The 133,930-nt window shown below is 68.9% G+C and overlaps 2 protein-coding genes across 32 annotated transcripts; one reads left to right on the top strand and one right to left on the bottom strand.

Moving 5' to 3' along the window:
- Positions 1-7,629: 7,629 nt before the first annotated feature.
- Positions 7,630-101,669, top strand: MYO18A (myosin XVIIIA). Of its 28 annotated transcripts, XM_089772131.1 has the most exons (48): positions 17,076-18,138; positions 31,415-31,471; positions 32,790-33,335; positions 36,344-36,415; positions 40,252-40,329; positions 41,731-41,871; positions 42,912-42,968; positions 44,178-44,268; positions 44,584-44,693; positions 46,654-46,830; positions 47,440-47,650; positions 49,168-49,310; positions 50,207-50,307; positions 51,624-51,687; positions 52,665-52,809; positions 53,892-53,903; positions 54,278-54,451; positions 58,382-58,472; positions 58,723-58,915; positions 59,635-59,721; positions 60,419-60,560; positions 60,869-61,028; positions 62,735-62,921; positions 63,261-63,501; positions 65,913-66,022; positions 68,561-68,626; positions 69,163-69,291; positions 69,579-69,722; positions 71,919-72,008; positions 72,132-72,251; positions 75,790-75,901; positions 76,289-76,416; positions 77,340-77,494; positions 77,847-77,970; positions 78,051-78,251; positions 79,169-79,279; positions 80,451-80,555; positions 80,862-81,008; positions 82,646-82,759; positions 82,921-83,037; positions 83,721-83,804; positions 84,050-84,187; positions 87,804-87,989; positions 88,714-88,853; positions 89,290-89,334; positions 92,087-92,197; positions 93,119-94,422; positions 100,544-101,669. In XM_089772131.1, the coding sequence occupies exons 1-47, from the start codon at positions 17,143-17,145 to the stop codon at positions 94,416-94,418; spliced, it is 8,253 nt and encodes a 2,750-aa protein (XP_089628257.1). In that variant the 5' UTR covers positions 17,076-17,142; the 3' UTR covers positions 94,419-94,422; positions 100,544-101,669. The 28 variants fall into 28 exon arrangements, with proteins under 28 accessions (XP_089628252.1, XP_089628253.1, XP_089628257.1 ...); XM_089772128.1 differs by lacking the exons at positions 17,076-18,138; positions 36,344-36,415; positions 40,252-40,329 and adding exons at positions 27,726-27,877; positions 29,614-29,691 and having other exon boundaries at positions 31,413-31,471; positions 41,731-41,766; positions 44,181-44,268; XM_089772126.1 differs by lacking the exons at positions 31,415-31,471; positions 32,790-33,335; positions 36,344-36,415 and adding an exon at positions 7,630-7,803 and having other exon boundaries at positions 40,252-40,341.
- Positions 101,670-106,535: 4,866 nt separating this feature from the next.
- On the bottom strand, positions 106,536-118,424 carry PIPOX (pipecolic acid and sarcosine oxidase). 4 transcript variants are annotated; one of them, XM_075904533.2, is made up of 8 exons: positions 118,169-118,391; positions 115,472-115,620; positions 112,814-113,027; positions 111,807-112,091; positions 110,772-110,924; positions 110,368-110,520; positions 110,004-110,079; positions 106,536-109,455 (listed from the first exon to the last, which is right to left on the bottom strand). In XM_075904533.2, exons 1-8 carry the CDS (start codon positions 118,292-118,294, stop codon positions 109,325-109,327), a joined length of 1,287 nt encoding a protein of 428 aa, XP_075760648.2. In that variant the 5' UTR covers positions 118,295-118,391; the 3' UTR covers positions 106,536-109,324. The 4 variants fall into 4 exon arrangements, with proteins under 4 accessions (XP_075760648.2, XP_075760649.2, XP_075760650.2 ...); XM_075904534.2 differs by having other exon boundaries at positions 111,807-111,989; positions 118,169-118,382; XM_075904535.2 differs by lacking the exon at positions 110,772-110,924 and having other exon boundaries at positions 118,169-118,408.
- Positions 118,425-133,930: the final 15,506 nt, after the last annotated feature.

The following is a 133,930-nucleotide window of genomic DNA, read 5'->3' on the forward strand; positions in this document are numbered from 1 at the left end:
GATCCTGCACCCCCGCAGCAGCCAGTAGAACGGGGGGTTTATTGCTTCTCCGGGATCCAGCCCAGCACAGACGGGATGTGGGTACCGGAGTCAGGGCCAGGCAGCCTCAGACCCCTCGGGGGAGGGTCCATCGCCCCCCCAGCACCCTGCTTAGTCTGTTCCCTTCATGTTTCCCGCCCTTCCCCCAACACTCACTGCCCTGCCCTCAATAGGTAAGACCGGTTGGGTCATTGTCTAGGCGAACGTAGGCTCCTCAGGTGGCCCCCCCGCTGTGCAGCGCTTACACATACAGCCAGTAGGGGTCACCCCCAGCCCAAACACAGCGTACGGCCTGCCCCCTACATCACGGCCTGGGTGTTTGTTAACCAGAGGTCACCTCTCACAGCTGCTGGCAGTGCAGGTAGGAGAGCGCTCTAATGGGCTTTTTCAATTGTGTGCAGAATGAATTTTGTTCACCAAAGTATGTGCAGATGTGCACCCCCAATAGAAACACACGCTGCTGGCTGTGGGCACTCTGCTAGCCAGAGGGGCGGCATTTGGCTCACTCCTGGGCAGCTGCCCAAGCACTCAGCTTACAGGGCACACGGATCACCACATGCCCACGCGTGTTACGCCGTGGATGTCGAGAAGGCCCCGGCTCCGCGTAGGTCACTGAGCGCCAGGGGCTGGCAGGTACAAGCGGCCTGGCCCTAGCAGTCCTCTCAGGGCCCAGCTTTGCCTGGTGAAGGCCTTGGGAGCTCCCAGGCCTGCTCCGGCCACGTTCATGCCGTGCAGCCTAAAGCCCGGTGCCCGGGGTTGTGCCACACCTGCTGTGCGTGTGGGCATCGGGGGGGCGCCTCCCCCGCGACTGAGCCAGGAGAGAGCTGCCAGCCTCGGGGGGCCAGCCCACAAGCGTGGGAAGTCGGGGCACCTGTGCACAGGGGGGGTTCTCATTGCATATGTAAGACAAAGCCCCTAATACAGGGTCTCCCTCAAGTGCGGTGAGCAGGGATCAGCCTGCCCGGCAGCCTGCCAGCGCCCCTCCCTGCCCATCAGAGCGGAGGCCGCGGGGCTGGTGCATTCGCGTGGTTGCCTCTCTGGACCCAAGGGTGGGTCCCCACTGGATATGTGGCCTGCAAACCCGGCCCTTCCTGTCCTCCGCTAGGCCCTCTCCACTGGGTGTGAGGCAGGGGCAGCCGGTAATGCAGGCAAGGGGGGGTCAGCCTGGCCCCCCGGCCAGCAGGGAGGGATGGGGCAGTGGCGGGTCAGCCCGGCCCCCCGGCCAGCAGGGAGGGATGGGGCAGTGGGGGGGCAGCCCGGCCCCCCGGCCAGCAGGGAGGGATGGGGCAGTGGGGGGGCAGCCCGGCCCCCCGGCCAGCAGGGAGGGATGGGGCAGTGGGGAGGCAGCCTGGCCCCCCGGCCAGCAGGGAGGGATGGGGCAGTGGCGGGTCAGCCCGGCCCCCCGGCCAGCAGGGAGGGATGGGGCAGTGGGGGGGCAGCCCGGCCCCCCGGCCAGCAGGGAGGGATGGGGCAGTGGGGGGGCAGCCCGGCCCCCCGGCCAGCAGGGAGGGATGGGGCAGTGGGGGGGTCAGCCCGGCCCCCCGGCCAGCAGGGAGGGATGGGGCAGTGGCGGGTCAGCCCGGCCCCCCGGCCAGCAGGGAGGGATGGAGCAGTGGGGGGGCAGCCTGGCCCCCCGGCCAGCAGGGAGGGATGGGGCAGTGGGGAGGCAGCCCGGCCCCCCGGCTAGCAGGGAGGGATGGGGCAGTGGCAGGTCAGCCCGGCCCCCCGGCCAGCAGGGAGGGATGGGGCAGTGGCGGGTCAGCCCGGCCCCCCGGCCAGCAGGGAGGGATGGGGCAGTGGGGGGCAGCCCAGCCCCCCGGCCAGCAGGGAGGGACAGGGCAGTGGGGGGCAGCCCAGCCCCCTGGTGTCCAGGAAGGGCTGGAGCCGGGGCTGCAGTCTGGCAACACCAGCCCTCCAGGTGACCAGGAAGGATGGAGCTGGGGGTGGGCGGGGCTTGGCTTCAAGGGCGGGGCCTCGGGCGGAAGGGGTGGGGCTGGGGCTTGCCTTTCCCAGCTGGCCTTCACCCATTGTGCCATGTGGCCAAGTGGTTCAAGGGCTCTCAGCGCCCCCCCCCCCAAATCATTCCAGCCTCCCTCAGCAAGGCCCTGCCCGGCTCGGAGCGGGCCGCCTTCCCCGTCTCTCTCCGCCCGGCTTTGGAGAGTCACCGAGAGAACTGGGCTTGTTTCGTTAGAAAAGCGGGGCCCTGACTGACAGCCGCTCTCCGTACCTGGCAGCGTGTCACAGGGAGGAGGGAGAAAAATTGTTCTTGGGAACTCTGAGGACAGGACAAGGGGCAATGGGCTTGAATGGCAGCCAGGGAGGTTTGGGTTGGACATTAGGAAAAACGGCCCGTCCGGGTGGTTCAGCACTGGAAGACATTGCCTGGGGGGTTGTGGGATCCCCATCCGTGGGGATATTGAAGAGCAGGTTGGACGGACGCCGGTCAGGGAAGATCAGACGGAGCCTGGCCCTGCCGTGAGGGCAGGGGACTGGACTCGAGGGCCTCGTGAGGTCACTGCGGATTCGCTGTGATGGGTCAGGCCCAACCCTGGAATATGGAAAGGGGGTTTCCATGTAGGCGTGACCCATGCTGGACTCAGTTTCATCCTATGGGCTCTGCTCAGGGAGGCTTAATTGACTGACTGGCCAAAAGGGACCTGTCCAGACGCTACGGTGATGGGCAGCAGGGACTGAATTGTCCGTTCGTGGCAGGCTCGCCCAGGGCCCAATTCCTGCTTGGGTCGACGCGGGATTTTGCCCAGATCAGCCCTGCAGCACTTGTCTCGAAATCCCAGGATGCAGGGTGATTCTCTGTGAGCGCCATGAATCTACCTGCCCCCGTCAACGTCCTCCCCGCAGCTGCATCTCGCGCCATGCTGGCCGGGCGTTCGTCCCATCAGTGGGTATCGATTCTCCACCTCTCGACACGACACGCTGGCTCTGGCCCCAGCCGGGGGGGTTCCCCTGGACAGCACGGCCCAGAATCGGAGTAAGGCCTGGGGGAGAGCAAACCTGCGCTGAGCAGCGGATTTGTCATGAGCGTCTCAGCGCCTGGCTGGGGCCAAAGGCCTGGGAGCTGGAGCGGTTGTGAAACGTGCGTGCTAAGGGGTTGGACAGGTTTGTGAGAACGCTGCCGCCAGGCAGGCGGGGGGTGGGTCGCCCCCGGCCCATCAGGGGGCTCCGTGTGGCCCTCGAGACGATTTGTCCACTGTTGCGCACACGCAGGGTGGCAGGGTGGGTTTTTCCCTACCCGTATGACTCAAGGGACACGCCCGTAACGCCGGGGCACACTCCCTCTGCAGCCAGTCCCAGCGCTGCCACGGTTCCATCGCCCCCAGCCGCACATTCTAGGGGTGCAAACACCGTTAGAAAAACTACCCTGCCCGGGGAGACCGCCACGGGCAGGACCATCGTGTGGGACACGGAGATAAAGGCGCCCCGTGCAGCCTGCTCACTAGTCTCAGTTGCCCCTCGTGGCTGGACCCGTTGCCCCTCCCCGGCTGGTGGCAGACCCTGGCAGTCCTGTGCGGCACGGCACTAGCTCCCGGTGCTCCGGCGCCAGGACTCGGCTGCTCACCGGCTTTGTGAACGTGTTGGATTTCTGGGTCTGGCTTTGTCCTCTCCTCGCTCGCCAGCCCCACACTCCTCCCGCGGGGAGACACGGCCGACGGCCTTGCTCATTTTCTGAAGCCGCCTGGGCCGCCGGCGAGGGTGCTGGCGCTCCCGATTCGCCTGCGCGCCGGCAAGGACGGTGTCAGCCCCCCGCCCCCACAGGTCGGGCCCCGGCCCTCCACCCTGTCCGTGCTCTCTGTTGTGGCCATCAGGCCGCCAGAGGCTCGAGGCTGGAGCTGGGGGGGTACCTGAGCCCGTGTGATTGCAACACGGCACCCAAGAACCAGGCCGGGGTCACTGTGGCTGGGTGGTCCTGCAGGTGGGAGGTTTCTGGGAGAGGCAGCACTGCCCCTGGGTTTGCCGTCTCTCCCCTCTTCCAGGGCAGATTCGCCCCCCGGCCAGGACACGCAGCTCTCCCGACTGCTGCCCTCAGCTCGTCTGGCGCTGGCCTGGCTGCTCCTTGCTCCCTGCCCGGGGTGTGTGACTGGGCAGCTCCTGCGGCGCTTGGATCCTCTCTGGCTCCGCTTGTGCTCCTCCACCAGACCACGGCCCCTTTCCTTCTGCTGAGCGGCCCCTGCGGGAGATGCTAACCTGGCCGGCCCCCGGAGGCTGCCAACCGCCTCTCCGACCAGCGCCCCGCCGGCCAGGCTGCTGCGAAGGGGACCCCGAGGGCGAAGGAGACGCGGACTGCACCCCGCTGGTGTTAGAGCGTCCCTGCACGGCGGGCTCCTCCACCTGCCTTGCCTGGGCTTCCGCTGGCAGCGCCGTTGCCAACACACCAAGGAAACGCCCCCGAGAGGCGGCTTGCGGCCGCGCTACACAACCAGCCGCTGCCCCAGGTAAACCCCCGCGGGAGGGGCCAGGCTCCTGGGGCAGCCGTGAGCTAGAAGCACCCGGCTCACTGGGGTGCAGGTAACAGCCCTGGCCCCTCGCCGGCAAAGCCCCGAGCCTGGATAAAAATCTGCTGCTAATTCGGTCCCCAGAGTTCTGAGCTACTTTGACGCAACAGGAGCTGGGGTCTGTGCTGTTTCCAGGGTCCCAGAACCCCAGGGGGGCAGAGCCCTCAGGCAGCATCGAGTCCAGCCCCTGCCCAAAGCAGGACCCACCCGACTCAACCATCCAACCAGGGCTGTGTCCAGCCGGGCCTTACAGACCCCTAGGGCTGGAGATTCCACCCCCTCCCCAGGGAACCCAGCCCACCCGCCTAGGGAAATGTTTTTTCCTAATCTCCAACCTGGACCTCCCCCACTGCAACTTGAGTCCATTGCTCGTGGATCTGCCATTCACCCCCACTGGGAACAGCCTCTCTGGACCCCCCGCAGGGAGCTGCAGGCCGCTCTCGGATCCCCCCTCGCTCTGCTCTTCTGCAGACAGAACAAGCCCCAATCCCTCAGCCTCTCCCCATAGGTCACGTGCTCCAGCCCCCTCAGCATTTTGGTCGCCCTCCGCTGGACCCTCTCCAATGCGTCCACATCCTTTTTGTATTGGGGGCCCGGAACTGGACACAACACTCCAGATGTGGCCTCCCCAGCGCTGAATAAAGGGGAATGCGGTAGACTTCCGATCATCCGGAGCCTTTGGGAGCCAGGTAGTGCTGGATTATTGGATGTGCCGGACTATCAGCAGGTCCTATAAACTGGTTATATATATACTGTGTATATACCGTATAGAACGTTTTTTTCATCCATTTTATTGTACATACTGTATACAGTATACTGTAACGTTTTCGGTTTTTTAACCCTTTTTTACCTGGTTCAGCTGCTGCCTTGAGACTCATTTTTTGCTGAAGGTCACTCACTAGGCGCTTGCCATTTTGATGCCGGGCTATAGGAAGTGCCATACAATTGGATGCCGGATTATTGGAGTTTTACTGTAATCGCTTCCCTGGATCTGCTGGCAATGCTCCTCCTAATACGCCATTAGCCCTCTTGGCTACAAGGGCCCCTTGTTGACTCGTCCTCAGCTTCTCATCCACTGTACCCCCCAGGTCCTTTTCTGCTTCGCACTCAGGTATTACCCGGGGTGCTGGGATTTTAAACTCCACAGACGTCAATGGGCCGGGCCTCGACCTCCCTTGCACACCTTGGAAAGCCAAGCCCTGGCGCTCGGGTTTCGGCACCGATTTCCAGTTTGCACTGCCCTCCGTCTCCAGGGTCTCTCTGGGAATGGCAGGGCTGTCCCTGCCCCGGCTCAGCTGCCTCACCTCCACAGGATTGGTCCCTGTTGCGGGCCTAGCTGCTCTGCTGTCCCCTCTGTGATGCACTCCTCAGTATCAGGCCTCCCCCTCACCGAGTGCTTGTGTGTCAGCCTGACTCCCCCAAACAGCCCCACCTCGTCCATGTTCCTGGGCCGTGGCCTTTCTGGATAAGCCCAGGTGCAGCCGGGCATTGTCCCTTAACAGCCCCTGGGTGTCTGCTGAGCGGTGGCGGGCTTCTCTGGAGCTAGTTTTTCACGCCCTGCTTGCTTTTCCTTCCCGCCGCGGGGCACCCAAGCCGATATCGCCACGCCGCGACCACCCCAAAGTGCAGGGCACATACGGGACGTACGGGGACGCGCGGCAGCCAAGGCAGGAGCCGTACGAAGCTCAGACTGGTTTCTCATGCTGTGCACTTCTCGCCAGATGGCTCTGGGCGTGCTTTACGCAGAGCTCAGTGACCCCAGGCCTGCACTGCAGCCACCTCTGGGGGAGAGCACAGCAGCCCTGGGTGACAGAACATGAAACTAAAGGCTGTAGCTGGTTGAAAGGACAAATGATCGTATTTCTGTGCTGCCCATCCCCGTCATAGCACCGCTGGCTGATGGGAGCAACTAAGGCTGGTGGCAGAGCAGCTGTGCAAGGCTGGCAGAGGGGCGCGTGTGCAAGGCTGGGCGGTTGTGGGTGTGTAAGGCTGTTGTGTACATGGGCTGTGTGTGCAAGGCTGGTGTGCAAGGCATGAGTGTGGTGGGTGCACAGTGCTGATCTCGGGTGAGTGTGCAATGGTGAGTGTACAAGGCTGTAGGGGTGGGTGTGTATGATTGAGTGCAAGGCCCTGAGTGGGTGTGCAAAGTTGTGTGCAGGGGAATCAGTATGCAAGGTAGAGAATGCAAAGCTGAGGGATGAGCGTTCAAGACACACTGCAAGGCTCGTGGGTGGGTGTTCAAGGCAGAGTGTGCAAGTATGCAGGTGGATGTGTGGCTAAGTGTGCAAAGCTGTGAGTGAAATGGGCGTGGATGGGTAAATGTGCCAGGTTGTGTTCAGGATGGGCATGCAAAGCAGAGATGGGTTTGTCAGGGCAAGCATGCAAAGAGCTGTTTGATATGCACACTGTGCGCGGGCTGGACGTGCAATGCGGAGCGTGCAAGGCTGTGTGTGGAATAGCTGTGCAAGGCATAGTGCGTGGGGGATACATGTGCAAGGGGTAGCTTTCACAAGGTGCAGTGTGCAAGGCAAGGCAAGGCGGCGGAGCCGTGCAAGAGAGCGTGTAAGGGGTAGCTGTGCAAGGGACAGCCGTGCAAGAGAGTGAGTAAAGGGCAGGTGTGCAAGGGACAGCCGTGCAAGAGCGCGTGTAAAGGGCAGATGTGCAAGGCGCAGTGTGCAAGGGACAGCCGTGCAAGAGCGCGTGTAAAGGGCAGATGTGCAAGGCTCAGCGTGCAAGGGACAGCCGTGCAAGAGAGCGTGTAAAGGGCAGGTGTGCAAGGCTCAGTGTGCAAGGGACAGCCGTGCAAGAGAGCGTGTAAAGGGCAGGTGTGCAAGGGACAGCCGTGCAAGAGAGCGTGTAAAGGGCAGGTGTGCAAGGCGCAGTGTGCAAGGGACAGCCGTGCAAGAAAGCGTGTAAAGGGCAGGTGTGCAAGGCTCAGCGTGCAAGGGACAGCCGTGCAAGAGCGCGTGTAAAGGGCAGGTGTGCAAGGCGCAGCGTGCAAGGGGCGGCTCGCAGGGGCGCGGCGCACGGCAAGGCGCAGTGTGCAAGCGCAGGGTGGCGCAGGCTGCGTGCGGCCGGCGGGCGAGGCTGCGCAGGCCGGGGCCGGGCTGGCGAAGGGGCCGGGCCGGGCCGCTCCCCGCCCCCCGCCGTGTGCCGGCTCCGGGCCGATCCGGGCTGGGCCCGCAGGCCCCGCGCCCCGCCCCCGGCCCGGGCCCGTCTCCGTCTCGGCCGCGCGCTGCGAGCTCCGGGGCCGGTGAGTGCGGGGCCGGGCGGACGCGGCGCCAGGTACCGGGGGAGGCGGCGCGGGCCAGGCCCAGCGGCGGGGGCGGGCAGCTCCCCCCCCCCCGCGTGTGCCCCCCCCCCCCCGCGTGTGCGCGCGCGCCGTGTGTTTGTGTGCGCGCACCCCTGTGTGTCTGTGTGTGGGTGCTCCCCGTGTGCACCCCCCGCGTGTGTGTGCACACCTGCCCCCGTGTGTGGGGGTCCTCCGTGTGTCTGTGCGTGCGCCCCCCATGTGTGTATGTGCAAGGGGGAGGGGTCCGCCCCCCATGTGTGTGTGTATGTGCAAGGGGGAGGGGTCCGCCCCCCATGTGTGTGTGTATGTGCAAGGGGGAGGGGTCCGCCCCCCATGTGTGTGTGTATGTGCAAGGGGGAGGGGTCCGCCCCCCATGTGTGTGTGTATGTGCAAGGGGGAGGGGTCCGCCCCCCATGTGTGTGTGTATGTGCAAGGGGGAGGGGTCCGCCCCCCATGTGTGTGTATGTGCAAGGGGGAGGGGTCCGCCCCCCATATGTGTGTGTGTATGTGCACGGGGGGGGGCTAAGGATGTGTGCTCCCGGCATGTCAGAGTCTGCCCATGTGTGTGCTGTGTGCGGGGTAATGTTGTGTACCCTCCACGTGTGTGCGGGTCCCTTGCAAGTGTCAGCTCCCCGTGGGTCTGTCTGTGGGTGCGGGTGCGGAGCAGGGGTGTGTCCCCGGGTGCTCTCAGCCCCTTCCTGCGTGTGAGAGAGGCCTGCTTCCCGCCTGCTGGGTGAGTCCCTGCGGTGGGTGGGCGTGGGGGCTGGGCCGTGGGCGCTGGCCGGCCCGGTGCCCGGCGCCTCCTTTGACACGGCGGGTCAGGCTGGGTGCGCGAGGAGCCCATCCACCCAGCCCAGTCGCTCCCTGGCTGCTGGAGGCCCCCGGCCTTCCCCCGGAGAGCAGCAGCTGCCTGGCACCTGGTCCCCTTTCTCTGCCTGGACAAAACAACGGGGGAGGGCGGGGGGAAGGGGCCGCCTGCCCTGCCTCTCTGGCAGCCCAGCGGCTCTGCGGCGCTGAAGCACGCCGCGGGCGGGACGGGGCTAGCGCCGGGAGCACTGGCTAGCCGGGCCGGGAAACGCACACCTCTTCCGGCTTCCAGGCTGCTCCTCCTCCGCCTGCCGGTCCGAGGCAGGGAATCCCCGTGCGGAAAGGAGCCACCTTCCCTCCGCGCTGACTGGTTGGGCCGGTCTCTCCAGCAGCGGCAGTGCAGGGGGTCGGAGCCGGTGAGCTGTGCAAAGGGGAGCCGGGGGCTGCTGCCTGTAGGCCTGGTGCGCGGGGCGGTGACTTGGGGCCGGGGAGCTGGGAACCAGGTGACGGTGTCACTGGGGGGGCCTGAGTCTTGCTGCGCCTGCATCCCGCACGGGGTGGGCTGGGCTCTCTGCCGCGGGGAACCCGTGGAACAGGCAGGTCCTGAGGTCTGGCTTCCCAGCGGTGGCGGGAGATGGAGTTAGCCAGTCAGACGGGGCAGGGACTCCACGTAGGGCGGTGACCGACCACCACACCCGCGCGACTCCAATCTGCCAGAGAAGGCGGGGGCAGGGCTGTGGGGGCCTCCGAATTCCTGCTGTGGGCTGGAGCTGCTGGCCTGTGGGGTGCTTTGACGTGTCTTCGTTGCAGCGAGCCTGGGAGCCATCCGCCAGCCAGGGACCGTGCGGTTTCACTTCTGGGGGCGCTCTGTGGCTCCCAGGCAGGAGAGCGCCTGTGCGAGGTCGCACCCATGTCTGGGGGGTCTCATTCACGCTCTGCCAGGACCGCTCGGGACACCTCGCGCAGCCTTTGCCACCGTGAGTCCGTGGGCGGGGAGCTCCCGGCTCACCCCTGAAGAGTGGGGTGTCAGAGAGGCCTCCGAGCCGCGGGGCGTTCGCGGTGACAGCTGACATGAGGGCGTGACTCACGGCTCCGGGGAGCGGGGCACCGGACCCTGCGCGTGGAAGACGGGCGACTTCCGTGTCACCGCTAACCTGCCTGTTGTTCCCTGTTCCCGGCTGCTGGAGAATGGCTCCCGGGTCTCTGCCGCCCGCAGCCAAGCCCCGTGCTGAATAATGTCTCTGCAATGTGCATCTGGGTTGGAGCCGCCTCGATTGCCACACTGCCCTTGTTTGCGCCGGAGCCGGCAGTGCAAACAAGAGCTGGGCGTGGCGGACTCGCCCAGCCGGCTGGGGCGCTGATGTGCAAAGCCTGCTGCCCTGAGCCTTGGTGGGCAGGTGGGGGGGGATCTGCCCGTGAAACCCAAGGCCCAAAGACACCTGCCAGTCCTGGATGAGTCTCAGGCCCTTGGGCTGGTGGCTCCGGGCACCCCTCTGCCCCGGGTTGGCGGCCGACTCCCAGGCTGGGGACAGTTGTGAGTGCTTGATTCAGCCTCCCTTGCGGGAACTGGGGACTTTATCTGCAGCGGCAGGCAGTGAAAGAACCAAATTCGTCAGCTGGGCTGTTTCCGTCGCTGCCCCCGTGTTGTCTGCGGGCGGGCGGGTGGGCTCGCCGCAGGGCCGGGCCCTCTGCAGAGTATGCCAGAAACTGCCTTGGTGAGGTGCTGGCCTGGCAGCTCCTTGGGTGTGGGACGCGCGTGGACTCCGCCTGCATGGCCCCTGGAGCTCGGCTGCGACCCTGGGACGTGGTGCTTAGCAACTGCTCTGCCGGCTGTAGGGAAACGCTGAATTCTGATCTGCGGCGGTCAGTCAGACCCAGCGGCTGCTGCTAGCGATTGGGTCCCGGGCGCTCTCCAGCCACCCTCTCCACTGGGGCAGGTAATGAAAGTCCCCGTCTGCATGTGCTGCAAAACCTCACGCTACTGTCACGTGTCGTTTGGGCTCCCTCGCACGGCCTCCACTCAGCGCGCACTGTGCCGCTATGTGGGGCTTAAGCGGACCGAGTTCAATCTCTGCAAAGCCCCATGTAGACGCTGCACTTTCGGTTTCCTAATGGCTTATTGCTAGTTAGCGCAAACCAGATCCTAGCCTGCTTCAGCTACGTGGATACGCTCCTGCACTAACAGGAGTGTGGTGAGCAAGACACGAGGAGTCGTTCTGCTCTGCTCTGTGCTGATCGGGCCTCCGTTGGAGGGTTGCGTCCAGTTCTGGGCACCACATTTCGGGAAAGATGTGGAGAAATTGGAGAAGGTCCGGAGAAGAGCAACGAGAATGATGAATGGTCTAGAGACCATGAGCTATGCGGGAAGACTGAAGGAACTGGGCTTGTTTAGTTTGAAAGGAGAAGATTGAGAGGGGACATGCGAGCGGTTTGCAGGTTTCTAAAAGGGTGTCACAGAGCAGAGGGGGAAATTGTTTCTTCTTGGCCTCTGGTGACAGGACCAGGGGCAAGGGGCTTAAACTGCAGCGAGGGAGGTTTGGGTTGGACATTAGGAAAAACGTCCGGTCCGGGTGGTTAAACACGGGGATAAGTTGCCCAGGGAGGTTGTGGAGTCTCCATCACTGGAGATACTCAAGAGCGGGTTGGCCAGACACCTGGCAGGGCTGGTCTAGATGGTGCCATGCGGGCAGGGGACTGGGCCGACCTCGCGCGGTCCCTGCCAGTTCTAGGGTTCTGTGGCACAAAGCAGGTTTCTGGTGTTCGAGGGGAGTTTCCAGGCAGCCTTTTGCTCAGGTTTCACACGCCCTGCGGCTGCCTGACTTAGCACTGAGCCTTGCTGGGCTTTGCTAGAGCGGTGCTCGGCGGCTCCCCGTGTGCCAGGACTCCCCACTGCTCGGAGCAGATGGGCCATCCCACCGGCACACAATGCAGCCAGTGTGCAGAGCAGAGCGCGAGCCCTTCTGTTCCCGAGAAGTCGCAACAAGCTGGTGTTCCAAGGTCCCTTGCGGCTCGTGTGTGGTGTTCCCTGGGAGAGGGGGAGCTGCCCCGGGCCCCACAAGGTCCAGCAGCTTTCTGGTTTGTCCGTGGTCAGCAGCAATTTGTCACTGTCACTATCTGCCCCAGAGCTGAAAGGGGGGCTGGAATGGTTTGTATGCAGCGTGTCCCCGCTGGCTCCCGGTGGGCACGTGGCTGGGAGCCGTTTCGGGGGTCCTGGCGGAACAGGTTGGTGGCTCTCGTGAACCCCTAGGGAGGTAGGTGCCCTGTCGCACAGCCTGCTGCGGCCGGGGGTGTGACGATGGTCTGGTGGAGAGAGCATCGGGCCGGGCTGGACTTGCCTGGATCTCTATCTGCGGAGCACTGGGATTGCCGGTGCAGCACCGAATTCACTCGGGGGGAGAGGGCGGCAGGAGTTGGGGAGCTGGCTGGGGGGCAGAGAGGAAGGGCGGCAGGAGCCGGGCAGGTACATAATGTCAGTTTGGGGCCCGGCAGCTTGCTCGGTTCGCGGTGGGAGAAGTGGCTGAGGCCTTTGACTCTGTGTGTAGATACAACCCCCCCCCCGCTGTGGTGCACACCGGGATCGGGGCTCCTGGAGCTTGGGCAGAAGGGTCCCCTGGGGAGCTCTGGAGACTGGTGCTCGGCCTGCTGCTCGGGTCCTCCCCTGGTGCGTTGGTTACTTCTAGCCCCCTGGCCAGGCCTCTGTCCCCCCCCTCACCCTGCCAGGCCGGGCCCAGAGCCAGGGCCTGTGTTGGGAGCCCCGTCTGCCCCCGCCCGCCCAGGGCAAGGCCCCGTCAGCGCCAGAGGCAGGGCGGGGCAGTGGGCAGCGACAGGGCTCGGGACATGGAGCCCAGGGGCGTGCCCTGCAGCTGGAGGCAGCCGGGCTGGGCCAGGGGCGCTGGGGGCGTGGGAGGAGGAAGAGGCTACGCGGGGCGCGAGCTATGCACGGGGAGGTGTCGGATGGGCTGCGGCTGGGGGCAGGTGAGGGGCCGTGGGCTGGAGCCGGGACCTGCCGGCCTCTGTTCCTCGCTCGGCCTCCACCCTGCCGCCTGCGCTCGGGCAAGTCCCGTCCTTTCCTGGCGCCGGAGCCTGGCCCAGTGCGCAGGGGCCAGGGAGGGGAGGGGCCGGCGGGCTGGGGCCACGGGCTGGATGCCGTGGCGGCACTGCGGTGTTATGAACGTGGCGGATCGAGGAAGGGCCGTGGGCCTGCGGGGGAAGAGCCTTTTGGGGACCAGTCTGCTGGCGGGGGGCACGGGGCCCCTCACGCCAGGCGTTCCGGCAGACTGCCCCCCCAGTGGACTCGCCACAGGCCTGCAGCACGGAGCTGTGAACCGCCTCCAGCAGGGCCCCGGGCCCCTGGCCCTTTAAATCTCCGCTGGAGCCCGGGGCGGTGCCGAAGGGCTGTTGGGAGAGGTGAGTCCCAGCCCCTCCCCATCCACCGAGCCCCCCCTTGTGGGGGCTTAGAGCTGCCCCCCCGCCCAGGGGCCCAGCAATTCCATCACCCCCCCCGCCCCCGCTGTCTAGTCCTCCCCTGGCTGGCGGGTTCCTGCCCAGGTGAGCGTGCGGCCGGGAAGGTGGCTGAGTCATGCTGCTAGGGAGGGTTCCCGGAGAGGGCTGGGCCGCCGGCCGGGGTGTGTGAGGACTGTTCCCTGTGGGGGCGTGGGAGCCCTGCCGGGAGCAGCCTGTGTCAGCGCGGGAGAGTCACGGGGTTCACCTGGCGGGTCTAAGAGCCGGGCCCGGCTGACGTGGCTCTTCCCGGGGTCGCTCGTGGCTGAGGGCCACACGGTGTAACCTGGCCCCGGGGCCCCTCTGGCGCTGCTGGGCGCTCTGTGCTGCGGGTGGGGCGTGGGAGCCGGCCGGCTGCTCGCGGGGGGAGGGGCTCGCTGAAGCGTGCCCGGAGCAGGCAGGTCTGCTTCGCCTCATGCCCTGGGGGGGTTCTCCTGCCCTTGCCCCAGGGGTGGCAGCTGCCTGGCAAGTCCCTGCTGTACCCGTGGCTGTGGCGTGGGCCGCTCGCCCGGTGCCCTCGGGCTGCACCCCAGTCTCATAAAAGCAAATTGCAGGCGCGTCAGAGCCGAGGCGCGGGCGGTGCAGCGGCGGGTCCCAGCCTGCCTGGCCGGCTCTCGCTGGAGCACTCGGGCGCCATGTGCAGGCGGCAGATCACCGGCCCCCATGGCTCTGGCCGTGCTGCCCAAGGAGGCTGCCGCAGGCGCCGGTGGCAGGGCGCTGGGGGAGCTGTGCCGTCGGGCATTGTCCTTTCGGCATGGGGCAGGCCAGGCTGCGTGCGCCGGGGGGGGCGTGCCGGGCGCCTCGTGGCCGTTGGCGCGGGTGTGTGCCCCGTGGCTGGCCCACGTCAGGAGGCAACGTGCTCTGCCAGCGTCTTCCCTGGGTGCAGCGGGGGGCCGGAGCGTGCCGGCGGCACGTGGCCTGCTCTCTCTGGCCGAGTCCCGGCTTTGCCAGATTCGCCTCGCTCGGAGACCGGCTGCGATGCAGAGGGAAAGCCCTTCCCAGACTGATATGTGTCCCCTCCAAGCAGTGGGGGGTCTCCTCGTCGGCCTGCCCAGCCGGGTGCGTGCAGCCGTGTGCCGCTGGAGAGCCCTGCAGGCTGGCGGTGCCCACGGGCCGCCCTGCGTTGGACAGGTGCCAACTGAAATGTGGGGGAGTGCTGCATGGCTCCTCTCCTGTGCCCCAGGAGTCACAGAGCTCTGGGGGCCGTAGATGAAAGGGGGGCAGCGTGGAGGGAGATTCCGGCCTCCTGGCGCCCCTTCCAGCTTCCGGCAGCTCCTGTGTCTGCTCCGTGCCCCCGTGTCCCCGGCTTAGAAATGAGGCTAACACTTCTTGCCCACAGGAAGGCAGTGCAGCCTAATGGTAGCAGCTAGGAGGCGGCGTGGAAGGCCGTCTGGAGGGGCCAGCGTTGATTGAGCTCCTGATGCCTCCCGATGCTGCCTTTCCGCTTGGCAGGCGCTGGGCTTGGGGCTTGCGTGTGAGCTGGGTCCTGAAACGGGGTTGAAGTGTCCTGCCTCTTCGTCCTTCCGTCGGCGCCGCTCGGTGCGTGGCCTCACGGCTGTCCTACAGCCCAGTCAAGCGCTCAGAGCCCGGCCCAGTGCGTGTGCGTGTGCGTGTGCGTGTGTGTATGCGTGTGTGTCCTACACAAATTGCTGCTGTTTCTCAGTGCACAAGACCCGACAGATACTTACTGTCTGGGGTATTCTCCCGTCGGAAATCTCTCTGTGACTAGGGATGTAAAATCCCGTTTAATTGGCTAGCCAGCTAACAGTATTGTTTAACCAGTTAATTGATTAAAAGGCGGTGAGCACGGGGGGAGGGCTGCTCTGGCATCCTGTCCTCAGTGGGCCCCGTGGGGCTGGAGCAGCCCCCTACCCATAGCAGGTGGGGGGCTGCTGCAGCCTCCCGGTTACCCTTCCCCGGAGCCGGTGCTCCCTTCCCGCCCGCGTGCGACCTGGGGCGCTGGCTGCGTGCATTGTCGGTCGCCCACCCAGCTGTGCGATTTGCACCTTGTGGTTTGTCAGCCAGGCGGGCGCTGGAGCCGGGCGTGTCATTGGCCAGGGTTTGTGAGGCGCCCGCCTGGCAGGCCGGTCCCCACGTCCCTTGGTCCAGGAGTGGGGCTGGGGGCTGTGGCCGGGGCTGGCCGGACCGTTGTTCTCGGAGGGCGGGAGGAAGACCCTTGCCCAGGGGACAAAGGTGGCGAATTCTCTTTGGCCGGGCCTGGGGCAGGCGGCCTGGAGGGGCTGGGCGAAGCGGCGAGCCGGGTGCCCCCAGAGCCAGGGCCGCAGCCGACGGTGCCTAGAGGGTGCCCGGCAGCGTCCAGGAGCCTGTTAGGAACGCCAGCGAATCCCGCCGCTAGGTGGGTGGTTTTCCCTGCTCCCGGCGGGACAGCGGGGGTTGCTGTTCGGCCTGTTCCCCCAGCCCGCGGCTCTTGTGACGGGGAGGAGGCGCTGCTGCTACCTTTGGACAGGCCCAGGGCAGGGCTGTCCCCGTCCCCACAAGGCCTGTCTTGGGGAGTGAGAGCAGGGGCCCGGGCGCTGGACGGAGCCTCTGCCGGGCTGAGCCGTGGCGGGAGCCCAGGCCTCTGAGAAGCAATTCCTCCCTTGGCCCGTGTGGCGGCGGCAGGACCCCGATCCTGCACCCCCGCAGCAGCCGGAACAGACTCCGCAGCCGGTAGAACGGGGGGCTTATTGCTCCTCCGGGAACAGCCCAGCACAGACGCCATGTGGGTACCGGAGTCAGGGCCAGGCAGCCTCAGACCCCTTGGGGAGGGTCCATCGCCCCCTCGACCCTCAGCACCTGCTTAGGCTGTTCCCCAGCCAGCATCTGCCTCCCTCCCCGGCCCTGCCCCCAGCCAGGGGCCGTCTCCCTCCCTCCCTTTGTCTCCCCTGGGAAGAGCCTTGTTCCCTGCCCAGGCTGGGCCTGGGTGTCTGGGCCAGTCCCCGTGTGGGGGAGTCCGTGGGAATCGCAGCCCAGCGCGGGGGACCCGGGTCACAGAGCAGGGAAATGCCCCCCAAGGGCAGCGGTGCAGCTTGAGCCTCTGTAGCCCGGCAGGGTGGGAGTTAGCCGGGCGTCCCCCGGGCCCACAGGCTCCTTGCAGCCCCCAGCCCTGGCGCCGTGGGCGAGCGGGGGACGCTGCTGCCCTCCCGTGGGCTGGCGGATTCTCTGGTTCGGCGGCGCTCAGGCCCGGGGGTGCCAGCCTAGCGAGGGCCGCCCCCCGTGGGCGAGCAGGGGAGGGAGCTCAGGGCATGGAGGGGGCAGATGTCGGGGATGTTGCCCTGTGACCTGAGCTGACTTGGGATCTGGGATTGTCTTTGCCGCCCACCGCTGAGATCTGTTGCTGTGCCGGGCGGGGGTGGGGACAGGCCCACCCGGCGGTGGGGGCGGGGGGAGGGGGCAGGGCAGCCCTGCATGGCTGCGGGAGCCCCCTGCGCTGATGCCCTCCTTTGGGATGCCGCTCGGCAGGACCCGGCGTCCCCCCTGTGCACCGGGGCGGGCGGGAGCGCCGTCATCCCCGCTGCTGTTCGGGGCGAGGGGGAGCTGGGTCCCGGGGGCTCACTTGCTCCCCGGCGTCTCCCCGGCTGGGGCCTGGGCGAAGGGGCGGACGTTTGCTGCCTCCCAGGGCCGGGCCATCGGCGTGCAGGCTGCATCCTGTGACGTGGGCCCTTGTCCACAGGCGCTGCCAGGCCGGGCGGGGAACTGAGCCGGGGGGAATCGCAGCCGACCCCTCCGAGGCCCAGCGGGGAGCGGCGGGCTGCCCTGTGCCCTTGCCCCGCCTGTGCTGCTCTTTTAGCCGTCGGGGGGGGCGGGCTCCCTCGCCTGGCATGAGCCCTGGCAGAACCGGGCCCGGGGGGGCTGGCGTGCCGAGGCATCCACATTCGGGGGGCCGGGCTATGAGTCCCTGTGGCTAACGAGACGTTTTGTTGCAGGAGCAGGAGAGGGGCTGCCGGGACCCCTCCGGAGCATCGTGGGGCAGGTGCCCCCGCGCCCGCCGCCATGTTTAACCGGAAGAGAAAGGACAAGGAGAAGGAGGGGTCGCGGAAGGAGCGGAAGGAGCGCATGTCGGCCGCCGAGCTCCGGAGCCTGGAGGAGATGAGCCTGCGCCGGGGCTTCTTCAACCTCAGCCGCGCCTCCAGGCGGGAGGCCAAGGCCCGGCTGGAGATCTCCAGCCCCATCCCCATCAAGGTGGCGAGCGGCTCGGACCTGCGCCTCACCGACATCGACTCCGACAGCAACCGGGGCAGCGTGGTCCTGGACTCGGGCCAGCTGAGCACCGCCAGCTCCAGCGACGACCTCAAGGGGGACGAGGCCAACTTCAAGGGCTCGGTCCTGCAGCGGGCGGCCAAGTTCGGCTCCCTGGCCAAGCAGAACTCCCAGATGCTGGCCAAGCGGTTCTCCTTCTCCCAGAAGAGCCGGGACGAGAGCGCCTCCGAGACCTCCACGCCCTCCGAGCACTCGGCGGCCCCCTCCCCGCAGGTGGAGGTGCGCATGCTGGAGACGCAGCTCAGCAAGCAGGGTGCGCCCCTGGGCCAGCTGCGGGCCCCCTCCCCGGCGGCGCCGCGGGCCCGGGTGCCCGAGGTGGTCAGCAAGAGGTTCCCTGCGGAGCTGCGGCTGCCGGCGGTGGTGCCCCCCCAGCCCCCCCGTCCCCGGGAGCTGGAGCTGCAGCGGCGCCCCACCGGCGACTTCGGGTTCTCCCTGCGGCGCACGAGCATGCTGGACCGGGCCCCCGACGGGCAGGTGTTCCGGCGGGTGGTGCACTTCGCGGAGCCCGGGGCGGGCACCAAGGACCTCGCCCTGGGGCTGGTGCCGGGGGACCGGCTGGTGGAGATCAACGGGCGGAACGTGGAGAGCAAGTCCCGCGACGAGATCGTGGAGATGATCCGGCAGTCGGGGGAGACCGTGCGGCTGAAAGTGCAGCCCATCCTGGAGCTGAGCGAGCTGAGCCGCTGCTGGCTGCGGGGCAGCGAGGGGCCGCGCCGGGCCGCCTTCGACGTGAGTACCCCGGCACTGCGGGCATGGGGCGGGCAGACCCCACGGCGCTCCCGTGCCAAAGGCAGCGCAGGGGGCCTTGGCCGTGGGCGTGACCCCCGAGCGGCCGGGGAAGGGCGTAGTGACGGGGACGTGTGTGTGGGGACCGGTCCCTGCCGGAGAACGGCTGCTGGGACAGGCCCTTCTGGAGCCAGCTCCTGAGGCAGCTGTGGGTACAGACTCCGGTGCTCTGCCGGGGCTCCCCCAGGAGGGATCCCGGTGCGGGGAAATGGAAGGGCCTGGAGCCCCGTGGCGCCGACACCCAGCCGTGCCTGTGGCTGCTCCGTGCGCGTCGAGCCAGGGGCTGGGGAGCGGCAGAAACAGTCAGAGGTGCCCTCAGCTAGACAGTTCTTCATTCCCGGAGCCGCTGGCCCCGGGCTGCCCTCCCCTGGGGTAGCCGGGCCTGCGGGCGCTCTCCTCCCCCGGCGCCAGCTGCTGTGGTAGTCGGGGCCTTGGCGAGTCCTCGGCCTGGTGCGAGGGGCCGTGCAGCAGCTGGGCCGCGTGTGGCTTTGCCAGGGCAGGGGTGAGCGTGGGAGGGAGTTTCGAGGGGAGACGGGCTTCCGTATCCGCCACGCAGCCTGCTCCCACACCGCCGCTCTCTGGCGCGGGCCGGGCGCGGGGTGTGCGGCAGTCGGGGTGTCCCTGCAGGCCAGTGCCTTTCCCTGCTAGCCCGGCGCCGGGATGGGGCGGGTTGTTGGACGTGTCGGCTCCCAGACCTGCTGCTGCTGTTTTAAAGGAAAGCGAAGGGGTGGGCGGGGGACCCGGTCGGCGACCCGGCCAGGCCCCATCTGTCGGGGGAGGGCGGGCGGCCAGGGCGTCTGGCCTGCCCCTCTTGTCTGCGGGAGAGACCACGCCGCCGGGTTCGTTTTGCCGCGACCGTCCGTGGCTGTGCTCGGCGGGGGGCGCCGGTTCCGGCTGCGGGTGACCCGGGAGAGCCGAGAGCCTCCTGCCCTGGAAAACAGGATGAGCTATTTAAAGGGCCACACGCTAGTGGCTGGAGTCCAACGTGCGGCTTTGTGCACAAATCAGTCCATCCCATCCTGGCATTTTCTGTGGGCCGGGCTGCGGCCCGAGATCCGTGTGCCACTGTGACGGCTGGGACGGGTCTGGGCACCGCTCAGGGCGCATGGCTCAAACTCGGGGCTCCGTGCAGCCCCAGACTGGGGGCCCTTCCCAAACAGGCCACAAACCAGCCACACCGAGCGCTCCAGCTGCCTGCCTGGCCAGCCAGAAGCCTCACGAGCAAAACCTCTCTGGCACCCCAGCTCCTCCTGTGCCCCAATCAGTCCCAGGCCTGCCCAGAGGTGAGGGGTTATAGACCCCAATCTCACCTACCCCGAACAGGCTCTTCCGGTCCCCAGACACCAGCCCCAGTCCCCGATCGATTTACACTCTGGATCTTACCCACGAATCACGCTGGGCCAACCCTTTAGAATCTACCATCCAAAGGTTTCTTACTGCAAGAGAGAAAAGCACGAGAGCGAGGTTGTTAAAGTATCACACACGACGTGCAGCGAACCTCCCAGGTCTCGACGCAGGCTCTAGCAGAGAGGTTACAGCTGCTGGCTTTAAAGTCTCTGGTTACATCCTATGTCGGGATGGGTCCACGGTTCTTCCCGGCTCGGTGTTCCCTACGAGGCTGCGTCTGGGATTCGGAGCAAAACTGAAGATGAAAATGGAGTCTGCCACGTGGCATTTTATATCCACCCTGGCATCCTCCTGGCCATAGAAGATCACATGGTCCATCGACTGCTCCTTGTGTCCCAAGTCAGCCACCGTTCTCCTGGCTGGCTTGCAGGTATCCCAGCTCCTTCAGGTGTGTGTCTGGCACTTAGATCTGTGTCCATTGGCTGAGCATTGCTTGCCTGGTGCTCTGCCACAGACAGAGAATTCTCCAGCATCCCTGCGGAGCACACGTTTCTCCCTCCACACACAGGTATTGTACAATTACATGAGGAGCATCTACAGACTCAGTAGAACAGACGCTTCCATGTGACACCTCACACGGCCCCTTTGTACAGACTTTGGGGGCAACCCCCCCCCGGGTGCAGCAGCGATCCGGCTGCTCCCCTTAAAATCCAGTCATGTGACAGCCACTGGCGTGAAGCTGCCAAGTCTGTGGGGTTCCAGGGAGGGACGAGCGTAAGGGAAACGCGCAGCGCCCCGTGGGAGCTACCTGGGGCTTTACCCCTTCCTGGGGGTGCAAGGACCCGAGGAAGGGCGGGCAGGTTGTGCCCGGCGGAGCCCCTAGCGCTGAGCGGTGGAGCGGAGGGAGGCTCTGACACCCGAGGCCTGGGGCTGCTGCGGAGAACGGGGCACTCGGGCAGGTGTGGAGGGTTTGGCGTGGCCGGGCGCCCAGCTGAGCGGGATGGCTCTGTGGCCACGTGCGGCTCCCGTGGTGCCTGCGGGGTTACGTCTCTGCAGCGATTCCAGCCAAGCGGGAGGAAGCCTTGGTGCTCGCCGCCGGAGGCATGCCCGCGGGGCCTGGAGCTTTCCCGGAACCGTACCGCGCCCGCGCCCTTCTCCCGTGTCTCTGGGGGGCGATTGGAGCAGTCTCCCCACTGGCCGGCTGAGCCCTCATTCTGACGGCGCCGTTTGAGCTTGGGCCGAGCCCGCCCTGGCACAGAGAGGCGCCTGCGTTTCCTGCCGGCGACGTGGCTGCCCCTTGGCGCGCCGGGTGCCTGCTGGCGGGAGGCAGCCAGCAGGCTGGCTCGGGCGCGAAGCGCCTGCCGGGGCAGGAACACGGAGACAGGCTGCAGGAGACGTGCAGCGAGCAGCAGCCACTACCGCCGCCCTCAGGCCGAGCCCGTGCCTGATCCCGAGTTAGCACCGGGGGACCCGGCGGCCGGTCTCTGGGCCCGCCTGGCCCATCACTCCTGTGGGCTCCCAGTGGCGCCGTGCCTGGCTGCAGTGCTCGGGGCACACCTCAGCCTGGCGCTGGGGTCTCTGCCTTGGGGGGGAAACCCGCCGGGCCTCGGTGGAGGGGGCCGGTGTGGGGCTGCCCTGCCTGCAGACCCGGGCGTGGCCTGGCCAGAAGGCTCCGTGGTTCCGTGGGGTTTGTCTGCTCCCAGCCTGAGCTGGGGGCGTTCGGCTGGCGCCGCCCCGGGCTCACCCCTTTGTGGGGCTAGGACTGGGGGGGTGAGTTGGCTGGCAGCCCTCCTCAGTCGGAACGTCGGCCTGCAGCCGTGCTCCGGGTCCGAGCCGCCCGTGGCGAAAGGGGAGCAGGCGTGGGGCCTTCCGGGGGCCTGTGCCCGCCCCGCGCTTGGCCGGGCCCTGCAGGAAGCGTAGCTCGGGATAATTAGCAGCCATGAAAGCGCTCCCGTCCCACTGGGGAAGCGGCATGCCGGGCAGCCCTTCTCCCGGAGTCAGCGTGGCAGCCACTCGTATACCCCCTCCCCCTCCCTCTCCTGCTGGGTTTCTGCTGCTTCATCCCACGGCAGCATCTTAGCGAAGGCGTGAGCTGTGGTTGCAGGACCCAGCGGAGGGAGGGAGGGAGGGGAGGAGCCAGGCCCTGGCGAAAGGCGGCCGGCCTGCTGAGAGATGGAGCCGGGCAGAGCCTCGGGCGCTCAGGTGGCTGGGTTTCCGCGCTGCTGGAGGGCGCTGCCTGTCCTCGGAGCCCTGCACAGCCCAGGGCTGCGGAGCGAGGGAGGCATTGCAGAAATGGTGCAGCGAGCTGCAGCGTCTGTAGGCTGCCCTGGGGGCTGAGCTAGGAGGGCAGGAGGGCTCAGGACTGCTCATGTCCTCCCTCGGGGCCAGCCCGGCACCACGGCTCCCCAGGGCCCAGCTGGCTGTATGCACAGAGGGCCGAGTCGCCCCCGAGTGCCTGAGCACGGCTCGGGTTGGCCAGCGGCGCGGGCATGCGTGTTGTGGTTCGGGGATGGTGCAAGGGTGGTGCGGGTGTGGTTCGGTTGTGGTGCGGTTGTGGTGCGGGGGTGGTGCGGTTGTGGTGCGGGGGTGGTGCGGTTGTGGTTCGGGGATGGTGCGGTTGTGGTTCGGGGGTGGTGCGGTTGTGGTTCGGGTGTGGTGCGGGGGTGGTGCGGGGATGGTGCGGTTGTGGTTCGGGGGTGGTGCGGTTGTGGTTCGGGCGTGGTTCGAGGGTGGTACGGGGGTGGTGCGGGGATGGTGCGGTTGTAGTTCGGGGGTGGTGCGGGGGTGGTGCGGTTGTGGTTCGGGGGTGGTGCGGGGGTGGTGCGGGGGTGGTGCGGTTGTGGTTCGGGGATGGTGCGGGGGTGGTGTGAGGGTGAGGCTTGGCCAGCCCGGCTGACTTTGCCGCTCTTCCCCTGCCTTGGGGAGCAGAGACGTCCGGGCCAGGGGAGTGTCTGGCCGCAGGTGGCGAGAAGCGGTAGCATGTCGCCCAGGTGCCTGCAGGCCCCCTGGCTGCCGGGCTGTGGGTCTAGCCCCCCGTATGTGTGGGCCGTGTCAGATGGCTGCAGGCCCCTCCCCGTGCTGACCTTGCACCAGTCTGGTAGCCGGGGGGCAGGGTGTGGCCGCGGGAGAGGCGAGGTCGGGGTGCCGGGGTCCCGGGGGTGCGGGTGGGGGCTGCTTCCTGTGCCGCCGAGGCTTTGGGGGGCCTCGGGGAGGGGGCGGAGCTGAGCGGCTCTTTGGGGGGGGTGGCCGAGGCCGATGGGAAGGAGCCGTTCCGTAGCCCGCTCTGAGGGCAGGCGCCTCGTGGCTGCCAAGATTTCCACGGGAGCCTCGCGCCTGCCCCGCTCGGGGAGCCCCTCCTGCGGCCCGCGAGTGGTGAGCGTGTGGGGCTGGGTGGGCCCCGCCGAGGGAGCCAGCCCTGGTCGCAGCGGCCGCTCTCCTGGGGCCCTGTGTCTCCCTGTCCGAGAGCTCGGCGGTGGGCAGCCAGCGCCACAGGCGGGTCCTGCATGCGCGGCCGTTTTGGGTGTAGATCCCTAGAACTGGCAGGGACCGCGCGAGGTCGGCCCAGTCCCCTGCCCGCATGGCAGGACTGGGCCCCGTCTAGACCATCCCTGCCAGGTGTCTGGCCAGCCTGCTCTTGAATATCCCCAGGGATGGAGATTCCACAACCCCTCTCAGCAACTTATCCCCGTGTTTCACTGCCCGGACCGGACGTTTTTCCTAATGTCCAACCCAAACCTCCCTTGCTGCAGTGTAAGCCCCTAGCTCCTTGTCCTGTCCTCAGAGGCCAAGATGAACAATTTCCCCCTCTGCTCTGAGACACCCTTGAGATACCTGCAAACCGCTCGCATGTCCCCTCTCAGTCTTCTCCTTTCAAACTAAACAAGCCCAGTTCCTTCAGTCAGCCCTCACCGTCGTCTTCTCTAGACCCTCCATCATTCTCTGGGCCTTCTCCAATTTCCCCATCAGAACTGGGCACAGGACTCCCCTTCTCGCTCCACACAGAGCCCCCGCAGCGGCCGGCAGTGGGGCAGGCCGGGGCACCCTGAAGTGGGGGGCTGCTCAGGTTTGCAAGGCGCCGCCAGTGCCAGGCACCCAGTGCTCGGAGGGTGGAGGTGGGGCTAGGAAAACTCGGGGTGTCTGCCTGGGCTCTTCTCCAGTCAGGCCCCGCCCCAGCCTCGGCCCTGCCCGCAGGCCCGGTCTTGGGAAATTGGGGTGACTGGTTTGGGCTGAGCTGGGTGGCTCCTTGTGGGTGGTGTGAGAACCTCACTGGCGCACACGTGGCCGCGCCCTTCGCTTCCGGTGGCTGCGCGTCGCTGGAGGGGCCCATGGCCCGGGGCGAGGTCTGCACAGCACGGGGGCAGGCTGCGCTGGCGGGGTGGCGGGCGCTCTGCCGGGGCTTGGAACCCGAGGGGCGGCCGGAAGGCGCGGTGTCGGAGCCCGGGGGCCCAGCGCGGGGCGGGAGGCGCTGGTGCCGGGAGCTGGTGCAGCCTTCTCCAGGGAGACGCGGGGCTTCGGAGGCGCCTTGTACGTGAGCAAAACTGCTGGGGCGACACCTGCCAACCGCCAGTCCCGGCTCCCCGCCTCGCCACGCGGGTGGGGCAGGGGCAGGGTGATTGCGGCTCGCTCACGTTCCCAGGCCGTGAGTGGTTCAGGGCGGCGTCTGCTCTCTGGGCTGTGGGGGAGCGCGTGGCCGGTGGCAGCCCCCCCCGTGGGGGAGAACCTAGCCCCAGACGGTGCGACGGGCGGCCTCTGGCAGTGGGTGGCGGCCATCACCCGGGCCAAGCGAGGCGGCGTTGTGGCCAGTAGGGACACGCTGCCCAGGCTCCCTGTCCCGCGTTCGTCCTGCCCCTGTCCCGTGGGGCGCGGTGCATCATGGGAAGTGTCCAGCCTTGTCCAGTGCTCTGCTCACAAGGCCGGCTGGCTCCAGAGGGATTTCTGGGAGCCCCTCTCTTCCCACCAGCGGTCCCTCTCCTTTTTTCCACCCGCGTGCAGAACAAGTTTTGTTCCGTGCACCCAGGCCGGCGTGGGCGTGCACCACCAGTGGAAAGACATTCCGCCCACTGTGCTCCTTCGCTGAGCAGCACGTTGCTCTCTCCTGGGGGCCAGCCCGCGCGCCCAGCAGGCGGGGAACGCTTCAGGGGTGCAGGGCGCTCGCTGGGTGCTTCCTGGTCTGGTTTGGGAGCAGCCAGCAAGGAGCCACGCTGCTGGGGCTGAGGGCTCGGGAGAGGGGAAAGCCCGCCCTGTCCCTCCCTGCCTGGCCACCTCAGCTCTGCCCCACGCCGTGAGGAGGCCAGGGGCTCTGAGGCCACAGGGGGCCGTGGGACAGGGACAGCCGGGGGCTCTCTCCTCGCGGGAAGGCGCCAGTTCTCTTGGGCGCACTGGCTCCCCCGGGAGATCCCTGCTGGGACAGGCCTCGGCGGGGTCACGCGCAGGCCGGGGGAGAGCCGCCCCTGGCTGCCGGGCTGGGGTGCTCCCGGCAGCTGCTCCGCACGGCTCTGCGCAGGAATGAGAGGAATGTGCTGCTGGAGCAGAAATCCGGGTTGCGAGCGGCCAGGGCCCCGGGGAGAGGCGGAGCCACCGAGCGTGGCATCCGGGGGGGGGGACAGGCAGGGATCCGGTCCCTGGGCAGCCCCCCTGCTTGTTCCCTGCCCACCGGCCAGCCGGCCCGGAGCCCTTCTCTGGCTGGGCTGGCGGCCTCCGAGCCCCCGCAGAGAGAGGTGCCGAAGGCGTCTGGCAACCTCCCCGCCTGCTGCCTCTCCTCGGGCAACTGACTGCTGGGCACTTGGCTGCGAGAGAGGCCCGGGCTAGGAGCAGGGAGCCGAGGGCTCCTCAGGCCTGCTGGGCCTGGGCGCAGGGGGACCCAGCTCCGGGGCTCTGGCCTGAGGGCTCGGGGCCTGGCTCCCCGGCTGGGCTCTGGCCTGGGGGCTCGGGGCTCCCTCTGCCCTTCCCAGGGAGATGGGCTCTGCCTCCGTGGCCGTCCCAGGCCCAACCCCGGCTCCAGGCTGGGGGCCCCGCCGCTTGGCGCCCCCGGGTGTCTGATTTTCAGGCAGGCAGTGACCGTGCTGCTGTGCCCGGTGCTACACGAGGGACCCGCTCACGCCTCGGCCCCGCTGGCTGTGGGGTGCACGAGGGGGCGACTCCCTCGGGCCCGGGCCAAGGCCGGTCTCTGCAGCCCCCTGGGCTGTTGGGTCGCGTGGCACCCCCTGCTGCCCGTGGCTGGGTGCCCCTCGGGAAACACTGCAGCAAGCGTGGGGGAACCCCCCATCTCTTTCATCGTCCAGGCTGTATCCCCTCCGTTGCCATGGCCACGGCTGGGCCTTCCCTCCAAGGAGCCGTGTTCCAGGAGGCCGGGCCCTGCGGGGCTGCGCTGCAGAACAGGCGTGTTCCTGGAGCCGGGAGGGGAGCCCGACCCCGAGGGGCCCCTCCTGCCGAGGGCTGGCACCGTGGGCCGCCCTGGTGCACCATGCTCTGCTCTTGCCCTCTGGGGTGGGGGCTGCTCGGCCCCTGGGGCTCGGCAGCGTGGCCTGGGCCGCTCGCCCCTCCGGTACTGGGTGCGAAGGGTCCCAGCGCGGGGGCAGCGTGGGGGGGGAGCTGGTGGCACCGTGGCCCCTCTCCACGCGGAGATGGAGCCTGGTGTGTCTGTCCCAGCAGCCCGGGCCTCATGGCCTGACCTCTGCCAGCCCCCGAGGGGCGGGGCGGGGGGCGTGCCCCCCCAGCAGCGTGCGTGCGTGTACGTGTGTGTGCACGTCCTCACTTCTGCAGGTGCGAGCGCCGAGTGGGAGGCCGGCGCCATCTGCTGGCCACAGCGGGCTTGGAACGGCTCATGCTTCATGTGCCTTCCCGTGAGCCCCGTCCTCGTGCCGGCCGTGCTGGGGGGGGGCTGTGCCACCTCGGGCAGGTGAGCTGCAGGGGCTGGGTGTCAGCGCTGCCACCTGCCCTCCCTCGCTGGGGACCCGGACCCCAGGCGTGTCCCTGGCCAGGTGCCTGGCCAGCCCCCTAGCGCGGAGGCGGCTGCAGGGCTCTGGACTGGGACGCTCTTGGCATAGTCTTCCTGTGCGTGGGGGGGGGGGGGGGCTGTCTGCTCTGTGACCCGGGTCCCCCGCGCTGGGCTGCGATTCCCACGGACTCCCCCACACGGGGACTGGCCCAGACACCCAGGCCCAGCCTGGGCAGGGAACAAGGCTCTTCCCGGGGGGGAGACAAAGGGAGGGAGGCGGAGACGGACACCAGGGTTCAGGGGAGTGGCTGGCTGGGAAACATGAAGGAAACAGCCTTGGCTGAGGGTCTGGGGGGGCGATGGACCCTCCCCCGAGGGGTCTGAGGCTGCCTGGCCCTGACTCCGGTACCCACATCCCGTCTGTGCTGGGCTGGATCCTGGGGACGCAATAACCCCCCCGTTCTACCGGCTGCGGAGTCTGTTCTGGCTGCTACGGGGCTGCAGGATCCGGGGAACCCCGACGCCCCGTCACACCTCCCCCTGTGCAGAGCTGAGACCCCGGCCGGCTTCTCGCCCTGGCAACGGCCTGCTGGCGGGGCTCCCATTCGGGGGATTGGCGTAAACGCCCCCGTCCCCTCCCACCGCGTGCAGGCGGGGCAGGGCGCCGCTGGGCCCCCGAGGCTTTGTGGGGGGTTTGACCAAAGCGGGCCAAACGCCGGGCACAGGCCCTACGTGGGCTTCCGGCCGGACCGTGCCTGGGAGGCACCCCCGTGAGCCAGGCTGGGGCCAGCAGGCTTTGGCGCCCCGGGGCGGTGTGCCTCGCAGCGGGGGTGCATGGCGCCGACGCTGGGAACCGGGCGCTGGGTGTGTGCTCTGTCCCCAGCTGCGCCGGGCCTGCCTACCGACCCCTCCCTCTGCTGCGGTCACCGCTTCCTTCCAGCGCCCCCGGCACAGGCCTGGGCCCGGCGTCCGCAGACGGAGCCTGCCCAGCGCGGCGGGGCCCAGCCCTGCTCCCCACGGAGCCGACAGCGGGCTTCCCTCGGAGGAGGGTTTCCTTCCGCAGAGCGGCTCCAGCAGCCCGGCTGCCAGACGCCCACATCACTTCCTCTCCCTGCAGCGAGGCCCGCGGTGCGGCCCGGCGCGGCTCTTCCATGTGTGCACACGGAGGCCGGGCCCAGGCGAGTGGGGAAGGGGGCAGGGCAGGCTGCATTCCTGGGCTATTTTTAGGGTGGCTGTATCAGCCCAGCTGTCGGCTGCCGCGCGGGGGGACTGACACTTGCCGTCCCTATCGCCTTACGCTCGCTCTCTTCGCCGCCGACCCCCTGCCCGGCTGCCTGCTCGGCGCGCCGCTCCCGGGCGCTGCCGGGCCCCTTCCTGGCAAGGCACAGGGCTCTCCAGGTAAGGGCCGGGCCCCTACCCCTTGCCCGCAGTGCCCGGGGCCGGCCCACAGCGCCGAGGGGGCTCTTGGCTTGGGGGCGGCCAGCTGGCCACCGTTGGACGGCGCCTATTTTTAGCTGCTTCCCAGGGCGGGCTGGAGCCGTGCGGCTGGCTCCCGGTCCCTGGCCGGCCCTGGCTCAGCCTAGGCAGCTGGGCTTTGTCGGTGTGCGGGGCGAGGGGAGCTTCCCCGTGTGGCCCCAGGTCCTAGCCCCAGGGAACCCTGCCAGTGGGGTGTCGGCTAGCCCCCCGGTGGGCATGGGGTGATCCGGGCCATGCCAGGCTCTGCTGCGCCTCTGGCCGTGGGCTGCCTTGGGGCACCAGTGCCCCCCCGCTAGCACTGATTGCTGCTGCCTGGCCGTGGCGGTGTGGTGGGGCTGCCCCATGCCCGTGGGGTCGCCGTGGCCAGCGGGCACTACGCAGCTCTGCCCTGGTCCCTGCAGTGTGGGGCGGGGAGCGGAGCTGAGGTGCGCTGGGCGGGTGGGGGGGGCCCCCGGGTTACTCTGTGCGAGGCTGGGGCTGTGGGGGAGGCTGGGGCTGGTCGGGCGGAGCCAGAAGCAGGAAGCCACACAGGGGTGTCCCAATTTGTGGTCAGCGTGTGGTCAGTGGAACACGTTCAGGTTCCCGGCAGCCGCTCCCTTCCCCCAAAGGGCTCCCCGCCCCACCCCGCCCCTGTGGGTGCTGGTGGTCGGCAGCCAGCAGCACGTGGCCCGTAGTCAGCGGCTCAGAATAAGTGGTGAGCGTGTGGGTCAGAATAAGTGGTGAGCCAAGCCGGGTTCGGGGCCACCCCTCCCTGCTAGTGCCCAGGCCAGGAACACAGAGCCGGGCAGGGCCGGCTCCTCCCTCCAGCGGGGCAGGGCTGACGTGCGCGGGGGTTGGCCGGCTGTGCCTAGCGCTGTGCTCCCTGGGGGGCACTTTCCCCGGCGAGGCCTCAGTGCCCCCCGGGCTGGGGCGTGGGGACCGGCGGCAGGGCGGTGGTGCGGCGCTTGCCTCGTCGGGCGCGGTACCGCCGGGCTGGGCCTTGGCAGCGGGGTGCCGTCCGCGTTGGCGCGAGCCCGGCGTGCTCCTGGGCAGGGCGCTCGGGGGCGGGCGGGCTCCGGGCCCACGCGCGGTGCCACGGGCTAGAGCCAGGGCGGGGCTGAGCTCGGCTGGGGAGCGGGGTCCCTCTCCAGGCCCCGCGGATGTGTCGTACCCTCGGCAGTTTGCCTCCTGCCCTGGAGCTGGCGCGGATGCTGCGGCCCGCTGGACGCTGCGCCGTTCGGCTCCTGCTGAGGGCCAGTGCTGAGCGGGAGTCGGCGGAGGCGCAGCGCCCCCCCTAGGGCGTAATGGGGCACTCGCTAGAGCTCTGCGCTGTGTTAGCGTTTTCCCGGGAGCAGAGGCGCTGGGGGAGCGCGTGGCAGCCAGGCCGGCGGCTGAGCCCAGGCCGCTGGGGCTCTGTCCGTTTGGCCGGGTTCTCCTGGGGCGCTGGAGGCAGCGCGGGGGGCAGGAGGTAGCAGGGGAGCTGTCTGGCCCCGTGGCTGGTCTCCCGGGGGGCCGGCTCCCCTGCCTGCGTCCTCTCCTTTCCCCTGCGATTGAATTTCCCTGCCGGGCTCCCCCGTTGCCTGTCTCACAGCCTGTGCTCCCCAGGCCCGGCCCGGCCCCGCGCTCGGCCTCCGCCCAGCCCAGCGGCTCTGACGTCCGTTTCCCTTTCTTCCTCCCAGTCAGGGCAGCGGTGCCGGTTCGAGCTCCATGCGACGCCGCCATGGCCTTCTCCTCGCGCTTTGCGTTCTGGGAACAGAAGGGAAGTCTCGTCCGGCCCACTCGGCCTCGGGGCGCTGTGGGCGGGGCCGGCAGCATGTTGCCAGGAGGGCCGGGAGCTTGCCCGGTGGGGGTGCTGGGGGGGGCGGCCCAGCATGCAGCCAGGCCCTGAGTTCCGAACCGCCGTGCTGCTCCTCGGCCTGACGTGGGGCAGGAGTGAGATCCCACGGAGGGGGGGGGTCCCGCCTTGGGGTCCGAGCAAACCGGGAGCGGCTCCCCCCGATTAACACCTGCCTGGTACCTGCTCGTGTGTGGCTGCTAACACTGTGTGAGCGGCAGCACCGCGGGGACCCTCCGGTGGCCTGGGCCGGGGGGCCAGCAGGAGAGCCCACAGCTGCTGTGGGGCCGCGCCCCAGCCGGCAGGAGCCGTTGTGGCAGAGGGGGGGGCCGAGCGGCCGCTGCCCCTGGCCAGCGGGACCCCCAGGGGCGAGGTGCGCTGGCCTCCTTGTGCCACCGGGGGGGCTCTTTGGGGCGCTGTGGAAACACTCCGGAAAGGCTGCCCTGCCGCGGTCCATGCGGGAGCCCGGCTGTGCTGGGCGGTGGGGAGGCGCGGAAGCCGGGACGTCCCGGACCCGTTTCCCAGGAGCGGGGGTGGGGGGGAGTTCCCCCGGTGCCGGGCTGTCGGAGGGGACCCCGGTCACGCGACTGGTGCATGGCTTGAGTGGTGCTGCACTAATCCAGCGCGGGCCCGACCGTGCGCCGAAGGGGGCTGGAACGTGGCCCTTGCCCGGGGCGGGGCGGGGGCTGATGCGATGGGCCAGTCGGGCGCAGAGTTGGGTCGGCTGCCAGAGGGGGGCGAAGGCAGGGCCTGGCCGTGTGCCGTGGGGAAGCTTTTCTAGGCTTTCTGGGCCCCAATTCTCCCTGCGGGCCTGCTCCTGGCCCGGCGGTGCCCGTGGGAGGGGCTCGGGTCTCCGTGGGCTGCGGGTCGGGCATTGCCTGGTGTGGCTCGGTGAAACGGTGGCCGATGGCTTGCTCCCCCGTGGGGCAGGGCCCAGGCACACGGGCCCCTGTGGCTGCGAGGTTTAAATAAGGCCTGCCCATCACGTGCTGGCGTCCCCAGGGGGCTGGCCGGCGGAGATTAGCCGGTGACATTTAGCGCGGGGAGCTCGTATCCCAGCACTCGGCCTCTCGCTTGTCAGAGCTAAACTGAGCCGCCCGCAGAAAGCCAGGAACCCTCGTGGCTCGCTGCCAGCCACGTCACCCGCTGCAAACCAACCCCTCCCGCGCTGGCGAGCCCGGAGCACGTGGGCATGTTACTGCCCAGAGCAGCTGAGCCACCGGGGCAGGGCCCTGTTCCGAAGCCGCCGGGCGGGAGGGTCTTTCAGCATCGCAGCTTCCCCCTCCTCAGCAGGCCGGGGCGTGTTGGGAAACGGTTTTGCGCTTGTCCCCAGTGCCTGCGAATGTGGGGGAAGCCCCCAGCCTTGCTGGGCTCTGAATGCACTACTGGCACGCACCCAGCTAAGCTCGGTGCCCTGTGGTCCTGCAGCAGGGAGTTCCAGGGCTCTTGCTTCTGCCTGGACTCCTGGGCTCACAGCTGCGCCTGGAACAAACATGGGAGCCGCTAGCTCCCAAGTCTCGGAAAGCAGCTTGGCCCTCCCAGCCCTGGTCTTGTGCGCTGTGGGGGGAACCCTGGCAGCCGCCCCGCCCCCCCCCCCCCCGAGAGTTCTGGCTGAAACGTGCCCCTCCTCTCTGCTTACCCCTCAGGTGAAGGACGAGGACAGACTCTTGCCTGGGAAAATGCCTGGGAAGGAGGATGGGGCAGTAAGTGTCTGTGGGGCGGGGGGATGAGCGTGGCAGCCCGCTGGAGCTAACTCCCAGGCCAGGACAGCGGCGCTGAGACCCAGGCCAGGCGCTGGCGAGCCCCCTGCTTCAGACCCCGAGCACAGGCAGCATTGTGGGGCCACGGCCCCTCGGTCACGCCCTCACCTCAGTGGCTCCAGCGCCCTGAGTCACTAGGCAGGGCCCGGCTCCCGGAGCCTGGCTCCCACGTGAGCCGCCGGCCGGCACGTCCCGGGGCTCTGCGCCTGGCCCGTCAGGTCCCCGCACCCAGCTCAGCCCCAGGCGAATGCGCCGCGTTCCTGGAGGCACCCGGCTCTGGGCGGGGGAGCCGCTTGCCAGAGCGAGACACTGGGATCCTTGAGCTGCCTCTGGCCGGGGGCAGTGCCCGGGGCCCGCTGGAGAGGCGGGGTGGGCAGGGGAGGAGGAGTATCCTCGCTGGAGAACACCCCGCTCGGGCTGCAGGGACGGAGCCAGGCTTTTTCACCGGGGTTCCTCACCCGCTGCCAGGCCAGGGGAACCCCCTGGAGCCCCGTCCCGGGCGACTGGCTCAGCCGGAGCCTCCGCGGCTCGTTGCTCCCCTTCCACCGCCGGCGCCGCTTCTCTCCTGGGCCGGCTGGGAGGGGACTCGGAGGCGCGGAGGGGCTGAGTGCGAAGCCCTGCGCCCAGGTGGGCCCCCGAATTACAGGGCACCGGAGAGCAGAGCCGGGAGCCGTGCGGGCGACGGGGCCGCGTCCGGGGAACAGACCTGCCCTGCGTGTGCCCAGCAAGCTGGCAAAGGGCAGCGGCGCAGCCTGGCCCTGCTAGGTCAGGGGTCCTGCAGCTTTGTGGTGTTGGCTGCTCCGGCGCCTACGGTTGCGCGGCTCCGTCGTCCTCTGCCCGGACCCGGAGATGTGACACTGGGGCGGGTGTCCCTGGCCGGAATGCAGCGGCCTGCTAAGCCAGCCCTCTTCAGGGAGTGCCCCCCGCCGCAGCTCGCGCTCCGCTTTGGAGCGCGCCCCTTTCCCAAAGCCAGCCGTGGGGCGGCCTGCCCCTGGCTCCGGGACGGGGCAGCGGTGTCCCTCCCGCTCTTCCCAAGCCGAGGTCTCGGAACGAGCTCGCCCTGACCACTATCAGTAGTGAGAGACCCCCGGCCCAGGCCTGCTGGTGCCCATGGGCGCGGGATGGCGCCCGGTACGTCTCGTCTCTGTCCCCTGCGAGGCGCGTGCCCGGGAGGCTTGGGCTCAGGGGCTCGTGTGTGCATGTGTGAGCGGGGCGCGGGAAGGGGGCCTCCTGTAACGTGCCCGTGTGTTTGTCACTGTAGTCAGAAGGGACAGGCGAGCCGCCCGGGGCCCGGAGCCCGGAGAGAGCCAAGAGCCCAGAACCGCTGCTCAATGGCGAGAGCCAACCGCTGGCCCCGGCCCCGGCCCCGGCCCACCCCGCCAATGGCCTGGGAGCCCCTGGGGCGGGCGCCGAGGCCCAGCCGGAGCCCCCGGGCGAGGAGAGCCAGGGCCTGTCCCGGCGGCGAGTGGTGAGGGTGGTCCGGAAGGTGGTGCGCAAAGTCCTGCCTGGTGAGGACGCCGGCAGCGCCAGGGAGCCGGGGAGAGATGCCAAGTCCCCTGAGCCGACCAGGAAGGACGAGAAGGCTCCCCCGAGGGTGGCGTCTCCCCCCGCCGTGCCGGAGCCCAAGGGGACGGGCTCCAAGGACGAGCTCTCGGTGGGGCTGCGAAGCCTGATGTCCCGCAGCAAAACTAAACCGCACCGGCCCCGCCAACGGCCAGCGGAGAAGGTCGAGGCGGAGAAACCTCCCCAGCCGCAGAGCCCCCCCGCGGGGCCGGACCCCAAGGCACAGCCCCAGAGACAAGCCAAGGTACGTGCAGTGTGTGCGCACTGGCCGCAGTGCATGGCGCCGTGTGTGTCCGGCGGTCACCGCTGACCTGCCTGTGAGCGCCGTGTGCGTCCGGCCGTCACCGCTGACCTGCCTGTGAGCGCCGTGTGCGTCCGGCGGTCACCGCTGACCTGCCTGTGAGCGCCGTGTGCGTCCGGCGGTCACCGCTGACCTGCCTGTGAGCGCCGTGTGCGTCCGGCCATCACCGCTAACCTGCCTGTGAGCGCCGTGTGCGTCCGGCGGTCACCGCTGACCTGCCTGTGAGCGCCGTGTGCGTCCGGCGGTCACCGCTGACCTGCCTGTGAGCGCCGTGTGCGTCCGGCGGTCACCGCTGACCTGCCTGTGAGCGCCGTGTGCGTCCGGCGGTCACCGCTGACCTGCCTGTGAGCGCCGTGTGCGTCCGGCGGTCACCGCTGACCTGCCTGTGAGCGCCGTGTGCGTCCGGCTGTCACCGCTGACTGCCTGTGAGCGCCGTGTGCGTCCGGCGGTCACCGCTGACCTGCCTGTGAGCGCCGTGTGCGTCCGGCGGTCACCGCTGACCTGCCTGTGAGCGCCGTGTGCGTCCGGCGGTCACCGCTGACCTGCCTGTGAGCGGCGTGTGCGTCCGGCGGTCACCGCTGACCTGCCTGTGAGCGCCGTGTGCGTCCGGCGGTCACCGCTGACCTGCCTGTGAGCGCCGTGTGCGTCCGGCGGTCACCGCTGACCTGCCTGTGAGCGCCGTGTGCGTCCGGCGGTCACCGCTGACTGCCTGTGAGCGCCGTGTGCGTCCGGCGGTCACCGCTGACCTGCCTGTGAGCGCCGTGTGCGTCCGGCGGTCACCGCTGACTGCCTGTGAGCGCCGTGTGCGTCCGGCGGTCACCGCTAACCTGCCTGTGAGCGCCGTGTGCGTCCGGCGGTCACCGCTAACCTGCCTGTGAGCGCCGTGTGCGTCCGGCGGTCACCGCTAACCTGCCTGTGAGCGCCGTGTGCGTCCGGCGGTCACCGCTAACCTGCCTGTGAGCGCCGTGTGCGTCCGGCGGTCACCGCTGACCTGCCTGTGAGCGCCGTGTGCGTCCGGCGGTCACCGCTGACCTGCCTGTGAGCGCCGTGTGCGTCCGGCCGTCACCGCTAACCTGCCTGTGAGTGCCGTGTGTTCTGGTGATTACTGTTAACCTGCCTGTGAGCGCCATGTGCGTCCGGCGGTCACCGCTAACCTGCCTGTGAGTGCCGTGTGTTCTGGTGATTACTGTTAACCTGCCTGTGAGCGCCATGTGCGTCCGGCGGTCACCGCTAACCTGCCTGTGAGCGCCGTGTGCGTCCGGCGGTCACCGCTAACCTGCCTGTGAGCGCCGTGTGCGTCCGGCGGTCACCGCTGACCTGCCTGTGAGCGCCGTGTGTTCTGGTGATTACTGTTAACCTGCCTGTGAGCGCCATGTGCGTCCGACGGTCACCGCTAACCTGCCTGTGAGTGCCGTGTGCGTCCGGCGGTCACCGCTGACCTGCCTGTGAGCGCCGTGTGCGTCCGGCGGTCACCGCTGACCTGCCTGTGAGCGCCGTGTGCGTCCGGCCGTCACCGCTGACCTGCCTGTGAGCGCCGTGTGCGTCCGGCCGTCACCGCTAACCTGCCTGTGAGCGCCGTGTGCGTCCGGCGGTCACCGCTAACCTGCCTGTGAGCGCCGTGTGCGTCCGGCGGTCACCGCTGACCTGCCTGTGAGCGCCGTGTGCGTCCGGCGGTCACCGCTGACCTGCCTGTGAGCGCCGTGTGCGTCCGGCGGTCACCGCTGACCTGCCTGTGAGCGCCGTGTGCGTCCGGCCGTCACCGCTGACCTGCCTGTGAGCGCCGTGTGCGTCCGGCGGTCACCGCTGACCTGCCTGTGAGCGCCGTGTGCGTCCGGCGGTCACCGCTGACCTGCCTGTGAGCGCCGTGTGCGTCCGGCGGTCACCGCTGACCTGCCTGTGAGCGCCGTGTGCGTCCGGCGGTCACCGCTGACCTGCCTGTGAGCGCCGTGTGCGTCCGGCGGTCACCGCTGACCTGCCTGTGAGCGCCGTGTGCGTCCGGCGGTCACCGCTGACCTGCCTGTGAGCGCCGTGTGCGTCCGGCGGTCACCGCTGACCTGCCTGTGAGCGCCGTGTGCGTCCGGCCGTCACCGCTAACCTGCCTGTGAGTGCCGTGTGTTCTGGTGATTACTGTTAACCTGCCTGTGAGCGCCGTGTGCGTCCGGCGGTCACCGCTCATTGCCTGTGAGCGCCGTGTGCGTCCGGCCGTCACCGCTCATTGCCTGTGAGCGCCGTGTGTGTGTCCGGCGGTCACCGCTCATTGCCTGTGAGCGCCGTGTGTGCGTCCGGCCGTCACCGCTCATTGCCTGTGAGCGCCGTGTGTGCGTCCGGCGGTCACCGCTCATTGCCTGTGAGCGCCGTGTGCTGCGGGGATGGGGGTGGCTCTCGGCTCTGTTCCAGCGCTGGGCGCCCGTGGGCCGGGCCCGACTGACCTTTCTCCGCTCCGCATGGGCACAGGGGCGTGGGGGTGCTGCGTGCTCCTGCTCCCGGCAGTGTGCGGGTCCGGGCTGGAGCTGGGACCTTTCCCCTCCCGGCCCTCGCGGCGGCTGGGAGTGGGGGGACAGAGCTCGCGCCCTCCCCGTTGCTGAGACGCTGCGTTACAGGGGCTCGCGGGGCAGGCTGGGCGGGTGTCTGGGGGAGCCAGGCCCTTGTGCCCTGGCCCGCTGCTCCAAGCCCGGGCCACTTAGTGCCTCTCCCTCTCTCCCGGCCCCTCTTGGGTGCCCTTCGGCTCTCAGGCGAGGCGCGGAGCCGGGGCCCTTCCTGCCCACGGCGCTGGGTGGCCCTGGGATCATGCTGCCCTGCCAGTTTGGAGCGTGAGCTCCGGGCCCCTGGCCGGGCGTGGGGCGACCTCGCAGGCCCGGCATGCGCTGTGCGGAGGGGGAGTCTCCTTCCCGGGATTCCTAAGGAGCCCCCCCCACGCCAGCACCCCCGACTGACCCGGCTTGCCCACGCAGGAGCCCCGGCCGGCGGAGACGCAGCTGCCTGCCCCGGACGCTGCGGCAGGACCCCCCCAGCCGGCGTGTGCGGTGAGCGGGGGGTGAGGCCGGCAGGCGGTCTGTGGTCAGGGAGGCAGCACCCGGCGAGGCTCTGTGCTCGAGTGCCCGAGAGGCGGGGCTGGCGCGAGGGCGCCCATCATTCAGGCAGTGGCGGCTGGGCGGGGCAAGGGGCTGGCGTCCGTCCGTGGGGCATCAGGCCCCCCTAGGCATGGCTGAGAGGCTGTGGGTGCCTGTCCCCAGGGGGGCGCCTGGTTTCTGGGGCGCTGTCTGGCTCGTGCCCTGCCCCCAGTAGCGGGGGGCGCGCCTGGCACAGTGGCTCTGGGGCCACTTGCATGTCCACAAACGGGGTGTGACGGGCCGGGCTGGATCTGGGCACCGCTCAGGGCGAATTGCTCAAATGCGGGGCTCCTTACGGCCCCTGACTGGAGACCTTCCCCAATCGACCACAAACCAGCCGCACCGAGCGCTCCAGCTGCCTGCCTGGCCAGCCAGAAGCCTCACGAGCAAACCCCTCTGGCACCCCAGCTCTCTCCGTGCCCCTAAGAGCCCCGGGCCCAACACAGGTGAGGGGTTATAGACCCCAACCTCACCTACCCCGAACAGGCTCTTCCGGTCCCCAGACACCAGCCCCAGTCCCCGATCGATTTACACTCTGGATCTTACCCACGAATCACGCTGGGCCAACCCTTTAGAATCTGCCATCCAAAGGTTTCTTACTGCAAGAGAGAAAAGCACGAGAGCGAGGTTGTTAAAGTATCACACACGACGTGCAGCGAACCTCCCAGGTCTCGACGCAGGCTCTCGCAGAGAGGTTACAGCTGCTGGCTTAAAAGTCTCTGGTTACATCCTATGTCGGGATGGGTCCACGGTTCTTCCCGGCCCGTAGTTCCCTGCGAGGCTGCGTCTGGGATTCGGAGCCAATCCGAAGACCCCCATGGAGGGTGCCACGTGGCATGTTTATATCCCTTCCTCCGTGTCCAAGCTGGACAGTCACATGGTCCATCGACCTACCCTGGTGTCCCAAGTCAGCAGCCGCTCTCCTGGCTGGCTCAGACATCTAGACATTCCTCAGGTGCGGATTGGCACCCAGAGCCGCATCGGCCCCTTGCTGACTAGCGTAGCCGTCGGCTGAGCCCCGCTTGCCCACTGCTCCGCCTCACACAGGGCACGTGTAACTCCACACACAGACCTTGTGCAGTCACAGGGATAGCCTGTGCACAGTCATAAGAACATAAGAACGGACGTACTGGGTCAGACCAAAGGTCCATCTAGCCCAGTATCCTGTCTGCCGACAGTGGCCAGCACCAGGTGCCCCAGAGAGGGTGGACCGAAGACAATGATCGAGCGATTTGTCTCCTGCCATCCCTCTCCAGCCTCTGACAGACAGAGGCCAAGGACACCATTTTATCCCCTGGCTAATAGCCTTTTATGGACCTAACCTCCAAGATATTATCTAGCTTCTCTTTAAACTCTGTTCTAGTCCTAGCCTTCACAGCCTCCTCTGGCAAGGAGTTCCACAGGTTGACTATGCGCTGTGTGAAGAAGAACTTTCTTTTATTAGTTTTAAACCTGCTACCCATTCATTTCATTTGGTGTCCTCTAGTTCTTCTATTTAGGGAACTAATAAATAACTTTTCTTTATCAGCCCTCTCCACACCACTCATGATTTTATAGACCTCTATCATATCCCCCCTCAGTCTCCTCTTTTCTAAACTGAAAAGTCCCAGTCACTTTAACCTCTCCTCATATGGGACCCGTTTCAAACCCCTAATCATTTTAGTTGCCCTTTTCTGAACCCTTTCCAAGGCCAAAATATCTCTTTTGAGGTGAGGAGACCACATCTGTACACAGTATTCAAGATGTGGGCATGCCATAGTTTTATACAGGGGCAGTAAGATATTCTGGGTCTTATTTTCTATCCCTTTCCTAATAATTCCTAGCATCCTATTTGCCTTTTTGACCGCCGCTGCACACTGTGTGGAAGTTTTCAGAGAACTGTCCACGATAACTCCAAGATCTCTTTCCTGGTTTGTCGTAGCCAAATTAGCCCCCATCATACTGTACGTATAGTTGGGGTTATTTTTCCCGATGTGCATTACTTTACATTTATCCACATTACATTTCATTTGCCATTTTGCTGCCCAATCACTCAGTTTGGTGAGATCTTCTTGGAGTCCCTCACAGTCTGCTTCTGTCTTGACTATCCTAAACAGTTTTGTATCATCTGCAAACTTTACCACCTCACTGCTTACCCCTTTCTCCAGATCATTTATGAATAAGTTGAAAAGGATTGGTCCCAGGACTGACCCTTGGGGGACACCACTAGTTACCCCTCTCCAATCTGAAAACTTACCATTTATTCCTACCCTTTGTTTCCTGTCTTTTAACCAGTTCTCAATCCAAGAAAGGACCGTCCCTCTTATCCCATGACCATGTAATTTACACAAGAGCCTTTGGTGAGGGACCTTGTCAAAGGCTGTGTCCAGACTCAGGGGTTTTTTCGAAAAAAGTAGCCTTTTTTCGAAAAAACCTCACCTGCGTCCAGACTCAAGCCACATTCTTTCGAAATTAAATCGAAAAAACGCGGCTTTTCTTTCGATGGCGGTAAACCTCATTTCACGAGGAAGAACGCCTTCTTTCGAAAGTTCCTCTTTCGAAAGAAGGCGTTCTTCAATGTAAATAGGGCTTCTTCGAAAGAGAGCATCCAGACTCACTGGCTGCTTTCTTTCGAAAAAGCAAGCTGCTTTTTCGAAAGTTCAACGTGCAGTCTAGACGCTCTCTTTCGAAAGAGGCTCTTTCGAAAGTATCTTTCGAAAGAGCCTCTTTCGAAAGAGGCTTGCAGTCTAGACATAGCCAAAGGCTTTCTGAAAATCTAAGTACAGGCAGTCCCCGAGTTACGCGGATCCGACTTATGTCGGATCCGCAGTTACGAACGGGGTTTGCTCCGTGTCTCCCTGGTCTGCTGGGGGGGGGGGGGGCGCAGCTACTATATCTACTGGATCCTCCTTGTCCGCATGTTTGTTAACCCCTTCAGAGAACTCTTAACAGATTAGTAAGGCAGGATTTCCCTTTACAGAAACCACGTTGACTTTTGTCCAACAAATTATGTTCTTCTACATGCTTCACAATTTTATTCTTTACTATTGTTTCAACTAATTTGCTGAAGTTAGACTTACCGGTCTGTAATTGCCAGGATCGCCTCTACAGCCCTTTTTAAATATTGGTGTCACATTGGCTACCTTCCAGTCATTAGGTAGAAGATACCTTCCAGTCATTAGTCCATAGAAGATAGGCTTTCATTTGACACCCCACATGGCCCCCTTTGTACCAACGTTTGGGGCAACACCCCCCCCGGTGGGCGCAGCAGTGATCTTTAGAGTCCGATAACATGACACGGGGCCTGAGCCCAGGCTGCTGGGGCGTGCAGACCGCGGGAGCCCGAACGGGTCTGTGCCGTGCGAGCGCAGCTGAGCCCCCGTGCGCTGGCCTGGGAGCTGCTGGCACCAACAGCCTGGCAGCTACCGCCCCAGGGGCCACAGAGTCCCTCCCCCCCACACTCAGCCCCCCTAGATACCCCTCCCCCCACTGAGCAAGGCAGCTCCGGTCTCTGTCTGGACAGGGCAGGCTTGGCGGGCGGGCGGCAGCCTGCATCCCCGGCAGGGCCTGGGGGCCAGGGAGCCCTGGGTGTGAGGGGGAGGCTATTGCCCAGGCTTGGTAGCGTGCGGCACAAGCGCCGAGCCCTCGCCCCCCCGCATGCTCCCTCCGCCTCGGTCTGCGGGCTCCAGCTGCGCCCTGCGCCCCCTCTGCAAAGCAGCTGCCCACCCGCCCGCCTCGCTGAGCGACACTAACGCTGCTTTGCCCTTTAGGCTGAAGCCGGCCCCGGTTCCCAGCTGAGCCCAGCCGAGGAAGCTCACAGGAGGCTGGAGAGGATCTTCGTGGCGTCTGTAATGCCAGGAGTTAGTCCCCGTGCCCGCGTGCATGCGCCTGCCCCGCCCGTGCCACCCGCCCGGACCCAGCTGGCTGCCTGGCTGCGTCTCGCTGCCCTGGGCGTCTCCGTGGGCTGGGGAGCTGCCGCACGGAGGCACCTCAGGCCTCTCGGCCCTGCTGCCGGGCCTGGTCTCCGCCTTGGAGGCCCGGAGCCCCATGTGCCCCCTCCCCGGACCCCGCGTGCAGCACTTACGCACCCGCTGCCCACGCGAGCTGGGGGCTGGCTCGGCAGCTGGTTCCCTGCCACGCAGGAGGGGCCCGCTTGCTCCCTGCCCCTTCTCTGCACAGCAGGGCCCTCTGGTTCCTGGGCGGGCGGGAGCTGGGCTGGCTCGGGGCCAGGCTGCCTTGCTCCGGGTGTGGAAGAGGGGCGCTGGGCAGGCTGCTGGAGGAAGGGCGTTCCCCCGAGGTGTCTGCCGCCCCCCAGGCTCTGCTGGTGCCCCTGCTCCGGAGGGGGGGGGGAGACGAGCCTGGCACGGGGCCCCCCCGGCCTTCACTTGCATTGATGCCAGCTGGCCTGTGGGCCCGGAGTCGCGTGAGCGGGTCTGCAGCCGGGCTCTGGAGCTGCGCACCCCACCAGCGCTGCCGGCTTTCCGGGGCCCCGGCTCGGGGCAGGCCCGTGCTGGGAGTGGAGGTTGAAGCGCTCTGGTCCGGCGGGGGGAGTTCGCCGGGGGGGGCCAGGGTTCCCGCCGTCCCATGAAGTTTGTCCGTCGCCCCCAGTCCGGGCTCTGGGCCGTGTCTGCGCTCTAGGTCACCCCAAAATGTCTCCCCAGAGCCCAGCCATGCTGCTGGACAATAGCGACCCCCCGTGGGCCGGCGGGGTGTCTGGCTCGGCGCGGCTCAGGGCCCGAGGGTGCCGGCCGTGCGAGGCCTGGCCTGTAGCAGGGCCGTGGATTGCCAGGGGGTGACCCGCCTCCTGCAGGCTGGGGGCCGGGCTCAGAGGTGGGCCCGGCTAGAGCACTGGCTCTCCGACACCCAGCCTGGCCAGCGGGAGGGAGACTCAGGCGGGCGCTGGGCCGGGGGGGCAGGGTGCCCTGGGGGCGGCCTGCAGCCCCGGGGCTCCGAGCCAGCCTGGCCTCACGCCCTGGGCGCCTCGGTCCTGGCTGCCCCCGCACGGGCGTTGGGCCGAGTCCGGGGCAGCAGCGCGGCTCCTGCTGCCCCTCGGCGGCTGCGCTGGGACTCAGCTGCTGCCCAGCCGGGTGGGTGGTTCCTCGGCTGCCCCCGCCGTGGGGCAAGCAGCCGGTTTGAGACGTGGCGGTGGGGCTGGCCCCCTCCAGGGTCGCTGGCCGGGCTGTTTCCTTCGACTCTGCTTATCTGCCCCTCTCTCTTTTCCTTCCGCCTGCCTTGCCTTGCTGCGCTAGCTGGAGCCGGGGGCCTCCCTGCCCACTCAGAGCCAGGTAGGGTACTCCTGCCCCCCGGAGCGCTCTGCTCCCGCCGCCGAGCTCCCGCCGCCACCTGTCTGCCTCTGGGCCGGCGTCTGGGCCCGCGCCTCCTGCTGGAGCGTAAGGCTTTCTCCTCGCCGGCTGCCGTGCGCCAGGCCGGGTGGACCCCCTGGGTTAGGCGCCGGGTGGCCCGGCACGCCTGCGGGGGGGAATTGGCTGCCCATCTTGCGGAGCTGCCCAAGGGCTGCCCGTGCGTCCCTGGCTGCAGACTGACTTGCTCGTCTCTGGGCCGGAGCCGAGGGGAGCTCACGCCAGGGGGTGGCCCGGCCGCGGGGCGCGACGAGAAATGCCGCTCAGTGGGGGGCGGGAGGCCCGGGCGTGGGAGCGGCTGGGAGCCGTTTCCCAGCAGGGGGCTGCACGCGGGCCGCAGTCCGGTCCTCCCCGCTCAGGGCCCGTGGGCTGAATAACGCCGCGCCCACGCGGCCCCACCTCTCAGCGCGTCGCCCCAGCCTGGCCAGGGGCGCCCGTCTGCTCCTCGCCCCGCCCTCGGGCTGCCCACTTGGCTTAGCTGCTTTGTGTGCCGCCACCCGGTGGTCGGCGGGGAAGCTGCGCCCCTGCCGGGCTGGCGGGGCCGTGGGTCGGAGCCCCCGGTCTGGGGGGTCCCCGGGCACAGCTGGGGTTCGCTGCGCCCAGTGTGCCGCCCTGTCTGGGCCTTGGAGCCTCGTCCTCCGGCCCGGCCCAGCCCCCATGCCGGGCTCCGTGCAGCCGCGCCGTCTGGGCAGGGCCGGGGGCCCTTCGCCCTTCGGGGGCGTCCCTGCCTGGGCTGCAGAACAGGCCCTTCTCGCCCCTCCCCAGCCCCCCTCCAGCGCCTCGTCTTCCCAGCACATTGGCTGGCTGGGGCGGGGGCTCCCCAGCAGGGGGCACTGGAGGTCACGGCCCCGCCCCGCCAAGCGCCGGGCACTGCTGGTCACTGCGCCCCTCACGGCAGCCTGGGCCCCTCGACCCCTGTGGGGCCGCATGGCGGGGGCAGGTCGGCCGGTTTTAGCCCCTTCACCTCCATTCGCTTCTCAGCGGCTTCCTGCTCTCTGCGCCTTGGGGGGCGGGGGCGAGAGGCCTTAACCCTGAACCCTTCTCTCCCTCTCACCCGCTGGCCTCCGCAGGGACAGGCAGACGATGCCCCGGCAGCCACCTGCGGCCCGGCCCCTGCTGCATCCCAGGTTTGGCTGCTCGACCGCCCCAGCCTCCCTGCGGGTGTCCGGGCATTGGCTGGATGCAGCTCCCCTCCTGCCCCGCCTGTGCGCATGGCCCCGGGCAGCCCCGGCCGGGAACAGGCGGCGTGGGGGAGGCGTGGGGGGGCCCCGGCCGGGAACAGGCGGCGTGAGGGAGGCGTGGGGGGGCCCTGTGCGTATGAGCTGGGGCCGCCCCGGCCAGGAACAGGCGGCTTGGGGAGGGGGACTGTGCGCATGGCCCTGGGCAGCCCCATCCAGGAACAGGCGGCTTGGGGAGGGGGACTGTGCGCATGGCCCTGGGCAGCCCCGTCCAGGAACAGGCGGCTTGGGGAGGGGGATTGTGCGCATGGTCCTGGGCACCCCTGGCCAGGAACAGGCGGCTTGGGGAGGGGGACTGTGCGCATGGCCCTGGGCACCCCTGGCCAGGAACAGGCGGCTTGGGGAGGGGGACTGTGCGCATGGCCCTGGGCACCCCGGCCAGGAACAGGCGGCTTGGGGAGGGGGACTGTGCGCATGGCCCTGGGCACCCCGGCCAGGAACAGGCGGCTTGGGGAGGGGGATTGTGCGCATGGCCCTGGGCACCCCTGGCCAGGAACAGGCGGCTTGGGGAGGGGGACTGTGCGCATGGCCCTGGGCACCCCTGGCCAGGAACAGGCGGCTTGGGGAGGGGGACTGTGCGCATGGCCCTGGGCACCCCTGGCCAGGAACAGGCGGCGTGGGGGCCCTGTGCGCATGGCGGGGGTCGCTTTGTGAGCTCGGGGGCTGGGTTGCGGCACGGCTGTGCTGTGCTCTCCTTGCCCTGCGCGGGGTCCCGTGGCTTGGCGTTTCGGGGCTGTCCCTGCGTGAGGCTGCGCGGTGGGGGGCTGTGTTCCCGGCTGCCCAGCCCTGCTCTCTTGGGGGCCTGGCTGCGGCTGGGAGGGGGGTAACGGGCCAGTCCCCCGGCCCGACGTGAGGCTGGTGAGCGCTGCTGTCACCCCGGCTGCGCTGGATGGGGGCATGGGGCGCTGCCAGGCGCTGTCCTGTGGGGCAGTAGGGACCAGCTTTACCCCCGCCAAGCCCCCGGGGTCTGGCTGTTCCCCGGGCGGGGGCCTGGGACGGGGCAGGGCCCGCTCACACAGCCCCAGTGGCGGGGGGCGCAGGGGCAGAGGTGGTGCTGGTCCCCCAGCCCGTGCCGTGACCCCTGCCCTTCCCCCCCAGCAGGCGAAGACGGAGGAGCAGATCGCCGCGGAGGAGGCCTGGTATGAGACAGACAAGGTCTGGCTGGTGCACAGGGATGGCTTCTCCTTGGGTGAGTACGGGGGTCTTGGCCGCCGGGCAGTGCCGCACCGTGGGGCTAGACCCTGCTCGCCCGCTAGCATTGCGGGGGCGCCCAGCCTGGCTCTGACCCGCCGGCGACAGGGGCCCTTTGCCGTGAGAGTGGCTCCGCCCCTGTAGGGCCCGGCACGGTGCCCAGCAAGGCCCCTGGCGCCTGCATGTCCTGTGCCGAGCCGCCTGGCCGCAGCGCCAGAGCTCCGCCACTAGGGGTCAGCGTGTCCCCGTGCACGGGAGGCGGGGGGGCGATGGTGCGCGGAGCTTGCTCACGCCTGGTGTGTTCCTTGGGCAGCGAGCCAGCTGCGAGCCCAGGACGCCAGCGCGCTGCCCGAGGGGAAGGTGCAGGTGAGACTGGACCACGATGGGGCCCTGCTGGAAGTGGACGAGGATGACGTGGAGAAGGTGGGAGCCCCGGACCCTCGTGGGGGGCAGGGCAGGCAAACGGCTCAGCCCCAGCCTGGGGTCCCCCCTTAAGGCCCCAAACCAGCCACCCCAAGCAAGGAAGCAGCACGACCCCTCCCTTCGGACACCCCAGCGCTCCCTGTGCCCCCCCAACCCCCCTCTCACAGGGGAGAGGTTCTAACCCATCCCCCACCTCCCCTCAGACACCCCAGTGCTCCCTGTGCCCCCCAGCCCCACCTTACACAGGGGAGAGGTTATAACCCATCCCCCACCTCCCCTCAGACACCCCAGTGTTCCCTGTGCCCCCCAGCCCCCCTCACACAGGGGAGAGGTTATAACCCATCCCCCACCTCCCCTCAGACACCCCAGTGTTCCCTGTGCCCCCCAGCCCCCCTCACACAGGGGAGAGGTTATAACCCATCCCCCACCTCCCCTCGGACACCCCAGTGCTCCCTGTGCCCCCCAGCCCCCCTCACACAGGGGAGAGGTTATAACCCATCCCCCACCTCCCCTCAGACACCCCAGTGTTCCCTGTGCCCCCCAGCCCCCCTCACACAGGGGAGAGGTTATAACCCATCCCCCACCTCCCCTCGGACACCCCAGTGTTCCCTGTGCCCCCCAGCCCCCCTCACACAGGGGAGAGGTTATAACCCATCCCCCACCTCCCCTCGGACACCCCAGTGCTCCCTGTGCCCCCCCAGCCCCACCTTACACAGGGGAGAGGTTAGAACCCATCCCCCACCTCCCCTCGGACACCCCAGTGCTCCCTGTGCCCCCCCAGCCCCACCTTACACAGGGGAGAGGTTAGAACCCATCCCCCACCTCCCCTCGGACACCCCAGTGCTCCCTGTGCCCCCTCAGCCCCACCTTACACAGGGGAGAGGTTAGAACCCATCCCCCACCTCCCCTCACACACCCCAGTGCTCCCTGTGCCCCCCCAGCCCCACCTTACACAGGAGAGAGGTTATAACCCATCCCCCACCTCCCCTCGGACACCCCAGTGCTCCCTGTGCCCCCCCAGCCCCACCTTACACAGGGGAGAGGTTATAACCCATCCCCCACCTCCCCTCGGACACCCCAGTGCTCCCTGTGCCCCCCCAGCCCCTCCTTACACAGGGGAGAGGTTATAACCCATCCCCCACCTCCCCTCGGACACCCCAGTGCTCCCTGTGCCCCCCCAGCCCCTCCTTACACAGGGGAGAGGTTATAACCCATCCCCCACCTCCCCTCGGACACCCCAGTGTTCCCTGTGCCCCCCCAACCCCCCTCTCACAGGGGAGAGGTTCTAACCCATCCCCCACCTCCCCTCAGACACCCCAGTGCTCCCCTGCCACAGCCAGCCAGGTGAGGGGTGTGCCGTAGTGGGGGGGTTGTTACGTTCACTCTTTGCTCTGTTGTGCTGTGTGTGTCCCTCAGTCCCCCCCCAGCACTCTCTGCATGGGGGGGAGGGGCTGGGCATGACTCCCTGCAGGTGTGTATCGGGCCAGACACCTGGGGGCCAGACCGGGGATAACAAGGGAGACAAAGGGCAGGCGGGGCTGCCCCAGGCTGGGGGAGGGGCCCGGGGGAAGAGTCAGTCAGAGGGGGCTTAGGGCAGCAAAGGGGGTTCAGGGCCCGGGAGGAATAAGGCCGCCTGCCCTGGCTCCTGTGCTAACATCGCTCCTCAGCTGCGCTGTGTCCCTGTCCCCCCGCCGGCTGAGTCCCGTCTGGCTGCGGGTGGGGGTGCAGTGTCGGGGACCCCAACGCTCTGCGACAAGCCCCCGACCCTGCACCCCCGTCCGCAGCCGGGTGTGACTCTCCCCGGCCAGCAGAGCAAACGGGTTTATTGCGTCTCCGAGGACCAGCCCAGCGTAGGCTTGATGCAGGCCTAGGGCCCTTGGGGGGAGGGGTTCACAGGCCCCTGAGCCCCCCAGACTGGTGTTCTGCCTGACCCCGCCTGGCCTCTCCCCCGCGTCCCCAGGCGAACCCTCCGTCCTGCGACCGGGTGGAGGACCTGGCCAACCTGGTCTATCTCAACGAGTCGAGCGTGCTGCACACGCTGCGGCAGCGCTACGGCGGGACCCTGAGCCACACCTACGCCGGGCCCGCCCTGCTGGTCGTCAACCCGCTCAGCCCCCCCTCCATGTACTCCGAGAAGGTAAGCGCTGCGCCCGCCGCCGGGTCCCGCACGCCCAGGAAGCAGGTAGAGCCCAGGTGCGTGCCCTGCTCCTGGCGGGGGCTGAGGCGCTATGGGGCAGGGCACACAGCCCAGGGCTCTCGCGGGGTCCCGCACGCCCAGGAAGCAGGTAGAGCCCAGGTGCGTGCCCTGCTCCTGGCGGGGGCTGAGGCGCTATGGGGCAGGGCACACAGCCCGGGGCTCTCGCGGGGTCCCGCACGCCCAGGAAGCAGGTAGAGCCCAGGTGCGTGCCCGGCTCCTGGCGGGGGCTGCGGCGCTATGGGGCAGGGCACACAGCCCGGGGCTCTCGCGGGGTCCCGCACGCCCAGGAAGCAGGTAGAGCCCAGGTGCGTGCCCTGCTCCTGGCGGGGGCTGCGGCGCTATGGGGCAGGGCACACAGCCCAGGGCTCTCGCGTGGGGCGCAGTGGCCGTTAGCGCTGGTCTCCCTGGCTGCGGAGCCCGGCTGGCTGGTCTCTGACTCCGGAGCGCTGCGGGAGGCCGGCTGCTCTGGGGGCGGGTGCAGCGGGCTGGCAGTGGGCACAGGGCTGCCCCGCGCTGCCCCAGTTCACCAGCCCCGCGCGCTGCCCCCAGGTGATGCACATGTTCAAGGGGTGCCGGCGGGAAGACATGGCCCCGCACATCTATGCCGTGGCCCAGGCTGCCTACCGCACCATGCTCATGAGCCGCCAGGACCAGGCGGTCGTCCTGCTGGGCAGCAGCGGCAGCGGCAAGACCACCAGTTGCCAGCACCTGGTCCAGTACCTGGCCACCATCGCCGGCAGCACAGGGAAGGTCTTCTCAGGTGAGCGCCCAGCTGGGTCGGGGCAGCAGGGAGTGCAGAGCTGCTCCGCTTCGGCCCTGCCCCCGCCCCCGTCCTGCTCCGCTTCGGCCCTGCCCCCCTCCTGCTCCGCTTCGGCCCTGCCCCCGCCCCCGTCCTGCTCCGCTTCGGCCCTGCCCCCCTCCTGCTCCGCTTCAGCCCTGCCCCCGCCCCCGGTCCTGCTCCGCTTCGGCCCTGCCCCCCTCCTGCTCCGCTTCGGCCCTGCCCCCGCCCCCGGTCCTGCTCCGCTTCGGCCCTGCCCCCCTCCTGCTCCGCTTCGGCCCTGCCCCCGCCCCCGGTCCTGCTCCGCTTCGGCCCTGCCCCCCCCCCCTCCTGCTCCGCTTCGGCCCTGCCCCCCTCCTGCTCCGCTTCGGCCCTGCCCCCGCCCCCGGTCCTGCTCCGCTGCGGGCCCCGCCCCCGCCCCCGCTCCGCTGCGGGCCCCGCCCCCGCCCCCGCTCCGCTGCGGGCCCCGCCCCCGCCCCCGCTCCGCTGCGGGCCCCGCCCCCGCCCCTGCTCCGCTGCAGGCCCCGCCCCCGGTCCTGCTCTGCTGCGGGCCCCGCCCAGCTTCGACCCTGACCCCGCCCGGCCCCCCTTTCACCCCGGCCCCACCCAGCCCTGCTCCACTTCAACCCCAGTCCCAACCGGCCCGGCCCCACTCTCCAGCCCCAACCTGACCAGCCCGGCCCCGCTTCACCCCCCACAGGCCCGACCTGCCTGTCTCTGCTCCGCAGCCTGGACCGGCCCTGCTCTGCTCCACCGCTCCATAGCCCCGCCCCGCCCGGCCCTGCTCCGCTCCATCGCCCGGCCCGGCCCGGCCCTGTTCTCGCCAGTGCCTGGCTAGGCAGGTGTGATGGCGCGTTGGGGTTTTCCCGTCTCCTGCACCCCCGTAACGGCAGGGACAGACTCCACCAGCCAGTAGAACAGAGTGGTTTATTGCTTCTCCAGGGTACAGCCCAGCACAGATGTGATCTGGTTCCAGGGCAGGCCTAGGATGCCTCAGCCCCCCTTGAGATGAAGGAAACTGGTCCCCTAAATCCCAGCCCCTTTCCCTAGGCTGTCTCCTCCATGCTCCCAGACAGAAACCTCCCTCACTGCCAGCCCTGCCCCCAGCCAGGGCTCCACTCCCCTTCTTCCCATTGTTCCGCTCCCTGGGAGATCACTGGTCAGACGGGTTTGGAGCCCCCTTGCATAATGACTCATCCCCTGCCCTGCTGGGCCGTGCTGCCGACAGCAGCCAGTGGGGGTCACCCACAACCCAAGCCTAGCCACCAGCAAGGTACCCCCACTACGTCACAGCAGGTGATACCCGGCAGTGCTCTCCTGGGGCAGCCCCGGGACACTGGGGGCTCCTGCCAGCTCTGCATTTACTTCCCGGTAAGAGGTTGCTTTGCTGTGCCCAGTCGGTCCCTCCCCGCGGGCGCCCGGGGCCCCGGGCTCTGTAGCTACCCCAGCCCTCTGGGCCCCGGCGGAGGTGTGCTTACCCCCAGCGCGTGTACCCGCAGCCGAGAAGTGGCAGGCTCTGTCCACCATCCTGGAGGCCTTCGGCAACTGCAGCACCAGCCTGAACGGCAACGCCACGCGCTTCTCCCAGATCCTCTCGCTGGACTTCGATCAGGCTGGCCAGGTGGCCTCCGCCTCCATACAGGTGAGAGGGAGCAGGCAGTGGACAGGGCGGGGCGGGAGGGGCCGGGGTTCAGCTGGCCGGGGCGTGGCACGAGGGGCTGAGCCGCACTGGGCAGTGCCCACTGGACAGGCCTGGCAGCTGGCTCCCAGTTGGGGCTGACCCTGGCATGTGGCTGGCTCAGCTGGAGAGACTTTTGGGTATTGGGAGCAGGAAGCTGGGTGTCCAGTGGGGCACGGAGAACTCCCCTCCCTCTGGAGCGGAGGTGAACGTGCCCCGCAGGTGGGGCGGGCTCGGGGCCCTTGTTGCTCTGGCCGGAGCTGGCGCAGCCAGGCGGCCGGGGGCCGGATTCCCTTTCCTGGCAGGCTTAGCCTCCTCACAAGGCATCTCTCCCTGCCCCGGCATGGCGAGGGCGCGGCGCAGCCCAGGGCCTGCTCGTCAGCTGCAGGGGTAGATTCGGGGAGGCCGTTGCTTCGGCAGTGTTTGTATGAACCGAAGTCACTGCCGCCCCCGGGCTGGGGTTAGACATGGCAGGGGCGGCGCTGTGGGTGCAGGCCAGATCCAGTCGCTGGCGGGGAGGCAGGAGGGCTTGGCACGCAGCGGGACGGGGAGTTTGCCTGCCCAGAGCCCCTGGCAGGCCCTGCTGGAATGGGAACAGGCTGTGGTAATGAGCTTTGGCCTGGGGGTAGCCCCGAGGGGCGCTGGGCCCCATTGAGCCAGGCTCTGGGCACACACAGCAGCCCCAGGCGGAACCTCACCCGGGGTGCTGCCCACTTGTGAGTCGCCAGGCCAGGCTGGGCCAGTTTGGTGCCGGCAGGGCCAGGCGTGTCGGGCTGTGCACTGGTGTTGCGTGCCAGGTGGGCAGGCAGCTGCGCCTCTGTGCTGGCCCAGCCTGCTCACATCTCTCCATACTGCTCCAGACGATGCTGCTGGAGAGGCTCCGGGTCACCAGGCGGCCGGCCAACGAGACCACTTTCCACGTCTTCTACTACCTGCTGGCTGCCACGGACAATGCCCTCAGGTGAGCCCAGGGTGGCCTACCTGGTCAGTGCCCACCACGAGCGAGCCCGGCGTGGCCCGTCATATCGGTGCCAGCCACAAATGAGCCCAGCGTACCTACCCGGTTGGTGCCAGCCATGGGTGAGCCCAGGGTGGCCTACCTGGTCGGTGCCCACCACAAGTGAGCCCGGCGTGGCCTGCCTGGTCGGTACCCGTCGCGGGTGAGCCCGGCGTGGCCTGCCTGGTCGGTACCCGTCGCGGGTGAGCCCGTCGCGGCCTGCCCGGTCGGTGCCAGCTGCGGGTGAGCCCGTCGCGGCCTGCCCGGTCGGTGCCAGCTGCGGGTGAGCCCGGCGTGGCCTGCCCGGTCGGTGCCAGCCACGGGTGAGCCCGGCGTGGCCTGCCCGGTCGGTGCCAGCCACGGGTGAGCCCGGCGTGGCCTGCCCGGTCGGTGCCAGCCACGGGTGAGCCCGGCGTGGCCTGCCTGGTCGGTACCCGTCGCGGGTGAGCCCGGCGTGGCCTGCCTGGTCGGTACCCGTCGCGGGTGAGCCCGGCGTGGCCTGCCCGGTCGGTGCCAGCCACGGGTGAGCCCGGCGTGGCTTGCCTGGTCGGTACCCGTCGCGGGTGAGCCCGTCGCGGCCTGCCCGGTCGGTGCCAGCTGCGGGTGAGCCCGGCGTGGCCTGCCCGGTCGGTGCCAGCTGCGGGTGAGCCCGGCGTGGCCTGCCCGGTCGGTGCCAGCCGCGGGTGAGCCCGGCGTGGCCTGCCCGGTCGGTGCCAGCCGCGGGTGAGCCCGGCGTGGCCTGCCCGGTCGGTGCCAGCTGCGGGTGAGCCCGGCGTGGCCTGCCCGGTCGGTGCCAGCCGCGGGTGAGCCCGGCGTGGCCTGCCCGGTCGGTGCCAGCCGCGGGTGAGCCCGGCGTGGCCTGCCTGGTCGGTGCCAGCTGCGGGTGAGCCCGGCGTGGCCTGCCTGGTCGGTGCCAGCCACACCTCGCCCTTCCCTGGCGCCGGGTCCATTGAGGCCAGCGAGGCAACAGTCAGATGCTGGCAGATCTCAGCCCGCCGTAGTGGCTGTTGCGTGCCAGGAGTCGCTTTGCCCGCTGGGCATGGTGCAAGCCTGGGCTGAGCGGCACGGCCAAGCGGCCATGGCGCTGGAAGGGGCCCGAGAGGGGGCTGGCATGGGCTGGCCTGGCTGCCCCACCGGGCACGTGGCAGCAGGAGCCATGGAGCTTGCGGGGGTCGGAGAGGGAGACCAGGGCCCCGGAGAGCAGGCGTTGCTGTTGTCAGGCTGCCCGGCTGTGGGCAGGGGCCGGCCCGGCCCCGTAACACCCTGTCCTGTCCCCGCAGAACCGAGCTGCACTTCAGCCACTTGGCCGAGACCAACGTCTTTGGGATTGTGCCGCTGTCCAAGGTGAGTCCGGGCGTGTGGGCTGGGCCTGGCTGGGCGAGGAGCCTTTGGGGGGAGGCCGAGGCGGGCGCGGTCCCTGCGGGGCTGCTAGGACCGTGGCAGGGGGCTGGGAGCGACCGCGAGGCCTCCCCCCTCCCACGAGACAGACTCTCCATCCCCCAGCACCATCTGGTCCCTCTGGGCCCACTGGAGCCCACGATTAGCCTGTGCTGCAGCTTTGTCATTAAAGGCTTAACGAGCGCCTTCCCTGCCCCCATCGGTGTCCTTCCCAGGGCACCATGACCTCTGCTGAGCCTGGCCCGGGCGTCCCCAGAGCCCGGGGGAGCCGGGGGAGGGGGAGAAATGGGGCAGGGGCAGCAGGGCGGGTTGAGAGGGGTAAGGGGAGCGGGGAGAGGAGGTGGGGGTGGGATGGGGCAAGAAGGGGAACGGGGGGAGAGGAGCGGAGCGAGGGCAGTGGGGTGGGGGGAGCAGAGTGAGGGGAGTGGGGCAAAAGGGGCAGCAAGGGGAATGGGGCGAGGGGACGGGGCGAGGAGAGTGAGGGGGCGGGTCAAGGGGAATGGGGTGGGAGGAGCAGGGCAAGTAGAGTGAGGGGAGGGGAGAGGGGCCAGAGGAGCGGGGCGGGACGAGGAGGGCGGGGCCAGAGGAGCGGGGCGGGACGAGGAGGGCGGGGCCAGAGGAGGAGGGTGGGACCAGAGGGGCGGGGCCAGCGGGGCAGGCGGGGTGAGGAGGGCAGGACCAGAGGAGCGGGGCGGGGCGAGGAGGGCAGGGCCAGAGGAGCAGGGCGGGATGAGGAGGGTGGGGCGAGGAGGGCAGGGCCAGAGGAGCAGGGCGGGATGAGGAGGGTGGGGTGAGGAGGGCGGGGCCAGAGGAGCGGGGCGGGGCAAGGAGGGCAGGGCCAGCGGGGTGGGGGCTCGGGCCCGGGGCGGGGGAGACGCGCCGGCCCTCGCGCTGCGCCAGTGGCACCGTGTCGGCTCGCCTAGGCGGAGGAGAAGCAGAAGGCCGCCCAGCAGTTCAGCAAGCTGCAGGCTGCCATGAAGGTGATGGGCATCTCCGGCGAGGAGCAGAAGGCCTTCTGGCTCGTCCTGGGGGCCATTTACCACCTGGGGGCCGCCGGGGCCACCAAAGGTAATGCCTGGTTCCGGGCACCCGCGGGCGCCCTGGCCACACCCTGCCCTGCGGGGCCGGCGGGAGGGCACTCGGGCTGGGGCAGGTCTCTCGGAGGAGCCGGAGCCGGAGCCGGAGCCCTGCTGTACTCCGGTGCTGCGGGACGTGCTTTCCGACAGGCCAGACTCACCCGGCTTTCAGCCACTGTCTCCAGCTCTCCACGGGCCTGGGGCAGGGCTGGCCACACTCCGGGGTGGGGGGCGCGGCACAGCTGGCTCCAGCCCCCGTGGGACGGAGCTGGGACGGGCAGGGCTGCCGGGCTGAGGCCTGTGTCGGGGGCAGGCAGCCGTGCCGGCAGGGGGCTGGGGTTTCTTGCTGCGGCCGCCAGGGGCCTGCTGGTGTGTGGACATGGACGCCGGGGGAAGGGCTTGGCTGCTTGCCCAGGCAGGCACCTGAGGTGCCCACGAGGCGCTGCCGTGAGCTCCCCGGATCTCGCCCAGGGCTGCAGGTTCTGCTCCAGGCCTGGGCTGGTGGCAGGCGGGGACCCCGAGCCCAGCCCTGCAGCACCGTGTCCCTTAATTCCCGGGGGCCCCCGGAGGCCGCGAAGCAGCAGGCGTGTGGTCACAGGCTGGTTCCGTGGGCTGTCCTGCCTCTGCGGACGGCCAGGCCTGGGGGGCCGGAGCTGCGGGGCAGTTGCCTCGGGAAGGGGCTGTCCGATTCCGGTTGAGTGGGGCTGGGGAAAAGGCCCCCGAGGAGCTCCGGCCCCCGGCCGGGGTGCAGGGCCAGTGCCTGCCGGGCACGCCTGCCAGCAGGGGAATGGGCGGCACTGGTAGAGCATGGCCAGGGAGCGTCCGGGGCCCGTGCCCTCGCGTGGGGCTGCCTCGGCGTGGCCTGGGGCGCAGAGGGGCGAGCACAAGGGGGCCTGGCTCTGAGGGTCTGGTGAGTGCCCCCCGAGGCTGCCTGGCTCAAGGAAGGGCCCCGGCCGGAGGGCTGGTCCGTGTCTGTCTGGGTGTTGCCTGCTTGCCCGGGGGCTGCCCGCCCTGCCTGGGGCCTTCTAACCGTCTCTCTGTTTGCATGGTGCATGCCGTCCCGTGGCGCCGCAGACGCCGACGAAGGTAAAGCCCCTCTGTCGCGGCCCCGTGTCCCCATTAACCTGCCCCGTGTCCCCAGGAGCGGGGGGAGGGGGCTCTGCTGCCGTCTTGCTGGAGTTTGGCTTCTCCGGGGGCAGGGAGCCAGGGGCTCCAATGCCCGGCCCCTCAGCCAAGTAGCGCTTGTCCTGTCTGCCGAGACGGGCTCTCGGGGCTGGCGGCCGGGCACCTGCCTGCTACCCCGGCCCCACGGCTCCGCCAGCCTGGGCCGTGGGGCGCCCTGCTCTCATCCAACACTCGGGCTGCCTGCATGGCCTGGCAGCCCCGGCCCCCCTGTGCCGGGCGGCGGGAAGCCCAGGGCCCCGGCTGTGTCCCGGCACTGAGCGATGCTTCCCCCCCAGCTGGAAGGAGGCAGTTTGCTCGGCACGAGTGGGCCCAGAAGGCGGCGTACCTGCTGGGCTGTGGCCTGGAGGAGCTCTCGTCCTTCATCTTCAGGCAGCAGCCCAAGAGCAGCCTGCAGCGCTCCACCTCCTTCCGCCAGGGCCCCGAGGAGCCCGGCCTGGGGGACGGCTCAGGTAGGGGCTGCTGCCGCACACGGGTCCCTTCCCGGCCATCTCGGCAGCTGGCGCCTCCCTGGCTCTCTAACTAGCCCCCAGGACTAGTGCTTGGGACGCTGCCCCGGAGTGTGAGAGGGCGGGACTTGCTCGATCTCCTGCTCCGCCACGGCCGGCCGGTGCGACCCTCGGCATGGAGCCCTAGAGCCCTAGAACTGGCAGGGACCTCGCGAGGGCGAGTCCAGTCCCCTGCGGTCTGGAATGTCCCTGCCCGGTGTCTGGCCAACCTGCTCGAGTATCCCCAGGGATGGAGAGTCCACGACCCCCCTCGGCAACTTATCCCCGTGTTTCACCGCCCGGACCCAACGTTTTTCCTAATGTCCAACCCAAACCTCCCTCGCTGCAGTGTAAGCCCCTTGCTTCCTGTCTTGTTGTCAGAGGCCAAGGAGAACAGTTTTTCTTCCTCCTCCTTATCACACCCTTTCAGATACCTGAGAACTGCTGTCATGTCCCCTGTCGATCTCCTTTCCAGACTAAACAAGCCCAGTTCTTTCAGCCTGCCTTCATCACTCGTGTTCTCTGACCTTTCATCATTCTCGTTGCTCTTCTCTGGACCCTCTCCAATTTCTCCGCATCTTCCTTGAGATGCGGGGCCCAGAACTGGACCCAACTCTCCAGCTGAGGCCTGATCAGCGCGCAGTAGAGCGGAAGAATGACTCCTCGTGTCTTGCTCACAACACTCCTGTTCCTGCAGCCCAGAATCACGTTGGGTTTTTTTAGAACAGTGTCCCACTGTTGACTCATATTTAGCTTGTCGTCCACTGTGACCCCTAGATCCCTTTCTGCAGGACTCCCCATAGACAGTCGCTTCCCGGTCTGTGTGTGTGAGACTGATTGTTCCTTCCTAAGTGGAGCACTTTGCATTTGTCTTTGTTAAACTTCACCCTGTTTCCCTCAGACCATTTCCCCAGTTTGTCTAGGTCATTTTGAATGATGACCCTCTCCTCCAGAGCAGTCGCAACCCCTCCCAGCTTGGGATCATCTGCAGATTTAATGAGCGTACTCTCTACGTCAGTATCTAAATTGTTAATGAAGATATGAACAGAGCCGGTCCCAAAACAGACCCCTGTGGAACCCCACTAGTTATACCTTCCAGCAGGATTGTGAACCATTAATAACTACTCTCTGAGTACGGTTATCCAGCCAGTTATGCACCCACCTTATAGTAGCCCCATCTAAGTTGTATTTGCCTAGTTTATTGATAAGAATATCATTCCAGACCGTTTCAAAAGCCTTCCTAAAGTCTAGGTATACCACATCCACCGCTTCTCCCCATTCACAAGACTCATTATCCTATCAAAGAAAGCTATCAGATTGGTTTGACATGATTTGTTCTTTACAAATCCATGCTGACTGTTATCTATCACCTTATCTTCCAGGTGTTTGCAGATGAATTCCTTAATTACTTGCTCCATTATCTTCCCTGGCGCAGAAGTTAAACTGAGGCTACGGCTGCGCTGCCATTTTTTTTAAAGAAGATATGCAAATCATGCTCATATTTGCATATCTTCTGCCGATTCTTTTTGTGGAAGAGGGTTTTCCGATATTTGGCCCCGTGTAGACTGGGCCAAATGTCGGGGGAAAAAACCCTCTTTCGCAAGACCCTGTAAACCCCGATTTACGAGGAATAAGGGGTCTTGTGAAAGAGGGTTTTTTCCCCGACGTTTGGCCGTGTCTACATGGGGCCCAATATCGGAAAACCCTTTTCTGCAAAAAGAATCGGCAGAAGATATGCAAATGCCAGCACGATTTGCACATCTTCTTCCAAAAAAACCCGGCAGCGTAGCCGTAGCCTGACCGGTCTGTAGTTTCCTGGGTTGTTCTTATTCCCCTTTTTATAGATGGGCACTAGATTTGCCCTTTTCCAGTCTTCTGGAATCTCTCCCGTCTGCCAGGATTTTTCGAAGATGACAGCTAACGGCTCGGTTACCTCCTCTGTCAGCTCCTAGGCTGCATTTCATCAGGCCCTGGTGGCTTGCAGATGTCTCGCTTTTCTAAGTGATTTTCAACTTGTTCTTTTTTTATTTTATTTTCTACCCCTTCCCACTAGCATTCATAGACTTTAAGGTCAGAAGGGACCATTATGATCATCTAGTCTGACCCCCTGCACAGTGCAGGCCACAGAATCTCGCCCACCCCTCTTAGAATAATCCTCTCACCTATGTCTCAGATATTGAAGCCTTCAAATACTTTGAAGGCCCCAACATGCAGAGAGTCCTCCAGCTGTGATCTGTGCCCCATGCTACAGAGGAAGGCGAAAAACCTCCAGGGCCTCTGCCAATCTACCCTGGAGGAAAATTCCTTCCTGACCCCAAATATGGCGATCAGCTAAACCCTGAGCATGTGGGCAAGACTCACCAGCCAGACACCCAGAAAGTTCCCTATAGCAACTCCTATCATCCCTCCATTGACCTATTTCCAACTGATAATGAATGGTCAATTAGATACCAAGATCATGTTATTTCATCCAACCATCCCCTTATCATAGAATCATAGAACTGGAAGAAACCCCAGAAGGTCAAGTCCAGCCCCCTGCTCTAGACAGGACCAATCCCATCTAAATCAACCCGGCCAGGGCTTTGTCAAGCCGAGACTTAAACACCTCTAGGGATGGAGACTCCACTACTTCCCTAGGTGACCCATTCCAGTGCTTCACCACCCTCCTAGGGAAATAGTTTTTCCTAATATCCAACCTGGACCTCTCGCACCACAACTTGAGACCATTTCTCCTTGTTCTGCCATCTGTCACCACTGAGAACAGCCTCTCTCCATCCTCTTTGGAACCCCCTGCAGGAAGTTGAAGGCTGCTATCAAATCCCCCCTCACTCTTCGCTTCTGCAGACTAAACAGACCCAACTCCCTCAGCCTCTCCTCGTAGGTCATATGCTCCAGCCCCCGAGTCATTTTGGTTGCCCTCCGCTGGACCCTCTCCAATGCATCCACATCCTTTCTGTAGTGGGGAGCCCAGAACTGGACACAATACTCCAGATGTGGCCTCACCAGAGCCGAATAAAGGGTGATAATGACATCTCTGGATCTGCTGGCCATGCTCCTCTTAATGCCCCTAATATGCCATTAGCCCTCTTGGCTACAAGGGCACACTGTTGACTCCTCTCCAGCTTCTCATCCACTGTAACCCCCAGGTCCTCTTCTGCAGAACTGCTACTTAGCCAGTCGGTCCCCAGCCTGTAACAATGCTTGGGATTCTTCCAGCCCAAGTGCAGGACTCTACACTTGTCTTTGTTGAATCTCATCAGATTTCTTGCGGCCCAATCCTCCAATTGGTCTAAGTCACTCTGGACCCTGTCTCTGCCCTTAAGCCTATCTACCTCTCCCCCTCGCTTAGTGTCATCTTCACTGTGTGAGGCCTTCCTTCATCAGACCGAGCCAAGGGAGTCATTGAGCATCTGCGCCATTTCTGAGTTTCCTGTTGTTTCTCCCTCCTCACTGAGCAGTGGCCTGCCCCGTCCTTGGCCTTCCTCTTGCTTCTCGTATATTTATAGAAAGTCGTCTGGTTTCCCTTTGCCGTTCCCCTGGAGCCATGGGGTCGTGAGGCTCCTGGGGCGCCAACCTCAGTCTTGCCCCCGGCTCCGGCTGCAGAACAGCCCCTGCCTGCGGCCGGCTCCCCAGGGATCCCGCCGCCCGCGCCTCCCCCTTTGGCACAGGCACGGAGGCCTAGAGAGACCCCAGCCCCGGGCGGCAGGCAGGAGACCACCCGGCGGGCGGGCGCCCCTCCAGCAGCCATTCCCGCCCCTGGGAGCCTGAGCCGCTGTATCCCGAGCTGCGGCGCTCCTGGAGCCCACCCTGCCCTGCGCGGGACGGGCGGCCTGGCCGCGTGTCCCCGGGTGAGGCTGGAATCCCCCTCACGCAGGGGCCGTCTCTTTCCCCCAGGTCCCAAGCTGACGGCGCTGGAGTGCTTGGAGGGCCTGGCCTCGGGCTTGTACGCGGAGCTCTTCACGCTGCTCATCTCGCTGCTCAACAGGTAGGCGCCACGGCCGGGCCGGAGTGGGCTGGGGGAGAGCCGGCCGCTCCAGCCGGCTCTGGGGGAAGACCTCGTCCAGCGCGCTCTGCCAGCCCGCGGGGAGCGGCGGGGTGCGGGCAGGGCCGGCCGTGTGGCCCGGGGCCCGCCGGGGCTGGGGAGGGCCCCTCCGGCCCAGGCGCTGGGGGCCCGTGGCGGTGCCCCGAGGTGCGGCCGGACGCTGCATGGAGCCCTGTGGCCTCTCTCCCCGCAGGGCGCTCAAGTCCAGCCAGCACTCGCTGTGCTCCATGATGCTGGTGGACACGCCCGGGTTCCAGAGCCCCGAGCTGGCGGGCCAGGCCCGCGGGGCCACCTTCGAGGAGCTGTGTCACAACTACGCGCAGGAGCGGCTGCAGGCGCTCTTCCACCAGCGCGCCTTCGCCCAGGAGCTGGAGCGCTACAAGGAGGTACTGGGGGCGCCCCCGCCCGCCCCCGCTGGGAAAGGCCTTCCCGGCGCTGGCTGCCCCTCGGCTCTGGCCTCTCCTAGCCGCCAGCTGCCTTCTGCCCGGGGGCTCGGTGAACCCAAGCTCGCGCTCCGGCGCAGGGGGGCGGGGCTTTCCCGGACCAGCCCGTTTGCCGGGGGCCTCGCCAGCCGCCCTGCCTTGCGGGCTTGGCAAACTCCCGGGGGAGGGGGGCTCTGTACTGCGGGGCCCTGGCTCGTTGGGCCCACGCCCCTTGGCTCGCGGCTGGGCGGGATCGCACTGGCCACGCCGGAAGGGTGCGCCCATTGCGCTGCACTGCCTGTGTGCACGGCCCAGCTAACCCTGATCTCCCCGGCTGGGTCTCTGAGGCGAGGCCCGGTGTGAATCCGGCCCCGGATGGCCCTGGCTCCTGGGGGGCTGGCGTCTGAGACCCAAGGCCCCCCCGTAGGGGCAACTCCAGCGCTGCTCGAGAGCGCTCCCCCGTGTCCAGCCCCCCAGCCCTGGGGGCCACTCCCCTTGCCGGGCACACGGCAGCCCTGGCCCCCACCACTCCCCCGATGGTGCCCGCAGTGAGCTCCTGCCCACGGGGTGCTGGCGGGGGGGCTGGGGCTCTCCTGGGAACCCTGCGGGCGCCGGGCCTGGAGATTCAGTCCAGACTGTAACTGGGGTCACTAGTCGGCACTAACCCTCCGTCCGTCCTCCAGGAGGGCATCGAGCTCGCCTTAGACGACATAGAGCCCAGCATGTCGGGCGCCGTAGCCGCGGTAGACCAGGCCTCCCACCAAGCGCTGGTAAGCACGGGCCGGGCTCAAGGCGAGCGCCCTTCCCCCCAGTGCCTCCCTCTGCCCGCTGCCCCCCACCCCGCCTCTGGGCTCCCTGCCCCGCTCCCCGCCCTCCTCCTCACCCCGCCTCTGGGCCCCGCGTCTGGGCTCCCAGCTCCTCTCCCCGCCCCATGTCTGGGCCCCGCATCTGGGCTCCCAGCCCCTCTCCCCGCCCCACGTCTGGGCTCCCCGCCCCACGTCTGGGCCCCGCATCTGGGCTCCCCGCCCCTCTCCCTGCCCCACGTCTGGGCTCCCCGCCCCACGTCTGGGCCCCGCATCTGGGCTCCCCGCCCCTCTCCCTGCCCTGCGTCTGGCGCGGGGGGATCCAACTCTCCCTGCACAGAGATCTGGCCCCGGCGTGGCAGGACTGGAACTAAGGCGGCAGGCCTGGGCCAGGGATCCGGCTGGGCACTGGGTTGCCCGGCTGGAGGAAGCCGCGTGGGTGCAGCCTGCTCCCAAGGCCCGCCTGCAGGGACACTGAGGCCAGGCCGACCCTGGAGCAGGGCCCGTCGCTGGGCAAAGGCGGGGGAGCCCTGCTGGCTGGGGCCACGGGGTGGGAGGGCCTGGGCACCGCACCCTGCGGTGGCTTTACCTGCTGCCTGTGGGGCTGCTCTCTGGCGACGGGGGCCTGGGGCAGGCCTGGTGACGCCTGGCCGCCTGTGCGCAGGTGCGCTCGCTGGCCCGCCCGGACGAGGCCCGGGGGCTGCTGTGGCTGCTGGAGGAGGAGGCCCTGCAGCCCACGGGGAGCGAGGACACGCTGCTGGAGCGGCTCTTGGCCTACTACGGGCCCACGGAGGGAGAGAAGAAAGGTAGGGGGGGCGCGCCGCTCGGGCTCCCTTTGGAGGGGAAGGTGCAAGGCCCGGGGGCGGGGGCCGGAGGAGGGGAGGCCCCGTCTCCAGCTGTTCGCCCCAGGCTGGCGCGGCAGGGCTGGCAGTGGCCGGTGCCGGGGCCGCCTCGGGCTGAAGAGCCGTGCGGGCGCCGGAGTCTGTGCTGTGGAGTCGTGTGGAGCCCGTGGGTGTTCTTGGCCCGGGGCAGGGCTGCCCTCGAGGTCCCTGGCCGGTGGGGGACCCTCTGGCCCCGCTGGGGGCCGGCTCACTGGGGGGTTCTGTCCCTCCAGGCCCCGGCCCGCTGCTGCCAAGCGACAAGCCGCGGCACTTCTTCCTGGGCCACAGCTCCGGCACCAACTGGGTGGAGTACGACGCCAGCGGCTGGCTCCAGTACGTCCGGCCCAACCCGGCCTCCCAGAATGCGGCCGCCCTCCTGCAGGACTCCCAGAAGTGAGCGGCGCCCGGGCAGTCGGCGGCTTGGGGGGTGCACGAGGACGGGAGGGGTTGTGCTCTTGGAAAGGCAAACGCGCCGTTCCTGGGCGCTGGGCAGGCGCGGGAGCTGGCCGCCGCTGCTCCGAAGGGGGGGGGCTTTCTGCGGAGCAGCGGGGCCGGCGGGACCCCTCCAGCACCCTGGCCCTGGCCGTGCTGTGGCCGGGGCCTCTTGCCCGGCTGCGACGGAGACCCGGTCTCCCCGGGAAGCTCTGGAAAGTGAGGCTGGCTTCTCTGCCCGCCTGTGAACGGCTCATCTCTGCCTGGGGCACAGCGGGGGGGAGGGCGGGGGTGTTCCCAGCCAGCGTCCTGCCTGTCGTGTCCCCGTGCGGTGCGGCCAGGCGGGCACCGTGACACGCCTGAGCCTTCTCCGCCTGGGGCGTGGGCGCATTTCTCCGCCTCGGCAGGGCCTGGGGTGTTCCCTGTCCAGAGGGGCAGCAGTTGCCATGTGGGACTCTTCCCCCGGCGTCCTGCTGGGCTGGGCTGCCCCTCCTGATCGCTGGGTGGGGTGGGGCTGCCCGGGTGCTTACCAGGCTCAGTTCCGGTTGGGGAGAGGGTTATTGCTCAGGGCAGGCGCGTCCGACCCAACCACACACATGGACCTGCACTGAGAGTGGCTACGCTGAGAGAGAGAGACAGGCACATGCAACGGAGAGAGAGAGGCACAGGCAGACTCGGGAGAGACAGGCACAGAGACAGGTACACTCTCTGAATCTGCCTGTCTCTCAGTCAGTGTACCTGTCTCAGTGTGCCTGTCTCTCTCCGAGTCTGACTGCCTGTCTCTCCCCGTTGCATGTGCCTGGCTCTGTATTTGTCTCTCTCTGAGTCTTCCTGTCTCTCTCAGTCAGACACAAATACAGAGCCAGGCACATGCAACGGAGAGAGACAGGAACAGTCAGACTTGGAGAGAGACAGGTACAGACAGGCACACGCAACGGAGAGAGACAGGAACAGTCAGACTCGGCGAGAGACAGGTACAGACAGGCACACGCAACGGAGAGAGACAGGAACAGTCAGACTCGGCGAGAGACAGGTACAGACAGGCACACGCAACGGAGAGAGACAGGCAGTCAGACTCGGAGAGAGACAGGCAGTCAGACTCGGAGAGACAGGTACAGACAGGTACACGCAACGGAGAGAGACAGGAACAGTCAGACTCGGCGAGAGACAGGTACAGACAGGCACACGCAACGGAGAGAGACAGGAACAGTCAGACTCGGAGAGAGACAGGTACAGACAGGCACACGCAACGGAGAGAGACAGGCAGTCAGACTCGGAGAGAGACAGGCAGTCAGACTCGGAGAGACAGGTACAGACAGGTACACGCAACGGAGAGAGACAGGAACAGTCAGACTCGGCGAGAGACAGGTACAGACAGGCACACGCAACGGAGAGAGACAGGAACAGTCAGACTTGGAGAGAGACAGGTACAGACAGGCACACGCAACGGAGAGAGACAGGAACAGTCAGACTCGGAGAGACCGGTACAGACAGGTACACGCAACGGAGAGAGACAGACACACGCTGCAGACAGAGACAGGCGCACTCACAGACAGACGCACATTCCCTTGCTCCCAGAGCAGGGAGCCCCTGGTGCCGAGCCCTGCTAGCGACCCAGCCCTGCCGGCCGCTTGGGGCGGCGGGTGACCGTCTCTCTCTGGCGGCAGGAAGATCATCAGCAGCCTGTTCGTGGGCCGGGCAGGCACCGGCCTGGTGCTGTCGGGCTCCATCGCCGGCCTGGAAGGCGGGTCCCAGCTGGCCCTGCGCAGGGCCACCAGCATGCGCAAGACCTTCACCACGGGCGTGGCAGCCGTCAAGAAGAAGTCGCTGTGCATCCAGATCAAGCTGCAGGTGGTGAGTGGGCAAGTGGCAGCCTGAGCCCCTCCCCCGCTCTCGGGGGCAAGGCCCCCTTCTCCCAGCAGCCGGGGCCCAGCCCTTGGCGCTAACCACTGGCCCACGCTGTTTCCATCGGCCCTGCGGGCGACTCGGTCCCCTGCTCTGCACTGGCCACGGGCCCCCCGGCCTCGCTCACGCCTGCCCCCACAGGCTCCCCTCCGGCGCAGGGCGGGGGGTCCGGCCGGCGGGGAGCTCCCCGCTGCTGGTGGGGGCGGAACGGGGGCCCGGGGCGGTGCCCGCTGCAGGCCCCACGGAGCCCCTGGCCCGCCAGGCTGAGCCCTCCTCTCGCCTCCCCAGGACGCCCTGGTGGACACCATCAAGAAGGCGAAGCTGCACTTCGTGCACTGCTTCCTGCCGCGGGCGGAGGGCTGGAGCGGGGAGGCCCGGGGGCTGGCGGCCCGGCGGGTGAGCAGCAGCAGCGAGCTGGACCTGCCCGGCGAGCACTGCGAGGCAGGCCTCATGCAGCTCCACGTGCCCCTGCTGCGGGCCCAGCTCCGGGGCTCCCGCCTGCTGGACGCGCTGCGCATGTACCGGCAAGGTGGGTGCTCTCGGCGCGCCGGGGGGCAGAGCGGGGCCCAGGTACTGGTCCTGCCACGGGGGCCCCCGGCAGCTCTGCCTCGCTGTGGGGCCGGGGGGTGTCGCACCCCCGTGTGGTGCTGGGGGGCTGTGGGGGCAGGGCCATGGTGGGGCCGTGGGGGAGTACAGGGAGGCTGTGGGGGTGTGGCGGGGCACTCGGGAGGTGCGGGGGGGAGTGGAGGGGCCATGGGGCGCTGGGGAGGTGCGGGGGGGGCCGTGGAGGGGCCATGGGGCGCTGGGAAGGTGTGGGGGGAGGCCGTGGAGGGGCCATGGGGCGCTGGGATGGTGCGGGGGGGGCCGTGGAGGGGCCATGGGGCGCTGGGGAGGTGCGGGGGGGGCCGTGGAGGGGCCATGGGGCGCTGGGGAGGTGCGGGGGGGGCCGTGGAGGGGCCATGGGGCGCTGGGGAGGTGCGGGGGGGGCCGTGGAGGGGCCATGGGGCGCTGGGGAGGTGCGGGGGGGGCCGTGGAGGGGCCATGGGGCGCTGGGAAGGTGCGGGGGGGGCCGTGGAGGGGCCATGGGGCGCTGGGAAGGTGTGGGGGGAGGCCGTGGAGGGGTCATGGGGCGCTGGGAAGGTGTGGGGGGAGGCCGTGGAGGGGCTATGGGGCGGGGGGGCTGGGATGGGGTGGGGGGGGGGGGGCCATGGAGGGGCCATGGGGCGCTGGGAAGGTGTGGGGGGAGGGGCGTGGAGGGGGGGGGGCCATGGGGCGCTGGGAAGGTGTGTGGGGGGGCCGTGGAGGGGCTATGGGGCGCTGGGGGGGAAGGGGTGGGGCGGGGGGGGGCCATGGAGGGGCCATGGGGCGCTGGGAAGGTGTGGGGGGGGGGAGGGGCCGTGGAGGGGCCATGGGGCGCTGGGAAGGTGTGTGGGGGGGGCCGTGGAGGGGCTATGGGGCGCTGGGAAGGTGCGGGGGGGGGCCATGGAGGGGCCATGGGGCGCTGGGAAGGTGTGTGGGGGGGGCCGTGGAGGGGCCATGGGACTTGGGGAGAATTTTCCGAGGGGGTTGTGACACGGTGGATGCCTGAAATGGATTCCAGGGTCCGTGCTGGCCCCCGCGCGGAAGCCAGGGGCAGCCTGGGCAGAGGCTGTCGCCTCAGGGCACTCAGCCCCCCTTAGAAAGGGGGTGCCGTTGGGCGCGCCCCCTCCCCCGCGCCGGGCGGGATCAGCGGGGGGCGGCGAGGCCTCTCTTGATGAGACAGCACCGGCTGGGGTCCCGAACCCACTGCCCGGCCCTGATCCCACGCGGGTCTCCCTCTTCTCCCCCTGGCCAATCAGGGAGTGGGGGCGGAGCCTCCGCCTGCCCCCCCCGCGAGGTGCGCAAGGCGCTTAGAAGTGCCGCACACTCCTCCGCCCTGCCAGGAAACTTCATGCGCTATCCCAAGCCCTGATTGGCCGGGGGTGGGGGCGCGGCAGGGCCTCCGCGGGATGGATCTAGCCGCTTGGCGGGCCGGATCTGGCCCATGGGGGCCCTTTGGCCCACCCCGGTCTGGGCCTGAGCTCCCCGGGCGCTTGTCCCCAGCGGGGCCTGGAGCCGGGTCTTTCCGGAGCCAGCGTCACCAAGCAGGGGCCACATGAAGCTCCCCGGGGTGCCGGCCAGGAGGGGGCTCAGCAGGATGCGGTCCTAGGGGCCGTGTGCCCGGCCAGCTCTGCCGCCTGGCTGGGCTCTGCCCGGGACTCGCGGAGAGGAGCCTCCAGCTGCCGTTTTCTTAGTGGGCCCCCTGCCCCGGGCAATGGGAGTTTCTGGGGGCGCCGCCGAGGGGCTCAGATCAGGGCGACACAGCCCAGGCCTGGGGTCCTCCCCGCCCGGCACCAAACCAGCCCCACCGAGCTCGGCTGCCGGCTGCAACGGCCAGCAAGGCCTCGCAGGCCCGCGCCCGGCACTGTGCAGCACAGACCGACTCAGCGTGCCACCAGCCTTCCGTGGGCACCTCACGTGGGCCCTTCGCACGAGCCGTGGTGCACGGCGCCCCCGTGCTGGCCCTGCCGCTCCTGGCAGGACTCTCCTGAGCGGATGGACTCAGCAGCAGACGCTGCGTCCCCGGGACTCGCCTGCCCTTGCCTGGTGCTGGCAGGCCCCTCCCCAGAGGTGGGCGCACGCCCGTGGCTGGGTGTGCTTAGCTCGCTGTTCCTCTCCCCGCGGCCCAGCCGGCCCGTCCACAGGGAGACGGGCAGTCAGAGCGGCCTGTTGCGTGGTATCCTGCCAGCTGCCTCACCTGGCAGAGCCAGGAGGTGAGGGGCACGGCCTGAGACTGGGGTGGTGGGGGCCAGGGAGGGTCTCTGTGCCCCAGCGTCCCTGCCCCGCAGGGCCCAGCCATGCCCAGCCTGTGCTCACCGCCGTGGCCCGGTGCCATCCCGCTCTCCCGCGCTCTGCCCGCAGGCTACCCGGACCACATGGTCTTCTCGGAGTTCCGGCGCCGCTTCGACGTCCTGGCCCCGCACCTGACCAAGAAGTATGGGCGGAATTACATCGTCACGGACGAGAGGCGGGTGCGTGCCGGGCGCAGAGCCGGGCGGCCCAGCTCTCCGGAGTGCCTGCTGGGGCAGGGGAGGGGAGCGCCCATGACACCCAGCGGTGCCACAGGGCTGAGAACGGGGCTGCTCGCCCGACCCTCTAGTGGGGCGCCCGGCGTGTGCCCGGCTCCTCTCTGCGCCCGGGACCTGGCGTGTCGCTGGTTGCTGGGCAGGGAGAGGGGCTGCGGGCTGGGCCGGGGGCTGTTTCATGGCTAGGCACCGAGAGAGCGTAGAACACGGCAGGGCTGGACAGGTAGTGCAAGGGGGGCAGGGTGAGCGGGGGGCGGCCCGGGGAAGGGTCCGGGGGGGGCAGGGTGAGCGGGGGGCGGCCCGGGGAAGGGTCCGGGGGGGGGGCAGGGTGAGGGGGGGGCGGCCCGGGGAAGGGTCCGGGGGGGGGCAGGGTGAGGGGGGGGCGGCCCGGGGGAAGGGTCCGGGGGGGGCAGGGTGAGGGGGGGGCGGCCCGGGGGAAGGGTCCGGGGGGGGGGGGCAGGGTGAGCGGGGGGCGGCCCGGGGGAAGGGTCCGGGGGGGGGGGCAGGGTGAGCGGGGGGCGGCCCGGGGGAAGGGTCCGGGGGGCAGGGTGAGCGAGGGGCGGCCCGGGGGAAGGGTCCGGGGGGGGGGGGCAGGGTGAGCGGGGGGCGGCCCGGGGGAAGGGCCCGGGGGGGGGGCAGGGTGAGCGAGGGGCGGCCCGGGGGAAGGGCCCGGGGGGGGGGCAGGGTGAGCGAGGGGCGGCCCGGGGGAAGGGCCCGGGGGGGGGGGCAGGGTGAGCGAGGGGCGGCCCGGGGGAAGGGCCCGGGGGGGGGGGCAGGGTGAGCGGGGGGCGGCCCGGGGGAAGGGCCCGGGGGGGGGGGCAGGGTGAGCGAGGGGCGGCCCGGGGGAAGGGCCCGGGGGGGGGGGCAGGGTGAGCGAGGGGCGGCCCGGGGGAAGGGCCCGGGGGGGGGGGCAGGGTGAGCGGGGGGCGGCCCGGGGGAAGGGCCCGGGGGGGGGGGCAGGGTGAGCGGGGGGCGGCCCGGGGGAAGGGTCCGGGGGGGGGGGCAGGGTGAGCGAGGGGCGGCCCGGGGAAGGGTCCGGGGGGGGGCAGGGTGAGCGGGGGGCGGCCCGGGGGAAGGGTCCGGGGGGGGCAGGGTGAACGAGGGGCGGCCCGGGGAAGGGTCCGGGGGGGGGGGGGGGCAGGGTGAGCGGGGGGCGGCCCGGGGGAAGGGTCGGGGGGGGGGGCAGGGTGAGCGGGGGGCGGCCCGGGGGAAGGGTCCGGGGGGGGGCAGGGTGAGCGAGGGGCGGCCCGGGGGAAGGGTCCGGGGGGGGGCAGGGTGAGCGAGGGGCGGCCCGGGGGAAGGGTCCGGGGGGGGGGGCAGGGTGAGCGAGGGGCGGCCCGGGGGAAGGGTCCGGGGGGGGGGGGGCAGGGTGAGCGGGGGGCGGCCCGGGGGAAGGGCCCGGGGGGGCGGCCCGGGGGAAGGGCCCGGGGGGGGGGCAGGGTGAGCGGGGGGCGGCCCGGGGGAAGGGCCGGGGGGGGGGGGCAGGGTGAGCGAGGGGCGGCCCGGGGGAAGGGCCCGGGGGGGGGGCAGGGTGAGCGGGGGGCGGCCCGGGGGAAGGGCCCGGGGGGGGGGGCAGGGTGAGCGGGGGGCGGCCCGGGGGAAGGGTCCGGGGGGGGGCAGGGTGAGCGAGGGGCGGCCCGGGGAAGGGTCCGGGGGGGGGCAGGGTGAGCGGGGGGCGGCCCGGGGGAAGGGTCCGGGGGGGGGCAGGGTGAGCGAGGGGCGGCCCGGGGAAGGGTCCGGGGGGGGCAGGGTGAGCGAGGGGCGGCCCGGGGAAGGGTCCGGGGGGGGGCAGGGTGAGCGGGGGGGGGGGGCAGGGTGAGCGAGGGGCGGCCCGGGGAAGGGTCCGGGGGGGGCAGGGTGAGCGAGGGGCGGCCCGGGGAAGGGTCCGGGGGGGGGGCAGGGTGAGCGGGGGGCGGCCCGGGGGAAGGGTCCGGGGGGGGCAGGATGAACGAGGGGCGGCCCGGGGAAGGGTCCGGGGGGGGGCAGGGTGAGCGGGGGGCGGCCCGGGGAAGGGTCCGGGGGGGGCAGGATGAACGAGGGGCGGCCCGGGGAAGGGTCCGGGGGGGCAGGGTGAGCGGGGGGCGGCCCGGGGAAGGGTCCGGGGGGCGGCCTGGGCAGAGGCCGGGGGGCAGAGGAGGGCTCCCCTGCAGCCCTTGCCGGCGGTGGGGCGCGACCCGTGGCCAGGCTGGCAGGCGCTGAGCGATGCACTGAGCTGCGTGGGGAGGGGCCGGCAGGCCAGGCCGCTCCGGAGACAAAGGCCTCCTTGAGTCGCTGGGCCTCCCCCCGGAAGCGGGGGCGAGCGATGCTCCGGGGGGCGTGCGGGACGGGGGAGCCCCCCGAGCGCCGGGCCCATGCCCAGCGGGGGAGGGGACGCCGGGGTTCTGCTGCCAGCGAGGGCTGGCTAGACCCGGGCTCTCCCAGCGCCGGGTGTCTCCGTGGGGCTGGGCCTGGCGGCCGCGCTGACCCCCGCGCCTCGCCCCACAGGCGGTGGAGGAGCTGCTGGAGTCGCTGGACCTGGAGAAGAGCAGCTACCACATGGGCCTGAGCCGGGTACGTTTCCGCCGGCGCTCGGGGCACTGCCGGCCCGGCCCCCCTTCGGGGTACAGGCAGCAGGGGCCCTGGGGCCAGGCTGCTCCCCTGTGCCCCAGACAGGCCGGCTGGCTGCCTCCTCCCAGGGCGCTGCTGGCCCCTCGTGGGCCGTGTTCGGGGTCCCTCCTGCGAGCGTCTGGCCGAAGCAGCCAGTCCCGATCCCGTCGGCACCGTTATCCCAGCCTGGCTGCTCGGAGGCAGCAGCTGACAGCGGATCTGTCCGGGGCCAGCCCCACGGGTCCCTCCTGCGGCCCTGCATCCCAGCCGCTGCTCAGCTCCAGCTTTGCGGGGCTGGGGCTCTGGAGCAGGGCGGCCCGGGGCAGTGTGGGGTGAGCGATGCGGGGCTGAGGGCACGGACAGTGCTGGGCACCGGAGAGCCCCCCGGACCCGCAGCTGCTCCCTGCCCTGGCTGAGGGAGGCCGGGCGGGCCAGGCCGGCTGGAGAGCGCCCGGTGCCAGGGGCCCGGCCGGCTCTGCTCACAAGCCGGCTCCCCCCAGGTGTTTTTCCGGGCAGGGACGCTGGCCCGGCTGGAGGAGCAGCGGGACGCGCAGACGAGCAGGAACATCGCGCTCTTCCAGGCCGCCTGCCGGGGCTTCCTGGCCCGCCAGCACTTCAAGAAGCGGAAGGTACTTGGCTCAGCTCCCCGCTGGCCTTCCCGGGGAGGGGGCGTCCTGCCCGCCGGGCCGTGGGGGCGAGGGCCCAGCTGGGGCACCAGAGGAATCTCCCGCCAGCGTCTGGCCGAGTGACGGGCCCCGGGGCGCTGCGAGGGGCTGAGTGTGGCTCCGGGCCCCAGCTCCGTGTTCTCCGCGTGGGGCCTGCCCGTCGGGGGGTCCCTGGGGGGGGCCGAGCCAGCGCGGGGTCCCCGGGGAGCGGCAGCGGCTCTGGAGCGGCCTGACCCGGCGGCTCTCCCCAGATCCAGGAGCTGGCCATCCGCTGCCTGCAGAAGAACATCAAGAAGAACAAGGGGGTGAAGGACTGGCCCTGGTGGAAGCTCTTCACCACGGTGCGGCCCCTCATCGAAGTGCAGCTGAGCGAGGAGCAGATCCGGGGCAAAGACGTGCGTAGGGTCCTCTCTGCCCGGGGGGGGAGGGGGGCGCACGGGGACCGGGCCCCTGCCTGCAGCCGGGTGGGGGCAGCGCTGCGGCTGGGCAGGGAGCCCACGGCCCTGGGCCTGCCCGCTCTGGGGCGCACGGTGCTGAGCCTGAGCCGCTCCTCTGGTCTGGCCTCTGCCGCTGCGACCCCCTGCCGTGCGAGGAGCCAGGGTGCGTGTTGCACGCCCAGGTGGAACTGTGGTAGGACAGGAGGCCGTGGGCGCGTGCGGACGGCGGAAAGCGTGCGAGGGCAGGAGGCCGTGGGGCACATGGCGATGGGGGAGGCGTGCGAGGGCAGGAGGCCGTGGGGCACATGGCGATGGGGGAGGCGTGCGAGGACGAGGGGGAGGCCGTGGGGCACATGGCGATGGGGGAGGCGTGCGAGGACGAGGGGGAGGCCGTGGGGCGCGTGCGGACGGGGGAGGCGTGCGAGGACGAGGGGGAGGCCGTGGGGCGCGTGCGGACGGGGGAAAGCGTGCGAGGGCAGGAGGCCGTGGGGCACATGGCGATGGGGGAGGCGTGCGAGGACGAGGGGGAGGCCGTGGGGCACGTGCGGACGGGGGAGGCGTGCGAGGACGAGGGGGAGGCCGTGGGGCGCGTGCGGACGGGGGAGGCGTGCGAGGACGAGGGGGAGGCCGTGGGGCGCGTGCGGACGGGGGAGGCGTGCGAGGACGAGGGGGAGGCCGTGGGGCGCGTGCGGACGGGGGAGGCGTGCGAGGACGAGGGGGAGGCCGTGGGGCGCGTGCGGACGGGGGAGGCGTGCGAGGACGAGGGGGAGGCCGTGGGGCGCGTGCGGACGGGGGAGGCGTGCGAGGACGAGGGGGAGGCCGTGGGGCGCGTGCGGACGGGGGAGGCGTGCGAGGACGAGGGGAGGCCGTGGGGCGCGTGCGGACGGGGGAGGCGTGCGAGGACGAGGGGGAGGCCGTGGGGCGCGTGCGGACGGGGGAGGCGTGCGAGGACGAGGGGGAGGCCGTGGGGCGCGTGCGGACGGGGGAGGCGTGCGAGGCTGTAAGGTGCCGCGCGTCTCTCACGCAGCCTCCTTCCAGGCAGGGAGCAAGCACCAGGCTCATTTGTGAATCAGCGTGTCATTAGCGCAGCGAGCGGCTGCATTTGCAGGGGCCCAATTACTAGGCGTGGAGAATGGAGCCGTGTGCCCCTGGCGGCTGCGCTGCGTGTGGGCCTGGCAGGTCCCTGCGCTTAGCTCCCCGACAGCCCCGGCCCCGCGCTCCCCCCGGCCCCCTCCGCCCTGCGCTCCCTGCTGGCCCCCGGCTCCGCGCTCCCCCCGGCCCCCTCCGCCCTGCGCTCCCCCCGGCCCCCTCCGCCCTGCGCTCCCTGCTGGCCCCCGGCTCCGCGCTCCCCCCGGCCCCCTCCGCCCTGCGCTCCCCCCAGCCCCCTCCGCCCTGCGCTCCCTGCTGGCCCCCGGCCCCACACTCCCCCCCCCCCGGCCCCCTCCGCCCTGCGCGCTCCCCCCGGCCCCGCACTCCCCCCTGGCTCCCGGCCCCGTGCTCCCCGCCCCCCCCAGTCCCACGCTCCCCCCCCAGTCCCCTCCACCCCACGCTCCCTGCTGGCCCCTGGCCCTGCGCTCCCCTCGGCCCCCACGCTTCCTCCCGGCCTTGCACTCCCCTTGGCCCCATGTTCCCCCCCAGCCCCATGCTCCCTCCTGGCCCCGCTCTCCGCGCTCCCCACCAGCCCGGGCCCTCTGTGCTGGGGCCACTCCCCGAAGGGAGGGGCAGACATCACCGGGCAGCCAGGCCTCGCTCTGCCAGCAGCCCAGGGACCTGCTCTCCCCTCGCTCTCTCCTCCCGGCCCCGGTCAGCCTGCGCACGGGCGGATGCCCTTGGCCCTCTGCCGGGGGGGCAGGGGAGCACATGGGGGATTCACGCCGAGGACGGGATTGAAAGTGACATCTCGTGGGGCACGGTGGCGGGGGGCCACGCAGAGAGCTGAGCGCAGAGCCCCTCCCCCCTGAGCCCCTCCCCCGGGGGAGCCAGCCGCCCCCAAACTGGAGCGAGGCACTAACAGCTCAGTTCTCAGTTCCTGCTGCTGGGGGGGGTCTCCCATCACAGCCCTGCCCCCCCGTCTGGGGATGACCCCCCAGCTGCAGGCTTCCTGCCCCCCCATTCTCGGTGGACCTGCCGCCCTCATCGCTGTCTCTGCCCCAGGAGGAGATCCAGCAGCTGAGGAGCAAGCTGGAGAAGGTGGAGAGCGAGCGGAACGAGCTGCGGATGGGCAGCAGCCGGCTGGAGAGCAGGGTACGTCCGGCCGGGCCTGGACCTGGGCCCGCTGTCTGGCCCGGGGGGAGGGATGGTCTCCAGGCAGGCCACTTCCCCCCCCCCCCCCCTCTTGCCCGCTGAGCCTAGTCCTGCTGCTCGCAGGTGGCGGAGCTGACGGCGGAGCTGACGGACGAGCGGCACACGGGCGAGTCGGCCTCCCAGCTGCTGGACGCGGAGACGGCGGAGCGGCTGCGGGCCGAGAAGGAGATGAAGGAGCTGCAGGTGAGGGCCCTTGTGCCACGGGACTCTCCTCCCTATGAGCTTCCTTAAGCAACAGTTCACCCTTCTCTGGCTCTGCAGCAGCCTTGCCCTGCTGAGCCCCAACCAACTCCTCCTGCACTTCCTTTACTCCCTGAGTCATCTCCAGCCCCTCTGGTGGATTCACAGACAATCCCCTCTCAGGCACACAGACAGACTCACAAGATACAAGGTCAGAGGCACCTCTCTGCAGCTCTCTAGATGGCTGTAAACTTCCACAGCATCATTAGGCTCCAGAGTTAACATGCCATCAATCTCTCCTTGTGCCTGGGCTAAGGGGTCACCCTGGTTCCACAGAGTCGCTCCCCCCTCTGCCAGCAACACAGCAGCATCAGGCACAACATCAGTGTCACCACTGTCTGGTCTCTGGGGTTCTGGCACGACACTGCCTGGATCTACCCAAGTCCCAGCATCCTCCTCCCCAGCAGACGCAAACTTAGAGCCACCTCCTTTCTGGGCCTTCTCTGTATCCAGACCCAAGTCAGGGACAACAGCCCTGCTCTCAGCCAACACAGGCTGTGGGGCACCTTCCTCAGACAACGGCAGAAACTCTTCCCCACACACGGACAGAAACCAGAGACAGTTTCTCCCTCGTCCCAACACCCCTGGCTAATTTCAGGCAAACAGCTAGACACTGAGACAGCTTCCTTTACTGATCTACTGCTACTTCCACCAGCCAAATCGCCAGCTCGCACCCACTGTGCTTCACACCTCTCCTTCTCACCTTGTGCAGGTTCAATTCCACAAACCTCACCAGCCACCAACTCCTCAACTAAAACTCCGCTCTGGCCAGCCACTCCAGGCTGCCCCAGAGAAACATTTCCCTGATTTCTGGGCTCTTCCTGCCCTGGTTCTGATTCCAGCCTCACCTCTGAGGCATCAGACGGGCCCTCACCCACAGGCTCCCTGCCCCCCTGCACAGACACACAGCCATCTGCCACAGGCACACATGTAGAGACACTTTCCCCTTGGTTACAGGGAGACTGACCAGCCCCAGAAAACTTTCTCTGATTTCTGGGCTTTTTCCGCCCTGGTGCTTATTTCAGCCTCGACTTTGAGGCACTCGACAGGCCCTTAGAAGCCTCACTCGCAGATTCACGGCTACCTGCCACAGGCCAACATTTAGAGACACTTTTCTTTTGGTTACAATAAGATTGACTGGCCCCAGAAAACTTCCCAGAGTTACCTGTACCCCCTCACCAATCCCGTACATACTTTGGGGCTGAGTTACAACATTAGCCATGTCCTAGTCACACCACATACCCCCACGGTTTTACATCGGACCTTCAGGAGGACGCAGTCCCTTTTGCGCTCCTATTCTCTTAGGTTGAAGTTCAAATCTGGCGGCGGCTTCTTCAGCTTGTCTGATTTCTCTGTACAACTTTGCCATTTTCTCTGCATGTTCTCGGATCTGCCTCCGCTCTCTTTCAGCAGCTTCTCAGTCTCTTTCAGCCCATTCCTTGTCTAGCCTCTGCATTCTCTGTTTGGATAGCAGACGAGACTCCTCCACTTCTCGTTTGCATCTACGTTGCATTCTCCTCACTGGATCCTGCTCTCTTATTTCTTCTGCAGCATTTCTGGCCATTAACAAAGATGCCAGCTCTGGGTTAGAAACTTCCTCGTTAAAGGCAATGCCTCCTTCCAAGCACAAGAGTTCCAGAGCCTCTCTGTCCAGACTTTCATACTGTAGCTCACTCATTGCAGCTGCTCTTTACCCAACCAAACTCTCAACACCAAAAATCAAATTTAGACAGCGCGGGGTCCTGATCCCAAAGCTCAATTGACCAAGATCTGTGGATCCTGCCAACTACGCCACTGTGACGGACCGGGCCGTGTCTGGGCACAGCTGAGGGCGTCTGTTCAGGGCGAATTGTTCAACTTCGGGGCTCCTTACAGCTCCCAGACTGGCGACCTCGCCGAACAGGCCACAAACCAGTCCCACAGAGCGCTTCAGCTGCCTGCCTGAAGCCTCACGAGCAAAACCCCTCCGGCACCCCAGCAATATCCGTGCCCCAGATGGCCCCGGGCCTCATACACCGGTGGGGGGTCCTAGCACCCAATCCCACCTACCCCGAACAAGTTCTGTCCGGTTCCAAGAAACCAGCCACAGATCCCTGGTCAATTTACCCTCTGGACCTTACCCACAAATCACGCTGGGCCAATCCTTTAGCATCTAACAACTAAAGGTTTATTACCACAAGAAAGAAAAGCCTGAGAGTGAGGTTGTAAAGGATAGTACGTTACATGCACCGAATCTCCCAGTCCTCGATGCAGGCTCTAGCAGAGATGTTGCAGCTGCTGGCTTAAGAGTCCTTGTTGCACATCCTAGGATCAGGATGGGTTCACTGGTCTTCCTGGCTCTTCGATCCCTGCAGTGCTGCCTCTGGGATGAAGTGCTGAGCTGAGAACAAGATGGAGTCGACCACATGGCCTATTTATCCCTCCTTCCTGGCCTCTTCTTGGCTACAGCAGGTCACCTGGCCCACGGCCTATCCCTGTGTTCCCTGCTGGTAGCCCTTATGTGTCAGCCCTCATTCTTTAGGTGTGTCCTTGGCCCATTGAGAGCCATTGTCCCACAGGGCCTCGCTGATTAGCATGTCCACAGGCCGGGCGCTGCCCAATGCTCAACCACATGCAGGGAAATATTCAGTCTCCACACAGATTACAGACTCCTAACTCCACACACAGACGTTCTACAATCACATGACTAGTGTACACAGGATCAGCAGACAGTGAGCTTCTATTCAACACCCCACATGGCCCCTTTTATACCATTTCTGGGGCCAACACCCCCCCATGGGTGCAGCAGGGATCTGGCTGCTTCCCTCAAATTCAGTAACGTGACACAGGCTCGTCAGGGGTGTTACAAACCGCTAGTCTCTGGTGTCCATCCCGTGTGCGGGCGGGTCGGCAATCCCGCCCGGCTCTGTCCCTCGCAAGGCTGCATCTGGGGGCAGCAGCAAGACTGGAGACAAAATGGAGACAGCCTCATGTGTCTCCCACGCTGTCCGTGTCCCTTGCCGGTAGCCAGCTCTGCAGCTTTCCAGACCCAGCAGTAGCAGAACTGAAGCCAAGATGGAGTCACTCACGGCACCGTCCTCGCCATTCCCGGGTCTCCCCGACTGGAGCGGGCCCGCGGGCGAGTGTCCTGTCTCTGTTCCACATGCCGGCGGCCATTCTGCCCGGCTGGTCGGCATGTTCCCAGACGCGTCCCTCGTGTGTGTTGGGCACCTGGGGAGCCACGGTCCTCGGTGCCCTGCTAGCGAGCACGGCCAGGGACGTTGCTTCCTTCCAGCAGGCAGCGCGGGCCCATGGCTCTGTCTCGGGCGGAGAACGCCCCCCGCCCAGAGCCCGTGTGTGTCACACGAGTAGCAGACACGGCGTCAGTAGGGCAGGAGCTTTCAAGTGACGCCTCCCGTGGCCCCTTCGTACAGACGTTGGGGCAGACGCCCCGTGGGCGCAGCAGTGATCTGTCACGTGACGTGCTCGCTCCTCTCCCCAGGCCAAGTACGAGGCGCTGCAGAAGCAGATGGAGTCCATGGAGATGGAGGTGATGGAGGCGCGGCTCATCCGGGCGGCGGAGCTCAACGGGGAGCTCGACGACGACGACTCAGGTGCTGGCTTGATCCCCCCTCCCCCCACCCCATGTGCTTCTGGAGCTGTCTCTTACCCCCCTCCTCTCCCCTCCTCCCCACATGGGGTCACATGGCCCATCTGACTCCCTGCCCTGGGCAGGTGACTTGCCTGCTTCATGCCTCAGTTTCCCCAGCTGCCTGCAGGGCATCACCGTTGCTGATCAGTGGATCCTCCAGGCAGCGTCAGCAGCATCATCTCAGTCTCGGAGGGCAGCCTCAGAGAGACACCCCCCCTGCCCCGGCCCATTAGCCCCCCCCCTTCCGATACCCCTGGCCCACGAGCTCCCCCCGCCCATTCGGCCTACTCCGCAAGCAGGGTCTGGGCCCTGCCCAGGAACACCCTCAGCCCCGGCTCCATGCCCACAGGCGGCGAGTGGCGGCTGAAGTACGAGCGAGCCGTCCGCGAGGCCGAGTTCACCCAGAAGCGCCTGCAGCAGGAGCTCGAGGACAAGCTGGAGGTGGAGCAGCAGAGCAGGAGGCAGCAGGAGAGACGAGTAAGCTGGCCTAGCCCCGTCGGGGTGTGCGGCGTGCACGCGCGCTGGCGCCCCTCCCCCGCCCTTTGCACGCCGGCGCCGCACCCCTCCCCCGCCCTTTGCACGCCGGCGCCGCACCCCTCCCCCGCCCTTTGCACGCCGGCGCCGTGCCCCTCCCCCGCCCTTTGCACGCCGGCGCCGCGCCCCTCCCCCGCCCTTTGCACGCTGCGCCCCTCCCCCGCCCTTTGCACGCCGGCACCGCGCCCCTCCCCCGCCCTTTGCACGCCGGCGCCGCGCCCCTCCCCCGCCCTTTGCACGCCGCGTCCCTCCCCCGCCCTTTGCACGCCGGTGCTGCGCCCCTCCCCCGCCCTTTGCACGCCGCGTCCCTCCCCCGCCCTTTGCACGCCGGCGCCGCGCCCCTCCCCCGCCCTTTGCACGCCGGCGCCGCGCCCCTCCCCCGCCCTTTGCATACCAGTGCTCTGCCTCTCCCATGCCCCTCGCACGCCAACACTGCACCCCTCCCCTGTCTTGGGCCCCCTCCGCCACCAGTTGCACATCAGCGCTGCACCCCTCCCCTGCCCCTCGCACGCCGGTGCCATGCCCCTCCCCCGCCCATCGCACGCCGGTGCCGTACCCCCCCGCCCATCGCACACCGGCGCTGCACAGCTCTCCCACTCCTCGCACGTCAGTGCCGCACTCCCCTCCCCGCCCTGCGCCCCCTTGGTGCCCGGTTATTTAGCTTCCTGGGGGCCACAGCGGCGCCTGCCCCGGCTTTTCCCTTCCTGCCGTGCGCCTCAAGTGGAGCCAGCTCCGCCAGGTGCCCGGTGGCTCCGTGACCCCGGTGCAGCCAAGCCCCAGCCAGAGGCTGGTTGCTCCCCTGCCCCCGCACCCGTGCAGCGAGGGCTCCCCCGGGCGCCCCCTGACCCGGCCTGGCCGGCCCGCAGCTGGCCGCCCTGCAGGCCGACGGCGAGGAGAGCCAGCGCGCCCTGCAGCAGCTCCGGAAGAAGAGCCAGCGCCTGGTGGCCGAGCTGCAGGACACGAAGCTGCACCTGGAGGGCCAGCAGGGCCGGAGCCACGAGCTGGAGAAGAAGCAGCGCAGGTGAGGGGGCAGGGCAGAGCCAGTGACCCCGGGGCCCTTCCCGGCGCCTGCAGGGCCCAAGGGACTTAGGAGCTACGCCCGGGGCAGCCCAGTGCTGGATGGCCAAGCCAGGGCTCAGCCGCGCCCCGAGTCCCTGCGCCCCCTGGCCGGGCTGTGGGGCCCACAGTGACCTGCCCCCCGGGGGTCTGCTGTCTGCTGGCGGGGGGGGCAGCTAGAGGGAGCCTGGCGGGGGGGGGGAAGCTAGAGGGAGCCTGGCGGGGGGGCGGGCCAGGGCGGGGCCAGGGCGGGGGCAGGGGGCAGGAGGTCCGGCTGGGCTGGCGTGCGCGGGACTGAGGGCCCGGCTCCGGCGCAGGTTTGACAGCGAGCTGGCTCAGGCGCACGAAGAGGCCCAGCGGGAGAAGCTGCAGCGGGAGAAGCTGAGCCGGGAGAAGGACGTGCTCCTCGCCGAGCTCTTCGGCCTCAAGCAGCAGCTGGAGGTGAGCTCCCGCCCCCCTGCCCGCCCCCCTGGCCAGCTGGGCCCGGCGGCCCCTGAAGCTCCCCCTCTGCTCTCGCCCAGGAGAAAGACTCCGACGTCCTGACCTTCAGCCAGAAGGTGGAGGCGCTGGAGGCCGAGCTCCAGGACGTGTCCTCCCAGGAGTCCAAGGACGAGGCCTCGCTGGCCAAGCTGAAGAAGCAGCTGCGGGACCTGGAGGCCAAGGTCAAGGACCAGGAGGAGGAGCTGGACGAGCAGGCGGGGACCATCCAGCTGCTGGAGCAGGTGCCTGGAGCGAGGCTCGGAGCAGGCCTGGCTCGGGGGGGGGAGAGGGGTCACACCCGGCTTCAACCCTGCCCAGAGAGCGCAGTGACGCCTTCCTGTCATGGAGCAGTGCCCAGCGCCGGCCACAGAGCCGCCTGGGCTTGGGAGCATCGGGAGTGAGTCATTGCTGTGAAAAGCCCTGGCGACCGGCAGGGAGCAGGCCCCGTCTCTAGCGCCGAGCCCCGGCGACCATCAGGGAGCAGGCCCCGTCTCTAGCGCCGAGCCCCGGCGACCATCAGGGAGCAGGCCCCGTCTCTAGCGCCGAGCCCCGGCGACCATCAGGGAGCAGGCCCCGTCTCTAGCGCCGAGCCCCGGCGACCATCTGGGAGCAGGCCCCGTCTCTAGCGCCGAGCCCCGGCGACCGGCGGGGAGCAGGCCCCGTCTCTAGCGCCGAGCCCCGGCGACCGGCGGGGAGCAGGCCCCGTCTCTAGCGCCGAGCCCCGGCGACCGGCGGGGAGCAGGCCCCGTCTCTAGCGCCGAGCCCCGGCGACCGGCGGGGAGCAGGCCCCGTCTCTAGCGCCGAGCCCCGGCGACCGGCGGGGAGCAGGCCCCGTCTCTAGCGCCGAGCCCCGGCGACCGGCAGGGAGAGTTCGATGATCACCGGGTGCCCCTTAGCACAGGCTGTCTTGGGTGCAGGCGGGTGCTCGGTGCTGGGCCAGCTGTGGCCGGGCGTCAGCAGCACCTAACACACGGCTGCCATCCTGCGTGCGGGGTGGGAGGGAGAGCCGGGGGGGTCAGGGCTGGGGGCTCCGAGACCCCGCGCCTCGGCTGGCCCCATCCCTGTGCTGCCCCAAGGCCCGGTCGCCCTCCCCGGGGTCGCTTTCTGCTCATGCGGCAGGTGGGAGCCCTCGGGCTGAGCAGGGCTGTCTGGCCCGCAGGCCAAGCTGCGCCTGGAGATGGAGATGGAGCGCCTGCGGCAGAGCCACGCCAAGGAGCTGGAGAGCCGGGACGAGGAGGTGGAGGAGGCCAGGCAGTCGTGCCAGAAGAAGGTAGGCGGGTGGCGCCGCTCGCTGCGGGGCAGGGCCCCCGGGTGAGCCCGGCCCCCTCAGGCCTGCTGGGCTGGATGCTGAGTGGGGGGCGCCAGCCCCTGGCGGCTCGTGGGCAAAGCTGGGGCAGGGCCGGGCAGCGCGGCGAGGGGGTGCGGGCTCAGCCGGGCGGAGCTGTGATCTCCCTGCGCTGCCGCCCTGAGACACGGGGAAGGGGGGCAGGAGGATGAGCCCCCGGCTGGCATCAGCAGCGTGGGGCCCAGCGGGACAGCCGCGGGGGGGGGGAGCTCTGTCATGGAGATAAGCCCCCCCTCCTGGCATGCCTGCCCCGCGGCCTGGCTCCCCACATGGTGCTCCGCTGGCCCAGCGGGCCAGGCCCAATGGCAGCCACTTGCTCCCCACTCCCCAGAGGCCTCTGCCCCCAGTGCGACCCCAGAGCCCCCCGTCCTGCTCTGGCTCCAGAGCTATTGGCCTGATGAGGGCAGGTAGCCGGGGCTCAGAGCGGCCCCCGTGCCGGGGTGTGATGGGCTGGTGCAGGCAGGGCCCTCCCTGTGCCCACTGCCCTGCCCCCCCCCGTGCGAGGCGCCCTGCTCTCCCTGCCTCCCCCCGTGCGAGGCGCCCTGCTCTCCCTGCCTCCCCCCGTGCGAGGCGCCCTGCTCTCCCTGCCTCCCCCCGTGCGAGGCGCCCTGCTCTCCCTGCCCCCCCCCCGTGCGAGGCGCCCTGCTCTCCCTGCCCCCCCCGTGCGAGGCGCCCTGCTCTCCCCGCCCCCCCCCCGTGCGAGGCGCCCTGCTCTCCCTGCCCCCCCCGTGCGAGGCGCCCTGCTCTCCCCGCCCCCCCCCCCCCGTGCTGGGGTGTGATGGGCTGGTGCAGGCAGGGCCCTCCCTGTGCCCACTGCCCTGCCCCCCCCCCCGTGCGAGGCGCCCTGCTCTCCCTGCCTCCCCCCGTGCGAGGCGCCCTGCTCTCCTTGCCTCCCCCCGTGCGAGGCGCCCTGCTCTCCCTGCCCCCCCGTGCGAGGCGCCCTGCTCTCCCTGCCCCCCCCGTGCGAGGCGCCCTGCTCTCCCTTCCCCCCCCGTGCGAGGCGCCCTGCTCTCCCTCCCCCCCCCCCCGTGCGAGGCGCCACTCTCCGCAAGGCACTGCCGGCTCACGGAAGCCCTGCTCTTGTGCCCATGCCCAGCTGAAGCAGCTGGAGGTGCAGCTGGAGGAGGAGCACGAGGAGAAGCAGAAATCCTTGCGGGAGAAGCGAGAGCTGGAGAGCCGGCTGGCTGCGCTCAGCGACCAGGTACCGCCGGCGAGGGGCCCCAGGGCCGGACGTCCCCACCTGCCGCAGCTGCCCCATTGTGCGCGGTGTCCCGGGGGCTGCTGGAGGGCAGGCTTGGCCGGAGCGGGGGGGCACCCTGGCTGGCGAGGCCCTAGCCCGCGGCGGGGTCCTGGGGCCGGCGAGCCGGGTGGGCACGGGGAAGGGCTGGGCTAGTGGCCGAGCGGTGCCGCTCTGTGCTCTGGGGGGCGCCTGGTGCTGCCGGCTCGGCCCTGGCCGGCCACGGCGCTCGGCTCCCAGCCTGCCTGCCCCCCCCCCCCCCCCCCCCAGGCCAGCCAGCGGGACGTGGAGACAGAGAAGCGGCTGCGCAAGGACCTGAGGAGAACCAAGGCGCTGCTGGCCGACGCCCAGGCCATGCTGGATCACCTGAAGAGCCACGCGCCCAGCAAGCGGGAGATCGCCCAGCTCAGAAACCAGGTGGGCGCTGCCCCCGGCCTCCCTGGCCAGGGCTCCAGGTCACCCCGGGGGGCTCCCGGCCCCGGTCATGCAGCTGCGCATCCCCCTATCCTGGCTGGGTGTCGCCGGAGCCTGCGTCCCAGCCCTGCCGCTCCTGTAACGTCCACCCCCCTCTGGCACAGACCGGGCGGGTCTGGGCACCGCTCAGGGCGAATGGCTCAAACCAGGGCTCCCTGCAGCCCCACACTGGGGACCCTCCCAAACAGGCACCACACCAGCCCCACCGAGCGCTGCGGCTGCCACTCCGGCCGGCAGGAACCTCACGAGCAAAACCCCTCGGACCCCCCAGCTCTCCCTGTGCCACCATCGCCCCGGGCCTTACGCAGGTGAGGGGCTGTAAGACCTGATCTCACCCACCCCAGCGGGTTCTCCGGGTCCCAAAGAGCCAGCCCCTGTTCCCAGGTCAGTTTGCACTTTAGATCACGCGGGGCCCGTCCTGTAGACTCTCAAAGCTGAAGGTTTATTGCTAAGAGAAAAGGCCGAGAGCGGCGTTGCTCAGAATCCAGCACGTGCAGCGAATCCCCCAGTTCTTGATACTGGCTTGGCAGTCTCTGGCTGATCCCGTGTGCGGGCGGGTCGGCAATCCTCCCGGCTCTGTCCCTCGCAAGGCTGCGTCTGGGCTCAGTCGCGGGATTGAAGATGATGGAGTCGCCTCTGGCTCTTACCTCTCTCCTGGCGTCTCCCTGGCCAGAGCAGGGCCCGCGGGCGAGTGTCCTGTCTCTGTTCCACATGCCGGCGGCCATTCTGCCCGGCTGGTCGGCATGTTCCCAGACGCGTCCCTCGTGTGTGTTGGGCACCTGGGGAGCCACGGTCCTCGGTGCCCTGCTAGCGAGCACGGCCAGGGACGTTCCTTCCTTCCAGCAGGCAGCGCACGCTCCCAGCACCAGGCCAGAGCCCACACGCAGAACCGCACACGCACGTCGCACAAGCACACGTGTAGCCTACCTAGAACGAGTAGGGCAGAAGCTGTCGCGTGACACCTCCCGTGGCCCCTTCGTACAGACTGTGGGGCAGACCCCCTCCCCCGTGGGCACAGCAGTGATCTGGCTGCTCCCCTGTGACAGCACGTTGGGGGTCCCCCGTCTCCTGCACCCCGAAATGGCACAAACAGACTGCACCAGCCGGTGGAATAGAGGAAGTTTATTGCCTCTCCAGGATACAGCACAGCACAGATGGAATCTGGTCACAGAGCTGGGCTAGGATGCCTCAGGCCCCCTTGAGATGGGGGAGACTGGGCCCCTAAACTCCAGCCCCTTTCCCTAGCCTGTCTCCTCCATGCTCCCAGACAGCAACTAACCAACTCTCTTCCAGCCCTGCCCCCCAGCCAGGGCAGCCTCCCCCTTCCTTTGTTCCTCTCCATGGGGGGTGTCTGGCCACTGGTTTGCATAGTGACTCATCCTGTTTTGCTGGGTCGTGGTACCCACGGCAGCCAGTGGGGGTTACCCCAGAGCCAGCAGCATAGAAACCAGCCAGGTACCCCCACTACGTCACACCCCCTTAAAATCCAATAACATGACACACACACACCCACCCCCCGGGGCTGCCCAGCTGCTGCGTGCGCGCCCAGGCCCAGGCTGACGGCCCGTGTCGGGTTCTAGCTGGAGGAGTCCGAGTTCACCTGCGCGGCGGCTGTCAAGGCCCGCAAGGCCATGGAGGGGGAAATCGAGGATCTTCACCTGCAGATCGACGACATCGCCAAAGCCAAGGCGGCTGTGAGTACCTGAGCCGGGCCCTGCCCCCTGGGTGGGAGCCGGGGGAGCCCCTGCCCATCCCCAGGGGACCTGTTACTGCCCCAGTCCAGCCCACCTGGCGCCCAGGGATGGGTGGGGGCGGAGCTTCGTCCCGGCGCGGCCTCACCTCTCCCCCTCCCCAGCTGGAGGAGCAGCTGAGCCGGCTGCAGCGGGAGAAGAACGAGGTGCAGAGCCGGCTGGAGGAGGACCAGGAGGACATGAACGAGCTGATGAAGAAGCACAAGGCAGCAGTGGCCCAGGTGAGGTGCCTGGCCCCTGGCCCCCCCCGTCCTGTGTGCCCCCCCATCCTGTGTGCCACCCCTGGCCCCCCATCCGGTGTGCCCCCCCCGGCACCTGGCCCCCCCGTCCTGAGTGTCCCACCTGGCCCCCCGTCCTGTGTCCCCCCTGGTACCTGGCCCCCCGTCCTGTGTCCCACCTGGCCCCTCTGTCCTGTGTCCCCCTGGTACCTGGCCCCCCGTCCTATGTCCCACCTGGCTCCTCCCGTCCTGTGTCCCCCCTGGCACTTGGCCCCCCCCCGGTCTGGTGTGTCCCCCCCGGCACCTGGCCCCCCCCCCCTATGTACCACTCCGGCACCCACCCCCATCGTGTGTGGTCCTCTGCCCCCCCGGTCCCCAGCCTCCCCATCCTGTGTGCCCCCCCGGCCTGTGGGCCCCCCAGTGCCCAGCTCCCCCACGGCCCCTGTCTTCACTCCCTGCGTCCTCCCCACCAGCACCGTTCTCCACCCGTCCTGTGCGCCCCGGCCCCGTCCTTGAGCCCAGCCTCTCCTGGGCACCGCTGGGAAGTCTGGCTGCGAGACGAGCCTTCGCCCCACCCCGCCCCACGGTCTGAGCTGAGCTCTGCCTCTGGCCACCCCGGCGCCCTGCGGCCCTGAGCCCACCCAGCCCACCCTGGCTCTGACCCGCCTGGACCCCTCTGCCCCCAGGCCTCCCGGGACCTGGCCCAGATCAACGACCTGCAGGCCCAGCTGGAAGACGCCAACAAAGAGAAGCAGGAGCTGCAGGAGAAGGTAGCAGGCTGGGCGGGGCTGAGGGGGGTTGTTTTGGCCCCCGTGGGACAGCCGCCCAGCATGGGCTCTGTCGGCAGAGCGCCCCCCAGCATGTCCCCAGCAGGCAGTGCTGCCCAATGCTCCCAGCACCCCGCTCGCCCCGGGCACAGGCCGCGGGGGGCTGGAGGGAACGGCGCGTGCGGCTGCTGCAGGCCTGTGGCTCTGCCGGCACAGCCTGAGCACCGGCCCGTCCCTCCCGTCCCCAGCTGCAAGGGCTGCAGAGCCAGCTGGAGTTCCTGGAGCAGTCCATGGTGGACAAGTCACTGGTGAGCCGGCAGGAGGCCCGGATCCGGGAGCTGGAGACGCGGCTGGAGTTCGAGCGGACCCAAGCCAAGCGGCTGGAGGTAGGGCACTCCGGAGGGGCAGGGCGCTGGGAGGGAGCAGCCTGGCCTGGCCTGCGCGCTGTCTGCGAGCTCCCCCTGCCGCCCGGCCTGGCTGTCTGCGAGCTCCCCCTGCCGCCCGGCATGGCTGTCGGCGAGCTCCCCGTGCCCCCTGGCCTGGCCTGCGCTCTGTCTGCGAGCTCCCCCTGCCGCCCGGCCTGGCTGTCTGCGAGCTCCCCCTGCCGCCCGGCCTGGCTGTCTGCGAGCTCCCCCTGCCGCCCGGCATGGCTGTCTGCGAGCTCCCCCTGCCGCCCGGCATGGCTGTCGGCGAGCTCCCCGTGCCCCCTGGCCTGGCCTGCGCGCTGTCTGCGAGCTCCCCCTGCCGCCCGGCCTGGCTGTCTGCGAGCTCCCCCTGCCGCCCGGCCTGGCTGTCTGCGAGCTCCCCCTGCCGCCCGGCCTGGCTGTCTGCGAGCTCCCCCTGCCGCCCGGCCTGGCTGTCTGCGAGCTCCCCCTGCCGCCCGGCATGGCTGTCTGCGAGCTCCCCCTGCCGCCCGGCATGGCTGTCGGCGAGCTCCCCGTGCCCCCTGGCCTGGCCTGCGCGCTGTCTGCGAGCTCCCTCTGCCCCCTGGCCTGGCCCGCGCGCTGTCTGCAAGCTCCCCGAGCCCCCTGGCCTGGCCCGCGCGCTGTCTGCGAGCTCCCCGTGCCCCCTGGCCTGGCCTGCGCGCTGTCTGCGAGCTCCCCGAGCCCCCTGGCCTGGCCCGCGCGCTGTCTGCGAGCTCCCCCTGCCACCAGGCCTGGCCCGCGCGCTGTCTGCGAGCTCCCCGTGCTGCCCGGCCTGGCCTGGCCCGCGCGCTGTCTGCGAGCTCCCCGTGCTGCCCGGCCTGGCCCGCGCGCTGTCTGCGAGCTCCCCGTGCTGCCCGGCCTGGCCTGGCCCGCGCGCTGTCTGCGAGCTCCCCGTGCTCCCCGGCCTGGCCTGGCCCGCGCGCTGTCTGCGAGCTCCCCGTGCTGCCCGGCCTGGCCTACGCGCTGTCTGCGAGCTCCCCGTGCCCCCAGCCTGGCCTACGCGCGCGCTGTCTGCGAGCTCCCTCTGCCCCCTGGCCTGGCCCGCGCGCTGTCTGCGAGCTCCCTCTGCCCCCTGGCCTGGCCCGCGTGCTGTCTGCAAGCTCCCCGTGCCCCCTGGCCTGGCCCGCGCGCTGTCTGCAAGCTCCCCGAGCCCCCTGGCCTGACCCGCGCGCTGTCTGCAAGCTCCCCGAGCCCCCTGGCCTGGCCCGCGCGCTGTCTGCAAGCTCCCCGAGCCCCCTGGCCTGGCCCGCGCGCTGTCTGCAAGCTCCCCGTGCCCCCTGGCCTGGCCCGCGCGCTGTCTGCAAGCTCCCCGAGCCCCCTGGCCTGGCCCGCGCGCTGTCTGCAAGCTCCCCGAGCCCCCTGGCCTGGCCCGCGCGCTGTCTGCGAGCTCCCCGTGCTGCCCGGCCTGGCCTGGCCCGCGCGCTGTCTGCGAGCTCCCTGTGCTGCCCGGCCTGGCCTGGCCCGCGCGCTGTCTGCGAGCTCCCCGTGCTGCCCGGCCTGGCCTGGCCCGCGCGCTGTCTGCGAGCTCCCTGTGCTGCCCGGCCTGGCCTGGCCCGCGCGCTGTCTGCGAGCTCCCCGTGCTGCCCGGCCTGGCCTGGCCTGCGCGCTGTCTGCGAGCTCCCCGTGCTGCCTGGCCTGGCCTGGCCCGCGCGCTGTCTGCGAGCTCCCCGTGCTCCCCGGCCTGGCCTGGCCCGCGCGCTGTCTGCGAGCTCCCCGTGCTGCCCGGCCTGGCCTGGCCCGCGCGCTGTCTGCGAGCTCCCCGTGCCTCCCAGCCCAGCTGGAGCTGGGAGCAGCGTCCCTTGAGGGCCCTGCCCTGCTGTGGCCTGTGCTGAGCTCGGGGAGGGGGGTGCTGGCAGGGCAGCTCCCCCGGCCCTTCCGCTACTCAGGGCCTGTCCCCCCCAGCCTGTCGCTGGGCCTGGCCCCCCCCAGCCTGTCGCTGGGCCTGGCCCCCCCCGGCCTGTCGCTGGGCCTGGCCCCCCTTGCTGCAGGCCGGGCGCTGATCACCATAATCCGCCGCCCGCCCGGCGCGGCAAAGTGCTGCTCTGGGCCTGCACTGACTTAGCGAAATGACAGCCTGGCCTGCCCTCCTTGGTGCGGCCTGCTTTGTATTCTGCGCGGGCCGCCGGCGGGGCCAGGAACACACAGCGCGGCTCGGCGGGGGGCTCTCTCCTCCCCGCTCCAGCCTGTAATTACTTCCCAGCCAGCGCAAGCCGTGTTCCCCTCCGCCCGGCCCCTCTCCCGCCCGGGGAAGCGGCTCCAGGCCCCCCCGGCCCTCGTGCAGATGCCGGGCGCTGGCCTCGTGTGCTCCATTAGCCCGCGGCGGGGCGGCACTGGCGCGAGCCGGGCTGCGTAATTGCCACTCTCCTCTGCGATTACTCCTGACGAGCTTCTATTGATTCTGCCAGGGCTGCCGGCGCTCGCTGGCGAGGGCGGGGGCACGGGCGGGGGGCTCGCGGGCGGGGGCGGGGGGCTCGCTGGCTGGCGGGGGGCTAGCTGGCGAGGGCGGGGGCACGGGCGGGGGGCTCGCTGGCGAGGGCGGGGGCACGGGCGGGGGGCTCGCTGGCGAGGGCGGGGGGCTCGCTGGCGAGGGCGGGGGCACGGGTGGGGGGCTCGCGGGCGGGGGCGGGCGGGGGCGGGGGGCTCGCTGACGGGGGCGGGCAGGGGCGGGGGCGGGGGGCTCGCTGGCGGGGGCGGGCGGGGGCGGGGGGCTCGCTGGCGAGGGCGGGGGCACGGGCGGGGGGCTCGCTGGCGAGGGCGGGGGGCTCGCTGGCGAGGGCGGGGGCACGGGTGGGGGGCTCGCGGGCGGGGGCGGGCGGGGGCGGGGGGCTCGCTGACGGGGGCGGGCAGGGGCGGGGGCGGGGGGCTCGCTGGCGGGCGGGGGGCTCGCTGGCGGGGGCGGGCGGGGGCGGGGGGCTCGCTGGCGAGGGCGGGGGCACGGGCGGGGGGCTCGCTGGCGGGCGGGGGCGGGGGGCTCGCTGGCGGGGGCGGGGGGCACGGGCGGGGGGCTCGCTGGCTGGCGGGGGCGGGCAGGGGCGGGGGGCTCGCTGGCGGGCGGGGGGCTCGCTCGGGGGCGGGGGCGGGGGGCTCGCTGGCGGGCGGGGGTGGGGGGCTCGCTGGTGAGGGCGGGCGGGGGCGGGGGCTCGCTGGCTGGCGGGGGCTCGCTGGCGGGGGTGGGGGGCTCGCTGGCTGGCGGGGGGCTCGCTGGCGGGGGGCTCGGGGGCGGGGGGCTCGCTGGCGGGCGGGGGGCTCGCTGGCGGGGGGCTCGGGGGCGGGGGGCTTGCTGGCGGGCGGGGGGCTCGCTGGTGGGGGCGGGGGCGGGGGGCTCGCTGGCTGGCGGGGGGCTCGCTGGCGGGGGCGGGGGCGGGGGGCTGGCTGGCGGGGGCGGGGGGCTCGCGGGCGGGGGCGGGGGGCTCGCTGGCCCTCGGCAGGGCCCCTGGAGCCGCCGTGGCGTGGCAGGGGCTCCACGACGCGCTGGCGCCTTGCCTGGTGCTTGCGAAGGCCCAGACGCCCCTCGCGGGGGGCAGGGCCCCCGGTACTAGTCCTTGGGGCGCCGGGTAACCCTGCCCCCGCCCCGCAGAGCCTGGCCAGCCGCCTGAAGGAGAACGCGGAGAAGCTGACGGAGGAGCGGGACCAGCGGGCGGCCGCCGAGAGCCGGGAGAGGGAGCAGAACAAGCGGCTCCAGCGCCAGCTCCGGGACGCCAAGGAGGAGATGGGCGAGCTGGCCAAGAAGGAGGCTGAGGCCAGCCGCAAGAAGCACGAGCTGGTGAGGGAGCCGCCTCTCACCCCGCCGAGCTGTCGGCAGATGGGCTGGGCCCCTGGTGGGCGCGGGGCCCCTGTCTGGGCCAGACGCGCTGCCTTGAATATATGGGCTGTGCACCAACTCCCCAGCTATCGCTGCGGAGCCAGGCCACTTATTGTAGGTCCTACTGTAAACAGAGCCTGGGAGGGGAAATGGGAGCTAGGACGCGTTCACAACAGACTCTTAAAAAGGGGGGAGCTGGGCTAAACCTGCCGGGGTGTGACTGCCCCGGGGGGGGAGGCGGGGGATCCTGCCGGGGGTGTGACTGCCCCGGAGGAAGGGGGTGATCCTGCCCAGGGGGGTGACTGCCCCGGGGGGGATCCTGCCGGGGGGATCCTGCCCGGGGAGAGGCGGGGGATCCTGCTGGGGGGGTGACTGCCCGGGGGGGGATCCTGCCGGGGGGATCCTGCCCGGGGGGGGCGGGGGATCCTGCCGGGGGGGTGACTGCCTGGGGGGGGATCCTGCCGGGGGGGGCGGGGGATCCTGCCGGGGGGGGCGGGGGATCCTGCCCGGGGGGGATCCTGCCGGGGGGGGCGGGGGATCCTGCCCGGGGGGGGCGGGGGATCCTGCAGGGGGGCGAGTGCCGGGGGGGCCCAGGGCAGTCCTGCTGCAGCCCAGAGGTGCGCTGGGCAGGCGGGGCCCCACTGGGAGGGGCCGGTTCCAGACGCGCCCGCTGGCCTCCCCCCAGGAGATGGACCTGGAGAGCCTGGAGGCAGCCAACCAGAGCCTGCAGGCTGACCTCAAGCTGGCCTTCCGGCGCATCGGGGACCTGCAGGCCGCCATCGAGGACGAGCTGGAGAGCGACGATAACGAGGAGCTCGTCAACAGGTGACCCCAGGCCCCACACGGCTGGGAGGCAGGGCGGGCTAGTGGGTAGAGCGCGGCAGCGGGGCTCAGCCGACCTGGTTCCTGTTCCCAGCTCTGCCGCTAGCCTGCTGGGGCACGCTGGGCAAGTCCTTGCCCTTCTGTGCCTCAGTTTCCCCCCAACCCATCGCCGGGAAGCGTCGCTAGCCGCTCTCAGCCCAGGCCCGGTTGGCCGGGCGCCGGCGGGAGGCAGCCCGAGGGTTCTGGGCTAGCATTCCCAGACCTGGCTCTGGCCCCCGCCCTGCCGTGGGGCAGTCTGCAAGCGTGGGGCCGGCGCCACCCCTCCCCCCACTCCCCGGCTGTGCCTCTGGCTGCCCCCGTTGGTTGCTGTTGGGGTGCGGGTCCGTTTTGCCGCTTTATGTTCATTTGTTTCCTTTGTCCCCCGCCCCCCCATTCTCAGTTTGCAGGACGTGGTGGCAAAGTATCAGAAAAGAAAGAATAAACTGTGAGGCTCCCAACTCTCCTCTCCAATAGAATAACCTGGTTCCTAACCCAGCATGCCCGGAGGGAGCCGCCGCTGGGCCTGCATGTCGCCCGGCGCGCTCCCTGCATGCGCCTGCGCCATAACCCTCTAACCAGCACCTCCGGGGGCTGCGGCCTGCAGCCGGGCGGGTAGGAGCCAGGAGAGAGGCCGCGGGGGCCTGGTGCTGGCCGGGAGCCCCCAGCAGCGCCTGGCCGGCTGGTTCGGGGTAGCACTGTTGCATGCTGGGACTGTGAATGTTCAGCCCGCAGGGCTCCCGCAGCCGGGCCGGGAGCTGCCGTTCTTGTCTGACCGGGCCCGGCAGGTAACGTGGCCAGCGAAGCCGACCGACGCCGCCTCTCCCGCCTCCCCGAATCCCTGCTCAGGCCGGGCGTCCGCGGGTGGCGACGAGACGAGAGCGCGGCCCTTCTCCTCGCCGGCAGCAGGCAGGGCCGTGCCCGCCACCCCCCGCGCGGCCGCACCCCCCCAGCTCCGCCCCGGCAACTGCCGCTGGCAAAGGAGAAGCCTGGCTCTTTGCCTTCTCCGTGGCTCTGCGCTCTCCGGAGCCGGGGAGGCGGCTGGCGGCCCTGCGGGGCAGGCTGGGAACCGATGCCCCATGAGACACCTGGCCAGCGGTGGGCGGGGTGGGGGGCTCCCTGCCGGCTGGTGGCCAGCGCTCTGCGGGAACGCCACCTGCATCTGCACCAGCAGCGATGAGCCGCGGCTGCGGAGCCAAGGCGGGCGCCGGGCGCGGGGAAGGCCCGTCTGTCCAGCGCGTCCGCTGGCAGGTCGGGAGAAGCGGAGCCGTGCCCCGAGCCCTGGGGGCGCGTGCCGGGCGCCGTGTGGCTTGCAGATCCTGCCCCGTTGGCAGGCCTGGCTCTGTGAACGCCCGCCAGGCCGTGCCGTGTCTGGGACACTGCCAGTGAGGGCTGCTCCCCGGCCAGCGGGGGTGGTGGCGGCGGAAGGATCCGTAACAGCTAATGATAAATGTAATCGTGTGTAACAGTGATGGAGGGCCGCTGGAGCCTCGTTGTCACACACAATTAATATCCTCCGCCGCTCGGCCTCCGCCTGTTTGTTCCCTTGCGAGTTGGATCCCAGTTAACTAATGGCGCACGCGGCTGGACATAAATTGTGTTTGACATCCGGCTTCGCTCCGACGCCTGAGAATCTCAGCTGCCCCCGGAGTTTGTTTATGGGGCTCGTTGTTTTGAAGGGAGGTAACAAAGCGTCGCCCGCGCGGTGCTGCCGAGAGGGGGACGTGGGCAGGATCGAGCGCAGGCCGTGGCTGGGAATGGACCCGGGGAATTCGCACTCGGGTCCGGAGCAGCCCGGCCCCCGTGCCGTTCTGCCGCCCGCCCCGGGCAGCCAAGCGCCCGCAGGCGCGGAGGAGAAAAGGTTCCTTTAAGAGCATGTTATGTATCTGCTCCCGGGCACTCTTGCAATTGTAACAGTTTCCTGGGGTTCCCGAGAGACTTCCTTCCCTTTTAGCAGCCAGTTAGTGTTGGGGGAAGCCAGGGCCGAGTTATTGAGCCGAGCGAGGTGGGAGGAAAAATAACATTTCGATTTACTTGGAGATACAGTTGTTATTGCTGCAGCGCTAATGAAAGCAGTAAACAGTTATGTATTAGCGGAGATTTATACAGAGCTGCTCGCACGACGGAGAGAGGGTTTGCAAAGCGCACGGCCCCTTCTTGCTCACGGCAATCAATAGGGTTATGAACGGGGGTTATAAATTAGCTGCTTTAAGCCAGCGAGGGCTTTCTCTCCGTGGGTGTGTAAATCAGGAGGCGCTCTCGCTCGCTCGGGGCTCGCCCGCCGCGGTAAATCAGCCCGCCACGCTCGGGCGCCCAGCCGGCCCGTCATCTCCACCCTGCCTGCTCCACTCCCGCGTACCCAGCGGCGCCGGCTGAGTCTTTCCCCGCTGCGACTCGGCGCTCGAGGGCGGCCTGGAAAACGAGCCCCCGGCGCTCTGCGCACTCGGAACTTCGCTCCCGGGACTGCCGCCTCTTCCCCCCACCGGGGGGCGCAGGCGCCGGAGGCTGCGGGGACAGGCCTGGTGCGGATGAAAGGCAGCGCCAGCGTAAAGCCTTCCGGCTTAAAACAGAGCAGCGCAGCCCCCCCGCCGCGCCCGGCCCGGGGGCACTGTGCAGAGCTCAGCCCGCCCGCTGGCTGGCCGTGCAGGGCTAAGTGGCCCAGCAGAGGTGTCCCCGGTGCCTTGGGGGCAGCGTGTTGCAGCAGGTGCCATCGCAGGGGCTGTGGGTGGCGCACAGAGCAGCTGCGCCCGGTGGGAGGAGTCCCACGGCACGCGGGCGCCGTGTCCCTCGGCCTCTAGTGCAGCTTGGGCGTGTGCGTGTTCTGCCTCCCGCACATGGGCGCCAGCCCTGCCCTGGGCTCCCGCCTCCCCCAGCCCCCCCCCCCGTGCCCCTCAGTCCCCACCCGCAGCCCCTGCTCTCTGCCGTATCCCGGTTCTGATCTGTGGCCGGCCCGTTCGCTCCCGGTCTCTGGAGCAGCGGCCAGGCTGGCGGTGACGATGGGCTTTCCCCGGGCCGAGCTTGCTCTGCTCAGGACTCCTCTGGGGGCGCTCGGGGTGAGGAGCCGGGCCGAGCTCCGCCGTCCGGGCTGAGACAGGTGCGCGGGGGGCTGCAGGGCAGCGAGCCGGGATGTGGGGGCCCCGTGGATGTGCGTGTCCGGCCTCAGGCCCTAACCCCCCTCCCCCGCTCTCTCCCTCTGGCAGCGAGGGGGACTCGGACGTGGACTCGGAGCTGGAGGAGCGCGTGGACGGCGTGAAATCGTGGCTCTCCAAGAACAAAGCGGCCTCGGATGACGGCAGCCTGAAGAGCTCGAGGTCAGTGCGGGGCTGGCGTCCCCGGGGAAACAGCCGCTCCCCATGGCCCCGTGCGGGGCTGGCGCCGCTTCCCAGGGGCCCCCGGCTTCGCAGCTCCTGGGGGATGCCGGTGGCGTCCGGCCCTCAAGCGGGAGGAGTAGCGGCCCGCCCGCCGTGGGGGGGCAGGGTTTGCCAGGGCGCAGGCGGGCGCCCCAGGACCAAGCGCCAGCCTAGCCCACGCGGGGCTCCCCTCGCCGGCGGGAGCCCCGAGCAGCGAAAGTTCCCGGCTTCCCCCGCGTGGTCCCCCCAGGGGCCAGGAGCCGGGAGCTCTCTGGGTAGCGCGCTCGTTGCCATGGTAACCACGCGCTTTGAATGTCAGAAATATCCATCGGAAGGTACCGCGGATGCCGGAGCCGCGAGCGAGCCGCCGGCTCCCACTGCTCCGGCCCGGGGTCCGCTCTGCAGGCGGGCGCCGGGCGCAGCGAGTCGGAGCAGCTTCCCCGGGGAAGGGCGGCCCAGTGGGCACCGTGCGGTCTGCTCGGAAAGCCATTTCCTGCCATGGATGGAGACGTCCCTGCCCCCGCTGAGCGAGGGACCCGCCAGGGCTGTTTCTCTTAATTGGTTTAATTTATTCGGCGGCGCAGCTGTAGCACCTGGTGTGGCAGATAATTCCTCCTGCTTGTGAGCGGCTCTCGCAGGCGGCGGCTCCAGGTAGCTGACAATGGAATAATTGAATGAAAGGCTTGCAGGGAGTAGAGGCGGTGGGGTAGAACAATACCCTCATTTGCATGACATTTCCCAGGCGGCTGTTTTCCACCGACGCCAATTATTTAGCTGGGTTTGCTCCGCTGCCTCCTCCCGCCCGCCCGCACCCTGGGTCTCCTCTGTCTCACCCGCTGTCTCTCTCTCCTCCCTGCCCGCTTGCCGCGGGCCTCTCCTCAGGCCGGCCCTGGCCAAGGAAGGCCGGGAGGCCGTCACGAGCTCCCTGAGCTACCGGAAACGGGCCACCCTGAAGGATTCGATTGGCGGCCAGGGGGACGAGGAGACGCTGTTCTCCACCCTGAGCGAGCGGCCGGACTCCCCCGACAGGGCTTTCCGCAAGGCCAAGCACGGCCCGGACGAGGCCTGCTCCGTCACCTCGTGGAGAAAGTCCCCAGGCAGCGAGGACCCTGGCGACCGGGGCTCCGTCATCTCCCAGGCCTTCTCGGAGGCCAGCAGCAGAGCCCGGAAGGGGCTGGAGAAGAGGTGGTCCGTCACCGCGGCCGACTTCGACAAGGCCTCTACCCTGTCTGCCCCAGCCAGCCGGGCTGCCTCCTCCTGGCGCGGGCTGGAGACTGAGGCGGCCGACGCCCGGTCCACGCTCAGCGGGACGCTTTCCAGCCCAGGCAGCTTGCGGCGCAGTGCGTCCCGGCTCAGCGAGCCGCCAGCTGGCATCTCCAGTGCCCTCAGCCCCCCGCTGGGCCTGCAGACCTCGCCCTTGGGCAGCCGGGCCGGCTCCAGGTTCTCCCTGAGCAGGAGCCGGCTGGAGGAGTTGGATGACGTGGCCAGCGTGGCGCTGAGTGACACCCGCTCCCTGTACAGCCAGGCCTCGCTCGGGCGCAGCTTCTCTGTGCCGCCCCGGCCACGGACCTCCGCCTCCGACGAGACGCAGCTAGAGGGCTCAGACATCCGGCCCGTCAGCCACCGCTCCTACCTGGACCCCGACCTGGAGGCAGCCATCAGCGAGGTCCTGAACTACAAGCCCGTCCAGTTCCAGCGCTCCAGCATGGCCGCCAGCTCGGAGGAGGAGGACGACAGGCGGAGCGTGCGGAGCGCGCGGAGCTCCCGGAGCGCCGTGCGGCCGGAGCCCTCCTCCAGCAGCCTGCGCCGCTCTGCCTCTGCCTTGGACTGCTCCCGGCCACGCAGCCGCCGGAGCCGCCGGAGCAGCAGCAGCAGCTCGGAGAGCGACTCCTCGGAGGGGGAGCGGAAGAAGAAGCGTGCCAGGAAACACGCCAAGAAGGCCAAGAAGAAGAAGAAGACGCTGCCTTCGGATTCGGAATCCTCCTCGGCTTCCTCGGCGAGCTCCAACCACAGCAGCTCCAGCGTCAAGAGGGGCCCCAAGAAGCAGAGCCCAGCCTCCGGCGAGGAGGGAGCCGCGGGCGCGGAGAAGTCCAGCAAGCGCCTGAGGAAGGAGGAGAAGCAGCGGAAGAAGCAAGTGGACAGCCTGATGATGAAATACCTCTACCGGCCCGAGAGCGACTGAGGCAGTAGGTGCCGAGTGGTGTGCAGTGCAGCATGTCAGCATGCCCGTGTGCCACTAACTCTCCCTGCCGCCCCTAACCCGCACCCCCCACCCGGCCCATGTGGCCTCTGGAATGTCTCTTAGCTCCTGCCCCACCCACAGCCACGCTCCGGAGAAATCAGTGGTGCTGCGCGTCTGGAGGCCCGGGAAAGTCGAGTGCTCTCAGGCAGCACTCCCTGTGAGCTGGGCTCAGGAGAGTCCTGTGCCCCCCACCTGATTAGCAGAGCACACACAGCTAGGTGTGTCTCTCCCCTGGTGGTGCACATCTGCACATGCCTTGGTGCATGTACAAATTATTCCGCACAGAGGGTGGAAAAATTCCACTCATGGATGGAAATGATGAGGGGGGATGTTGGTCTCTGGCGAGGCGGGTCAGCAGGCGGTTTAGCTGCAATCCCCCAGCCTGGCGCTGCTTGGGGAGCGAGGCCCGTCACAGCTCACTGGCAGAGCAAGGGGGGTCGCTGGCCTGTGGGGTCAGCTTGTGCCCTGAATTGCTGAGCTGGCGCATTGTGTGCAGCACGCGGCTGTGTTGCTGCGGTGGCGTTTGGCAGAGACCTGCCTGGTTGGAGATCGGCTGGGAGCAGAGGCAGCTGCCGCAGGGCTGGCTGGGGGGCGGGGGTGAGGCTGCCTTTGGCTTCCATCCCTCCCCTGACAGCGGCGTGCGGGCGCCACAAAGCTTTGGCAGGCGGCTTGTCTCCGCGCGTGTATCCCTTCCAGGGATTAGCGGCTGGCGCGCGCGGGACACTGAGCTGTGCTAATCCCTCCCGGCCTTTCAGGGATGTGGCTGTATTCATTTCGCCTGAAACGAACGGGTCACGGTGCAGGCAGGATTCCCTGCTCCCGGTCCGGCGCGGGGATTAGCTCCCTCAGGAGGGGCGTGCGGCAGGCTGTTTCCAGAGGCGCTAACGGGGCGCGTGTGCCGCCGGATGGACCTCCTCCCACAGCCTGTCCCTGCAGAGCCGCCGCGTGCCCCCAGGCCGGAGCTAGTGGGGGGTTTGACCCCGAGCCCGCAGCGCCCGGACTGGTCCCAGCTTGGGGGCTCCTGGGCGCAGGCCCTGGGGTCCTCTCAAGGGCCCCCCGCTGACTGCGCGGTTGTAGCAGGGCTCCCTGTACGCCGAGCACTCGGGCGGCCGCCCAGGAGAGATTCGGAGCCGCCCCGCTGATTGGCAGAGCCCCCACCGCCGCCAGCCTGGGTTTCTCAGGGTGGTGCACATCTGCACCTGCCCCAGTGCACAGAACAAAACCTATTCCGCACATGGGTGGGCAAAGTGAGAACATTGCAGCATAGCATCGGGCACTGCGCCATCAGCGAGCAGGGCGTGTCACCGAGGGGGCAGAGCCACCGGGCCCCACACGCCCTCCGCAGCCAGGGGGCTCCCAGCTGGCAGGGACCCCGCGTAGCCCAGACTGGTCCGCGAGGGACCGGGAGCAGCCAGGGCAGCCCAGCTCCGGGAGAAGGGACGGACGAGCTGCAGGGAGGGGTGGGATCCGGAACGGCGGTGCAGAGGAACGCAGGTTCGCAGCCGGCCACGGAGAGGTGATTGTGGCCGGACGAGGTGGCGCCAGACTCCGTTGGGTTCCCGGGGCCGCCGCGCGACTCCAGCTCCCAAACGACGCGTGGTCCTGGGGCGCTTGCCACTAACTCCAGCACGGAGGCTTCCATGGGACAAGCCCCGTCCTCGGCTGGGCTGGAGCGGGGACCGGGCGCCGCTGGGACGGGGCCTGCGTCTGGCCGGCCTGGCACGACGCCGCTGGAACGCACTTGGCCGGAGCGGGCGGAGGGACTCCCTGCTGAGCGTCAGCGGTGCCCGCGCTCTGCCTGGCTGCGACCGGGCCCGAGGAAAAGGCCTCGCCTGCCCGTCTGCGTGCGCGTGGCCAGCGCAGGGCCCAGGGGGCCTGTACCAGACCACACGGGAGGCGCGGCGCTGCCAAGGCCAGGCTGGGGTGGAGGTGGCTGCCGGCCCGGGGCAAATCTCGTACGGAAACGGGAGACGCTGCGTGCATCCCTCCGTGGCGGGGGGGGGGCTGCATGGTTCCCTCGGGCTCCGCAGGGCAGGTGGGCCTGGTGCGGCGCACGGAAGGGGAGCTGCGCCCCCGTGGTGCGGCGCACGGAAGGGGAGCTGTGCCCCCGTGGTGCGGCGCACGGAAGGGGAGCTGCGTCCCCGTGGTGCGGCGCACGGAAGGGGAGCTGCGCCCCCGTGGTGCGGCGCACGGAAGGGGAGCTGTGCCCCCGTGGTGCGGCGCACGGAAGGGGAGCTGCGCCCCCGTGGTGCGGCGCACGGAAGGGGAGCTGCGCCCCCGTGGTGCGGCGCACGGAAGGGGAGCTGCGCCCCCGTGGTGCGGCGCACGGAAGGGGAGCTGCGTCCCCGTGGTGCGGCGCACGGAAGGGGAGCTGCGCCCCCGTGGTGTGGCGCACGGAAGGGGAGCTGCGCCCCCGTGGTGCGGCGCACGGAAGGGGAGCTGTGCCCGCGGGCTGGAGGGGCTGCTTCCTGGCTCTGTCCGGAGCAGCCTCGTGCAGCCCAGTGGTGGGCGTTACGCTGGCTGGGGGCGGTCGCTGCCCCCAGGAGCCGCTTGGCACGACCCAGCCGGGAGACGGAAACGGCAGAGTGCCCGCCGGCTGGGCTGCGCCTAGGACGGGTCATTCAGCCCGTGGCAGAGGCGCTGGTGGCACGTCCCCTCCTGTTGGCGGTTGCTGTGGGGGGGAGCGAGCAGTGGGCTGTGGGCTCCCTCCGGCTCCGGCCCTGGGCTCAGCAGCTTTGGGACACGTCGCTGTCCTGGCAGCGCCACCTCAGAGCTGGCCCCGCAGCGACGGGTTAATTCCTGGCCGGTTGCTCGGGGGTGCGGCTGGGGCCCTCTGGCTGTCCCTGATCCAGGCAGCCGGGGGGACTGGCTGGCCTGAGGTGCCGCTTCCCTGGGGCGCGGCCGGAGCCCTTCTCCCAGGCCAGGGATCTGCGGGCGAGGCCAGGAGGGCGGCTGCAGGGGGGGAGGGTTCAGTGAGCTCCCCCGGCGCTGAGGGGTGAATTGTCCTTGAAGGAAGGAGACTTTTTCAGCCCTTCTTCCCAGGCGTTGGACAGGGGCAGGGCCCTGCGTGGGGCTGGCGCGGCTTTAATCGGGGGCGGCGCCTCTTGGCTTCGCATCGGGGCTGCCCTCGGCGGGGTGCCCGGGGCACGGTGCAGGCCGGCGGAGGGGAGCATCGTGGGCGCGGCCGACCGGTGAGCAGGGCTCAGGAAGCGGCAGCGTGGCCTCGCGCTTCCCTCTTGGCATTCCCACCGTGGGGAGAGATGGAGCCCCTGCCCGGCCTGCGAGTCCCACGCCCTCGGCCTCCTGGGCACGGCAGCGGTGGACCCGGGGAAACGGCCCCAGCTCTTCGCACTGCACCTGACTTGGGATCCGCCGGCCCGCTCGCCCCTCGCTGGGTCTCTGCCCACAGGCCCTCGAGCAGCCAGAGGGCTCCAGCGCCGATGCTCGCGCCGGGGAAGCCTCCCGTGTGAATATGCGCGGAAGGCAAAGCTCCTATTTAAAATTGGCGCTGTTGCCTGGTAACAGTTGTCCAATCAGGAGACTAAGTGGTGCCCTGTGCCGTCGGTAACTGCCTGCCCAGCACAAAGTCCAAAACTCCAGGAGTGAATTTTCTCCTTTGCAATTTCTTTTTGTGGGGAAGAAATTGGCACAAAACGTCACATAACAAACGAATTCTGCCGTTTCCCAGGCCTCTCGCAAACGCTTCTGAGCAGGTGGAGGTGTAACTCAGCAAGTGCCTGATTTGTGGAGGGCGACTTGCTTAGCTCGGCTAACTCCAGGGAGAGTAAATCACTCCAAATGGGCAGAAAATGCCCTAAAAATCATAAAAAAGAGCGATGAGGCCTCGTAAAGAAAGCTGCCGGGCTGACAATCTGCTGCGGCAGCGGCGGTCCTGGGGGAACAGCCTCCGTTTCAGCGCACGGCTCTCCCGCTTGTCTGCGCTGGCGGCTGTTACTCACCCAAACCCGCCTGCCCGCCCAGGCACACCACCAGCTCCTCCTGGCCCCTTCCCTCCAACGGGAGCTGCCTTCCCTGCCCCGTGCAGCCGGAGGCTCGGTGGGGGAATTGGCCAGGGGGCCGGGAATGCCCGTGGCTGAGCTGCTTTGCATTCTGGGCAATTCTGGACCCGCGGGGTGCGCTCTGCTCCTCGCCTCAGACCCCCTGACAGCCCAGGCCAGAGCCCGGCCCCAGCGCCGTTCCTAGGGCAGAGCTAGAAAACCTCCAGGCAGGATGGAGACCCCCACCGGTCCTTGGTGCATGGTGCCAGGGGTTAATTCCTCTCCTCTCTGCCTCATTTCCAGCCTGGCATCCCAGCTGGAAGACCCCGACACCTGCCCGGGCACGGCTGGAGAGCCCCGTATCGAATACTTGTGCCCCATTGCCCTTAACCCCCTCCTCACGGTGCTACCTGGCCTGAGTGCCCCTCGCCCGCTCCCCCTCCTCGCCACCCTCTGCCCCGTCTGCCAGCGTCCGTCGAGCCAGGTGCGAGGGGCCTGCCTTCCCAGGGCCGCAGGCGAGCGCACCGAGGCAGTCAGGCGCGTGGCCGTGTGCGCCCCGCTTGGCCAGGGGTCCGGCTTTCCCGGGATCCACGACTGGGCCTCCTTCGCCGCTCTCCCAAGCCTTGCGTCCTCTGGATTTCGGGTCCTGCCGCTGCAGCGGTTCGGTAGCCCTGGGCGGGAGCCGATCCCAACGGGACCCTGCTAGGAACTCGCCCACTCGCTGACGATTCCTCATTTCGTGTGGCGGCCTGGCGGGAATCCTGCTTTTAATCCGTGTCCCCTCGCGATTGGATCCCTTCCTGCTCTCCACTCTGACCGGCCTGTGCTGCCCAATCAGGCGCCTCCGAGAACCAAAGCCGGCGACCGCAGCGCCGCGATTGTCGGCCGGACGGGTATTCGCCTCGAAAGAATCCCCAGTTGGTTTGCGCAGGCCTGTTACCCCTGGGATTCCTCGGCAGTCAGGCCTGTGTTGGCTGCTCCATGTCTTGCCTGCGCCCAGTGACAGGCCTACAATGACTGGGCCTCCCGTTCACTCCTTACAGATGGGCCCTTGGCTTTCTTCCCTCTTCTGGCGCTTCCCTGGCGCGCCAGGTCTGATGGAAGAGCCAATGGCCCGCAGGCTCCTTGGCCAGCTCTTTGAAAACTCTTGGTCACAAGTCCAGTCCCTCCTTTCGACTTGTTTCCCAAGCCATAAAATGGGCCCCTGGCTCGGGCAGGGTCCGGGGGCCCCTGTGTCTGCGTGGTGCCCTGGAAGAGAGAATGCAGCGCCAGACTGGGAGGCCCTGGGCTGTTTGCGCTTGTGTTGTGGGGGCCGGGGTGTGCGATGGCAGGGGGGACAGGGCGGGGTGGGGCGGCGAGTGCTGCTCCGGGCTGCGTCGCGGGGCTGCGGGAATGTGCCATCCCTTTGTCCTCGGCCTACAGCCCTTTGCCCATGTTAGTTCCTCCCGCTGCAGGGCTGCTCCCCCTTATTGCAGTAGGGAAACCGAGGCAGAGACCGATGCCGAGAGCCTTGGGCCACTAGAGCCCAGCCCAGCCCCCACTGGGGGGGGAGGCCCGAGGACGTGAGGGGGCTCCAGGCCGCGCCCCCTGCTGGCTCACTCTGGGGTGCTCAGGGCTGGGGGGAGCCGGCCGGCAGCCCTGGCTCATCGCGCACTGAGCCGGGGAGAGCGGAGAGGAGTGGCCCTGGCGGGACGCTGCCCGGCCCCTCCCCTTGGCGAGGAGGCAGGAGCCGCTTCCCGACGGGCAGGCTGCGGCTGGAGCCAGCGGGCACCGCCCGCTGCAGAGACATGTTGGCTCCCCCATACTGGCCCGCAGACCTGTGCCAGGGCCTGCTCCTTGGAGCCCCCCACTCCCAGGAGAGGAGCCCTCGGCTGCTGGCCTGGGCAGTCACTGGGCACGCCTCCGTCCCTGAGCCCGTCTGCCCTCCACGCTGGGGCTGGGGTGCGGAGCCTTCCCCGGGCCGGCACTGGGGGGGAGAGGGGGCTGCCCTGCAGGGGGATGCTGCCGCCCGGGGCGGGGACCGGCATGTCGAGGCCCCTTGCTAACTGCCTTGTTCCCTCTGCGCAGCCCCCCCGGCACCCGCCGCCTGCTCGCCAGCGACCGATGGGACGAGGAGCGAGCCCCTTTGGAAAGCGCGTCCAGGAGCTACCTGAGCGACAGCGACCCGGAGAGCAAGCCCGCCGACGCCTCGGCATAGCCCCAGGAGGCTGCCCGGAGGGACGCGTTTTCCACAGCCGCACTCTGCCTCCCGGAGCCGTGAGCCGGCCCACGCCAGGCCCCGGCGCCCCCCGACCGGGCTCCGGACCTGGGAATGCTGCATTTCCGGATGGCCACCGCCTCCTGTCCTGTGTGCACCTGGTGTTGCTTGCGTGGTGGGAAAGGTTCATCTAAAGCCCCGTTCTCCGACCCCTCCCTCCGAGCCACCGCCGACCTCTCCGCGGGGGGGCCCAGCCAGACGCTGCACTCTGGGTGGTGGGACAGGCCCCTCTTCCCTCCCCACCTTGCCCCAGCCCCCTGCTAGCTGCTCCAGCCCGGGCGGCTCCATTCTCACTGGAGGGGAAGCTGAACTGGCCGTTAGGGGCTTTTCCTCCTCAGTGCCTGCTGTCTTGTGTAACGTCCCCGCGTGTGTCTGGCCCCGGCAGGAGGGGCCCTGAACCCCCCCCTTTCGGCTGAGCCGTAGGAGACGCTCCAATCCGGCTTCAGCCAACCTAGTGAGCAGTGAAGCTGCGGCCGGTGCACCCTCGTGTGCCGCCACGTGCGTTCGGTTTCCTTGCCCCCGGGTTTCCGTTTCCCAGGCAGAGGGCTTGGTTTGGGGTCACTTCTTTCCCCAGGGGCTTGGGCCGAGCACAAAGTTTTGTTTCAAATCTCCGTGAAATAACGTGCAACCGGGCCCCCGTGCACCGGCACGTGTGTGCACAAGGGCTGGGAGTGGGGGAGAGCAGGCGCGCACTTGTTCACCCTCGCACGCTGCGGAGAGGAGGGGTTCCTTTTGGGGAGGGTGCCCCCGGCGGACCCCACTGCCCTCGTCGATGCCAAGGAACCAGCCCTGCCCCCTCCCTCCAGGACTCAGCTGCAGCCCCGGGGCTGGCAGCCGGGGGAGCTGCCCAGCCCTGCCTGCCCGGTTTTCACTAGTCCAGCTGTGCGTCTCTCCCCATCCGTTATCTATTAAATGTCATTCTGGCTGGTGCCGCTGGCTGCTCCCCTCGGCTCGTTCATTGCGGGGCGGGGGGCCGCTGGGGCAGCTCCTGAAAGCCGTGCCTGCAGGCACTGAGCCGGCCAGGGCCTGGCGTCGGGGAAGGGCTGGGGAGCCGCGTTTCCCCGCCAGCAGCAGCCCAGCTCTGCGCCCCCAGCCTGGCGTCACAGCCTTGGCCGCTGCCCGGCGCGGGGGAGCCCATGGGAGCCACCTTGTGTTCTGTGGCTTCGCCTTCGGCCGCTCCCCCAGCCGTTGGATGCTCAGGGCAGGGGCGGGTGCATTTGCCCCCAGAAGCTGGCGAGGGGGCTGCAGTCCAGCCAGGGCAGGGCCCCGGGGGACCCAGAGGGGGCCGGCCACGGGCAGCGGAGGGGCTGGCAGGCCTTTCGGGCTGTGCCTCCCTCCAGCCCCGAGCCAAGGGCAGATCATCTGCCGGCCCCACGCCCATGGGCCGCTGGCAGTGCGCCTGCCCCCGCTCAGGGCTAGTGCCCCTTGGCCCCGGCACGCTGGCGGTCGCAGGGCGAGGGCCGGGCCGAGGGGCTCGCTGTCTTTCCGGCACCGGGCGCTCTGGAGCGGAGGCTCCGGGGAAGAGGAGGTCTCAGCCACAAATCTCAGCTTGTTTGGAGCAGATGGCGCGTGCGAGCGCTCAGCCGCCGGGAGCTCACCTGTTCACTGCTCAGCGGCAGCAGCGTCCGCTGGGTGTGAGAGCCAGGCCGGCTCCGCCAGCGGGGCCCTCGCACACGCCCGGCTGCAGGGCGGGGAGCCCCGGCTGCGCAGTGAAAGGGGCCCCCAGAGCCGCGGTTCGGCCTGTCCCCGGTCGGGGGGTGTGGGACTCGGCTGCCTGCTGCTGCCTTGTAGTGCCCCTCCCATGGGTCCTGCCTGCCTCAGTGCCCGCCCCCCACGCTAGCCCCCCCGGCCGAGCGGCTCCTGTGGCCCTGGCCTGCCCCCCCAGCACCGACTGGGCCTGCGGCCTCTTGCCCCAGCCATCCCTACAGAACCAGGACACTGGGCCCAGCAATATGGCTCCAGCACCGCCCGGCAGCGGCACAGGGCCCCCACTTCCCTCGGGCCAGGCCCTGCCTCGCCTCCTGCTCGCGCCAGGGCCCTGGCCTCCATGTAGGATGGGGAGCCCTCCAGCCCTGCATGGGCTCGCCTGCTCCTGGCCGTAGCCCGCTCCCGTGGGCGAGAGGCTGCCGGCGCAGGGTGCTCGCAGTGCCGCGGGCGGGTACGCACCAGCAGCGCCACACCCCTGGGGCCGCGGAAGAGCCGCCGTGGCCCCAAGAGAGCCTTGGCCAGCCCCTGCATGGGCAGCCCAGGCCGGAGCCCCCTGCTTTATGGGGGCCCAGCCAGGCAGGGGCGGGTTCCAATTCCTGCCCCCCTGCGATGGCGCAGGCTGCCTCAGCCCCCTCGTGTGCCCCGTGGGCGAGGGCGTCCAGTGGGCCTGCCGGCAGGGAGGTGCCACGCCGCGTGTCCTGGGGCGGCACCGTGCCGGGATTTCCCGGGCAGCCAGGCTGGGCGTGGCCCTGGGGGCAGTGAGGTGGCCGAGGGAGAGCCCGGGGCCCAGCCAGCGGGGGGGGGGGTGAGTCCTGGGGCACGCTCCGGGGCCTGGGCTCGTGCCGTCTGGGCATCTCCCCGCCCCCTGGGCAGGACAAGGAGCAGCAGGAAAGCGCGAGGGGCGGCCCCGGCACACGCCCGCGTCTGGCTCGGCGCCGTCGCAGGCTGCTTGGGCGGGAACGCCCGGCGTTTGCTACGGGAGGCGGGAAGCCGGGTCCCCTCCCCCTCCCCTTCCTGGGCTCCCTCCTCGCCAGAGCAGGGGCACCGGGGGCCACGTGGCGCTGGGGGCAGAGGGTCAGGGTGGTGGCTGGGCAGGCCTGGCGCATGCTGGGGCCCTGAGCTGGGCTGTGGGGGCTGACTCGGCCTGCTCACCCCACATGCAGCCGCTCTCCTGGGCCTGCTCCCCCTGCCCGTGCCCGGCTGCCCAGAGATCTGAGCTGGGGTGTGTCCGCTGCTTCCCCGGGTGCTCCCAGCCAGGCCCCTAAGGGCCCCCCCAGCACACTGCACCCCCACTTCCCTCAGCCTGGCTGTGCGGGCAGACGGGCAGCCCCTTGTGGTCACGTGGCTTCGTGGGGGCTGGCTCGGGCGCTCCCCGTGGGCGGCACATTCCCTCCTCCCCGGCGGGGCCCCGCGACCCCTTGTCAGCACCACTTGCCGCTGCTGTCACTTCCCCGATTGCCTCTGCCACGGTGCATTAGTGCGGCTGCCAGCCCGGCGGGAGGCCTCTCCGGGGCCCAAGCCCCTGGTACATCATGGGCTGGGCTGGCCAGGGGCTTTGGGGATTCACCCGCAACCCCCAGCATGCTGGCTGTGACGGGCCGGGCCGGGTCTGGGCACCGCTGAGGGCGTCCACTCCGGGCGAATTGCTGAAATTCGGGGCTCCTTACGGCCCCTGACTGGAGACCTTCCCCAGTAGACCACAAACCAGCCGCACCGAGCGCTCCAGCTGCCTGCCTGGCCAGCCGGAAGCCTCACGAGCAAACCCCTCTGGCACCCCAGCTCTCTCCGTGCCCCTAAGAGCCCCGGGCCCAACACAGGTGAGGGGTTATAGACCCCAACCTCACCTACCCCGAACAGGCTCTTCCGGTCCCCAGACACCAGCCCCAGTCCCCGATCGATTTACACTCTGGATCTTACCCACGAATCACGCTGGGCCAACCCTTTAGAATCTGCCATCCAAAGGTTTCTTACTACAAGAGAGAAAAGCACGAGAGCGAGGTTGTTAAAGTATCACACACGATGTGCAGCGAACCTCCCAGGTCTCGACGCAGGCTCTCGCAGAGAGGTTACAGCTGCTGGCTTTAAAGTCTCTGGTTACATCCTATGTCGGGATGGGTCCACGGTTCTTCCCGGCCCGTAGTTCCCTGCGAGGCTGCGTCTGGGATTAGGAGCCAATCCGAAGACCCCCATGGAGGGTGCCACGTGGCATGTTTATATCCCTTCCTCCGTGTCCAAGCTGGACAGTCACATGGTCCATCGACCTACCCTGGTGTCCCAAGTCAGCAGCCGCTCTCCTGGCTGGCTCAGACATCTAGACGTTCCTCAGGTGCGGATTGGCACCCAGAGCCGCATCGGCCCCTTGCTGACTAGCGTAGCCGTCGGCTGAGCCCCGCTTGCCCACTGCTCCGCCTCACACAGGGCACGTGTAACTCCACACACAGACCTTGTGCAGTCACAGGGATAGCCTGTGCACAGTCGGTAGAAGATAGGCTTTCGTTTGACACCCCACATGGCCCCCTTTGTACCAACTTTTGGGGCAACCCCCCCTCCCCCCGTGGGCGCAGCAGTGATCTGGCTGCTCCCCTTAAAATCCAGTCACATGACACTGGGCCCTGCCCAATCCAACCCCCCCCAGATTAAAGCCCCCCCCCCCACCAGGCACTTCCCAGTCCTGCCCCCCGCAGTCCGGAGCCCCGGCCGGGTCCCTCAGTCCCTGTGCAGTGTGTGGGAGGGGCTGGCCCAGCCCCCCTCAGCAGCCTGCCCTGCCCCGCTTTGCATGTCCCGGGCCCACGGCTCCGTGGCGGGGCTGAGGCAGAAGCCGTGGGAAGGGCTGCGTGTCCCACCCCGTGCCCCGGGGAGGGGGTGTGAATCATTTATACAGCATAATAAAGATGCAGATGAGTTGCAGAGCCCAGGAGCCCTCGGGCGGCTGGTGTTAATTATTTAAAGTTATGGTAATTTGGAGGAGCCACTCATTTGCATAATTACTCTGGTAATTTGTACAGCACAGGGCCTGGTGTATGCTGGGAAGCGGAGCCGGGGCCCCTCCTCTGAGCCTGCCCCCCGAGGGTCCGGGCTGCCCCGCATTGCCAGGGCCAGGAATGGGGCCGCCTGGCAGGAGGCGCTGGGCCTCGCTTCTCCCTGCCCCCCGAGGGTCCCCGCTGCCCCCTGCCACTGCCCTCCTGGTCTCCCTGCCGCTGCCCCCCCGGCCCTGGGGGGAGCTCCCTGGCTGCCCCTTTCCCTGGGCCCCACCGCTGGGCCGGCCCCAATGCCCCGGGGTCCTCTCATGCCCCAGGGAGCTGTGCGAGGTCCTGCCCCACATCTGCAGCTCCCCTGGGCCATCCACCAGCACCTGCCCTGTCGGGTGCCGGCCGCAGCCCCGCCTCTGCGCCCCCCTCGCCGACACAGGAACGGCTCCTGGGGCTGGGCAGCACCGCGCCCTGCGCCCGTCCCCCCCACCTCACTGAGCCGCTCTGCCCGCATGTGCCACGGACAGGGCCCACACGTGGCCCAATAGTCCCTGGGGGAACCCCATCTCGGGGGGCCGCTCTCTGGGGGGTTAACCCCTCCGCCCCCAGGGCCACCACTCTGAGCCTGCAGCTGCCTGGCTCTGACGTGGGCCCCCCGGCCCTGCTCTGTGGGTGCTCAGCCTGCCCTAGATCACACCCCTCCCCAGCCCAGCGACCCCCTGGGCCAGCCCCCAGCCCTGGTCTGTGGGTGCCCAGCCTGCCCTAGGTCTCACCCGCCCTGTGACGGACCGGGCCGTGTCTGGGCACAGCTGAGGGCATCTGCTCAGGGCGAATTGCTCAGACTCAGGGCTCCTTACAGCCCCAGACTGGAGACCTTCCCAAACAGGCCTCAAACCAGTCCCACAGGGTGCTCCAGCTGCCTGCCTGAAGCCTCACGAGCAAAACCCCTCCGACACCCCAGCAATATCCGTGCCCCAGATGGCCCCGGGCCTATACACAGGTGGGGGGTCCTAGCACCCAATCCCACCTACCCCGAACAAGTTCTGTCCGGTTCCAAGAAACCAGCCACAGATCCCTGGTCAATTTACCCTCTGGACCTTAATCACAAATCACGCTGGGCCAATCCTTTAGCATCTAACAACTAAAGGTTTATTATTACAAGAAAGAAAAGCCTGAGAGTAAGGTTGTTAAAGGATAGTACATTACATGCACCGAATCTCCAGTTCTCGATGCAGGCTCTAGCAGAGATGTTACAGCTGCTGGCTTAAAAGTCCTTGTTGCGCATCCTAGAACCAGGATGGGTCCACAGGTCTTTCCGGCTCTTCGATCCCTGCACTGCTGCCTCTGGGATGAAGTGCTGAGCTGAGGACCAAGATGGAGACCACCACATGGCCTGTTTATCCCTCCTTCCTGGTCTCTTCTTGGCTACAGCAGGTCACCTGGCCCACGGCCTATCCCTGTGTTCCCTGCTGGTAGCCCTTATGTGTCAGCCCTCATTCTTTAGGTGTGTCCTTGGCCCATTGAGAGCCATTGTCCCACAGGGCCTCGCTGATTAGCATGTCCATAGGCCGGGCTCTGCCCAATATTCAACCACGTGCAGGGAAATATTCAGTCTCCACACAGATTACAGACTCCTAACTCCACACACAGACATTCTACAATCACATGACCAGTGTACACAGGATCAGCAGACAGTGAGCTTCTATTCAACACCCCACATGGCCCCTTTTAAACCATTTCTGGGGCCAACACCCCCAGCTATGGGTGCAGCAGGGATCTGGCTGCTTCCCTCAAATTCAGTAACGTGAAACCTCCCCAGCCCAGCCCCCCGCCCTAGTCTGTGGGTGCCCAGCCTGCCCTAGGTCTCACCCCCCCCAGCCCAGCCCCCCACCCTAGTCTGTGGGTGCCCAGCCTGCCCTAGGTCTCACCCCCCCAGCCCAGCCCCCCGCCCTAGTCTGTGGGTGCCCAGCCTGCCCTAGGTCTCACCCCCCCCGGCCCAGCCACACGGCAGTGGCCCGGGTCCGGGGAAGTTGCATCTCTGCAGCCCTGCCTGGTCCAGCCTGGCCGGGACCGTCAGGACGCCAGCGGCCCCCCAGCCAGCTCAGGGATGGGTTCCTGAGCCTGGCAGCCAAGTGCCCCCAGGCCCAAGCCAAGGCAGGGCGCACGGGGTAAGGGGGGGGGGGGGCTTGGGAACACAGGTTGCTGAGGGGGGAATTTGAGGCTTCTTAGGCCACCTTGTCCTCCCCCCCCAGTAGCTCCCTGCCCCCACAGCCTGAGCCACACGCACCCTCCCCTGGGCTCCACCTGGGCCTGCGGCCAACAGTCACCCTGCACCCTGGCCCCCCCATCCCCGTCCCCCATGTGGCACCCGGTGCCTGAGCGAGCTGAGATGCAAACACCCCGCCAGCGAGGTGGGGCCCAGCCGGCCCCTAGGGAGCCTGCCCGGCCCCTGCGGCCCAGCCCCTCTGCATGCAGGCAGCCGGCTCCCCCGGCTCCACGCCCTCTGGGGAGCGCCCGTCCGGCTGAGCAAAGGCTGCAGGGCGTCTCTGCGTCCCCACACGCACCGCACCAGCCCGGGTATCACCTCCAGCGGCGTTCCTGCCCCGCCGGGGACCTGCCTGGGCCTCCGCCTCCGCGTGGCCCCCCTGCAGACGCGCCCCCCGGCTGCCTGGCCCCAGCAGGCCCAGAGACCCCCCAGCTCCTCCGTGACCCACCCTAGCGCTCTGGCCCAGTGCGAGGCAGGCTTCCTGGAGCCCCGGGGAGGCTGTGGGTGAAGCCAGGGCGCTCGGCCAGTTGGCAGAGAGATGCCGGGCGCGTGGTGCTCCCATGGGGGGCGGCTGCAGGCTGGGCCCTGCTCCGGAGGGGTCCGCCCAGGGCCAGGGCCTCCCCTGGGCCTTCTGCCCCTCGTGCCACAGAGCCCCTTGCCTGCCCAGCCCTGAGCCCACAGCCGGCAGCCGGGGCACGGGCAGGGCCGTGGGGCCCGTGGGGCGGGGCCGTGGGGCGGGGCTGTGGGTCCCGTGGGGCGGGGCTGTGGGTCCCGTGGGGCGGGGCTGTGGGGCCCGTGGGGCGGGGCCGTGGGTCCCGTGGGGCAGGGCCGTGGGGGCCGTGGGGCGGGGCCGTGGGTCCCGTGGGGCCCGGCTCGCGGCCGTTGCTACCGTGAGCGCGGGGAGAGCGAGGGCCCGGGCAGAACGCCGGCACAGCACTAATGCGCTTTCATTAAGTGGGAGCGATCTAATGATAATAAAATGGCACATTTAACATTAAAACATTTAACTTGCCTCCTCGGCGCGGGCGCCGCTCCTGCGCCAGCAGCTCCATCTTCATGAGCCTGACAAGGCGCCTTAATTAGGCTGCGCCGCGCGCGGGGGAGGGGGCCCAGCCAAATTGCACCGGCGGAGGAGGCGGCACCGCGCGCCGGGCACGGCCGGGGGGGCCCAGGACGGCTCACGCCCCCCTGCAAGGAGTGCACGGGGCCTACCCGGCGGGCAGGGGCGCAGGGCCCAAGGGGTATGAGCCGGGGGCCCCGGCGGGACGTGGTGCCGAGGGGACGGGACTAGCAGGGGCTGCAGCAACGCTCAGCGGTTCCCGGCCCGGGCCCCCGGGGGCTCCGCTAGCTCCAGGCTGAGGGGCCCTTCGGCCAGGCCCTGCTGCTGGCTGAGCCTCGGCGCGACGTGGGCCAGGACGGGCATCGTGTCTCGTGGCCCCGTGGCTCCGTCTCCGGGTGAGCCAGCCCCCTCAGCGTGGGGGCGTGCTCAGTGGCTGCGCCCCGGGGGGGCGGGCGGGGTGCCAGCCGTTCCTGGGGGGCTGCCCGGGCGGAGAGGTGGCCGAGGCTCCGAGCCAGGCCCCAGGCTCTAGCCAGCCTGCCGGGCGGGGGCGGGGGCAGGAGACGGGCAGCCTGTACAGCCGGGGGGGCAGCTACAGGGCGGCGGGGGGCAGGGCTGAGAAGCGGCGGAGGCGGAAGGGCTCCATGGTGTAGGACGGCTCCTCCCCCGCGCTCAGCTGGCTCAGCAGCCGCCCGACCACCGGCGCCAGCTTGAACCCGTGGCCTGCGTGGGCAGAAGCGCAGAGTCGCCGTCGGCTGGGAATGGGAACCCCCCCCGCGACCCCCCCGGCTCGGTCCTGCCGCCTGGGAACCCTGCAGCTGGGGGGTGTGTCTGGGGCAAAGTCTGCCCCACCCCCGCTCACCCGAGACCCCCCCGCATCCTGCCCCACCCCCGCTCACCTGAGACCCCCCCGCATCCTGCCCCACCCCCGCTCACCTGAGTCCCCCCCGCATCCTGCCCCACCCCCGCTCACCCGAGACCCCCCCGCATCCTGTCCCACCCCCGCTCACCCGAGACCCCCCCGCATCCTGCCTCACCCCCGCTCACCTGAGACCCCCCCGCATCCTGCCCCACCCCCGCTCACCTGAGACCCCCCCGCATCCTGCCCCACCCCTGCTCACCTGAGATCCCCCCGCATCCTGCCCCACCCCCGCTCACCTGAGACCCCCCCGCATCCTGTCCCACCCCGCTCACCTGAGACCCCCCCGCATCCTGCCCCACCCCCGCTCACCTGAGTCCCCCCCCCCCGCATCCTGCCCCACCCCGCTCACCTGAGAACCCCGCCCCGATGACGATGTTGCTGAAGGTGGGGTGCCGATCCAGAATGAAATCTTCGTCAGGGGTGTTCTGTGGGGAGCCCGGGTGGGTGTGTCAGCGCGTCCCGCAGGCGGGGCAGGGGGATTCTGGCTCCTGCTGGGGGCACCCTGGTGACTTGGGGGTCGTTGCCTGGCCGGCCCAGGCGTGCGCTGGGAGCCGCTGTCTCCGCACAGGCCAGTGGTCCTGGGTTCTGGGCCTAGCCCCAGGCGGGAGGTGCCCTGTGGGCAGCCCTGGGAGGGGAGGGGAGGGGAGGGGAGGGGAGCTGTGGGGCCGCCCGCCCCGCCCTGCCCCGCCGTCCCTCGCCCGCGGGCCCCGCACCGTGTACATGCAGTGCTCCACCACGGCCGGCTCAGGCACCAGGCCTGGCAGGTACTTGCTGACGAAGTCCCGGAGGATCTGGACGTCTGCCGAGGCCTCGGGCGCCCGGTCGCGCTCCTCGGGGTCTGCCGGGCTGCCCCAGTGGTAACAGATCTGGGGGAAGGGAGGGGGGGTCAGACCAGCCCTGCTCCTTCCTGGCACAGCCCCCGGCTCCCCCACCGCCCTGCCCCCAAGCTGGGCCAGGGCCCTCCCCTGGAGCCTGGCATCCCCTGGGCAGCAGGGGTGGGGCTGCGTCAGGCCAGGAACACCCCCCGCCACGGGTGTGTGCACACGCGTGTGAGAAAGTGCATGGGTGGTGAGCCCGCGTGCGAGAGGTGTGCGCGTGTGAGCTGGGCCCGTCTCACCTTCACCAGGCCGGGGTACTCGCTGGAGGGCAGCCCGAAGATGTGGTGCTGGGCCTGGCTGGTGCGCAGGGCCAGGAAGCAGGGGAAGTGCGCGGAGAGACCGTACGCCCCGGGGACCTTCTCCGGCCAGTAGCAGATGTTGATGCGCAGCGTCTGGGGGCAGCACACTGGTCAGCCAGCCCCTCCCTGCTGGGCAGCACCTGGGCGAGCGCTAAGCGGCTCTGGGCCAGCCAGCTCCTGGGCAGCAGGACCCTGCCCCACGCCAAGCTGACTGGCATGTGGGAGGCCAGGTCCTCCCCTCTCCAGGCCGGGTGCCCTCGCCCACTGCACTGAGCCCTGTCCGCACAGGCATGGATCCCTCTGATTTGTGCACAGCCAGGCGTGAGCGGGGACACGGAGCCCGCACGTGCACAGCCAGGCGTGCGCGGGGACACGGAGCCCGCACGTGCACAGCCAGGCGTGAGCGGGGACACGGAGCCCGCACGTGCACAGCCAGGCGTGAGCGGGGACACGGAGCCCGCACGTGCACAGCCAGGCGTGCGCGGGGACACGGAGCCCGCACGTGCACAGCCAGGCGTGCGCGGGGACACGGAGCCCGCACGTGCACAGCCAGGCGTGCGCGGGGACACGGAGCCCGCACGTGCACAGCCAGGCGTGCGCGGGGACACGGAGCCCGCACGTGCACAGCCAGGCGTGCGCGGGGACACGGAGCCCGCACGTGCACAGCCAGGCGTGCGCGGGGACACGGAGCCCGCACGTGCACAGCCAGGCGTGCGCGGGGACACGGAGCCCGCACGTGCACAGCCAGGCGTGCGCGGGGACACGGAGCCAGGCACGTGCACAGCCAGGCGTGCGCAGGGACACGGAGCCAGGCACATGCACAGCCAGGCGTGCGCAGGGACACGGAGCCAGGCACATGCACAGCCAGGCGTGCCCTAGGCCAGGCGGGTGTGTGGTGGCGGCGCGCTGTGCAGAGCAGCAGGGCGCCGGGTCTCTGCCCCATATCACCCTGGCACAGTTGGCACCAGCCCTAACCTGGAGAGGCAGCTGCAGTCCCAGTGGGGCCAGGAGCTGGTTGGTCCAGGGGCCGGCTGTAATCACCAGACTTTTGGCTCGGTACACCCCTCCGCTGGTTGTCACGGTAACCACGACCCCAGGCTTGATGTCAGTCACCTTGTGCCCGTCGCGCAGGGCTCCCCCGCACCGCCGGAACGCGTCCTGGGGAGACAGCTCGGCTGGGGCGGGGACAGGCGTGAGCCCGGCCACGTAGGGCCCCACGGGGAGAGGGTGCAACAGGAAGTTCCCCACCTGCAGCTGTCTCTGCATGGGGGGGCCAGGCAGGACTCACTGGGGAAGTGTCGGAGCCTCACCCCGGGGGCCAGGGGACGAAAGGTTCCCCGTAGAGCAGGCGGAGCCGCGGGGGGGCTCAGGGACCAGTTGCTGGGGGCTGCTTTGGTCTTGGCTGAAGGAAGCAGACTGAGCCCAGGAGAAGGGGTTCAGGGGCCCCCAAGAGGACTAGGCTCCGCCCCGGCTCCTACGTCCCCCTCGAGCCTGCGCTGCGCTGTGTCTCGGAGAAGCAATACGGCCTGACCGTCCCAGCTGGCTGCGGACGGGGTGCAGGGCCGGGGGCTCCCCGATGCCCGTCACAGGTGGTCACTGGCACAGGGCCAGCAGGCCGGGGCAGTGGAACCTGGAACCCTGGCTCCGGGGCCCGGTCGCACCCACTGCCCCCCGTGGGCCACGTTTCGATGGCTTGGGGCTGCTGTGCGGTAACCCAGGGGTGCAGCGAGGGGGCCACGCAGGCAGCCCCCCGGCACATCCGGGGCACACCTGGCGCCCGCCCACCATGGGCGCAGAGACCACAGCTGAGTCCGGCCCGTGTCCGGGGCAGGGCGCCGCCGCGCCGAGCTAGGGGAGGGTGCCAGCCTGGTGCCTGCGGCCTGGACGGAGCTGCCCCAGGGTAGAAGTGAGCAGGGCCTGGGGTGATGCTGTGAGCGCCCCATCTCCCCGGGCAAGCCCTCGGCCCCCGGCCCAGCCGGTACCTGCACAGCGCGGAGCGCCCTGTCCGCGTGGAGGATCCCCGCCGTGCCGTCGGACACAGCTGCCTCCCCGCCGTGGGGCCGGATGCCGGGAAAGCGCCCGCACAGCGCCCCCGGGGTGAGCCGCTCGCCGGGCACGCCATGCCGCTCCAGGCTCTGGCAGTAGCGCTGGAACTCGGGGTCGGTGTCCGCCCCCAGGACAAGCATCCCCGTCTGCCTGCAGAGACGGGCCGGGGAGCAAAGTGTTAAGCCCCGGGCTCCGGCAGGCAGCCTCGGCCACAGGGGCCCTGCGTGGGCCGTGCAGCGGAGCGGGGGGGCCAGCAGGCTGGTGCGGGGCTGGGGGGGCACCTGCAGTCCCGACACCTGGGCCGGGTTGTACCCACACGGCCTGGAGGGCCACGTGGCCCGTGGTTCCGTGTCCCGGGGCTTATGTGCAGACCCCCAGGCCACCAGAGCCGAGGGCCCTGGGCAGAGCGGGGGTCGGTGGGTTGGGGCTGCGGCCGGTTGTCCAGTGGCCACGAGGGAGCCCAGCCAGGACCCCTCCCGGCTCTAAATGCCACGGGAGTGACCCCACCCTGCCCGGCCACTGGCGGCACACACTCCTGCCCCCAGGTGTGGGGGGAATCGCCCCCTACACTGCGCTCCTGGGGGGCTGGCTCCCTCAGCGGGGGGAGAGCCCCGGGCACAGCCCGCCCCAGGGGAGAGGCGGAGGCGCTGGGCGTGGGCCGGCCGACGGGGCCGTGGTGCTGGGCTCCGGCCGAGGAGATCGATGGCTCCATTAGCGCGGAGCCCGGCGAGACGGGGAACCGTTTCGGGGCTGATTTCCGTAATGGCTCGGCCTTCAGCGCCTCAGACGAATGCCTGCGAGTCAGGCTCCCGCCGCCAGGCAGCCTGGGCCCGGGGCCACCCCGAGAGCGCTGAGCAGAGCCGGGCGGGGCTGGACGGGGGGCTGGCCCCAGGGAGAGTTCCCAGCCTGCTCGGAGCCGGGAGAACAAGACTCGGGATCGCAGGCCGGGGGTGGGGGCTGCTGTGGCCCCTGTCCCAGGGGGCTCTGTGCAGGGTGGGTGGGGCCCGGGGCTGCCAGCTGGGAGTGGGGTCTGGCGGGGGGCTGCTGTGGCCCCCGTCCCAGGGGGCTCTGTGCAGGGTGGGTGGGGCCCGGGGCTGCCAGCTGGGAGTGGGGTCTGGCGGGGGGCTGCTGTGACCCTCGTCCCAGGGGGCTCTGTGCAGGGTGGGTGGGGCCCGGGGCTGCCAGCTGGGAGTGGGGTCTGGCGGGGGGCTGCTGTGGCCCCCGTCCCAGGGGGCTCTGTGCAGGGTGGGTGGAGCCCGGGGCTGCCAGCTGGGAGTGGGGTCTGGCGGGGGGCTGCTGTGGCCCCTGTCCCAGGGGGCTCTGTACAGGGTGGGTGGGGCCCGGGGCTGCCAGCTGGGAGTGGGGTCTGGTGGGGGGCTGCTGTGGCCCCCGTCCCAGGGGGCTCTGTGCAGGGTGGGTGGGGCCCGGGGCTGCCAGCTGGGAGTGGGGTCTGGCGGGGGGCTGCTGTGGCCCCCGTCCCAGGGGGCTCTGTACAGGGTGGGTGGGGCCCGGGGCTGCCAGCTGGGAGTGGGGTCTGGCGGGGGGCTGCTGTGGCCCCCGTCCCAGGGGGCTCTGTGCAGGGTGGGTGGGGCCCGGGGCTGCCAGCTGGGAGTGGGGTCTGGCGGGGGGCTGCTGTGGCCCCCGTCCCGGCGGGCTCTGTGCAGGGTGGGTGGGGCCCGGGGCTGCCAGCTGGGAGTGGGGTCTGGCGGGGGGCTGCTGTGGCCCCCGTCCCAGGGGGCTCTGTGCAGGGTGGGTGGGGCCCGGGGCTGCCAGCTGGGAGTGGGGTCTGGCGGGGGGCTGCTGTGGCCCCCGTCCCAGGGGGCTCTGTGCAGGGTGGGTGGGGCCCGGGGCTGCCAGCTGGGAGTGGGGTCTGGCGGGGGGCTGCTGTGGCCCCCGTCCCAGGGGGCTCTGTACAGGGTGGGTGGGGCCCGGGGCTGCCAGCTGGGAGTGGGGTCTGGCGGGGGGCTGCTGTGGCCCCCGTCCCAGGGGGCTCTGTGCAGGGTGGGTGGGGCCCGGGGCTGCCAGCTGGGAGTGGGGTCTGGCGGGGGGCTGCTGTGGCCCCCGTCCCGGCGGGCTCTGTGCAGGGTGGGTGGGGCCCGGGGCTGCCAGCTGGGAGTGGGGTCTGGCGGGGGGCTGCTGTGGCCCCCGTCCCAGGGGGCTCTGTGCAGGGTGGGTGGGGCCCGGGGCTGCCAGCTGGGAGTGGGGTCTGGCGGGGGGCTGCTGTGGCCCCCGTCCCAGGGGGCTCTGTGCAGGGTGGGTGGGGCCCGGGGCTGCCAGCTGGGAGTGGGGTCTGGCGGGGGGCTGCTGTGGCCCCCGTCCCAGGGGGCTCTGTGCAGGGTGGGTGGGGCCCGGGGCTGCCAGCTGGGAGTGGGGTCTGGCGGGGGGCTGCTGTGGCCCCCGTCCCGGCGGGCTCTGTGCAGGGTGGGTGGGGCCCGGGGCTGCCAACTGGCCCAGCTGCTGTTGGCTGGAGCCCAGCGGTGCCCAGAACGGCCGAGTGTCTCCCGCGCCCAGAGAGCCAGGGCTGCATTTCCCCAGCAGACCCCGCTTGCCAGGGAGCCGAGCCCCCAGCGCCCCCGCCCCCCACGGCGTCTCACCTGTACAGCCGGGTGCCCGCCTCGGCCTCCAGCCGCTCCCACAGCTGGTAGCTCTCGGCCATCATCAGGGCATAGTGCTCCTGCGGGTAGGCGCGGCGGATGATCCGGCTCTGCCCGTGGGAGCTGCCCCGGGAGTGCGGCAGGGGGAACTGCCGGCAAAGGGGGAGGGGCGGGTTAGCCAGGGACCCCGGGCCTGCTGCTGCCTGGTACCAGGCCCTGCCTGGCCGGGTGCCCGGCCTCAGACCTGCAAGGGCAGCCAGCCTCCCGGAGCCATTCCCTGCCCGGGCGAGGCTGGGGCCGCAGCTGCCCGGCACGGTGCCAGGGGCCCCCACACTGATGGCTGCTGTGACGGCGCGTTGGGGGTCCCCCGTCTCCCGCACCCCGAAATGGCACGAACAGACTCCCCCAGCCAGGAGAACAGAGGGTGGTTTATTGCTTCCCAGCATACAGCACAGCACAGATGTCATCAGGTCACAGGGCAGGCCTAGGATGCCTCAGCCCCCCTTGATATGGGCAGGGGTCTCGGCTTCTAAACCCCCCAGCCTGGTGCTGAGGCTGCTTCCTCCATGCTCCCAGACAGACACTAACTCCCTCTCCTCCAGCCCTGCCCCCCAGCCAGGGCAGCATCCCCCTTCCTTTGTTCCTCTCCATGGGGGGTGTCTGGTCAGACAGGTTGAGAGACCCTTTGCATAGTGACTCATCCTGTTTTGTGGTACCAACAGCAGCCAGTGGGGTTACCCCAGAGCCAGCAGCATAGAAACCAGCCAGGTACCCCCACTACGTCACACCGGCTGCCCCCTCCATTGCCGGCTTCCGGCTGCTCTCTGCCCTGGCTGGGGGTGCCCCCGGGACACAGCTGGGCCACGTGCCCCTGCAGCCGGTTGGCGAGAGCTTCCTGGGTGCTGCCCGCTCGGCAGTGTCGCCTGGCACCTCTGGGCAGGGCTGAGCCCCGCTGGACCCCAGGTGCCGGCTGGAGGGCTCCTCTTGCCATGCCAGGCCCTGCTCTCCATTGCAAGCCCCGCACAGGTGGGCAGTGCCCCCGCGTGGCAGCGTGGCACGGCGCCAGCCTGTGCTCCCACGGATGGCAAATCCCAGTGGCTGCTTCCTCGTCTCTGAAAGCCCCTGGCACATGGGACTCTGCTCCGCGGTGCCCCTGGGGGCGGGGGAGCTCGGGGCGTGGCAGCCCTGTGCCCAGCGGGCAGGCGTGTTGGCCCAGCTGGCACAGAGGGTGGCGCCAGAACACTTGGGGGGCGTGTTGCTGCGTGGCAAGTGGCTGGGCCTTCTGTGGGAAGACCGAGCTGTGCCCACTTCTCCGCCGGAAGCACCCAGCCCTGCACCAGCCCCACGGCCAGCCAGACGCCCGGCCATGACCCTCCCTGCCCCCCTGGGACTCTGGTTCCATCTCCGCCCTGTGCCCCGGGGCTCCGGGACAGCGCTGGAGGGGCAGTCGCCACGGGGAGGGCAGGCGTGTTTCGCTCAGCTGGGGGCGAGGCCTGCCCAGGCAGGTGTGCGAAGTGCCCGGGCAGGGCCGCACTTGGGGTTTAGGGGGCCCGCCCCCCGACAAGGGGGAGGAGTTTTTAGAGACGTGGGTCGATCGGCATCAGCAACACCCGAGTGAACTGGTTTCCTGCAAGTTTTAAACGAAGGGCCCGTCGCCTCGCCCGGTAAATTCAGACCCTGCCCGTTCTGCGCTGGGGTTGGCACATGCCTGGGGGGTGCATCCCCGCACTGGGACAGGAGGGGTTAAAACCCTGCAGGCAAAGGAAGTCCCGCCCCTCAGCCCAGACTGGGCATGCTCCAACTGCCTGGGCAGGATAAAAGGGAGCAGCTCAGCTCAGTCTTGGCTGGATGCCGGAGGGGGAGGATCCCTGGCAGGTGCTCCAGAGGTCAGGGAGCCTGCCTAGCACTGCTGGTGCCAGCGATGCCTTGCGGGGAGGCTGTTGCTGGGGTCCCGGAGACAATGTGGAACATCCTTGTGTCACCGTCCGGCGAGGGTGCGGGAGGGGTCTCCCACCCGAGTGAGCGTGGCGGGTTGTGGTGGGATTCCCGCTGAGTGAGTAGCAGAGCTGTGGTCCCAAGCCCCATTGACTCTAGCCATTAGGCTGTACTGCCCTGAACCGAGGGCTATGCCCATTGACTCTAGCCATTAGGCTGTACTGCCCTGGGCTGCGGGTCAGCCTGGTAGGGATTACTGACGACCCGGCACCTGCCCCTCAAGGATGGGATGCATGGACGCCGCAGCAGCCTGTGAAAAGGCTCCGTTGCCCCGGGCCTGGCCTGCGTGTCCTGCAGAAGCGGCGCCCCAGGCACGGGGTGGGCATTAGGACCCAGCGGTGTCCCAAGTTTTCAGGCGCCCTCCACAGCTGTGAGGATCAGAGCTGGGGGGGGGGGGGGCGCATTGGGAGGACCCTGTCTGCCAGCCCTGTGCTGTGTGGGGGAGGACGGTGCCCCGTCTGCCCAGGCATGGGGGGGGTCCTGGCTGCTAGCCTCTAACTGGGCCTGGGAGAGGGCCCCCCGTGTCACGGCTGCAGGGGGCCTCCTCAGAGCGGGGCTGGGCGAGCTGGTCCGGGCACTGGCCCTCCCTGGCGTGCCGGGGGTCTGCCGGTCCCGGCTCTGGCTCCTTCCCGGGGCTGCTCCATACAGGGCCGGCTGGGGCCTGCGTGCTGGGTCCCCTCCCTCCCCCCACCGGCTAGGTACCTGCTCGAGAAGGAGGGTCTCTTGGCCCCGCTTGGCCAGGTGGTAGGCGGCAAAGGAGCCCTGGATCCCGGCCCCCACCACGATGGTGTCGTACAAGGAGCCGTGGGGCTCGCGCCCGGCAGCCATCCCCAGCCCCTCTGCTGCTGCCGGGAGCAAAGTCCAGGCGCCTGTCGATTGTCAGGCCTGCAGGGAGCCGAGCCGGCCACGGCTCAGCAGCCAGAGCCGCCCCTGGGCCCCATCTGCACCCTCTGCCCCCAGCCTGGGACCGGCCCCTTCCCACCCCCCAGCCTGAACAGGCGTCCTATGGCCAGTGGCCCACGTCGGCTGGGCGATGTGACGGGTGCAGCGCCGGCTCCGCTTTGCTGGGGCGGCTCTGACACCTCTCTCCGGCTCGCAGGCGGGGTTGCCTCGTAGTCCCCAGCATGAGGGGAGGGGAGGGGGGAGGCTGCCTCCTTCCCCGGCTCTGTGCTGGCCCAGCCTGCGCCCTGCCCTGCCCCCAGCCGGGCGGGGGTGGGGGAAGCGAAGCGGGAAGGGTTTTCTCCCGTCACATAACGAGGGTCCTACCGAGTTCCTGGCCACGAAACGCCCCACGAAATCCACTGTGAAATCGGCGCTTCTGTGCTTTGAGCCGCTGCTCTCCGGGCGTAAGGAGACCAGCGTGTCTCAGCCGGGCCGTGCTGCCTGGAGCCACTAGGCTACCCTGCCCTCACCCTGCATCTCCAGCTACGTGCATCCGCCCTTTCCGTCAGGTTTGGGGTCTGTTTAAGTTATGGAGGGTTCTCCTGGCTGTGTGGCTGCGACACGAGAGACCGACAGGCCGCGTCCTGTACGCCGAGCAAGGCAAAGTCGTTAGCTTTGCCTGGGACGCGTCACCCAGAACGCAGTTAGCTCACATCTGCCCGGGACCTTTCGCGAGTGAGGGACATTAGGACAAAATTCCTACCTGTCAGGGTGGTCAAATATTGGAATAAATTGCCAAGGGAGGTGGTGGAATCTCCCTCTCTGGAGATATTTAAGAACAGGTTAGATAGACATCTGTCAGGGATGGTGTAGACGGAGCTTGGTCCTGCCTTGAGGGCGGGGGGCTGGACTCGATGACCTCTCGAGGTCCCTTCCAGTCCTATGATTCTATGATTTTATGACTTTGCATGGTGCAGGCGCACCCAGGAATGCCCTCGCGTGTCGCAGGAACATCGTTACTTGGAAAACCCGGTGAGACCAGACTGAATAACCGGGTCGGACAGAAACAATGAACGTGAGCGAGAACCACGAAAGGCCCCTGGTAACGAATTGACACGTATGCTAATGAGCTGAGATCAATGACCTGTTGGGGAAAGACACGTCCCCATTAGCAAGGTGAGGAAATACAAAGGGGGAGAAAAGGAAACATCCCCTACTACAGGGCTACTCAACATACGGCCCCAGGCAGGATCCTGCGGCGTAGTGGGGGGGGGGGCTGTCTGCCCTGTAACCTGGGTCCCCTGCGCTGGGCTGTGCGATTCCCGCGGACTCCCCCACACGCGGACTGGCCCAGACACCTCGGCCCAGCCTGAGCAGTTAACAAGTCCCTTCCCAGGGGGAGAGACAAAGGGAGGGAGGCGGAGGCGGACACCGGGCTGGGGGCAGGGCCGGGAGCTGGGCAGTTTCTGGGTAGAAAACATGAAGGCTGCGTCTAGACTGGCAGGAGTTTGCGGAAATACTTTTAACGGAAAAGTTTTTCTGTTAAGTATTTCTGCAAAAGAGCGTCTAGATTGGCACGGATGCTTTTGCGCAAAATCATGCACAGCGCAGGGGAACCCGTGTAGGGGATGTTTCCTTTTCTCCCCCTTGCAGCTTGGCTTGTGCGTGCCTCCGGCACTGTGCGGAATAATTGTAATGTGCACTGAGGCGTGAGGGAACGTGCCCTACCAGTAGCAACAGCACATCTAGCTGATACGCGCTCTGCTAATCCGCGGCTGGCGCTGGCGTGTCTCCTGAGCGGCGGCCCGAGCGCCTGGCTCCCAGGGACGGGGCGGAAGGGGGCTGCTGGCGGCCATTTGGGGGGCAGTTGGGCCCAGCACAGAGAGGTTCAGCTCCGCCTTGTGCCGGGCCTGACGCGCAAGAGACAAGCCGGGGTGCGGGCAGGGGCTTGGCTCCTGCCCTTGCTCTATGCTCCGGCTGAGCCAGGGCGTGTGGAGCCAGGGCCGCGTTGATTGGGGCCGGGGAGGTGAGCCGCTGCCCGGCCTGTGGTGGGAGCCGGGGGCAGGCAGGCAGCCCCGCCACAGAGGCAGGGCCCGCCAGAGTGGTGCGCGGCGCTGGCGCTGCTGCAATTAGTCTTCTGGACAGATGTCGCTGCGCCACAGGGAGGTGGATTTCCCCAAACCAATATGCTCCGCCACGCCTCGTTCGTCACTGGGAACCAGCCCGGCGCTCGCTGCCCGCAGAGCCCACGGGTGGGGGGCTCTGCCTGGCTCCCTGCGCTCGCTGCCCGCAGAACCCACGGGTGGGGGGCTCTGCCTGGCTCCCGGCGCTCGCTGCCCGCAGAACCCACGGGTGGGGGGCTCTGCCTGGCTCCCGGCGCTCGCTGCCCGCAGAACCCACGGGTGGGGGGCTCTGCCTGGCTCCCGGCGCTCGCTGCCCACAGAACCCACGGGTGGGGGGCACCGCCTGGCTCCCGGCGCTCGCTGCCCACAGAACCCACGGGTGGGGGGCTCTGCCTGGCTCCCGGCGCTCGCTGCCCACAGAACCCACGGGTGGGGGGCTCTGCCTGGCTCCCGGCGCTCGCTGCCCGCAGAGCCCACGGGTGGGGGGCTCTGCCTGGCTCCCGGCGCTCGCTGCCCACAGAACCCACGGGTGGGGGGCACCGCCTGGCTCCCGGCGCTCGCTGCCCACAGAACCCACGGGTGGGGGGCTCTGCCTGGCTCCCGGCGCTCGCTGCCCACAGAACCCACGGGTGGGGGGCTCTGCCTGGCTCCCGGCGCTCGCTGCCCACAGAGCCCACGGGTGGGGGGCTCTGCCTGGCTCCCGGCGCTCGCTGCCCACAGAACCCACGGGTGGGGGGCTCTGCCTGGCTCCCGGCGCTCGCTGCCCACAGAACCCACGGGTGGGGGGCACCGCCTGGCTCCCGGCGCTCGCTGCCCACAGAACCCACGGGTGGGGGGCTCTGCCTGGCTCCCGGCGCTCGCTGCCCACAGAACCCACGGGTGGGGGGCTCTGCCTGGCTCCCGGCGCTCGCTGCCCGCAGAGCCCACGGGTGGGGGGCTCTGCCTGGCTCCCGGCGCTCGCTGCCCACAGAACCCACGGGTGGGGGGCTCTGCCTGGCTCCCGGCGCTCGCTGCCCACAGAACCCACGGGTGGGGGGCACCGCCTGGCTCCCGGCGCTCGCTGCCCACAGAACCCACGGGTGGGGGGCTCTGCCTGGCTCCCGGCGCTCGCTGCCCGCAGAGCCCACGGGTGGGGGGCTCTGCCTGGCTCCCGGCGCTCGCTGCCCACAGAACCCACGGGTGGGGGGCTCTGCCTGGCTCCCGGCGCTCGCTGCCCACAGAACCCACGGGTGGGGGGCTCTGCCTGGCTCCCGGCGCTCGCTGCCCACAGAACCCACGGGTGGGGGGCTCTGCCTGGCTCCCGGCGCTCGCTGCCCACAGAACCCACGGGTAGGGGGCTCTGCCTGGCTCCCGGCGCTCGCTGCCCGCAGAGCCCACGGGTGAGGGGCTCTGCCTGGCTCCCTGCGCTCGCTGCCCGCAGAACCCACGGGTGGGGGGCTCTGCCTGGCTCCCGGCACTCGCTGCCCACAGAACCCACGGGTGGGGGGCACCGCCTGGCTCCCTGCGCTCGCTGCCCACAGAACCCACGGGTGGGGGGCTCTGCCTGGCTCCCGGCGCTCGCTGCCCACAGAACCCACGGGTGGGGGGCTCTGCCTGGCTCCCTGCACCGGCCTCAGCACATCCCCCTGCCGCTGTCCGGCTGGGACTGCGTCCCCCGGCACGGAGCAGCCAGCCCGGCTCCATCACCTCGCCCTGGTGCTCCAGCCGTCGCCCTTTGGCCCCGGGCAGGGCCTGGCTGTGAGCCACCTTTGGCACCACTTCGTTGGCCCCTTTGGCTGTGCAGGGCCCCCTCGAGGGGCGGCCAGGGGGAACCTGCCCCCAGCGACACTCCCAGGTAATACCGACCCAGCTGGGTCTGCCTTGGGCACGGCCTCCCTGCCTGGCCCGGGGCGCGCTTGGTGTGCACTGTGGGTGGCCTGTGCCCGAGGCGTGGGGGGGTGGGCATGAAGGAACCAGCCGGTCGCTGGCGCGCGCTGGCCCAGGACAGCGTGGGGGAAGGGCGCCGGTGAGAAGGGAATTAGTATGAGTCCCGGCAGCCCGCCCGGGCTCGCACGCCGAAACAATTTGATTTATTAGATGGCTCCGATACTCTACGCTGCATTTGTAAGCGTCAGCGCGGAAAATTCAAGGGTCGAGCTTCCTGCATCCTCCGCAGCAGCTGAAGTTTTCTCCTGGCCATGATTTATGGGGGCTGATAGCATCGGGACATGTGGGAAGGCAGGGACGGCGGAGAAGCCCACAGGAAACGAGAGCATGAGGGTGGCTTCTGGAAGGGGGGGGATGCATCTGAGGACCCCCCCGTGGCTGCGGCTGCGTGGCCAGGGGCCCTGCTCAAACAAGGCAACAAACAAGTTCAGCCCCGCTCCCCCGAGCCCGCCCAGGCTGGCGAGAGGCCAGGAAGAGCCCTCGGCGGGATCCGGAGCAGCTGGAGCACGGGGGATTTACCCCTGGCCCTGCTGGCAGACGGTGGCGGGCGGGGGGGGGGGGCGGTTTCAGCCGGTCTCAGCCTGCAGGCTGCTCACAGCTGCGCAGATTGGGTAGCGTGCGGCTCGGAGCGGCCTGTGGGGTCTGGAGGGAAGCGTGCACCGGAGAGCTCGTGGGCCTGAGTCCCTGCTGTGCCCCCGCGCTGAGCCAGTGTGAATGCCCCATTGCTCGCAGGGGGTGAGGCGTCACACCCTCGAGGCAGGCAGATAAGCATGCCAGGTGCAGGAAGGAAGCCTGGCTCAGTGGTTAGGGTACGAGCCTAGGGAAAGCAAGTGACAATTCCCTACTCTGCCACAGACTCCCTGTGCACCCTTGGGCTAGTCACTTAGCCCCCCCGTGCCTCAGTTTCCCCTCTGTCGCATGGGACAGAGAGCCCAGCCTGCCTCCCAGAGGTGCTACTCGGAGCCTGGGGCGCTGGAGGCTAGAGAGGGTGGCGCTGGGGGCGTGTGTATGCCACACTAGCTGCAGCCTGGCTCACAAGCCCAGGGCTGCAACTCTGCCAGAGTCTGTCTGTCTCAGGACCCCGCCCGTCAGCCCTGCTCCCCCCATCCCCAACAGAGCGGGCCTTGCAGCGTCACGCACTGGGACTGTGCGGGCACATGCCGGCAGAGACAGAGCCAGGCAGGCAGCCCCGTCCGTCCGACCGACCCCCCCGCCAGAGCGGAGAACCCAAGTGCCCGTCTGTGTGCTGGCGGGCGGCCCCGGCCTTGGCGCTCTGTGCCCGGCCCGGCGGCCGTGATGCTGGGAGCCGGCTGGCCCCGCTCGTGCTGCCGTTTGCTGTTTCTGCCCACGTAATAACTGTGATTGCCTTTATTAGAGAACTTAATGAAAACGGAGGGGGAGAAGCCCTGGCCTGTGAAAAGCAGCTAATAAGATTCCGCCCGGAGTGCGAGGAAAGCAGAGGGGGACGCGCATTCGGAACCAGCTAATGAGATAAACGAGAGACCCGCTGGGAGGCTCATTTCTGCAGATGACTTGCTGGGTGGTTGTAAAAATGTTAATTTGCTGATTTTCCCCCCCTCCTCCAGCCCGCCTGGAGCCCGGGTGGGTCCTTCGGTTCCTGGCCCTGCCTGTTGTCCGGGATCCGGCCAGAGGCTCCCGATGGGGCTGAGCCGGGGGAGGGGGGCTCCGAGGGGTCCCCGAGAGGAGCCCTGTGGCAATGAGCCGATTGCAGTCGACTGGTGCCAGTGTGCAGGCTGCTGGGTGTGAGTGGGCAGGGAGCCCCGTCCTTCTGGCCGTCGCTCTCTGCAAAGCCCCTGCGGCTCTGCAGGGCTGGGGTACGGGCGGGCGCAGGGCACCCAGAGGCTGGGCCAAGCTGCCGCCGGGGGGAGCCGGGCCTGGGGGAAGGGGCCAGAGCAGGTGGCTAAGGTGCAACGTGTGTGTGTTTGGGGGCGGGGGCAAAGGAGCAGCTGGGGCAGGGGGGAAAAGCCGGGTCCCCTGGGCAGTCAAAGCAGCAAGGCTGGTCTCCTGCCCTGACGCCTCCTCCCATGGGACAGGGAGCCCTGGGGGGCAGCAGTGGCCGGAGACTGTCCGCGCCGGAGACCCGCGTTCTCCACCAAGTGGGGAGGGTGCAGGCCGGTGCCCCGCCCCCAGCATCGGCGGGGAGTCCAGCCCCCGGGGCCCCTCAGCTGAAGCCACCAGCCAGGCTGAGCCTCGGCAGGGCAGCCGCTAGCGGGAGCCACTGGCACTTTCTCCTGGGGGGCCACCCCAGGGAGCCTGCCAAGCCCCAGCATGCACTGGGCCTGGCTCCATGGAGCAGGGCCTGCTGGGAGCTGTAGTTCCTGTGTGCTGAGCAGCGCGTGGGGGGGTGACCGCCCTGGGGGTGTCACTGCTAGTGGGGGGTGGGCTGTGCTCGCCCTGAGTTTCTCCTGGCCTGTCCCCGGGCTCCCAGGCCCCCATGGGGGACCCTGCAAAGCGCCAAGGGGATGCTGGCGGTGTAATTGCGGGAAGGCGTGGGAGGGGGCGAGGAAAGTCATCTTCTCTGTGTTTACACATCAACATCTTAATAACCACCCATTCTGAGAAGTCAGCTAGGAGACATAATTGAACCGCAAACGAGCGGCTGCTTCCCCCGCGCCAGCTTGGCTGGCGAGCTGTTTTGCTGTGTACAAAAATTTGCCTTTAAGTAATTTTCCAATTTGTATTGCTGAACATGTGCGGGTTTAATTGCCGGCAGGAGAGAGAGGGAGCTGCGTGCGGTGCCAGGCGCCGGCTCCTTGCACTGCTGCATTCCTGATCGGAGAAGCAGCCGCGCTCAGCGGGCCGGGGTGCGAGCCACGCAGGGAGCTGCATGTGTGCGCATGCACGAGGGTCTGCACGCGTGTGCACGTGTGTGGTGTCACCTCTTCACTTTTTGCACGAGTCGCTCACTCTTTCTTCAAGTCCCACTGACTGGATTTCGGGGACTGACTTCAGCTGTTTGTGAGACACGTGTCCGGCCACAGTGGTTGCTGAGAGAAGCTGCAAAGCAGGGCCTGGTGTAAGGCTGCCCCAGGCACACACACTCCAGGCAGAAGCTGCAGGTGCTTAGGGCTGGCGCAGCACAGGGGGCAGGTTCCCCTGGTGCGAGGTGCAATGCACGAGTGCCCCCCCCCCCACATGTGTCCAGGCTGGTAAAGGGGGGAGCCCATTGGGGACATCCTAGGGGCTGGGTCAGGGCATTCTTGTGAGGGTTCTTGCCCTGCTTGCAAGGGGGCTGAGCATCGGGGGGGCGGGGCCAGGAGCTGCCTGGTGCGTGGTGGTGTGCTGTCCCCCGGCCCTGCTGCAGGACACCGCAGCGCGCAGAGTGTCCCCGGCTGCCTCTCACCTCCCCTTCCCTGGGCTTGTCTGCAGCCCACCAGCTGCCCAAGCCTGTGGGGCCGACTCGCAGCCGGGGGCGGCTCTGAAGGACCTGGCCTGAGCAGTGGGGGTGTTACTGGGCAGTCAGCTGCTCGACGACCCGCTCAGCATAAGCGTATTGGGTAGTTGAGTGGAGTTCACTACTCCCCCCGCCCCATTGCTGCCTCTGGATCAGAGGCAGCAGGCGGGGGGAGCAGAAGCAGATGCTGGGGAGGAGCTGGCTTAACAGCCAGTCCCCCCAGCCCCGTCTCCATGGTGCCGCCTGCCCCGCCCCTGCTGCCTCTGTCAGACGCCGTGGGGGGAGCGACGGGGAAGCAGCCTCTGCCCACGGCCGGCCAAGGCTCACGGCGGGCACGACTCCGACAGCAGCCCCGTCCACAGTGCGCCAGCGGGGGCTGGGCCCCCCTGCGAACGGGCTGCTGGGCTCGGCGCGGCCAGGACGGAGCGGTCCCGGCTGGCGCTGCTCCAGGACGCTGCCCCTCTGTGTTTTTACAGGGAGGAAGAGCCCGGCAGCTCTTACTACATGTAAAATGCAGAGCCGCAGCGCAGGGGGCTCCTGAGCCAGGGCTGCTCCGTCCCCGCGCCCGCCGGCTCCGGGAGCCACCCCGCTGCGGCCCTGCAGAGCGGCCCCTTATCGACCCACCGTGTGGTCGGCACAAATCGTACCCACCGAGCACACGATTCGCCAGGTGACCGACTGAGCCGCCCCCCGGGAGGCAGGACGGAGGCTCTGGCACCCAGCGTGGAAGCCACTGAGCCCCCTGCCCCTTCCCTGCGCCCTGAAGTCCCACGGCGGCCACGCACCCCCTCCACTTGCTGGGCGCGGACCTGGCCCTGCCCGGCTTGTGCGGACACTGTGTTGGGAGCCCGGCCAGGCTGCGAATTCCCCGCCGGGGCCCAGTCCAGCCACCCTGGGCCATGCTGCCGTCTGGTGGCAGCGCCTGTCGGCCGCGTTGTCTGCCCCGGGGGTGCTGGATCGCGGAGAGAGCCCTGTTGCTGGGAGACGCCCGCGCGGAACCTTCCGCCGCGCTCAGGTGCAGCTCCGGTGCTGAGCGACATGGGCACCCCGGGGCCACCCCCTCCCTGGGCCAGGGCTTGGGCGCCAACCGATCCTCGCGAGTGGCCCTCTCCCCTCCGGCCGGCGCTGGGCCTGCCTCTGCCGCCAGCCGGGGCTTGCTGAGTGCGCTGGGCATCGGGGGCAGCATGCCCGCCAGAGGGCCGGCACATCCAGTGGCCCCACAGCATCTGTGTGCAGGCCCCGTCTCAGAGCCAGCCGCATGTCCGGGGCTGCTTGCATTTCCCCACGCACCAGCCCTGCCCAGATCCCGCACAGCGGGCACCAGGCCCACCGGCTGCTCCTCCGCGCAGCCACTTACAAACAGGGAAACTGAGGCAAGAGTCCCAGATTGCAAGGCCGGAATCTGACTGTCCAGTCAGAGCCTCTGCGTAGCACAGACACCAGCCCACGGGGCCCCGCACCAGGAGAGGCCCCGCCCCAGCCCTCAGTCAGCTGTTCCAATGGCTACACACTCACCACTGACCGCCTGCCCCTCAGTTCCAGGCTGTCGGGCTCCGGCATTAGGTGCAAGGTGCTGGATGGAGCCAGACCCATCTCTGCTGGAGCCCAGCGCCCGGTGTGAAGTATCTGGGCCTGCGTGGGCGCTTGCAGACTGCGATCCGGCCTCAGCCCTTTGCTGAGCTCCCTGCGTGTCCACGTCAGGCCGGGCTGCCCGCTCGCCTGGCTCCCTCGCCAGTGCACCCAGGGGTCGCGGGCCCCAGAACTGGCACAGGGCTCCAGCAGCCATGTGCTAAACTAACTTACTGGATTTTAAGGGGAGCAGCCAGATCACTGGTGCACCTGCAGGGGGCACTTGCCCCAAATTCGGTTCTAAGGGGGCCATGTGAGGTGTCCAGTGAAAGCTTGTGCTCTGCCGGTGCTACGTACGCTGCTCGTGTGCTTGTGCGGTGTCTGTGTGGGGCTATGGAGACGGCTCTGGGCTGGTCCTGGGAACTCTCTGTGTCTGGGAGGGGGCAAGGGACCCGGACTGCCTGTTGCGAGGAAGGGTTGGTCAGTGACTGGCCGTGCTCACTAGCGCTGCTGCATGGACAGCGGCTCTCGGGGCGGCCAGTACACACCTGAGGAACGGGTCTGGAAAGCTGCAGAGCTGGCTACTGGCATGGGACACGGACACGTCACTCCATCACGTGACCAGCTCCAGCGTGGGAGACACCAGCGATAGAAAGGTGCCCCGAGGCTGTCCCCGTTTTGTCTCCAGTCTTGCTGCTGCCCCCAGATGCAGCCTTGCGAGGGACAGAGCCGGGCGGGATTGCCGACCCGCCCGCACACGGGATGGACACCAGAGACTAGCGGTTTGTAACACCCCTGCCGAGAGCCTGCATGAGAACTGGGTGATTGGCGCATGTACTGCGTCCTCCGCATCAACCTCGCTCTCAGCCTTTTCTTTCTCTTCTTAATAAACCTTCAGATCTGAGATTCTAAAGGACGGGCCCAGCGTGACCTTGTGGGTAAGAGCTAAAGTGTAAACTGACCAGACGCTGTGGCTGGTTCCTTGGGGTGGGGAGAATCCGTTCGGGGGCGGTGAGATCGGGTTCTCCGACCCCTCACCTGTGTAAGGCCCAGGGCGATGGTGGCACAGGGAGAGCTGGGGTGTCCGAGGGGTTTTGCTCGTGAGGTTCCTGCCGGCTGGATTGGCATCTGGCGCGCTCGGTGGGGCTGGTGTGGGGCCTGTTTGGGAGGGTCCCCAGTCTGGGGCTGCAGGGAGCCCTGGTTTTGAGCCATTCGCCCTGAACGGACGCCCTGAGCAGTGCCCAGACCTGGCCCGGCCCGTCACACTGCTCCTACTGGAAATTGCCCGTTTCCGCAGCCCGGCCACGTCCTGGGGGCTGCTCAGCGTTCCCGGCTCTGGGGGGGGCCTCACGCCACGGCTCCCCCCAGCCCGGTGTCGGAGGAGTGCCCGGGAGGAGCCAGGGTGCACGAGAGCCATGTCGGGGCTTGTGGGCTGGAAATGGGGCTCTGAAAAGACCTCCCCCCCGAGCTGCCCAAACGCCTGCCCAGAGCCCGGCTGCCGCCTTTGGCCGCATGGCCGTGCCGAGAGCCGAGAGGTGCTGCGAGAGCATGCCCCCTCTCCCTGCCCTTCCAGCCCTCTGCTTCCAGGAGCAACGCTAGCCAGGATGGAGTGCGTGGGCTGCCGCGGCTCGGCCGTCTCTCGCCCGGCTGGGCTCCGGCGCGGCCTTGGCAGGGGACAACCAGGTTTGCTTTGGGGTTTGCGTGGCTTGATGCGCTGCTGGCCGGACTGGACCGTGGGTGAAGGCCAGCCTGAGGCCCCGCCCCTTCCATCCAAGGCCACGCCCCTTCTGCCACTGCCTCTCCCTGTGGAATCAAGCCCTGCCCACCCCAACCTACTGCCCCCAGCTCCAGCCGGAGGCCTGGCCCCACTTTCCCAGGAGGTGCGGCTGCCCCAGTGCTCTGGCCGTGGCCCGGCGGCTGGCGAAGAACGTGGGCAGTTTGGGGCGGGCGACGCCTTCCCTTCCCTCCATTACCCACCGCCCAGGTACCCGGCGTGACCTTTCCCAGGTGCCGTGGCCAGGTCTGGACTGGTGCCAGCTGGCCGGGCTCTCGGCAGAATGACAGCCGGGCAGACAGGCCTTGGGCTGTCCCTCTGCATGAGGGAAAGGACCCCAAAGTCACTTTGCAAATGCTGCTGCCCCAGGCTCCCCCAGAGCTCATGGGTGTGTCCCTGAGCTCCTGGCTTTCCCGGGGCCAGCTGAGCATGGTCGGTCAGTTGCATGGCCTGGTCTGTCTTTGTCTATCTTCTTGCTTGCAAGGTGCGAGCGGCCGCCTCCCGTCGCAGTGCAAAGCCGCTCACAACTGTGCTTCAGCGCTGGCCTTATTCTGTCACCTGAATCATGTCGCATTGAAAGGAGCCGGGGGGGGAACCCCTGGGTGAGCCGGCAAATGGGAAGGTGACTGATAATCTAGCGATGAAAAGAATAATGAACGATTAGAGCGAGTGGGTGGTATTAATGTAACGGAAAATTGTGTTCAATAAATTTTCCCTTTCCCTCCCCACTGTTTTGTTGTCTGCTCTCGTTAAGGCCCTTACAAGGGGCTGCTTGTAACTCTCACATTTTATCTATGAAAGCACATTTGTCTGCAGATTAGCAAAGCATGCAGTTTGTTTCACGGGGACCAGTTTTTTCTATTGCAATTTATTACATCCATAAAATATTTTGTAGCCTTTTTTTTCCCCCTTCCAGGAGCAAACAGTTTGATTTAGGGCCCTACAGAGTTTAAAGTAACTTTATGCGTTTAGCGGTGGTGCTCTCTAATTTGGAGGGTACTAAGAACTGTTTAATTTTGCAGACACACCAATCCGGAGGTCCTTGAAGCCAAGCGCTGCAGTGTCTGTGCCGTGTGCGAGCGGGGGGTTTTCTTTCTTTTTGATTTTTAAAAATGAAAAGATTGCATCTCATTGGTGGATGAATAATACATGGACGGGGCTTTGCCAACTGTGTTTGATCCCCGGCGCATTCCCCGGCGCTCGGAGGCAGGCTGAGGCATGGAGCTGTCAACAGTTCGCTTTGGGAATGCAAAAGAGAAAAGAATTCAATGCTAAGAGTAATAATCGACTCTCTAGTGGAGAGCGTCGGTCTGTCCGTGAGTCCGTTTGTCCAGGAACTCCTCCGGAACGGTGAGAGCCAGGACCTCCACACGCGCCTTGCAGCTTCCTCTCACCCCCCGAAGGCAAGGTCGGGGTTCAGTTGTGCCCCGACTCTGAGATGTTCCCGGAGTGGCATTGCTCCGCATACAACCATACAGAAAAGAGACAGACTCACCAGGCAGATGGGGCTTCCTCTACCCCCATCTGGGACTGCCCCAGCCCTGAGCATCCCACCCCCCACGTGCCCTTCAAGCAGGCTGGGGAGATGGCTTCCCCCCTCCCCCCCAGTTCACAGGCTATGTCTCTCCTACCAGGTTATTTTGATATAATCACTCCCAGAATAACTCTTTCAAAATGAGCTTATTCCTCTTCACCAGCCGGAGTGATTATTAAAAGCCAGGCTTGGCCGTGGGGCTGCTCGCCTTGGAAATACCCCCCAGTGTCGACCTGCCCCTCCAGGGACCTCGCTGGCTGCTCCCCTTCGTCGGCGAGCACTGGCTGGGGAGCGCAGGGGGCGGACGACCTGGGCACTTTGCGCTCGCTCCCTGACGGGGACAGGCAGGGGAACCCAAGCAGCCCTGCTACGAATTTTCCTTTGATTGTCCAAAAAACCGAAATGCCCTGAGTTCCGGAGCGAGCACCGCGGGGGAAACGGGCTAGTCATCCGCTCTGCGGCGGGGAGCGTGAGCCTGCCTGTCTGCTCGGGGACGCCTCCTGCGCCCACCATGGGCGCCTTGCCGCTTCCTCTCACCCCACCGAGGGCAGGGTCGGGGTGGGCCGTGCCCGGACAACGGGCAGCTCCTGGAGCGGGATTGCGCCTCGTGCAACACCAGGGAGGGGCCTGCGAGCGGCCCCGTCGTACTGTGGAGTGACCATGGCGGGCGGGCGCACCGTAAGGGAGTGCCCGGCTGGGGATGGGCTTTGGATGCTGCCAGCCCCCGTACCTGAGTAAGGTGTGGCCGGCCAGGCAGCATAGCCCCCGGGCGGCCGGCGGCCAGGCAGTGCAGCCCCCACTGCTCCAGCTGTTCCTGGGGATCGGCCAGCCTCCTGCGCCCCACCCCCTGCCCTGACCCCTGCACCCTCAGCCCCCTGCCCCGAGCCCCTCCTCACCCCAACCATGACTCCTGTACCCCTCACACCGCCAGCCCCCTGCCCCGAGCCCCTCCTCACCCCAACCCTGACTCCTGTACCCCCAGTTCCCTGCCCTGAGCCCCTCCTCACCCCCAACCCTGACTCCTGTACCTCTCACACCCTCAGCCCTCTGCCCTTAGCCCCCCACTCCTTGCCCTGAGCCCCTCCTTATCCCCCAACCCTGACTCTTGAACCCCTCAGCCCCCTGCCCTGATGCCTGCACCCACAACCTCCTGCCCTGAGCCCTTCCTCACCCCCCAACCATGACTCCTGCCCCCTCCCCTGCACCCCCTGCCCCGAGCCCCTCCTTAAGGCCCGGAGCCAGGCCGGGTGACTGTGCTAGTGAGCTGGGTGCTGTAGCGGGGGGGGGGGGGGTGCTGTCTGCTGTTGTGGTCCTGTGCTCGCTCGGGTGTTTCAGTCGCTGTCTGTCCTGTGCATCCGCCTGGCCTGTGCCGCTCTGTGCGTGGGGGTGTGCGCCTCAGTGTCCCCAGGCCCTGCAGCACTAGCCGGGTGGGGCTCACTGGGGAGGTGTGTGCAGTCTCACACCCTGAGGCCCAGGGGACCACACCCTGCACCTTGGGCCTGGAAGGACAATGGAGGGGGCGGGGTGCCTGGTGAGGCCGTTCTGGCTGGGTGTTTTAGGGTGAGGCCCCGCCCCCCCAGAGGTCTAAGGCTCTGCCGGGCTCCTGTGTTAACGTGGCTCCTGCGCTGCGCCTCGGAGAAGCAATGAACCTTCTATTCTACGAGCCGGCGGAGAGTCCGCTCTGGCTGCGGACGGGGTGCAGGGCCGGGACCCCCAACGCGCCGGCACCAGCTAGACATGCAGGAGACTGAGGAAGCAAAGTCCTTCCCGGGAGCGCGGGCGAGAGCGGCCCTGGGTGGGGGTCACGTCCCGGGCGCCTGGACCCCTGCCCCGCAATGGCTCTTGGGGGAGGTTTGGTGGCGGAGGGGAAGGAGCCGAGGGGCGGGCGCAGGAGGCCGCGGGGGGCGGCTAACAGGGAAGTTCTCTCGCGTGCCAGGGGCCGGCCCCCAGCCTTGTCCTGCGGGCACAGGAGCTGGCACCGTCTCGCTGGCGCCAGAGCGAGGACAGGCTGGCAGGGCCTCTCAGGGACCCGGACTTGGCGCGAGACACTGGTTCTTGGCAGATCCATGCTGGCTGTTCCTTAGCACCGTGTGGTCGCCCGGGGGTTTGCGAACAGATTGCTGCATTAATTGCCCCTGGCCTGTCTGGTCCTGAAGTGACGGGGGGCTCTGCAAATTAGGGGGTGCCCTGTTCTCCGCCACGTCCTCCCGCCACGTCGGCGGCTCCATCAAAGTCACCAGCAGCCTGCTCACGGGCGCCCCGTTTCCGGCACTTCGCTCTTCTGAGACGGGGGTTCTTCGCAGACGTGGCTGCCGTGTCTTCTCCAAGCTGAGCCCCTAGCAATGGGCCCACCAGCCTCCCAGGCCCGCCGCGGGGCCCTGCAGCGCTTTACCGGGTGCGTGGGTGCGAAGGCTTGGAACGCAGCGAGGGTTCTTCGCTCTTCCCACCGCGGAGCCTGTCTGTGGCGTCTCTCCAGCCGGCGGAGTTTCTTGCAGGAAGGGGGGGCGTTGGCGGGTCTTCCACGTTAGGGTTCACAAGTGACAATGCGCTTAACGCCAGTCTCTAGCCTGTAGCCTGTGGTGGCTCTTGCTTAGCCAAGTCGTAGGGTGCGTCTGCCATGTTTGTTCACATAACTCCATCGGACGGGGTGGACCAGGCCCTGCAGCCCCCTGCTGGAGGCTTGGGGCCTTGCCACACCCTGCCCCAGCAAACCATAGAGAAGGCCTCCAAGAAGGCTGGAGCGTCTGCAGGAGGGAGCAGCCAATCAGGGGCCAGGCAGGCCCTATAAAAGGAGCTGCGAGGTCAATTGCAGCCCAGATCTGAAAGAGAGAAGACCGGGGTGACAGGCTGGCTGAGGGAGCGGCAGTGCCAGGGATAGCTCTGAGTGGAGAGCAGGTGAGAGACTGCGGCTCAGCACGGGGAGCTGTGATCGAGCCCAGAGGTAAGGGCGAGGGCGCTGTCCCCAGGAGGGGAAGCCCTGGAGGTACCTTCTGCCTTCTGGTCTCCATGGTCGGCAGCCGGCGTTGCGCTGCGGGCGGGGGGGAGGGGCGGATGTGCCCTGTGGCCCTTCAGGTGACGTGTTGACATGGTCCTGACGTGTTCTTCATCCCGGGGGGGGGGGTGAGAGTCCAAGGGGGGGCAGAGAAATGCCTGGCCTTCGGCTGTGCCGCCTGAGGACAGGTGTGGACACACGGGAGAGGGTCCGGAGAGAGCAAGAAATGAGGAAAGGTCTAGAAAACGT

Source organism: Pelodiscus sinensis, chromosome 21 (assembly GCF_052426305.1).
Source record: "Pelodiscus sinensis isolate ZL-2025 chromosome 21, ASM5242630v1, whole genome shotgun sequence".
In the NCBI taxonomy this organism is placed as follows: domain Eukaryota; kingdom Metazoa; phylum Chordata; order Testudines; family Trionychidae; genus Pelodiscus; species Pelodiscus sinensis.

What these genes read in the sequence shown, in the direction of transcription:
- PIPOX (XM_075904533.2), bottom strand. Translation starts at nt 118,294, where the DNA reads ATGGCTGCCGGGCGCGAGCCCCACGGCTCCTTGTACGACACCATCGTG. An exon ending in AGACCCTCCTTCTCGAGCAG is followed by an intron (nt 115,621 to 118,168) that starts GTACCTAGCCGG and finishes CTTTGCCGGCAG; the next exon opens with TTCCCCCTGCCGCACTCCCG. An exon ending in GCGGGCACCCGGCTGTACAG is followed by an intron (nt 113,028 to 115,471) that starts GTGAGACGCCGT and finishes CCGTCTCTGCAG; the next exon opens with GCAGACGGGGATGCTTGTCC.
- MYO18A (XM_089772131.1), top strand. Translation starts at nt 17,143, where the DNA reads ATGTTTAACCGGAAGAGAAAGGACAAGGAGAAGGAGGGGTCGCGGAAG. An exon ending in AGGCCTCCCACCAAGCGCTG is followed by an intron (nt 59,722 to 60,418) that starts GTAAGCACGGGC and finishes GCCTGTGCGCAG; the next exon opens with GTGCGCTCGCTGGCCCGCCC. An exon ending in GGAGGCAGCAGGAGAGACGA is followed by an intron (nt 76,417 to 77,339) that starts GTAAGCTGGCCT and finishes GCCGGCCCGCAG; the next exon opens with CTGGCCGCCCTGCAGGCCGA.